Source organism: Daucus carota, chromosome 3, assembly GCF_001625215.2.
Source record: "Daucus carota subsp. sativus chromosome 3, DH1 v3.0, whole genome shotgun sequence".
Classification (NCBI taxonomy): domain Eukaryota; kingdom Viridiplantae; phylum Streptophyta; class Magnoliopsida; order Apiales; family Apiaceae; genus Daucus; species Daucus carota.
This window is the reverse complement of record NC_030383.2, coordinates 64,208,052-64,317,089: the sequence shown is the minus strand read 5'-3', so window position 1 is coordinate 64,317,089 and position 109,038 is coordinate 64,208,052. Positions and strand designations below refer to the sequence as shown.

The following is a 109,038-nucleotide window of genomic DNA, read 5'->3' as shown; positions in this document are numbered from 1 at the left end:
ATATAAAAGTAGGGATTTTCTTAGAAATTATTCATCCAATTTTTTTGACTCATTTTGTCATTGATTTATATTTAATATATAAAAATAAATATGATTAAAAAGTAAAATTGAATATTTCCGAGTCGATCTATGTCAGTTTTGCTCATACTTTAGGAAAATGCTAAGTATCCCAAAATTTCAAATTTTTTCTCAAATCTATGTGGCAATGTGTGATAATAAATAATAAGAATCTATGTATGAACATAAATCACCCAACTAAAATCCTCACATGTCTGCCACATCATTTGAGAAAAATGAATTTGGAGACTGATTTTGGGGTCCCTAGCATTACCCATACTTTAAATGGAAAAAGAAAGAAGGGAAAATCCAACTTATAAGAGACATTCTTGCCGATTTACAGCAAGTTCAATAATTGTGCTCAAATAAATGAAATTATTATAATTTAATACTGAAAAATGATTTTTAACCGGTTTTCAAATGCGCCACACTTTTAAATACAAATTCTAACTTATCACTGTTGCTATTTTTGGGGTGAAACTCGAAAGTCATAATATCTTCCTCTATCTTTTGTTTCGAACAAAATACTATAAAATTATTATACCTTTACACAAGTATTAAATCTCAAATCTCGGACAGCAGGCAGCATAATTTTTTTCCCGATTTGTACATGTCCGTTTGTCCATGCTCGAAGTTCAAGGCGTGTGATTACCAATTTATCGAGTCGCCGATTGATGTTAGCAGCTGAAAGCATACTTTGTTTTACACTTTCTATTATGGAAAAGCAATAATTTTACTACTTTATAATTTTCTAATCATTTCGTGTGTAGTGGACAATTATATTTGAATTGACCCTATATTTGTATAATGACAAAATATTAACTAAAGTTTGTTGTAAAGGTGCTCTATAATTCAGTCCATCATTTCTTGTTTTTTTCTTCTACTGTTTTTCAATACTCGGGACAGTTGCCCACATATTTCTACTATAGCTAAAATTAATAAAGTATGAAGCAAACTCATATATCATACTCCCTCCGTCCCCCTCAATTGTTTACTTTGGAGGGGGACACGGAGACCAAGACAATGTATGAAAAATGAGTAAAGTTAGATGAAAAGTGGGTAAAGTGATGAGATCTATCAATATTTAATAATAGATTTAAGATAGTGGAGGAAAGTAGTGGGTGTAATAGTAGTTTTTATTGTTAAATATGAGATAGTGGGAGAAGATAGTGGGTGTAATGATGAAAAAAACTTATTATTTATAGTAATGTAAAGAAATGAGAGGGACATCCCAAAATAGTAACAGTAAAGAAATGAGAGGGACATAGGGAGTAATGTCTTTTGATGAAACTTGAAAGTACTCACGTCAAATTATTCGTATTTCAACTTTAGTATTTAATCTTTCTAAACCCAAACGCTCTCTCCCTCTCAAACCCTAGTTTCCATCAAAAGTTTTCGAGGGGGCTTCCATCGGTTTTCACCGGTGGAAAACCCCGATTTCTTGTTTTTGTTTTCTTATTTAATCTTGTTTTTCTTTCAATAAATTCCCAATTTATTTGGGTTTTGTTAGTCTCTCCTTCTTGTGAGAGTTGGTTTTGGTTTTTGTTTTGGTGTGTTTTGATGTTCTTCATGACTGAGGTTATAGATCGACATGATTTTCATGAGTTTGATTCAGATTCGAAGGTTATTATGGAATCGCATCTATGGTCGATTGTTCAGAACAGTCAGGTGAAAGCCAAGTAGGTGAAAGCCAGTCAGGTGAAAACGAGTACATATATTCAGATCATCTTCAAATCGCTTAGTTGCCTCTCCAAGAAAGAAGGATTCAACAGCGATATAATACAGCGTCTGTCCAATTTTGATTATATCTGTAGATGCCGTACGGCTTTTGATGAATGAATTATTCTTTTTTATCAAAAAAAAAACTTTAGTATTTATCATTTAATATTTAATATAATTATATATATAGTCTTATTTTACTAAAAACTCTCTTAATCTAAAAACTCATTAACAAACAAAAAAAATCCTAATGAGAGTCGTCCGCCAATCATAAGTATCATTCATCCGTCACCGCTCCCTTCTTTCATCAAATTCACATCCGTCTCATCCTGTTTCTTTTATTTCTAAATTTTTAATTTCTTTAATAATAATTTTATTAAAATCGAGATCTAAATCTTTTTTGGTGTGATCTTGTTACCGTACTCATAATGTAATTTAGTCAACCATTATAATCGACGATGTTTGAGATGCCCTGACCTCGTAAGTTAGTTACTTTGAAAACGGTGGCTTTGGAAAATTGAAGGCGGACTAATGGTCGTAGCTTGATTTGATGCAGCAATTACGGAACACCCGATGGCTTCTTATTACAGATGATAGATAAATAAAGTGAGAAAATAGTTGAATTTCTTGTGCGAGAAATGAGAGAAAAAATAAAGAAAACACCTCGGATATGAGTGGTAGGAGTAGAAAGAATCTTAGCTGTATCCAAGTAAAAACACACTAGCATTATATCATCATCTGCTGGTGAAAGATCTACTGTAGTGCCCAGCAGTAGTAGTCGTTGCAGCACAAAGAAAGTTTTCACCATTTCACACCCTCTTCAACTCTTTCTCTCTAATCTCATCATTCAAATTAGTCACAGGCAGGCAGCTCTATCCTAGTCCCCGTTTACACCAACACAGCAGTTAAAGAAAAATGGCACATTCTTGGTTCTAGAGGGCGGCAGTCCCCACAGCTCAGACCACTGCATTTACTCTACCTCTCTCATCAACATCATCTCTCTCTCGTCTCTCTCAAAATGCAAATGCAAATGCAAATGCAAACGCAAACCCACCTCATCTTCCTCCTTCTCTTCCTTGTCCTCTCCTCCTCCACCACCACCGCCCACCCTCAACAACACCGCCGTATTCTCCACCAGCCATTCTTCCCACAAGACTCCATCCCACCATCGCAACCCCCTAACCTCCCTTCTACGACGACGACGACGACCACTCCTCCAGCTGACCAGCTCCCCTTCTTCCCAACCTACCCTTCACCCCCACCCCCACCGACACCAACCACCACCACCACATCCTCCTCCGTCCCGGCCAACGTCTCATCCCTCTCCCTCCCAAGACCCTCCTCTCCAAAACCCATCTCCAAAAAACTCATCTTCACCGCCGTCGCCGCCGTCATTGCCGCCATCTCCGTGGTGGCCGTCGTCATCCTCCTCCACATCCGTAAGCGTCAAAATCAAAACTTGCCAAACACCCACCAAAAACCACAAACACCCAGTAATCTCAGCTCAGTTTCAAGCATACCCACGAACCCAATCCCTAGAATACCTCCCCGGAAATCACCTCAAACCAGCTCCGAGTTCCTCTACTTAGGCACTCTCGCAAACACCAACATCTCGAATAACACCAACACTCAACACAGCAATGACACTAGTTCCAGAAAGATGGAATCACCGGACTTGCAACCACTGCCGCCACTCAAACTCAGCGGCCAACAACCCCAGCAACAGAACTTCCAAAATGCGGACTATTCAGGCCCTCTCATTGCAGATGAAGAAGACGAAAACGATGAATTTTACTCTCCCAAAGGCTCAATCGGTACTGGATCAAGAAGGACGTTGTACGAGCCTAAGAGTTTCCAAGACGAGAGAAGAGAAATTGAATCCACCACTTCATCTTCAACCTCTTATACCCCTTCCGATTCGGGTGGTTCGCCGGTGAGGTCTGTTTCTTTGAGCATTTCTCCTCCGGCAAGTTTAAGTCCTAAACACTTTTCAACAACCAAATCACCTGAATTGACTCCGCTTCAAATGAAGGATCTGAGTGATGTATCATCACAAGCTTCTGAATTATCATCCGTAGATCGAGTGACCAGTACATTACATCCACAGCATCTTGGTTTCACGGCTGCATCTTCACCAGTTTCTTCGTCACCCGAAAGATACATTAGTGAAAGTCAGGCTTCATCACCAACAGCATCTCATGTATCTTCACCAGCTTCTTCTCATCGCCCTTCCTCCTCACCTGCTAGAATTCACAATTTTGCGGATGCTCCATCATTGCCTCCACCACCACCACCACCCCTACCACCGACAAGACAATCTGAAAGTCCGAAAACCCCTGGTACTAAAATGGCTCAGCCCGTGTTGAGGCCACCGGTCCTGGCTGCCCCTTCTCGGCCTGTGACTTTAGCCACTCCAGCACTGATATCTCCCATAGAAATGCCCCCTCAAAGCACTGACAATGTGGATGAAGACACTCCTAAATTGAAGTTAAAGCCATTGCATTGGGATAAAGTCAGAGCAAGTTCTGATCGTGAAACTGTGTGGGATCACCTTAGATCAAGTTCTTTCAAGTACAGTCCTCCACTTATTCCCTTTTCACCGTGTTGTTGTTAGTTGCTTTAGCCGTATTATTTAATCGTATGATTGCTACAGGTTGAATGAGGAAATGATGGAGACATTGTTTGTTGTGAATAAACCGACTCCTACTGTAACTCCCAATGAAACAACTTGGCGTCCAGTTCTTCCCTCATCAGGGCAAGAAAATCGTGTACTGGATCCGAAGAAGTCCCAGAATGTTGCCATTTTGCTAAGGGCCCTTAATGTCACAATAGAGGAAGTGTGTGAAGCTCTTCTGGAAGGTAACTCCAGCTTCCTACTGTTTGGGTTAACACCATCTTTTGCTTCATTATGATCTAGTGTATTCTGTCAGTTTTAGTCAATGTCTACAAAGCTTTTAAGGTGAATAGAGGAATGAATGTAATGATATTTGACAAGAAGCTTTGATCAATTGGCTGAAAAAGTGAAAAATTGTTAGTAATTAGAGAATTCAAGTATTATTATTCGTAAACGATAGAAACATGTTTTTATGCAGGCAATGCTGATAACCTCGGAACTGAGCTTCTTGAAAGTCTATTGAAGATGGCTCCTACCAAGGAGGAAGAACGTAAGCTGAAAGAATATAAAGACGACTCGCCTTTCAAACTTGGTCCCGCTGAGAAATTTTTGAAGTCAATGCTTGATATACCTTTCGCATTTAGAAGGGTTGAGGCTATGCTTTACGTGTCCAATTTTGATTCTGAGGTCGAGTACCTCAAAAAGTCATTTGAAACACTGGAGGTAAGCTATTATTTTACAAGACTTATCATGTTTGTTTTGTATATTCATTATATTGTTTATCTTGTTCGTATTGACTATGTAACTGGAACTTTTAAATTCAACTTCATGAGCTAAATAGGAATTTCAAACAGAGCAAACACCTTTGCTACATTATATGTTATAAGTATCTAATTGCCAAATAACTCATAGATCTTTTCTGATTCTCATTGAGCAAGTCAGATATATTAACTTGCAACATTTAGGTCCCAGTGCAAGCAAGTTAATTATTTTACAATATTTTGTACGTATGTATAGAATTAGAATTATAAACAAAATCACGCACACTGTCAATGGGTTCTGATGTTTACTAGTTCATTGACAAGAAGTACTCACTTTTATGTAGTTTATTGGTAAAAATTCCTTGATCATCATATAGTAGTTTTATCAATGCTGAGTAGTTTAAAAACAACAGGCCGCATGTGAAGAGCTTAGGACCAGCAGGATGTTTCTAAAGCTTTTGGAAGCTGTTCTTAAAACCGGAAACCGCATGAATGTTGGTACAAATCGTGGTGATGCCCAGGCTTTTAAGCTTGATACTCTCCTTAAGCTCGTCGATATAAAGGGTGCAGATGGAAAAACAACTCTTTTGCATTTTGTGGTCCAGGAAATAATAAGAACTGAAGGTGCTCGACTTTCTAATGCCAACCAAACTGTACAACCGACTTCTGCTGATGATGCCAAGTTGAGGAAGCTTGGTCTGCAGGTCGTTTCAAGTATCAGCTTGGACCTTACAAATGTAAAGAAAGCTGCATCCATGGATTCTGAGGTGCTTAGCGGAGATGTCTTGAAGCTTTCTAGAGGAATTGGAAAAATAGCAGAAATCGTCCGGATGATTCAGGCTTTAGAATCTGATGAGAACAGTCGAGGATTTTCTAAATCAATGGGCAATTTTGTAAAAATGGCAGAGGAGGAGATCATAAGAACTCAAGCTCAAGAAAGTGTTGCACTTTCTTTGGTAAAAGAGATCACAGAATACTTCCATGGGAACTCCGCCAAGGAAGAAGCTCACCCTTTCAGAATATTCTTGGTCGTTAGGGACTTTTTAACGATTCTTGATCGTGTTTGCAAGGAAGTAGGATTGATAAATGAGCGAACAATAGTCAGTTCTGCCCACAAATTCCCAGTACCCGTGAATCCAACCATGCCTCCGGGTTTTGCCGGGTTTTCAGAAAGGAGGCAGTACGATTCTTCTTCTGACGAAAGTTCATCTCCTTAGTGGTTACAAGTCGTAGGATAGGAGGAGCCTTTTTAGGATGGTCTCCTGCCAAAATATAGGTAAATGTAATCTTATTGCTTTGTTGTTTGTCTCCTTGTATTTATATAGATCCATATAAAAGATTTTGAAAATTGTAGTTACCATCAATATATATAGAGGAAATTTGTTGCTATGGAGATGACAAACACCAAATCTATTCTGAAGTCACGATAAATCAGATTTGGATGTGTAATGCTCTTTATTTCACAGTTATGATTATTTAATCGGACTACTTTTGCACAGTTGCCCTACCCAAGTCTGTTGAAATGAGTAGTAGGTATGATGCAGGACTTAATACTCCTTGTTATCTCCGCTTTAGCTGAAATCTTCTGCTTGAGAACTTGCATTCCACGTTTTTTAGTTTTTACAACAAGAAGTATAGTGTGTTTTTGTAGTAGCTGACATTTTTTTTTTAAAGATTAGGAGGGGAGTAGAAAATCAAGTTCTAGACCTCTTCTACGACCAGGTCCGCTTGGGCACCAGTCGATCTGAATTTAAGTATATGATGTATTTTTATTTGCTTAATACGAGTATAACATCCACTTGTGTCATCAAATAAATTTAGTTTTTCCCCTAAATTCCAATTCAGAGTTTGGTATAGTGACCTGATTCCGAGGTTCTTGTTGATACATGTTTGCTAGGCCATAATTTGGGTGTTGACAGGAAAAGATGCAATGATGATGAAGGCATTGGGGACGTTTCTCAAATGGTACCATATTCATAATGTGACAATGTTGTGGTTCAAAAATGGAATCGGTTGGTGCATGTAAAGGGAATCCCAAGTGGTGGAGTGCAATCAAAATGATGCGCAGATCTACTGTGTCCCTAAAGCTCATAACGTCCCAATATTTTCACCTTTAACTTTACGAGTGTAGACCTTTGCCTTTTAATTTTTATTATAAAAAACTGCAAGATAAAAAGGGTTAAATGTTCTCTCACTATGGTGCAAAAAAGATGCAAACAAAAGCCGAAAGTGATCAATCTAGTGGAAGCAGTTTCGATACTCCCTTTATGAAAAGAAATTGCATCAACATTTACTGATTAAGAACAAATTTAGTAAACAAAAAGAGTTGGTAAACAAAGTTGACACTTGATGAGCAATACCATTAGAGCTTCAGTCCCCCTTGAAAGTTTCTTAGGTTCTTCAGAGCTCGAAAGGAACATTGTGCAGTGATTGAAAAATCCAGAACCAGATGTTTGAACATACATAACAATGAATTTTCATTTGCTAAAGTTGAGAGAAGGCATTGTTCTAGGTGTTGGGAGATGACCCTATGGAGTTGGATCAGTTACCATTGCTGCACTAGCCACGCATGTGCGAATATATATATATATAGGGGCTTATTCCACTACAAACCACACTCTCATACAAACCTAAAAACCACTATTTCCACTCCCATTTTTGCTATGAGCACTCCAATCTTTTTATTTTTTATTTTTTTTAATTTTCAGGGGGGCCCACTGATGACATCATCTGCCACGTCAGCACCTGCTGACGTGGCACTGCCACATCAGCTGCCACGTCAGCACTGGGCCAGTCCACTGCTGACGTGGCAGATGACGTGGCAGTGCCACATCAGCAGGTGCTGACGTGGCAGATGACGTGGCACTGCCACGTCAGCAGTGGGTGTGACCCAGTGCTGACGTGGCAGTGCCACGTCAGCAGTGGGGGACCCCTGCGCTGACGTGGCGTGGTGACGTGGCGGGGTGGAAAGTGTAAGTTTGGGAAAGTTGATGGCAAAGCTGGGGGGGGGATATTGTTAGTTTTTAAGAGTTTGGGGGGATATTTGTTTAGTTTTGAAATTGGTTTTTAGGTTTTTATGATAAAGTTGGTTTGTATTTGAACAAACCCCTATATATATATATCTTTGGATCCATGCCAATAATGAAGGATGGAATATTAGAATGCAGAAGGATATGCTGTCATAATTACTAATTTTAAACTCACCATCAGCACATGTTCCTGAAGACATCGAATTTTTTATACTGAGAAGCTAGATCCAAACCATATATAAAATACTTCACTTGCTTAGCAAACACTGTGTTGAGAAGCTTCAGTTCCAGCTTCTGTTCTTCGAGCACGTTACAGCCGTGATTAAATTATTGCGTCTCCAGAGATATCAGAAAATTCACTAGGAAACAAGTTCTAGTGTTAGGTCTTCGACGACTTCCAGTTTTGTATTCATTTGTTTACAATGCTAATATGCTGCAGAAAATCAAGCAAAGTGGAAAGAGCATCGCAAGACACCACCTCAAACATAATAACGTTAAACATGTGGAAACTGAGTCAACTCTAGCCAAGTCTTTTACTTGAACCTGTATATCTGTAATAGTTAGCTAGTAACTACAGCTGTTTTATATAAGCAAACATATGCCACCCAGTAATGTTAAGGTTAAACATAGAAATGTACTGCAGCCTTGTACAATGGATGCATATATGAATAAGGAAGAAAAAAACCCAATCAGTCTCCTGCACCAATGGTTATTCTTTCAGGTACATAACTAACTGCTGAACCTTGTTTATTCAGGGGTGTTCTTATATAAAAGATATTTATGTATATATCTAATATATCTTGTCATTTATCCATCACTTCAGCATCCATGCGTTCTAAAATCGTTCGTGCTTCCTCCTCTGTAGCAGGGACCACCTTGCGAATCTTAAATCCATTAGACTTGGCCTTTGCTTCTGTACACACGGTGAATGTGAAGTAGAACTTGTTTGACACCTGCTCCAGGTGCAGAGATGCAAAGTTAAACATAACGATCTCCGTTGCAAACAGTAGATGCCATTAAGTTCTATGAAATTCAGATCATGCAATGCCCAATTATCATTATTATTATTATTATCATTTTTTGGTTACCGATTACTGGTATAAGTTTACTGGGGCAACAGCATACCTCACTAGACCTCAGCTCAGGCTTTGTAACATGTGCGACGACTTCAATGTTTATTAAAGGTTTATCTGCATTCTCATATTCGGTGTACAAAACACATGATTTGAAACGTAAGAAATCTCCAACATCCACCTGATCCAAAGAAAACAGAGAGATCATTGATTTTAACAATTTAAATATTGAAGTTCGAACAGGAATGTATGTGGAAATGTGTTCAACAGCTATTTAGGTGATTTAGAGCATGTTTGGCAGACTTATGGTCCCGAACTTTAAGCCATTTTCGAGTTTAAGCTCAAAAATGTCTGTTTGTGTAAGTCATAAGCTAACTTAAAGTTTAAAATAAGCTAGAAACTGACTCAAAGTCAGAAGTTGACAGAATGTATTTTTTCGAACAACTTATTTATTTTTACTAATTTTTTTAGTAAAAATTTAATTTCATCACTCAAATAACTAACCTATCATATTTATTTTTTATTATTATATTTTTATCAAGTCACAAGTCACCTATAATACAAAATTACCCAACCAGATATTTTACGGTTCACACTTATCACAATAAGTCACTATAAGGCATAAGCCACTCTTTTAAACTCACCCAAACGGCCTCTTGATAGTGTTTATGTAACTCCCTAATTCTAGGGTTAAAACTGGGGCGGGGACTTCATTTCCCAACCCCGCCCCAATATATATTTTTTTCGCCCCGTCCCCGCGGCCCCGGCCCATTCCCCGTCGGGATATATTTTTAATTCCCATCTCCGTCCCACCGGGGATTTTAAATATTTCACCCCAACCATCTTACCCCGTTTCTATATATAATTTTAGAAGTTGCTTAAAAGGATAGTGATTTTTTTCGTGAGAATTTAATAAAATTATATAATACATGTATGCTAGAAATACGTACATGTCATTTAGCCAAAACTAAATAAATACATGTATGTCAAATTAGGATAACACAATAATATATGTGTGTCTGCGCGGGGCGGGGGCGGGGGCGGGGGTGGGGGCAGGGAGGGGGGGGGGGACATAGACCATACTTGCCCCAGATTTTGGCAGGGCGGAAAATTACTCCCCATCACTACCCCATTCCCCGTATTAACGGGGCGGGTTCGCCATTTCCCCCACCCCATTTTGAACCCTACCTAGTTCCTGTCTAACATAACTTGGTGATGCCTGTCCTATAATTTTACAATAAGGAAAAGCCAAACATCAAACAATGAAATAAACTGGTGAGAAAATGCCACAGTTAAAGAGGTTAGACTGAGGTTTTATGATCTGAATATGTGGACATATTCCTCATACCATCCCGGACGTCCATCAACTATTATGAAAGACATGTGAAAGGAGAAGCATGTCTGCCTCCCAGTTAGAGGTATTCGAATTGAAAAGACAATATTCTGGATTAGTGATAGGAAAACATCTCTCTCCATCTCTCTCGCTAATGTAGTGGACTTGATGTGCAAAGGAGAAGTGATGCCAACAAAGGGAGGGAAGAAAGCGAGTTGGAGTTTAGAGTTATACTCTTCATTTAAGAGACATTGCTCTTTTCAAGCTGACAAACAAAGATAATGTCTAGATTTTAGTTTGGCTTAGTAATACTAACCGGTCTTAAGAAATCGACGTGATCAACTTCAAGAAAACACGGCATCATGCCAGCGAAAACATATGCTGTTGAAAAAGCCAATTCAAATGCTCGGTGCATTAGAAATCCTCCAAAAATCCGGCCATGGATATTCCTTTGCTGTGGTTGGCAAATCAAAGAGTTCTCCAAACGTGTATCCCTGAGAAGAATACTGTCTCGATCTGCCAAGGCTGGCATGTCAGAGAAGATCCGGCCTTCACCCAATAATGCTTCAAGTCTATTCCCATTTTCAATATCCCTTTTGTCACCTCCTCTCTTCTGTTTACGCAGTTCATTTCTTGCTTCTGCTTCTTCATAGAGCAATGTCTCTTCTTTAGTTTCTGGGGAAAGTCGATTTACTGGAGCAGCTTTCCCCGTCTTTGAGTCACGAGCCACAAATATGAAATTGGCCATAAGAGCTACCGAGTTGAAAGTATCAGTGCTTCCTGCCACAATATTTTCCACATTTTTTAGATTTCAGGTAAAATATGAGAGGTTATTAGCATCTTCATAAACTGGGCTGAGAAATAACTAAAAGCAGATAAGAAGCGAGAACAATTTATGATTAAGCTCATAATCATTTTATGCAACCAGCCTACAACTAAGAAGCTAGAACAACTCATGATTCAGCTGATAATGTTTTAGTTCAACTTGAAGAATCCTATGTCGACAATGTTTTCCATCAACCATATTTCCAGATATTGTGTCCAGGTAGGTGTGTTCACAATATTTGTTCAATAACCACATATCCAGATATTGTGTTCCCTTAGGTATAAATTACTAGCAGATATCCAACAATAGTGGGGAATTGGAAGCCAATAAGAGTCAACAACTTTGTTACCTTTTAGACGCCTCAGATACCAAAAACATTACTAGATTATAGTTCTTTTATATACATAATTACATCAACTATTTCACTATCTTTAGTCCAAAATTGTATATTAAAAGTTGACATAGTCCCTGGTCAAAGGGTGGTCGGAAACGACTACACAATCCACATCAAAGTCCTCACATTTCTATATAAAAAACAATTTGACCATATAAACAAGTTGATTTTAAGATTATTCTGAGTCGCATACCATTTGTGAGCTGAGTGACTTCCAGTTGAATCTCAATCGAGGATCTCCCGACCCAAATAACAGCTCCTGAAATTTTCAAATCAATGTCGACACTGATCGACTTCTTGAGAACCATTTTGTCGACGGAAGCCGTCACCAACAACAGAGGCCTTGTCATGTGATCATCATCAGAACAATGCTAGTTAAACAAAAGAAACACAAGTCAAAAATCAAGATGGTACAAAATCAATGCAGATTGCGAAACCCCTTTTCGAAAACAAATATCTGGGTCACTACAAGTCCATAACTAGCACAAATAAAGAAAATAGAAGAAAATAAAAAAAGGCACCTTGACTGAGATGGTGCCAGCAAGAGCATCAAGGTCTTCAAGCAATTTACCAATTCTGACCTCATTCCACGGATCCCTGTACTGTTCTCTCAAGATATAATCAGAAGAGAAATTGTAGAGAATTGCAGTGCGGCTCTGAGAAGGAGTTCTTGTAAGCAGTTGACTCTGGGGTGGAGCATCAACTGAGAAATCAAGAAGTCTTTCAAAAATACTGGACCTTGCTTCCCACAAAGCATTAGTAACAGGAGAATGATACATTCCAGGCCACAAGCTGAGGGGCTTTTTCTGATCATCACAAGTCTCAAATGGTGAAGTGAAGGTTGAAACTACGGGAATTGCATTTGAAGGACAACTACTTGAATCCATCTTTCTTTCTGGGCGGCCTTGTAGTTGGACACCAAACCTTTTTTAGTTGGGGGTTTACAGATTCATGAATTTTTAACAAGAAGAAGATGAACAAGATATTTGGTTATTTGGTTCACCGTCATCTTTCTGATGACAAAATTTGTAAATTATATGCAGGGCTTTGAGAGGCCCAAGATATTAACGGTTATGGTTGACCTGTGGACTGGGCTGGGCTTTACGATAGATGTATTAAATTTTTAGAATGTGCATGATATCAATCGCAACTTGCAAAAATGAGTATCACATTTAAAAAAAATTAATGCTCTCTCCATCTTAAATTAGACGAACTCGTTGATTTCGTGCACGCATTTAAGATCCATTGACCGCATACCTCATCATTGGGCAGGAGGGAGAATAAAAAAGGAGAGGATGGATACCCGGTGCGCATTATCTTGTCAAAAATGCATATCAAACCACTATTTTTGACCATTTTCACGACAAGAGATTCTTGTTATTATAGCCCAAAAAATGACATCATTTTAAATAACAAGTGTCTTCGTTAGATCAGGCTCTATCTTAATTCAATGATCTTTGGAGATGAATATTTGTGATTATAACAGGGCCTCACTCCTTCATTCACACACACACATATTTTTTAGAGTTTATAATATATTTTCTAAACAACTAACGGATTGAATTAACCGTTTCTTGCAAAATTGTTAGATACATAACTGAATCGATTAGTTTATTGTAACACAAACCAAAATCTCTAACTTAAAAAACTTCTCAAAATAATTAAATTAATTTTTTGGATTCAAATTTTTATTTCAACCCGCTAACTAGCACTAATTATAGAACACCTCAAATTTCTAATTTTACCCAAAACCTGTAATTTCTAAACAAGCCCAAAGTTTTTTTGTATTCTTGTATTAGGTGGTATTCTTTTCTCAAATAAAATATGTATGTGTAACTTTAGTTTTAATTTTTCAATATGCACTCAAACTAATAATTTTTCAATTGAACACAAACATATTTGGTGTTTGAAATGTTTAACACTCAGAAACCTAGAATATAAATGGAAAATAAATCATCTTTTATTCAAATATATTCCCATATCAATGACGTATACACAGGAAAGCAAACTCTTGCTACGAGTGAAGATAAAGAAACATGGAGCCAAACGCATGCAATGGAGAAAGGAACTGACAGCTCCCCCAGCACAGCGAAATAGACCATTTTCCATCTGAAATGGAAAAAGATTCAGAAATCAAGATACCGATGAGCCGATGCAAAGGCCTAGTATTTGGAATTCAATATGCAGACGAGAAATTAATCAACCGGTAGCAGGGATTCCATAAACATGAAAAGCTTCAAGACCCACAAGCAACAAGAATTAAATCACTCTTTTCAAACCCAGTAACAAGGTCATTCATTAATAAAAACGCATACACACTCCGTTGGTTCTAAGGATTTGCTGGAAGATAAAGAGACCAGAATTAGTTGGACTTAATTATAGGCAATAGGCGTCCAAGTACATAATTTGTGTTATGATCTATGGACTAAACATGAGATAACCTAACTGTGAGGCATGAGCAGCGGTCAACAGAAGAGCACACTTTCTCGATTTTAAATTCCCAATTAACTGTGAAGCTGAAATCAACTACTGTATCAACAATTGTATATATAAAGACTATACTAGACATGATGAACAGCACATTGAGTAATAAATCATACATATATACTTGATATATACATTTTTCAAAATGTTGTTCATGTAACCTATTTATTATTGTTTTATTTAATAGCTTACAAAAAGCAGCAGCATCCAATAAAAAACACAATGTTAGCCAAAATAGTTGCTTAACAGAACGAAGGAAGTTCTTCGCATATACGGAATAGACGTGATAATATACAGAAATCTGTTAAAATATACTTACGAATATAAACATTGATTCAACATTCAAGAACAAAGATGAAAATAACACATACACATTGGTTGGGTGAAGACTTTTTTGTCTTTACTATGTTTCTATTGGTCGTACCTTTTTTAGTGTTTTTCTTTAGTATCTTGGGCAACAATAAGTTCCTCAAAAGCAGCATCACCCCCTGAATCTGATAGCAGGAAAATATCATCTTCTGATGTAAAATTGTATCTTTCGCCAATAGCTCTAAGAAGCTGGTACACTTCAAACATACTTGGCCTCTCTTTCGGACCTGAAATCACACAATTACATGCAACCTTGAGAAACTGGAAAAGCTCACTATCATAACCTTTCCCAAGCAATGGTTTGTCAATGGCATCTTGAAGCTTAGAGTCTCTAGATAATTCTGTAATCCATTCCGCTAAGCTTCCCTTAAAGCTTTCAGGGGCTTTAGCAATATGAGTAGGTCTCTCCCCGGTGACCAACTCAAGAAGAACTACTCCAAAACTGTAAACGTCCCCTTTTGGTGTGGCCACAAGAGTTCGTGCGTACTCGGGAGCAACATAACCCAAATCCCCGAACTCACCATTCACAAAAGTACTTAAATGGGTGTCAACTGGATTCATGAGCCTTGCAAGACCAAAATCAGTAATTTTGGGCTCGCATTCAACATCTAGCAAGATGCATTTAGAACTTATGTTGCGGTGTATGATGCGAGGATTGCAACTATGATGTAGCCAGGCAAAACCTTTGGCTGCCTGAATACCGATTTTGAGCCTCAAAGGCCACTCCAAAATTTTTTCACCATCTCCAACAAAATGCAACTTATCATGGAGAGTGCCATTTTGCATGTACTTATAAATGAGTAGTCTTTCCTTCTTAGCCACACAAAAACCTAAAAGAGGGACCAAATTACGGTGTTTCACCTTTCCTAAAGTTGCCATTTCCGACTCAAATTCCTTTTCTGAATGCTGAGTATCCTGCAACCTTTTCACCATAAGTGAAGAGCCGTCTTCAAGCACTGCTTTGTATACGGTCCCTGTTCTCCCAGTACTAATTATATTATCTTTGTTGAAGTTGTTAGTAGCCTTCATGAGATCACTTAGTCTCATTTTTGAAATAGATTTCTCAAACATAGAAAGCTGAAAATGCAAAGGTAATAATAATCAATTCAAAATTGAATGAGCTCCGGAAAAGTAGAATCCAAAACTAAATAATAATAATAATTATTATTAAAAATCGGAACCCTTGTACTCCAGAGTCCAGACAAAAAAAATCATCAAAATGTAATTTTATTAAAGATTGTGATTGCCTCACCTGGATTTTTTTTGCACCTTTGAGACTCTTTGCCCATTTATTTCCATCAGGGTCATCATCCCTCTTTCTAACCACCCTACGGCAAAAGAATAACAAACTTACGCCTACCAGTAATGCTGCAACAATCACTCCTCCAACAGCTGCTGCAGCAATGACTGCAGAATTATTTTTCTTTGAAGAACCTTTGCAATCGGGCAAAGGCTTCCCACAGAGCCCTGGATTGCCTGAATAGCTATCAGCTGAGACGACACCAGCCTTGAACTGTGGAACTTGCCCACTCAAGTGATTGTTAGTCACACTAAATGTGTTAATTCGATCAAGCAGACCGAGTTCTAGAGGAAGCTGACCTGAGAGCTGGTTCTTGTCTAGCTTAAGCACATTTAGATACGAACAATTTGCAAGGTTTACCGGGATTGTTCCGGATAAACTGTTAGCAGAGAGATCAAGTTTTGTGACATATGGAAGGAGTTTAGAGATATCTGTTGGAATAGTTCCATTGAGCCCATTACTTGAAAGATCTACTCCAGTCACAGCTTTACAATCACCAACACCACGTGGAAACTGACCTTTAAGCCCCATGTCTGAAAGCTTTATATTCAAGACACTATCATCATTTTCATGCCAACACTCAATCCCATTAAATTTACAGATAAAGCCATTAGTGTTATTGTTGAAATTCCAATTGTACAAGCTGTTCAAAGGATCTTTCAGCGAGTCTTTTATAGATCTTAAGCAGTTAATGTCGCTCTGAGCACCATAGCTGAAATTCATAATTAAAAACCCCCAGGTAAAGATGCCAATACGAACCACATGGGCTCTGCTAGTCAGTTCCATCCTTATTAAGCGAAAAAACTTTACTTCAAAAATCTAATGCCTTAGATTGTTGATTCCAACATTCCATAGCTGCATATCGTAATCTGTAAAAGAGAAAAGAATATATTCTAAACTGTTATGTTCCTTATATGAACTCTATTAAAAGAAAATTTGACAAACATGATAAAGAGCCATGTAAAGTACCAACTTCAAAGTAAAGACTATCAGTTCTCATTAATACACGTATATACTGATTGATACTCATATAATCTATTAAGTCGACATCGGAAAAAGATGTTCATCGGGTATCACAGAGTTATACATCTACGTGTTAATTTACCACGAGTCAAAAACACAAATTGTATAATTTAGAGGTGATGTTAAACTGCAAAGACTTTTATCTGAATTGGGCAGGCAAAATTGGGGGAAAGTGAAATTCCACCATAAAACATCTTTTGTTTCTCAAGAGCGCCTTAGCTTTATCTATATCAACTTATTAAGCTAAGCTTATACAAAGCAAGGAACTAAATTTCAAGAAATATTCAGTCACAGTCCAGATTTTGTTTTTCCTTTCACATACAAGATATCAGATCACCAACTAATTAGACAATTCATCAGCCAAAATCAAGCTCAAGAACCTACTAGCTATATAAGAACAAAGGTTAACCAAAAATCACAGAAGCTTCAATAAAATCACTGGATCTTTTATCTAAAATAAAAAAAAAATCAAAAAACCTTGTAAAAAAAATTCCAAATTTACGAAGAGAGAAAGAAAAGATAGTATCTTGAAGGCGCCCGCCTCGGAAATCATATCTCAAGCAGCTTAGCACACTCAAAAACCCGTAGAGATGGTGATAATATTCAAGAAAAGCACATGTATATGATGGTAAATCGAAGTAGAAAGCAAGCTAAGACTCAAGAGATGGAGGAAAAAGTCTATCTTGACTGGAATTCAACGACTTGAACGTGTGTGCGCGAGAGAGAGAGATTACCTTGGTGTAGAGAGAAATAACTTTGGTGTGTGTAAAACTGGGGATGCAGCAGCTTAGTGGAGGAAGGGGGAGAGTGGAATAATATGGAGAGAGAGAGAGAGGTTTTGTGGGGGAGGTGGAAGAAAAATGGGGGAGAGAGGGTGTGGAGAGGCCCCAGCGACGACTAGACTTGCAAGGGAGAGAGACGACTCTCTCTGTCTCTCTCTCTCTCGAAATCTCGCTGAAATGGGTTTGATACAGTTAGGGGGGTATTATTAATGGATGACTTATTCCACAAATTGTTGACCATTGGTTCACACATTTGCCGTGTTCTGTCAGCTCTTATATTTAGTGCAACTGAAAAGCAAGGATGCTTGAGATTCATTTACAGACTTCATAACTGCTCTCTTTTTATTTTTATTTTTTGTCTGGATTTTGGAAGGAGATGTACAAATTCCTGAGAAAGAGCTTTATCTAAGTCCGTGCTTAATATGGAAAATAAATTCTAGCCCTGTTTGGGGATTAGCTGTTTGGGGATTAGCTGTTACCGGATTGAATTAGATGTTTTGACTAGCGGATTGAAACGGATGTTTTAACTCGCGGATTGAATTAGCTGTTTCTCGTAAAACTGTTTGGTTAATAGCTGAGTGATTAGCTTTTTCTGACACAAACCAAACCTCTAACCCAAAAAACTCCTCAAAGTAGCTTTTTCAAAATTAGCTTTTTGGGTCCAAACCTATATTTTAATCCGCTAACTTTTCAGAAAAAGAAAATTTTAAAAATAAGTTATTGAACTATATTTTATAAGAGCATTGAAGTGCGTGTCGAGCAATGAAAAAGAAACGTATAAAATTAAATGGTACAAAGGGAGTACTCAATTAATTTACAAATATCGTAGAATATCACAAAAGTTGTAAACTGAGTTTCAATATACTCAGTTAATATCAGTACACATCATAAAATATCACATTAAAGAACCTATAGAAGAAAAAGAATAAGTTATGGTTAAGAATTGCAGGACCCCTATACATGGTTACTATAAAAAATCATAAAATCCAACCACTTAGTAACAATAAATCCTATAAATAGACAAAACAACAGCACCAACCAAAACATTCAGCAGTCGAACATGTTAGCAGAAGTTGGGACTTGCTGTTTTGGACAAGGAAACTTGGGAGATTCCATCAACACATCAGAAACATCTATACCAAGATCTTCCGCCTCCTCCACAAACTGCACAACTGATTTGAGCAAGTGAAACCTTTTTGTCATATCCGAGAGTTGTGCTCGCGAAGCATTGTTTTCAGACACAACACCAAGAAACATATTCGTAACTTGATTAATCTTACTCATAATAACCTTGCACTGGTTCTGCAACTGGCCTATTTCCGTGATTAATTCATGGACATGCTGCTGCTTTTTCATTCGTGATCTCCTAGCAGCCTCCCTGTTAGACTGCATCCTCTTTCTCTTGTTCTCATCAAAGTCATCGTCGTCAGATATTAGCAGCCTCATTCTATTGCACGCATCAAATTTGTCAGAACCTGAACCATTCTGTCGCTGTGGAGTCATCATATCTAGATTAATCTTTGCAATATGGGGTGAAAGTTAATATAAAATAAAAAAGTTATAGGCTAGTTGTACAGTTATTGAGAAAGTTCAAGAATTATAAGTTTTGATGGAGGATAACATGAGATGAAAAGGCATAGAGGAAGTAGAGATACACAACGGAGAATGAATGAAGAATACCTATGCCGCGGATGAAAATCATCGGATCATCACAACAAAAGTGAGAAGAAAGAAGGAAAATAAATATCTCAGCAGGAGATTTTATAGGTGAGGGATGTCAGTTGTAGCACCATGATATTACACTAAAATGTAGCTGTAAAAATTGATCATTTAAACAAGGTAAATTGACAAGCTAAAAAAGACATTGGATTCTGGTGATAAACCGTTCTTATCTGAAACTCCATCCTTAAGAACGCCTGCATATTCCCACACATTTTCCTTTCCTCAATTTACCATTTGGTACTCACTAACCTAAATTAATTGCCTGCCACCCATGATCATATTAAGTTCGTTCAAAAACCGAAAATAAATAATTAAACTAAAAAAGAATTGTTAATTGTGTAAAAAAAAAAAGGCTAGATGGCGTCCACATTGTGTCCATTCTAATCTCTCCTCTTATTTCATTTTTATTTCCTTTTTCTTCATTAATTATCTAACCTCATTTCTTTATTTCTCATTCATTTAAATAATTTCTTCTTGTATTTTTACTACCTTTTTTATCATTAATTATTTAATCTACTCATATCATTTTTAATATCCATCAATTTTTCCTATAACTTTTATTTTATTTTTTATTTTCTTATAAAAGTTATCAGATTCGAATTATTTTATTTTAGTTAAAATTTCCTATAAGATGCAATATTTTCTTAATTTACTGTTGAAGATGATATTTTAAAAAAATCGCATTATCATTAGTTCATCCATTAATAATGTCAGTGGCAAAAAATAGTTCTAATTTTTTAATATGTGTTTGTTATTATTTATGTTTAAGATGACATTAATTAACTATATGACATTTATTTGCTATATAATTTTATTAACAACAAAGGGATATTTGTTATTTCTTATTATACAAGTAAAAATATTTTATTTATTATATATATTTATTGTTAAGATTACATATGAATAATAAAATAGATATTTGAAATTTTTCTGAAATATTAAATAAACAAGTTTTGTATAGTACTCCCTCTGGTTCTTTTTACTTTTCCCATTTGGGATGTTGGAACTGTGCACGACATGAGACAAATTACTAATTTACGCATAATTCATATGACCAAATATAGTCATGAGTGATCTTGTTAGATTCGTATTTATAAGTACTTTAATACAGTGAAATTTTTATATTTAATACTAATACAAAACTAAAAATATTAATGATTAAAAGTGTGTGTTGGCAAACGTGAAAAGTACAAATGGGAAAAGTATTAAGAGACGGAGGGAGTATAGTTTTGTACAGAAGGCAAAAGCAGACAAGAAAAGGCTGTCAGAAGTGTCAAAACCTCAACCCAAAAGACCCCGAGCCAATGGCATGGGAAACTTGCTACGAGCAGCTATGTTTCTTCTGAGAAGAACTTCTCTCAGACTGATAGTGATAGTTATACTACATATATGTGAGTATGATAACCATGTTTCCTCAATTCTGGGTACTGCTGCTCGTGGCAATTACTCTGGGAACCTCTACCAGTACCCAGCTCCTTATCTTTACTAGCTTATCAGGCATGGTAACACTTTGATTAAAATCTTGTTAACGGTTAGTGTTGACCCTTGCATTTTACTGGATGCTGCTCCATAAATTTATGTTTATCACTCTGTATAAAGATTTTAGAATAGAACTCAGCCAGTCGTCGTTCAATAATTTGTTGCGCCTGCTAATATTGTGACCTTTCTGAATATGATCTGTTTTGTATATATTTTGGTCTATTAATTCTTTATTGTATCTGTATTTAAATATTAGTGACTAAACCAATGATAACATGGTCGTTGGATGCAAGTATTGGTGCAAATGTGCTGCTTAGTGCAAGATTCTATTTACTGTACTAAAAGAGTAAAGGTTGAAGATGAGATATTGGAGAAAACTAAACAGAAAGCACGAAACAAAAATCAAATGCCACTCTGTTTAGTTTCATCCAATCCTCACGTTCAACATTAGCCGATGTATGCGTTTCCTTGTAGGAATAGATGTAATATCAGGGAAATTATACTATTTCCCCCTTTTTCCTTGTAAGATATGAGTACAGGGCGGAGGTAAGATGTTGGAGAAAACTAGACAGAATGCACGAAAGGGAACACGTATTTTATAGTCAGATACCTTTCTGTTTAGTTTCATGCAACTCTCACATTCGTCATTGTACTAAACATAAACAACTTTGTGCTAGACAGTAAAGGCCGGAGATGAGATATTGGAGGATACTAAACAGATGCATGAAACAAAATCACCTGATTATCTGTTTAGTTTTCTCCAATCCTCACATTCGACGTTGCACTTCCCGTTCTGTTTTAGACTGAGGTTTTCGACACCTATAGCAGCAGCCAAGAAGTGAAAGTCAGAGATAAGGTATTGGAGAAAACTAAGCATAAAGTTTCAAAAGTGAAGCTTATATATGTTTAGTTTCCACCAATCCTCACTTATGAAATTACACTGCTACAAACACTATGTTGGTTGCTATTTGATTGAACATTTGCCTTGCATTTATAGACCTCAAGCTCAAAACAAGGACAAGTCATGCATTTCTTCTGGCTAACTGAAAAGAATATTGAGAAACAAACATATCAACTGCATGGCCTCGTTGAATAGTAGAACTCAAGAAGGGAAAAAAACAGTGGGCCCTAAGAGCAAGTCCAAGAGATGCCCTATATCATGTCCTAAGTTATAATTTAGGGCAATCGATGAAAAAACTTGATCCAACAATATCTAGTGATGTCTTATATCACTAGGACAATTTCCTCAAGCCCTATTTTTGGAGCACATCTCACCTTGCCCTATTCAATATTTTATTATAAGAGCAAGTCCAACAGATGCCTCAAATGATGTCCTAAGTTTATTATAAGAGCAAGTCCAACGGATGCCTCAAATGATGTCCTAAGTCATTATTTAAGGCATTTGATTAAGAATATTGCTCCAACAGTGTCCTAGTGATGCCTTATATCACTAGGACAAGCTCCTCAAGCCCTATTAATAGGGCACCTCTCTCCTTGCCCTATTCAATATTTTAATATAAAATCTTCTATCCACTCTCTTTCTCTCTCTACTTTATATTGTGTTTTAGTGATGAAAGAGAATCATTAATAATTAAATATTAAACATATATTAAAAATAAGGCATATTGTTGGAGTTGAACTTAGATAAACATGTCCTAAATCATTAGGACATCATATTTTATATTACATTTGAGGCTCCAACAAGGACACTGTTGGACTTGCTCTAAATTCTCATCAACACTCTCTTTCTCTCTCTACTTTTATATTATGCTTTAATGATGAAAGAGAGTCTTTAATAATAAAATATTAAACCTAGTGTGAGAATAAGGCACATTGTTGGAGTTCAAATTTAGTAAAATATGTCCTAAATTACTAGGACATAATATTTTATATTATATTTGGAGCTTGAACCAGGACACTCTTGGACTTGCTTTTAGGCCCTTACTTGAGCGGGTCCAGCCAAGATATATGGACCAAAACATAAGAAGGAAGGTAGGCAATAAAGAGCACAACAAAAGCCCATAAACGAGCAGACCAAAATGACTTTTAATTTAGTTCATTGCATACCGGGACAAACCAGCAACTTTAGCTGATCATGTTTCTTGATTCAAAATCTTTTTTTTTACTTAACTGACAATGGGTTCCATTAAAGAACACATCTTGATGAATTTTTCATCAACCCTTCTGATTACTGATCATTATTCAAGAACCATTCCGTATGATTAACTTCTAGTCTCTTGTTTTCGGTACATTGTCTTTAAGGTAGACCATCTATGTCTCCAGCATATCGTAATTCTCAGAGTCAGTGAGGTTCGACCTTGACATTCTTAAGAGTAATGAACTTTCTGCAGCAGGCTTTACTTTCTTACGGCCGACTACAGATATTTATCTTTCTCTGCATGGGAGGATTGTGATGAAGTTAGTAAGAGGAGTAGAGAGGAGACCTATATATTGTGAGTCTGTGACGACAATGCAGATGAGCCTATTGATAATGCTACATGGCATGACCCTCAGACTTTATATGTTTGTCTTTAAGAAACCTTAAAATGTTAATACTATTGATAGAAGTAGTTTGTTCTCGTATATCAGCATTAATGATGTAGAAATTTAGTTTGCGAAGAGATCCTTGTATATTTTACTATATTTTTTTTTTTGGAATATTATAGTGCTCAAATAATAATATATGTTTTCGCCACCTCAAAAACTGCCATCCACTCATCCTGAACTAAAAAGCAGATAAGGGATAAGGCTTTGAAGTGAAATGGTGTCCATGTACATCAAACATCTCCCCTGTGAACCACAAGACCCTTAAACATCAGATTCTCTTCACACATTTTCTGTCTCCCTTCCTCTTGTATACACATTCCTTCTTATTTTAAGTCTCTACTCTAGAGAGTGAATTTTCAATTATTTTGTCAAAATACAAGTCCAGCAATGGCTGCTGCAACTGCCTCAACAATGGCTAACCAACTCAAGACCAGTTTTACTTCATCAGTAACAAGAGGGCTTGTCAGTCCCAAAGGTCTCTGTGGAGCTCCACTTCGAGTCTTACCTTCGAGGAGAAACTCTGCCTTCACTGTCAAGGCTGTTCAGGCTGAAAAGGTCAGGAGCTCACTTTATAAGTAAACTTTGTTCTCTTTCTTTCCATGCAAGTAATACCTTTTATTAGCTAGCTCCTCATGTGATGATTGAATTTCAGTACTTGGTGGTACTTCAAATTTTTTGTTGAAGACAACTTAACAGACCTGCATAGGCCTATTACATCATGGTTGTAGATCTAAGTCCTATATATAGAGTAACTAGCTGAAATGCTTTGTTCATGTTATTTCAATTCGACATGTCACATTAGGCTAAGCAATATGATTGTGTTCAAGCCTTCAAAAGACATGATTTATATCTAGAAAATTTTCAGCTATCATTCATTGAGTTGATATTGATACATTCTACTTGTGCAAATGGTTTAGTTATTACTTTGTAATGGCAAGGATCTGAGAAGATTATATAAACTGAAATTTGGTTGTGATAGAAACTCGACTGGAGTGGTATAATTAAGTGAATTCTCTATTATCTATGCAGCCTACATATCAAGTAATTCAGCCAATCAATGGTGACCCATTCATTGGTAGCCTGGAAACTCCAGTGACATCAAGCCCATTGATCGCATGGTACCTTTCCAACCTTCCAGCCTACAGGACAGCTGTCAATCCACTTCTCAGAGGGGTCGAGGTTGGTCTAGCTCATGGGCTCCTTCTTGTTGGTCCATTTGTAAAGGCTGGTCCATTGAGGAACACAGAATTTGCAGGTGCAGCTGGATCTCTAGCAGCAGGCGGGCTGGTAACAATTCTTAGCATATGTTTGACTATGTATGGGATTGCATCATTCAAAGAGGGAGAGCCATCGATTGCACCAGCATTGACCTTAACTGGGAGGAAGAAGAAGCCTGATCAACTTCAAACTGCTGATGGATGGGCCAAGTTCACCGGAGGATTCTTCTTTGGTGGAATCTCTGGTGTCACCTGGGCTTATTTCCTTCTCTACGTTCTTGATCTTCCTTACTTTGTGAAATAGAAAAATAAATTCCATTTCACTTATGCTGTTGTAATTGAATTGATGATGAAGTTGTATACTCAAAAGTAGTGATCACTTGAAGGATAATGTATTATACATTTTTCTAATGAATGTTTTTAACTTGCTTGTGACCTCTCTTGTTGATTCAACTAGTAGACGACATCATTGATTACGAAGCAGCTTATGAATAAAATCCACTCATTGGCATTGTTCTTTTATGCCCTTGTCCTATCATTACTACATGAAATATTGAAATACTTCACATGATGGGTAGCTACTAACTGAACACACAAGGCAAAAGTAAGTATACGTAAAAATACCTGATTAAATGCCTAATAAGGCTCCGTCAAAGGGTAAACAAACCAATCATACTCGATATTTACCACTATACGAAGTAGTCTGGATGGAAGGAGAGTTATCACATGGACACCGCTCTGAAATAGAGCTTAAAATGGAGACAGACAATGTGCACAGACCTTCTGGAGCTTGTTTTCGTAATATAAATTCTGCTAAAACTCACAAGGATACTCCAGTTTCGGATAAAACTCATAAGGGGTGTCCACTGTCATTTGAAAATTATATTAAAAATTATGATTGAGATGAATTTGATGAGATACTAAAATAAAGATAAAAAGAATGGGGGAAATATGAGAACCAAAGACACCATATCCATAAGAAAGATCTTCATATCCCAATCATATGGAGAGAAATGGAACAACAAGTTTAACTGTCACTTTCTGTTTGTTAAACACACATTTGCATTGCATTACCTTACATAATAATAAACCTCCTCCTGTGACTGTACCTTGGCGCCAAACCCTGATCAACTTCAATGGCACTCCATATCTCTTCTCCTTCTCCTTCTTTTCAGTCACATAATTTTCCTCATCGATTACCAACTTCATCCCCATCTTCGCTTTCACCAGGCTCTCTCAGATCAAGGACTCCTATTCCCCGGATCAAGAAACCGCTTGGTTTTAGCTGCCGGTCAAGCAATGAAGATGTATGCATCATTTTGTGAAGCACCTCTTGTCAACTTTTTTTTATTAATTTATGTTCTGTCTTTTCATAAATACTTTTCTTTTGTAGTATTATATCTATGCTCCTGAAGATATTGGTGATGGTTTCTCTTTCAGCGGAGGTTGAATACCTTACCATCTCTAATGTAATTTTTTCAAAAATATTTACAAGATTTAGTAAAAGTAGACTTTAGTTCGATACCTTTCTGTATGAGCAGGAAAGTATGCAGATGGAGATGGAGACAGTCCTGCTGATGAATGGTTCAAACAGGGAAAATATGTGAGCATTGTATCTTACTTGGTTCTTTTTGCACATCAAATCTGTGTTATATATAAATGATCTTATATTCACCTATGATACGAAAAATTTCAGGTAAAAGCTCATCCTGTTTCTGGCACTGGTGAAAAGGCAAAGGATCCGATATTTGGTCTAGCAATGGGTGGCAGTTCTCAAGCCTCTGTTGATCTTTTCAGGTAATATGAAGTATTTTAAGAAGAATCCATAGATCATTAAACCATTATAAGGACATAGGGTACATTGTTATACAGAAATTGAGGATTGTACATTTGCAGGGCTCGCCAATTAAAACGTGCTCTATATGTATGTGATTTTCTACACTAGATGGTTTTGCGTCGAAAGTGGAAGTCCTGATAATCCTCCTATAATTTTAATCCACGGCTTCCCTTCACAGGTAAGCACAATCTTGCCTTCCTCGTTTCTTGAAATACAAAGAAATGGAATTTTATAGGTCTATACCTTAAGACTTCATAATAAAGTTCACTTGTTTTCCTACACACAGGCTTATTCATATCGTAAGGTTCTTCCCGTCCTAGCCAAGAATTACTTTGTCATTGCTTTTGATTGGATAGGTAAGATTATATGCAACTCAGTTCCCTGTGTAAACTTGTAGCTCATTTAAGAGGTGCGCTAGTACAAAGTATATACATTTGTTCCATTCATCTTTTTTTCTACAGGCTTTGGATTTTCCGATAAGCCCCTCGCCAAAAATGGTTTTGACTACACACTGGATGGTAATTTTCAATTTAGCCTTTATGGTTGCTGGATGTAGGCAATGTAAAAATTTTAAGACATAACTTCTGCAGAATATGTTTCGTCTCTGGAGTCTCTTATTGATCAGCTAGGCATTAGCAAGGTGTCACTTGTTGTGCAGGTATTTTTCTTCTAACAGTAATACAGATACCCGATATGAGGTAAGTTACCCTTGACAGAACAATTTAAAAAGTAAAGTGTGCCTTCTGTGCTTTTGCAGGGATATTTTGCACCAGTTGTTGTTAAATATGCAAGCAGTCATCAAGAAAAGATAAATGATCTCATACTTCTGAACCCCCCTGTACGCGTTACTAAGAGCTTTTCTGATCAATCTTAATATATACTGAATCATAACCCATATAAAATGTTGTTCATTATGGTATATTGTAGATAACAGCGAAACATGCCAACCTCCCTTCAACTCTGTCCATATTCAGTAACTTTTTGCTGGGAGAAATATTTTCACAGGCAGGAGAAAACACAAGGATTAAAATTATTATACTTACTGTCAGGGGCGTAGCCACAGCCACCCTTGAGGGGTCAATTGAACCCATAAAATTTTCAATTTTATCTATATAATTATTATTATAATAAATTTTGAACCCATATTAAAAATTGGTTTGACCCCGGTTCTTACTGTGAACAAAAAAAAAGCAGCTAAGTAGTAAAACCCAGTTGCAAATCTAGCCTATCTTTCACCTGGTACTTTATAATATTCATCCTAGTCCCCTCTAAAGCACCAAGTCACTAACCCATTTTATTAAAATATAACTCTCTCTTTCTATTTTGTACTCACAGTCGCTCCAAGCCTCCATCTCCGTTACTTTACTCATTTACTCTTGTTGGTTGTTGTCGCTTATATGTTACTCCACAGTCTCATCGAGTTCTTTACATTATTTTTTGCATACATTTTGAGCCTTTTATAAAATATACTTACATAATACATTTTTTTTAAAAAAATTCCTATAAAAAAGTTTGACGTTTTAATTTTTAATCAGAAAAAATAATTAAAAATACGTTATACTTTACAAAAGACTCAAAATGCATGCAAACAATGTACGTAAATAATCTGGCGGGATGAAGGGAGTATAATATTTTGACCCCAGTTCATGAATGTTCTGGCTACGCCCCTGCTTACTGTCTGGATTAATCTCCAGGAATGATTAGCGTATTCTATGTTGATTGATATTTTTTAATTTTTCAACAGGACCCTCTAAGGGCCAGTGATAAAGCCTTGAAAAGTGCTGGTCCTTACAAAATGAAAGAGGCTGATGCCATGGTTTATAGAAGACCTTACCTAATATCTGGTTCCTCAGGTTTTGCACTTAACGCCATCAGTAGGTCGATGAAGAAAGAACTCAAGGTGATTTTATTTTCTTACATGGTTCCTCAGGCTTACAATACTATTTTTACCAGAGTTCTTTTTTTTTTTTGCTACCTAATTTTACCCGATACTTTCTCATGTGATTATCTTTTTCAACTTTATAGAACTATATTGAGGAAATGAAAACCACACTCATGGATGATACTTGGAAAGTTCAAACTACAGTATGTTGGGGACAGAGAGATCGGTGGCTAAGCTATGATGGAGTTGTGGATTTCTGCAATGATTCAAAGCATCGGTTGGTGGAACTTCCTAGGGTGAGAAACAGTTGTTTCAGCTCTAGCTCATTTTTAACAAAGTTAAAAAAAATGTTGAAGCTTCCATTGAATTTTTGATAGAACCGCTTGTTTTCTTCACTAAACTGCAAATCTACAAGCATTTATGCACTATTTGCTTTTTGCTCTCTTGTTTTTCCAGGCAGGGCATCATGTACAGGAGGATTCTGGTGAAGAAGTAGGACAACTCATTGCTGGAATAATTCGCAAAAGGAGTTTCGGCATTGCCTGAAAATCAAAATCTACTTTAATTAAACAATGCTTCATTATTATAATTTTTGCTGCTAGTTGATAAACAAAAGTGGCTCTGTGTTGAATCTGGAAGCATCTGTCTTCCTGTTTCAGTCGTCACAATATACTAGCAAAAACTGTTACAACGGATTTTATAAATGGTAAAATACAATGTGGATTTATTCTTATGTAATGGGAAAGAAGAAAACAAGAAATGTTGTCTGTAACCTCTATATTCAACTTCTGTGGCTTAGCAAACAAAAAAAAGGAGTTGTTTAGGCTCCATGTTGGTATATATTTCTACGGGCTGCTTTCTCAGTTTCCCCCGCTTCAACTTTTGGTCAGTTTCAGAGCAAAACTTACTACAATCCAGTACTATTACATCGTATTGGTGGCATCATTTTGAGTTAGCAGTTGAAAAATGTGGTATGAGACTAGCCGCTCCTATGAGTCTACTCTTCCAGTACTATTATGTTCCGTTGTCTGCAGTGGATCAACCCAACATTCATCTTCCCTTATAGCATTTTTCCATCTATTCATGAAGATATTTAATTCGACAACGGACTGTTTTCTCACCTGCCAAGGAACCATAAAGCAGTAAGCACACACTACTAGATCTTCTAGAGAAACAAGGTGTGAAAATTATTTAGAACAAGTGCCCCTTGCAGAGGCTTTGTCAAGGTTGAATGCAAATACTGCAGATCCACAGAAAATCTTACTTCATCTCTAATATTAGGTTGACGAGGTGCTGATTTTGCCTGAAATAATATAAAGAGTCCATTGAGAATATTAGAAGTGGAAATTAGACCCTGAATAAGAGCTGTTCAACACTTACTGAAATATGTAGAAATCAACAAGAAAAGTAATCAATCCCTTGCGTACCTTATCTCCAGCAGTACCTCCGAGTGTAGGAAGGCCTTCGTGAACAACATACTCAGAGTCAACTACCCCGATATTTTGGGTCCTATTACCCTGTCATAAGAGGTTTCATGATATTATTGTGCTCAGAAAATAAAAAAGTAGCCCCAATGTATGTAACTTGCCTGGGCACAGTAGCCAAGCTGCATATCCAAGCCCCAAGCATGAATTAAGTCATTCTGAAAGAGCAAAAAACATTACGCTGTTATTGACTAAATTAAGGCCTAACTAGTTTACAATGTAGTAGATTTCCTTTGTCCGAACAAAAATGTTATATAGACGATACCTGAATCATATGCCATACACAACGCCAAGATGCCCTCGAGAAGACAGGAGCCATCATTTCTACCCAACTGTAGAGCATGTGTTTCAGTTTCCTTATTAGCAATTTAGCTAATGATTTAGCTGAAAAGTATCCTTTCAAATAATATGACCAAAAGTATGCATCAAAGATTTTACCCAGTGCAGGGAATATCTGTACTGTTTGGATAACACATCACCCCAGAGATACTTCTTTTGTATATTCTTCTGTTAGCATGATTATAGATAAATCAGAAGCAGATTACTCTAAGAAAGTGCCAAATTCTGGCTTTTTATGGAAGTATAAAAAAAATTTGACAGAATAATACCTATGGACTTTTGTTCCATTCTGTCGTTCTGTAATTCGATGATGAATCTCTGATTTTGTAAGATCAAGCCCTGGCTGGGATATCTGAAGACCCTCTTCTTTTATAATTGATATATATCTGCGTAAAACAAAATTGAAGATTACACAATGCATAATATTTTTCTCGGCTAACTTTAAGGTTTCAAATTAGTATGCACCTCACATCTTTCTCATAGAAACCAACTACCTGTTTTTACTGGATTACATTATAGATCTCAATAACATACTTATCCAGAAATATCTTAACTTTTCTTATACTTCTGCAAGAACTCTTTTCTTGACGACTGATATCAGAAATAATAATTACTTTCTTTTTGTTTATTACTTTCCGAGGAATATATATAGAAGCTCATCGGAGAAAAATATACCTCCCAACATGGAAGTTAGCGACTCCAAGGTCTTCATCCCAAAGAAAAATGTAAGCATACTCTGATACAATATCTGGATGTAGGAATCTTTTAGCAAACCACCTATCGTAAAACCAGGTTTCAGTCGCGAAATGCATTTGGAGATGTACAAAGACAACATACTATTGACTTACCACTTTGTCTGATGGAATGCAGAAACATGTATAGCACGGCTGCTCCATTCGAAATCATTCCAGTCATCCACAACCCCATCATAGTGAAAAAGCATAACAACAAAATTTTCTTCCGGGAACTGCATACCAAGGAGTAAACAATTAGACTAGAAACACATGGACTGAAAGTTGAGAGTTGTGACTGGAAAGCACCTTCTTCACGATTTCATTTACGTTTGTTTTTTGCTTCTGTCCTACGGCCATTGCCAACAAGCTGATCGTAGGTGCCTTTGGATTCTTCAAGTAAACAAACAATATCAGCGTTGTAAACTCTGTTTGACTGGTGTCTCAAAACTACTGACATGAATTTTCTTATAAGAGAAGAAAGTGCAAACCCTTTTGTTTGGGGGACCCCATAATGGGCGCATTTCCAAGTTAGATGTTCTAGTCACAATTCCTTTAGGTAATGACTCACTTCCATCGGATCTGCATCGAGCCTAAACAAGATACAAAAAAAATGCTTGTTAACAAAGATAAATAAAGGGAAAAACAGGGAAGAAAGGAGATGATGAAGAAGAGTAACCTCGCATTTGTTTGATATTGTATCCTGATCAATTTGATCATCAATTATTCGCGATTTTAGAATTCTCTGCCAAAAAGACCACATCAACACCCCTAAATTTTACTTAGTAATTCGAAACACATGTAAGGTATAAAGATGATATATTAAGATCTCAGTCTACTATCAGGTATGGATTCCCTAGTTCGTATAAACCAAGTTGAACTAGCAATCATGCTCAGAATTTTTATTAAAAATCTGCGACGAAACCCAAAAAAAAAAAAAAAAAAAAAACAAGAAAGAAAGAAGCAATTGGTTTATCGTTTGCCTGTTTATAATCTGTAATTGTGATGGCCCTCCCAAAAAAGAAACCTGCAGAAAGTAAAATTACTGCTGGAAGGATGCTGCACAACAATGGCCTGTGCCTCTTAACCTGCACACTCATCTGCGACAATAAACATGTTATTAAACTAAACAAAAACTGGCTACAATCATTACAAAACTTAACTTTTTTTGTTATACACTAGTATTGCAGCTACATTCAAGTCATAAAGAAGCAACTTAAAAACGTGTGGCTCGATCATGCTTAATCAGACTTGATGTTATTAATTTGACGAAACCTGAATCAGATTATCAAAAACTGAAATAAGCTAGATATTCCAGCAGTTTATAGGGATATGAAATGTCCATGTCGAATTTGTAGACGAGTTCAGAAGAGAGATAAAATATAACAAACAAGTAAAAAATCAAAAACCATCAAGGTGTGTAGACACAAACTGCACAAGGCTAATATGTTCATGTAGAAAACAGATGATAACAGAGAAAGAGAGTTACTTACAGGACTTGACATCAGAAAATGGTTGCTGAATCGGTGTACAGAAGAGACGAGAGGCCTAAAAATGCAACTCCACTAAACTAAATGTATATTTAGAACCTCCTATATTTGTTTATATAGGTGATCACAACAACTTTACTTGCAATCACTGAACATAAAATGAAGATCAAATATCATGCACATATACAGAAAGAGGCCAGGTAAAGATATTCTCTAAAAAGGTTTGAATTTAATTTAATTATATGAATTTATTAGAATATAGAACTCTAGATTCAGTGCTTTCTGTGGTACCATTCTCAAGGTAGTTAGGTGTACTTCCATATTTTTATAATGGGTAGGGCACATCTCCACTGGGTAGGGCACATCTCCACTGCCCTTCTTCTACTGACATTTTGTGCGGTGTAAAGATTTTCTTTTCTTTTTTTTATTTTGTAATTTAATTGCTCTGCAAGTAGCTTCAAATGACTTTATACAGATTGCTTCAAGGTCAGGCAATGACTACAACTTATTTTTTCTATAAGCAATACAGAAGTCAACAGTAAAGAGTCTTGGCATGTGCAGCTCTAAGAATATAGGTGCATGCATAGAGTAGTTTGTGGATTCTATTTCTTAATCGACTTTGCGTTTACCAGAAGTTACAAGCAACATAAAACGACTGGAAGAAGAAACTGGGAATGTGCAACATCTGGTTAGAGAACCGAGACAAACTGTTTCTAATATCCTAGGACAATAATTATTTAATTACACAGGCATCTCTGATAATTCTGAACTGGAAATCATGTGCCTCAGCATGATCGCCAGATTGCCACTAGCTAAGGTCTCACATACATAATTGTAAATATTTAGTTTACTGCGAATAATATGAAATATTCTGACAAGAAGGGCAAAACCTAAAGATACACCACCGATAAGAAATAAACCACCAAATCTATCAACTTTCAGAACTTCAGGCTTAGGCGGTGTATCCTGGTTTACTAAAGATGATGTTTTTTTATACCATTTTTTCTCAAGTGTATCCAGGGTTCCTTCTTCTCTTAGCTTGACAATTGCCCTTGATAGTTCTGGCACCTATGGTGAACCTTTCCTAAAGGCCTGTAAGTCAAAAGATGGTAAATTGTTCACTATTCAAGATTTTTAGCATTATGATGTACAAGAATGCATATAATTGGTTCTGAGCTGAACTTACAAAGCCGAAACCGCTAGTGGTAGATGCAGAATCGACCATGGCATAGTCTGGAGAATACCTCGAAAGAAAGGCTTTGACATATGGTATTTCATCAATAATACCATATACACCACCATTTTTACTTCCTTTGGATAAAGCATCAGCATTTTCTTTTGCTGTAGAATATGGACTAAATGTATAATCCTTAAAGTTCAAGTTACTGACAATGTATTTTTCCTCGACGATACCAGAATGATACCCTACATTAGCTCCTTTTGATGCTAATCCAATTTGCTGAACTGTAAGCATTGAAGCCAATGTTGTAGCGTAACTTGAAGTCAGAATAAGAACCAGAAATGCCCATGTCAGCATCACAAATCTGGACAAGTTACTAGACAATTTTTCACCCTACAATATCATTAAACGTCATTAATATATGTGAAGTGACTATAAACTTATCTGCAACATGTCCTACTTCTGATTAAAAAAAATGGAATAATTAGTGGCTAAATATCTGCCTACAGTACACAGGAAGTTTCATGACTTGTAAATATAGGTAACTTTACTTTTACTAACTTTTTAGTAGGCTTCAATTTCAAATTGTTCTCTATATTGGAAATCGGCTAATTTTCATCTGAGTGAAGATCAAGTACTTACTGCTGCTAAAAATAAGAGTTGAAAAGAAGATTGTTCCAATCTGCTCAGATGGTGAACCTTGGAATTCTTCATTTATAGGTTTTTCGATGGCCCAAATGATAATTCCAGTAAGTATAGAGAAAACAGCAGTTAAGAGACAGAGATCTACATCAATTGGCTTTGTGAAGATCCACATGTCCTCGTTAGTTTTTACTCTGGCAATTGTCCCAACACCTATATCTGTGTAAGGAATTGTAAATTCAACATATTGTGATCTGTTGTCCGTGATTGTTACATCCCCCACCACAGCATCATATTGAACCTACATGGGGATGAACTGCATATAATTAGCATTACAAAGAAAGAACAATTTAATGAGGTGCTTTTAGACAAAATCAGTTTACCCAGATCCAGAAGATAAATGCTATCTCAAAAGCATTCTGGAAGAGTATAACATGTATCAAGAAAAGAACAATCTTGGGCCTATGGAACCAAAAGTGATCATCTGACGGATGCACTGCCAACTCCCCCTCAATAGCTATATGTTTCTCAGCAACCTCATGAGCCAACTCAGATATTATGTGCTCTAGCTTAGTGCCAAGAGCTAGTAGTAGCTGATTGAGTCATAAACATCAAAAAATTCAACCAAAGTCAGCTTACAAGTTCCCAGGCACAGCTTGCAGAATAAAACAAGTCGGCTACATTCAGTTCATCAGATTGTACACACTACTACATAATAACAAGAATACCTATTTCGTGATGTGATTTCATCTTTTTTTAGCTAAATCATGATATCAAATCATATTCATGGATATTCACCCGATACTGTTGCCCATATCTTTTGTTAAGGGTTTTCGCTGAACATGGTGATACAGACCAATTATTACAGTTTCAATATTATCTTTTTTTAACAAAAAACACAGTCCCAACACTATAGTCGGAAAAGTATAGAACCAATCAAGGAATTTGAAATAAGCTGCTATCCAGATTTAAATAAATGCATGAACTAATGAGTAGTCACGATCGGCAGCTAATGGGGAAATGGAATCTGTTATAGAAAATAACAGTTACCGGCGAAGATACATTTATTCTTGTGGAAAATAGAGGCAAACATTCTCCCCGCAGTATTAACACTGCAGTGTAGGGGTACTAAAAACACCTTAACTTGAACGTATTAAATCACCATAAGTAGGTCGGATTTTTTCAACTTTAACAGAATTTTAAAGTGTCGGAAGCATGTCAATCCTCTAAGATAATGTACTAACAAAAATTGCAGTAGAAATGAGATTCTAACTGCTACATACATCTCTATAAGACAAAACACAAAGCAAAGATTAATGCGGCAACCAGCAATCACGCAAATGTATGCCTAGGACTCAGGAGTATGCAACAATAAGTCATCTCTTCATTTCATTACATACCAACTATTTTGTTCACAAGTGCATAGTGCACTTCTAAACGAACGTGAAACAAGATCAAGTTATTTAGTTGAAAAAAATATTAAACTTACACATACCCATGTACAAACCTACGATAAAACATTTGAACAAATTAGAGAGACAGATTTCAATGTAATTAATTTCCATAACACCATTTCCTTTGGTCTGTCTGTGGTGATGAAGTACATCTCTTGAATATCTCAGAATATCTTCTACTTTTCTCTCAACATATTGAGGCGCTAGAGGGTCTGGGGGGTTTGCCGGAGACTTTACATCCGGAGAAAGTTGAGCTTCGGTAACTTTAGAAATTCCAGTTTCAGAATTCTTCCTCGAGAAAGTCAAAATCTGGTAGAAGCTAGACGGATTTGGGATCTTCTTTATCCAATTAACTTGTTCAAAATCAGGAAGTGGTATGAGATAATTAACTGAACGTAGTGCACCGGTGAGGTTCATGTTTTTCTGTGAGTCAGAAGTCCAATTATAGTAGAAATCTACAATAAAATTTGCTCGCGCCTTCCCATCCCACATACCTGGCCAGTTTCTAAGTAACTTATTTTTCCAGAGATGGTTACTACTGAAAGGGTAAATATCCATAAGTCTGGAAAATAAGAGATCCATTTCTTCACTAATTTTTCTGCCTTCAAGAACTTTTTCAAAAATCAATTTCACTTGTCTCATATCTTCAGCCAAACCTAATAAATCAGAAGATTTGTCACACTCTATTATTGGTTGAGGAAGTTTGACGTTGTATTGAATCCTCTCAGACCCCCCAAAACTAATTACATATTGGTGGAGTATTATATTTTTATGGTCCTTGATATTTCCATTTGAGCCATTCTTCTCATGATAATCCATAACAGATGACAACACTGATTGAATTATACCAAGAGATTCTCTCTTCAGCCTATCCCCATTCCAATTCTCGACACTCCATTTATCTTTGTTAGAAACGTTAGGCAAATATCGCGAGCTAGTAGTCCTATGTGCAGCGAACCAATCTAGAAGTGAAAAAGGTTGTGTGTACTCCTTCACATTATCGTTGTCTTCGTAATGTGGAAAGCTGAACATATTATGGCTCACAGCTGGTGTATGAGGCATACCTCCAATTTCTTCTGCTCCTCTTATATCCATGTTCAATTTTTCAATAATATCACCGCCTACCAAACACTTACTCAGCTTTTCAATACCCTCTCCCCTCGTTTCCAGTTCATTCATAGGTACACTAGCACTAGCCATCTTTTCTCTATAACTTTTAATCTCAACACCAGATATAGCCTCTTCCTTACTCCCACCAACAGAGCCACCGGCTTCAACCCCCTCACTTTTACCCTCCTCCCCTCCGGAATCCTCTTCACTCTTAGCATCACCAGCATCCTCCTCACTCCACTCATCATCCCATTTTCCCTCCCAACTCAATGCATCAATCTTTTCAAGAGCATACTTATATTTTTTCCAGTTTAAACTCCTCGTAGACTTTCTAAAATCTTCTGCCATTTGGTGTCTATGCATGTTTTGCTCTTCTTCAGACAGCGTCGAGAAACCAACGCCTAGCTCCTCTTCTTTATTAATTAATAATGTTGACCACGTAGTGGCCCATTCTCCGGTAGTCAAATTTCGACTCAAATACTTGAGGGTAGGCGGGTTAACAACGATATTAGGAAAATTAAGACTGTCCAACTCCTCATCAGTTGGAATTTCACACCTAAAATTTTGAATTTCATTATCACTTACACTTTTTATTAACCCATCAATATCTTCGTCTACTTTTCCTTTTTTCTTGCCCGATTTATGTGGTTTCCTTCTGCCCATCATAGCCTGAAACAAACAATCATCAAAAATTAAAATATGGTCAGAACTCCAAAATAAAAATAAATTAAGTTACTAACGAAAACATATTTACAAATAACAAAAACAAAAAACAGATCCACAAAAGCAACAATAATTTTGTTTAATAATTCATTCTTTCTAGTACTCTCTAAATTTGAATTAAAACTTATAGCATCAGTTTCATAAAACAAACTAATAAAATCCATAATTCAAGTTGCGCCTACTTAATGGAAGAAAATCATACTTTGAAAGACTTAATAAGTCAAGCTTGCAGAGCGAGAGGGAGAAAAAAATAGATTTATAATGAGATGGTACTGCTGTAGGGATGGCAACGGATCGGATATATATAATATATCCAAATCCAAATCCAAATTACTTTTAAAATCCAAATACAAATCCAAATCAAATCGGTTTCACATATCAAATTCAAATTCACGGGTTTCGAATCGGATTCTGATTTATCCAAAACTCGAATTCCAAAAAACAAGTAGTATTATAAATAATATTCTCTCACATTTTCCAAAACAAAGTAATATTTTTTTTATTATAAATATAAAATTATGAAAAATATATAAAAAATAAACATATAATTAGTATCTAATAAGATTTTGAATAGTTTTATTCATACGAATTATAGACTGATTAAATATATGAGTTATGCATTATCGGGCATCCAAATAAGAAAGGGCAATTGGGGATATTGTTGCTAGGGTTTGACGAAGTTGGATGGAAGGGGAAAAAAGTGGGATAAAGATATGGTTGTTTGTAGAGCACCAATGTGGGGAGACGAGTCACTCCATGTATTTAATCGAACCCAGTTTGAAGGAGGAACAAGAGATTGATTCAGATGGATTCGCGGTTGATTCAATCTCTCCAATCAAAACTATCAAAAGAAGCGATCAGTGCTTTATCACCCAATGTGGAATGTTCAGATTGGGTTCTCGGTTCTACTTTCTCGGGGGTCGAGCTGAAACTTCCTTATATTATGTTTATAGCAACACAACCCCTGTTTCTGATGAACTAAAGCTGAGGGTTCAGGTTTTCGACATTGATTATCCGGAGCTGGGATTGCGCAATGTGGCTTCTCTTAAGGCTCCTAAGGAGACTCCTTGCGTGTTCTCGGTTAAGGGTCTGGTGTACGTGCTGGGATCCCATTTGAGAGGTTGTAATTTGACGGGAGGCACAAGTGGGATTTTCGAGAGGTATGATCCTTTTGAGGACTGTTGGGAAGTATTGCCTGATCCGCCTAAGCCATTTGGGGAGGCGGGGGATGCAACCTGGTGTGATTCTGCAACGGTTGTGAGGGATAAGTATGTTTACGTGGGGAATAATAACCATGATTTGTATCTTGTCTTCGACTTGGATGTTCAACGTTGGACGTCCTTCCCACCATCATCACCTTTTTCGACTCGTTTTAGGTATGGCTCCCTCTATGTGGATGGCTCACTATACTATCTCACTGGAATAGGCACGTGGAAGGTTGGAACCGAATTTGATACTAAAATCATTGATTATAATGCTGAGGATAACGAGGTTAGGCTTGTTAAAACAAGGCCTCCACCCAGTGTTGACGATCCCTTTAAGTTGCTCAAGAGCATTTCTTTGAAACCCGAGAATGAGCAGGTCATGTGTACATTTATGGATTTGGAACACAACACCTGGTTCAGTGGTTTAGATTTCGGGCAGTGGAGAGATATTTTCCACTTGGGCGGCCGCTTCTTCTGCTATGTCGTCACTTGCCAGCTTATCGATGTCGACAACAAAAAACTTGATCAACCCTATTGTCGTGGTGTCTGGATCAAGGTTTTTGAGGAGATGGTCCCTGATCGTAACTCTGCCACCAAGCAGCCTCATTTCCGGAATTTAGCTTCTTTCTCCTACAGAATTCGCACTCCCTTTGAGAATAGTACCTCTTTCATCCGCTGCTCTGCTTTTGGCTCTGTTCCTGACTGTGTGTCATCTCACCTTGTCTACATGCTTTTCCAGTTTTTATTTGCTTTCTTGATGCTTTCCTGATAATGATTTTATTGGTCTACAAAATTAGAGTAGTAGTCATTTTAATTCAGATAACAGCAACTAATAGGATAAGAAAGGCCAGACCTTGCTCACTAGTTGTGACTACCATTACTCTATCTCGGTAACGACAATTATTAGTTAACTATTGGCTTAGGCTATTATTTGGTAGTCTGTTTTGGTGGGGTGGCGGGGGCTAGAAAAGCTCCCCTCTATCTGTCTCTCATGTTGTATAACAAATTGCACTGGCGTATGTTGTGGCGAATCAGTGTATGTAATTGACTTCATGTGATTGTTGTAGTTTTCTGTTTAGTATTATCAATTAGCAGATGCTGCTGGCCGCTTGAAGGTGCTCCCCTAGTGACAAAACTGTTGTCCTCATTTCGCTCTTAGTTTTTACTACTTTTTAGTAATTTTTAAACTGCTTTTTTCTATTGGGATGCTCAAATCTATATTTTTAATGTGAAAAGTGCCAATTTACTACGTTTATTCACTAACAGCTTATCTTCCATTGGCTATTTATTGTGTAGCTATTATATGAGACCTTCTATACTCTCTAACAGTTTGATAACAATGAAGGAGAAAGTAAAAAAATCATGGTGGATGGTGCCGGGTGTGATTTTATTGGGGCCATCTACTAGAGATATGTGAGAGTCCCTGGGTGTGTCTCGATATAAGATATGATTGCTATTGTCGCTGTCGGGTTTCCCGGTCCCCTTCCTACATTTATCAAGTGTTGTTTTCTTTAAGTTGGAGCTGAATATCTTTTAAACAGTGGTGATAATGTCTCTTCTGTAGTGTTTCTTCTTTTTGAAATAGGCTGCCCTTTTTCCCCTTAATCGGATACCTTCTTGTCATTTGTAGTTTAGGAGTTTACCCACTTAAACTTGTGAATTTGCAACTTCGTCAGATCACAAATATGAGATTGAGAAATAAGGAGGTTCTTGTGTGTGTAGGCAGATATAATCATGATATTAGAAATCAGAGGTTTCTGCTTTGATGTATTAATTGTTCTTCACCTCTATAATGTAGCTTGGGTTAAGGCACCTTTGAAGAAAAAGGAGGTGGCTGCAAAAGACAGAGGGGACCTCAAAACTGAGCAGAGCCATGAACATGGTGGTGGGATTGAGGGACTAACGCATGACGACCTGCAGAAGATCCTGGCAGGTAAAATTGAATTGTTACATGTCACACATCTAGAACTTCTCTTCCTGTGAGTATATGAACTAAATGAGATCAATAATGAATTGCAGCTCGAGAAGAGGAAATTTGCAGGCTAAAATCTGAGTTAGCAATGAAGGCCGTGCTTTTGAAAGACTACGAGTCGTTCTTGGCCAAAAGCAAAGGCCAATCGGCGCTTGTTGATTGGTAAGCTAACGGATGCACATGTATGAAGAATATGAAACTTATGGAAAATTTTAACATTTGCTGTTTTGCTTTGTCATTTCAATTTGATATATTGCTTAGAATATGCCAAACTTGCTTTGTGTTAATTTGATGTATGCCAAACAGATGGTTCTTTTCAAAATCCTTTAACCGGGTGCTTAGAATGTGCCTGTTCGAAAGAATTTTTTTTAAAGTAACACACATTAAAGACTTAAAATACAGTCACATCACCTGATGGGTCTTCATTCTCTGCACTACTGGAAGTATTCATTTCTTGACCACTGTTAATAATAGATATCATCATCTCCTTGTTCTTTGCTGTCCTTGTCAAAATTTTCATTGACTTTAATTTTTCCAGAGGCAACACAACGAAAGGCACATGTAATAATTTTTAATTTTTCTTGATAATGTTATATATTTTTCAGAGTACTGAAATTATTGTAAGTAGGCATGTTATATTAACTTTGAAAATATCAGTGGTCTCAAATTGTATTAAAATTGGTTTCAAAAATGTTACATGAAATATTCGGATGGATATTACATTTTGATCAGGCACATTCGATCCGAACAGGCCTTTGAGCTAAATGCTTGTCGGTTGTCCAATAAAAGAACTCAAACTTTTTCTGCAGTAAGATTTCAGCTAAATGCTTGTTTTGACAGGCGAACATGAGCTGTGAACTTTTACCCCCTTCTCTCTTGGTATAATTCTATGATGCACCCTGGTGTACCAGGGTCTAATCCTGGGCCCTGGCTTTCATATAAGAAGACCCTCGTATTGTTAAATATTTGTGGAAAGTAAAGGTGTTGATTACACACTGCATATTGTTTCCTTAACTTTTTTCCAAAATCTACTTTTCTTTCACCTTCTCATATTACATTCACCATTTCAAACGCCTGTTAAAGTGAGATTGTCCTGTTTACATTTTGAAAGGCACCACTTATTCCCTTGAGCCTTGTTTTGACTAATCCCTTCATTAGTTTTTTTTTTTTTTTTTTAATATCTGAGTTGTGTTCTTCAGCTAATTTTGGATATTTTTTAGCCTTGTTTTGACTAATTCGTTCATTAGTATTTTTTTTTTAAATTCGGAGATGTGTTTTTCGGTTAGTTTTGGATATTTTTGAGTATACGCCCCTTCAACTGCCCCTGCGAGTACCCAGAATGCATCATAGGCGCACAAACCATAAGCACTTAACTCTTTGGCATTCATAAAAGGATCTTTGACTTGGAATTTTTTCCTCCATCTTGAAGTAAGATTTTGTAGCTTGATTGATGGTGGAACATAAGGCTTTAAAGCCAATGCCCCTTCTATTTGTTGCATGAGTCCCTCAGAATTGATGGGATTCCTTGTCTTATCAGTCAATATCCAGGCATATCCTTCACTCATCATTCCTAAATTTTTGACACTTTGAGAAAAGACGAGACTCGAGAGAAGGTGTTATATGCAATTTGGATACTTTTCTCTTGGAAGTATTCGAACAAATGAGAAACAACCCTGACTTAGAATTTTTTAATTTTCACAGTTGAAGTTTACAGTCTTCCACTGAAACGATTCTACAAGTGCTGCAGTGGCTTTAAATTGCAGGGCTTCACTGTGTGATAGCTGAAAAAAATTAAGGATATTTGTCAGAGGATATCAGGCTTCCACCCAAAGAATACATGGAAGTTTTACATTTTCGCCAAGCAAGGCCAACGGCATTGCATCAAGAGACATCGTCTCGTACAAGTTTACAACAGATACATATCTGTATAGATTAAAGGTACAGATGATGCTGAATTTTTGAACCTGAACTTCTAGCTTCAAAGTTTCTCATAGAAGCTAAATTTCCGGTTTCCAGTTGACTGTATTGGATTTAACCTAAAAGTTTTTTGGAATATGCACAAAAAAAAATCCCAACAACATTAGATTATATAATGAATATACAAGATTTTCGTGCTAGCAATTCTAGGAGCTGAGTAGAATGTGTTATTCATTTATGCAGGCTCTTTCACTTCTAAACTGGAGATGTGTAACTGCCAGGTTCAGTTTCTTGCGAATGAAACAAAAAATAATCACAAATAGGGCTAAACCTAAAGAAACGCCAGTGATGATAAATAAACCACCAAAGTTATCAACTCCGAGAACTTGAGGTTTAGGCTGTGTCTCCTGTTCTACTAAATATTCCGGTTTGTTATACCATTTTTCCTCGAGGGTTTGAATTGTTCCATCTTCTCTCAGCTTCAAAATTTCCCTTGATATTTCAGACACCAATGGTGAACCTTTACGAAACGCCTGTGGAACAAAAGACAATAGGCCCGTGGATCAATATTTATACATTCTGATGGACATTTATGCATATAGGATTCTTAAAGAAAAACTTACAAATCCAAAACCATTAGTGGTTGGTGCAGAATTGACCATGGCGTAGTCCTGGGAATACTTTGAAAGGAAGGATTTAATATATGGCATTTCATCAATTATACCATCGACACCATCATTCTTACTTCCTTTGGACAAAGCATCAGCATAATCTTTTGCTGAACCGTATGGGCGAAGCCTATAGTCTGTAAAATTTAAGTTACTGACAATAGTTTTTGCCACAAGGCCTGACTGATACCCTACACTATCTCCTCTTGATGCTAATCCAATCTGTTGTACCGTCAGCATTGAAGCTAATGTTGCAGTGTAGCTTGAAGTCAAGATAAGAACCAGAAATGCCCATGTCAGCATCACAAATTTGGACAAATTACTCGACAAGTTTTCTCCTACAATATCAAAAAGCATCATTCATATGAGAATATCTTAATCTTAAACTTTAATAAGTAAAACACTATAACAAATAGCCCAGCAAAGCTCGCAAAAATCCCAGTTAAATACATTACGTTCTTTTTTTCTTCTTTATAAACTCAGGAGCACACCAAACAAAATTTTGTAATCTATCTTATATTCTTTCCTCTTCTCTCCTCCAATCAAAAGAAGTTATATATGTCGAATATAGGAATAGTGTAATATGAGAAAAAAATTGAGAGCTTACTGTAGCCGAAAAATAGAGTTGAAAAGAAGATTGTTCCGGCCTGCTCAGATAGTGAACCTTGAAATGCTTTATTTACAGGTTTCTCGATAAGCCAAATGACAATCCCAGTAACTATAAAGAAAGCAGCTGTCATGAGACAGAGATTTACGCTGACTGGCTTTGTGAAGATCCACAGGTCCTTGTTTCTTTTAACTCTGGCAATCGTTCCAACGCCTATGTCTGTGTATGGAGTCGTAAAGTCAACATACCTTGATCTGTTGTACGTAATCGATATATCCCCGACAATAGCATCATACTTCTGGTACATCAATATAACAAGAGAATAAATTAAAATTTTATGGAATGGGAGACAAGAGTAAACGAAGAACAAAAAGTTTTACAATGACCATACCTGGAGCTGGAGATAAATTTGATACACAATAGAATCATAAGTGGCTTCCTCAACCGGACCGTATTTTACCAGTATTTCATATGGTAAGGCCTTAAGAGCATCTTCAAAAACATCTACGCAAAACCCCATGGCTCTATATGTATTGATCTGAGGATCATATTTCAGGCTCGCAAATTCCTCAAAACCACTGTTATTGACGACGCCTACTCTTAATTTCGTCCTGTTCATCCTCATGAATGACCAAGCACCTCCTGGAATGGTTATGGACCCTCCTGGCCAAATTATTAGTTCAAGATCATTATCAGATAAGTCTGGATGTCTTTTTTCTCTGACAATTCCAACACCCTTTGTCCAAGAGCCTACTCTTCTTTCACCTTCACTTACCAAATTCACTATTTCAAATGCTTTCAATATTGAAACTGCCCTGTTTACAATTTGGAAGTCACCGCTCAAGCCTGTGAATCTTGTTTTTATAAATTCATTCACAAGTATATTGCCAATTTGAGAGGCCCCGACAGATACAGAGTTTGACTTCAAGCTCTGTTCTTCAGTTGATTTTGGATCTATTTTGGTGTCCACCCTTTCAACTGCCCTTGCTAGTGCCCAGGTAGCATCATATGCCCACAACCCAAAAGCACAGTTAACTCTTTAACATTTATAGAAGGGTCTTTGTTTTGAAATTCCTGCTTCAGTCTTGAAGTGAAATTTTTCAGTTTAACTGATGGGGGAACATAAGGCTTTAAAGCCAATGCTCCTTTCACTGATTGCATGAGTTCCACAGAATTCATGGACTGCAAGACGCTTCTCGTCTTATCAGTCAAAATCCAAGCATGTCCTTCATTCAACATTCCTAAACCTTTTGCACTAGTGACTAGGCGAGATGCAAGAGAATTTGTCATGTGCAGAACATATAATTTTGTTTGCATGGTCATGAGCTTATGCAGCTCTTCAAGGATTTCGTCATCATTTGCGGCAGATGGAAATGAGCTGATGTAAATATGTAATCAATCAGGATGCCTTTCTCTTGAAAGGACTCAAAGAAATTAGAAATGATCCCTGGCTTATAATCTGTATCCTCGCATAAAAAGATGACAGTCTTCCATCGAAATGATTCTACAAGGGCCGCAACAGCTTCGAATTGCAGGGCTTCACTGTGTGATACTTTAACAAAATTAGGATATTTTTCAGAGAATGACGCACTTTCATCTAAGGAAAAGATAGGAATTTGAGCTTTGTCAGCCATCACGGCTAGGGATGGCAAAATAATCCAATCCGACGGATACCCGATCCGAAACCCGAAATTTTGGATATACCGAACCCGATTTTTTGGATTTGGATATGGATTTAATTTTCAAACCCGAAAATTTTTGGATTTGGATTTGGATATTAGGTATACTGGTCCGAAACCCGATCCGAAATCCGAAATCCGATCCAAACCCGATCCGAACCCGAAACCCGAAAAAAACCCGAATATATAATATTATATATACATATAATATTATATACATATTATTTTATAATTTTATATATAACTTAATATATTACATATCATATATATATTATATAATTTTTAGAACATATATTAATCTTTAACCTAAAAATTGACTAATAATTAAATCATATAAAATTAAATTATAGAATGATTCAAGAGGTTAATATGGTGAATAAACATTTTCTAATTGGGTTGATTAATAATATATTAATTATACATATATAAACTAAATTGATATTGTGATATAATGATTGAAAATGATTAAATTCATATCTCATAGTGCTCCATGTCGCGAGTACGATTTCGAGGGCAATATTTATAATTATAAATATTTTCAGATTTCGGGTTTGGGTTTCGGGTTTCGGGTTTCAGATATCCAATCCAAAAAAATTTCGGGTTTCGGGTATACCCGAATCCGATCCAAAATCCATTGGATCGGGTTCGGGGTATTCATTTTCGGGTATTTTTCAGGTTCGGATCGGGTTCGGGTATGGATAAAAATTTCGGGTTTGGATATGGATTTGACCATACCCGACCCGATCCGACCCGATTGCCATCCCTAATCACGGCCAACAGCTTCGCATCAAGAGGCGTCTCTGGGCCCACAATTACGGCTTCTGCATTTTTTGCCACTAGATTTTGAGCTGCATAAAGATATTGAACCAAAAAAACATATGAAACATGTATCTTCCTACTGTTATATTTTTACATAATCAGCAAAGAAAATATATTATCTCGTTTACCTGCTTCCAGAGCTTGCAGCGGATCTCCCTCTGAATCAATGGTCTGGAGAACAATTCTTGTTTTGTAGTGAGCATTGACGTTGTAGAAATCAGAAGCTGCCATTGTAATGCAGCTATGTACCATCTTTCCATTCGAAGATCCCATGTCAAGGATTACTCCTACTCGAAACTCCTTTTGTGAATGACCGTACTGGCAGACAAGGCAGAAGAACATTAATAACACATATGATGAATGTAATCTGTTAATCGTCGATCTGTAATATCTCCTATTATCCATTAAAACTAAAATGAATTTGTACTACTAGTTTAATCTGTCCATTTTTAACTCTAGAAACTATGTAGTAGACTTGTCATAAGTGAGTTTTTAATATAAATACACAAAAATTAGTGATCAGACAATGAGTGCACGACTGCACGTCTATATTACGTAAAAGGGGACTAAGTCAAGAAAGATAGACTTGGTCATGAAAGAAGAGGATAGCATTTGAACTGATATGAGTTGCTTAAGCCTGTAAGATGGTGTGAACTAGGAAACTCAGAGGAAATAATAAAGGTATTTGTTAATCAAGGTTGAGTTTGAAAAACTTCGGTCCAGTAGTTCATAAAAGCTAAACAAAACAAACTAAAGAGTAAAACCCATCAGATTTTTCTCCCGAATAGACTAATAAAGTTGTTAATCAAGCTATAAACATAGACTTTAATTTGTATACGCTAATAATCCAACGTACTCTAGAATATCACAAGTCTAAGAGAGCATTCATATTTTATATCTGCTTGCTGAAAGAACTTGATCAATAAATTATGTTCTAGTGATGTCAACAAATAATCAAATGCATGTTCATTCAAATACTTAAACCACTGGTTCTGACATCACCTGTGCCCCGGAGGCGTTGCAGAACTCCCGCAGAAATTTCCAGGATATGCATTTTAGTTCTGATGTTACTTTCCAAGGAATTTTCTTAAACTAACTCAGAATTAATAAAATAAAAATGAAAGCAACACTGGCCACATGATAAGTCTTCATTCTATCAAGTAAGATGTCAGCTTAATATATGAGACTAATGTTTATAAAATATTATAATCCCAGAAAATGTTCTTTCAGTGGTTCAACTCCATTTATGATATTCATAGCGTCTGCTAAAAAAGACTTTGGTAATCCATTAAACTAGTCTGATATCCATTAGACAATATTCACACCTGAACTCCATTGCTAAGATCAACTTTAAATTATAGATTAAATTACAGGGATGTGACTAAACTTTACACCGATTTGTAAAAATATGGTTGAATTTTAAAAATAGCAAAAATGTGACTAACATTTAACTCCTTTGCAATTTGTTAGTTGCCATTGTAATATTATAAAATACACAAGTACCATTTGCTCTGTTATATCTGTTAGGGCGAATTTAACGGCCGCCAACAAATTGAAAAGCAGAGTTAAATGTTGGCCACATTATTGCTATTTTTAAAAATTCAGCCACATTTTTGTAAATCAGTATAAAGTTTAGCCACATCCATGTAATTTACTCTAAATTATATATATATATGGACTGCAAGAAGAATTTACATAGAAGTCTGATGTGATATATAAAACTCCTAATTCACAAATACGGGTATAGAGGACTCCTGTATCTGCAGACAGTATGTAGAATGTATATTTCTTATTCTATTACACAGGCATCGTCTTTTTCAATTCTGAACTGGAAATCATATGCCTCAGCATGATGGCCAGATTGCCACTAGCTAATGTCTGAAACATGTAATTGTAAATATTTAGTTTACCGCGAATAATATAAAATATTCTTGCAAAAAGGGCTAAACCTAAAGATACACCACCAATAACAAATAATCCTCCAAAGCTATCAACCTTGAGAACTTGAGGCTTAGGCGGTAGCTCCTGGTTTACTAAAGATGATGGTTTATTATACCATTTTTTCTCAAGTGTACTAAGGGTTCCTTCTTCTCTTAGCTTCGCAATTGCCCTTGATATTTCCGGCACCAATGGAGAACCTTTCCTAAAGGCCTGTAGATCAAAAGATGGTAAATTGTTTAAGTTTGAGCTGATGTCACTAATTAAGATTTTAGCATTTTGATGTACTAGAATGCATATATTTGGTTCTTGAAGCTGAACTTACAAAGCTGAAACCATTGGTGGTAGATGCAGAATCGACCATGGCATAATCTGGAGAATACTTCGAAAGGAAGGCTTTAATATATGGCATCTCATCAACTATACCATCTACACCCCTATTTTTACTTCCTTTGGACAAAGCATCAGCATATTCTTCTGCTGAACTGTATGGACGAAGCGAATAGTCCATAAAATTTAAATTACTAGCGATAGCTCTTTCAACAAAGGAACCAGTCTGATACCCTACATTAGCTCCTCTGGATGCTAATCCAATCTGTTGAACCGTCAGCAATGAAGCCAATGTTGCAGTGTAACTTGAAGTCAATATAAGAACCAGAAATACCCAAATGAACATCACAAATCTGGACAAATTGCTTGACAACTTTTGTCCTACAACATCAAAAATCATCACTCATAAGAAGTTACAAGGAACACATCTTCAACATGCACAACTTCTGACAACAAAGAACTAAAACAATCAGTGGCTAATTATCTACATACAGTATACAAGAAGCTTCACGTCGAAAATATATACCGTAAACAAGTTCACTTTTATTAATCAGCCTGGTAGGCTCCAATCATGAAATGGTTTCTATACTATATATAACCTAAGCTAGATATGAGGGAAGATCGAGTGCTTACTGCTGCTTAAAAAAAGAGTTGAAAAGAAGATTGTTCCGATCTGCTGAGATAGTGAACCTTGGAATTCTTTATTAATAGGTTTCTCTATAAACCAAATGACAATTCCAGTAAGTATAAAGAAAACAGCAGTTATGAGACAGAGATCTGCACCAACTGGCTTTGTGAAGATCCACATGTCTTCGTTCTCTTTTACTTTTGTAATTGTCCCAACACCTATTTCTGTGTAAGGAATCGTAAATTCAACATACTGTGATCTGTTGTTCGTGATTGTTACATCCCCCACCACAGCATCATATTGCTAATACATCAAGATATTAACATAATAAAGCACAATTTTGTAATAAGAGGCAAACAATATGAAGATGCTGCTTGATTATAAAAAAAACAAATGTAAAACTTACCTCAAGATAAATTTGATACACAAGATCATTATAAGTGCCTTTCAGTTCTCCATTTGCATCTACAAATGGGATGTATTCAATAGGTACTTCATATGGTAAAGCCTCAAGGGCAGCTTTAAATACATCTACACAAAACCCCATGGCTCTTGTTGTATTGGTCTGAGGATCATATTCCAGGTTTATAAATTCAGTGAAACCTTTCTTTTTAGGAACGCCTACTCTTAATTTTTTCCTGCTTGGCCAAGCGCCTTTTGGAGCCGTTATGGACCCTCCTGGCCAGACTATTAACTTCAGATTATTATGAGATAAGGCTGGATGCATTATTTCTCTGGTGATGCCAACTCCCTTTGCCCAAAAACCTACTCTTTTTTCACCTTCTTCAATCACATTAACTATTTCAAATGCCTTTAGGATTGGAACTGTCCTGTTTATGATTTTAAACTCACCGCTTAAGCCCTCGAATCTTGTTTTTACCAATTCATACAGAAGTTTTTTTTGGATAAGAGAGACCCCGACATGTATAAAGTCTGATGCTGAGTTGTGTTCCTCAGTTGATTTTGGATTTATTTGCATATTCACCTCTTCAACTGCCTTTGCCAGTGCCCAGATGGCATCATATGCCCACAACCCATGAGAACTTAACTCGTTCACATTCATATAAGGCTTCTTGTCTTGTAATTCTTTCCTCCATCTTGAAGTAAAATTCCGTAGCTTGGTTGATGGTGGAACATAAGGCTTCAAAGCCAATGCCCCTTCTATTGGTTGCATGAGTTCCCCAGAATTCATGATATCCCTCGTAGTATCAGTCAAAATCCAAGCATATCCTTCACTCTGCATTCCTAAGCTTTTCACACTTGAGAAAAGACGAGATGCAAGAGAAGGTGTCATATGCAAGACAAATATTGTTGTTTGCATACTCATGAGCTTATGCAGCTCTGCAAGGATTCCGTCATCAGTAATTGTGGATGAAAGTGAACTTATGTGATCGATCTGGATATTTTTCTCTTGGAAGGATTCAAGCAAACAAGAAATGACCCCTGGCTTATAATTTGCATTTTCACCTATGAAAATGATGGCCTTCCAATGAAATGATTCTACAAGGGCTGCTGTGGCTTCAAACTGCATGGCTTCACTATGTGATAGTTGAAGAAAATAAGGATATTCATCAAAAGATGCACTCCCACTCAAAGAAAAGATGGGAACTCTAGCTTTGTCACCTATCAAGGCCAAGAGTTTTGCATCAAGAGACATCTCTGCACCCACGATCATGGCTGCTACATTCTTTACCACTAGCTCCTGAGCTGCATATGGAATTTATTTATAGTGTAAACGTGATATACATTTGCAATGTCTTTGAGCTACAAATAGATCAATCTTACCTGCTTCCAGAGCTTGCAGTGGATCTCCCTTTGAGTCAGCAGTGCTAGGAACAATTCTAGTTTTGTAATGAGAATTTATGTTGTAAAACTCAGAAACTGCCATTGTAATGCTGCTGTGAACCATCTTTCGATTCCAAGATCCCATGTCGAGGATTACTCCTACTCGAAACTCATTCTGTGAGTGACAATACTGGCAAAGAAGGCAAAAGAACATTAGTAACACACTTGACGAATGGAAACTAGTAGTCAATCTGTAACTACTCCTTGTATCCATTGAAATTGAAATGAATTTGTACAACTAGTTCACTCTGCCGATTTTTAACTCCAGAAACTATGCAGTAGACTTGTGATAATTCGAACCTAAAACCAATCTCATATGGATTCTGCAACGAGTTTCAAATATAAATAAACACATCAGACTATCACAGCACGTTAATGTTATATAAAAGGGGAACTGAGTCAAGAAAGACAGACTTGGTCATGAAACAAGAGGTAACTAGCATCTAAACTGATATGAGTTGCTTAAGCTTGTGAGATGGTGTGAACTAGGAAACTCACAGGAACTAATAGAGGTTTTTTTAATAGTGCTCGAAATTGAATACTCTAGTCTAGTAGCATCTCGCTTATAGTCAGGGCCACCTCTCGGATTGAATGTGCCTGTTCAAAAGAATTTTTTTAAGTAACACGTATTAAAGACTTAAAATACAGTTACATCACCTGATGGGTCTTCATTCTCTGCAGTACTGGAAGTATTGATTTCTTGACCACTGTAAATAATAGTACATATCATCATCTCATCTTTCTTTTCTGTCCTTGTCAATTTTTTCATTGACTTCAATTTTCTGCCCAGAGGCTACATGTAATAATTTTTTATTTTTCTTGATAATGTTATATATTTTTCAGAGTACTGAAATTATTGCAAGTAGACATGTTATATCAACTTTGAAAATATCAGTGGTCTCAAAATATTACACGAAATATTATCTGTTCTAATACTTCTCGAGATGAGCCAGAGTCGAACCCACAACAGAGGATAAATCCACCACTTGGGCTATCCAAACAGGCATTTGAGCTAAATGCTTGTTTTAACAGGCGAACACAAGCTGTGAACTTTTACTCCCTTCTCTCTCGGTATAATTCTATGATGCACCCTGGTGTATCAGGGTCAAATCCTAGGCCCTGGCTTTCATATAAGAAGACGCTCTTATTGAGTAATATTTGTGGAAATTAAAGGTGTTGATTACACACCGTATAATTATTTCCTTAACTTTTAACATCTAACGTTGTAAATTAGCAGGCACCTCCATCTTTCTGATAGAAACTGAAATGCATCTTTACAGTAAATAAGATTGCCAAATTGAAGATATTGTTTCTTTATATGACAGGAAGAAAAAACTGGGAATGTTTAGCATGTCCTTCTCACTCATACACTGGAGAACCATAAAAGGCTCCTGAAGCACGACTAAGATGTACATATCTTATGCAATTACATATGCCTACCTCTCATTCATTACCTGGAGAGGCGCGCCATCAGGATAGCCAGATTGCCATTAGCTAACTTCTCAAATATGTAATTGTTGACATTCAATTTTTTGCGAATGAAATAATATATAATAACAATAAGGGCTAAACCTAAAGAAACACCAGTAACAAGAAATAAACCACCAAATCTATCAATTTTCAGAACTTGAGGCTTAGCCAGTGTCTCTTGGCTCACTAGAGATCGTGGTTTGTTATACCATTCTTTCTGCAGCATTTCAAGTCTTCCATCTTCTCTTAAATTGGCAATTGCTCTGGATATATCATGCACCAGTGAAGAACCTTTCGGAAAGGCCTGGAGGTCATAAGATGGTAAACGTTTATTTAAAAAGCTGATATTCACCAATCAAATTTTTAGGATTTGATGTACAAGAATGAGAAAATTGATTCTTAAATTTACTTACGAAGCCAAAACCATTAGTGCTAGATGCAGAATCGACCATGGTATAGTCCGCAGAATACTTTGAAAGGAAGGCTTGAATATATGGTATTTCATCAAGTATACCATCGATACCACCATTCTTACTTCCCTTGGACAAAGCATCAGCGTATTGTTCAGCTGAAGAATATGGACGAAGCCTATAGTCCTTGTAATTTATGTTACTGACTGTATTTCTTTCCACAAAGGAACTTGTCCGATACCCTACAATAGCATTTGATGCTAATCCAATCTGTTGAACTGTCAGCATTGAAGCCAGTGTTGCAGTGTAACTTGAAGTCAAGATAAGAACCAGAAGTGCCCATATCAGGATCACAAACCTTGACAAATTACTTGACAACTTTTCACCTGAAATACCAAAAAATCATATTCATATGAGGTGAACAGAATGTCATTCTCATGTATTCTAATTTTGACACCAAAAATAAGAGAATGGTGGCTAAATTGCAAAAGTATATCACAAGTTTCATGACTTGAAAATATACAGTATAAACAATTTTAGTTCTTCTAATTTGGTTGGTACGCTCCAAAAAAGAAACGTTCTCTATATGGTACTTTAACTTTTGTATGAGTGAAGACTGAGTGCTTACTGCTGCTAAAAAATAGAGTTGAGAAGAAGATTGTTCCTAGTTGCTCGGATGGTGAACCTTGGAAGTCCTTATTTATAGGTTTCTCGATAACCCAAATGAGAAGTGCAGTAAGTATAAAGAAAACAGCAGTCATAAGACAGAGATCTGCGCCAATTGGTTTTGTGAAGATCCACATGTCCTTGTTCGTTTTTATTTTGACAATTGTTCCAACGCCTATATCTGTGTATGGAGTTGTAAAGTCAACGTATAGTGATCTTTCTGCCGTGATACTTATATCCCCCACAGCAGCATCAATTCTCTAACACATCAAGATATCAACAAAATATATTACATTTCTGAAACAAGAAAACATGAAGTAGCTACTCATTTAAATACTTCATTAAATGAGCATACCTGAAGATAAATTTGATATAAAAGATCATTATAAGTGCCTTCCGTTTCTCCCGTGACATTTGCAGATGGGATGAATTCGTACATCACATTATAAGGTAGCAGCTCCAAAGCAGCTTGAAATACATCTACACAAAACCCAATGGGTCTTATCATAGATGTCTGAGGATCATTTTCCTGGCTTATAAATTCCTTGAAAGCTGTGTTGTGGGGAATGCCGACTCTTAATTTTTTTATATGCATTCCTCTCGGAGTCACTATGGACCCTCCTGGCCAAATTATTACTTTAAGATCGTTATTTGATGAGGCTGGATGCATTATATCTCTAGTAATGCCGACACCCTTAGCCCAAAAGCCTACTCTTCTTTCGCCTTCTCTTATCACGTTCACTATTTCAAATGCCTGTAAGATTGGAACTGTCCTGTTCACAGTCTTGAAGTCACCGCTTAATCCCTTGATTCTTGTTTTTACTAATTCATCTAGAAGTATTTTGCCAGTATGAGAGACCTCGGAGTCTGCAGATGTTGATTCTGAGCTCTGTCCTTCAATTGATTTTAAATCTATCTGAGTATCCACCCCTTCAACTGCCTTTGCAAGTGCCCAGACAGCATCATATGCCCACAATCCATAAGCACTTAACTCCTTCGTGCTCATAAAGGTTCTTGGTCATGAAATTCTTTCCTCCATCTTGATGTGAAATTTTGTAGCTTGATTGATGCTGGAACATATGGCTTTAAAGCCAATGCCCCTTCTATTGATTGCATCAGTTCCTCGGGATTCATAGAGTGCAAGTGATTCCTTGTTTTATCAGTGAAAATCCAAGCATATCCTTGACTCATCATTCCTAAAGTTTTCACACTTAAGAAGAGGCGAGATGCAAAAGAAGGTTTCATATGCAACACAAATATTGTTGTTTCCATACCCATAAGCTTATGCAGTTCTGCAAGGATTCCATCATCGCTAATTGTGGGTGAAAGTGAACTTATGTAATCGATCTGGATATTTTTCTCTTGGAAGGATTCAAACAGATGAGAAACCACCCCTGACTTAAATTCTGAATCTTCACATATGAAGATGACATTCTTCCATTGAAATGATTCTGCAAGGGTCGCAGTGGCTTCAAATTGCAGAGCTTCACCATTTGATAGTTGAAGAAAATAAGGATATTCATCAAACGACGCACTCCCACTTAAAGAAAAGATGGGGACTTTAGCTTCGTCAGAAATCAAGGCCAACAGCTTTTCATCAAGAGACATCTCTGGACCAACAATCATGGCTTTTACATTCTTTACCACTAGACCTTGAGCTGCATTTTAAGCAATTGTAAATTCAAAATTTACTTTATCTTCTAAACGTGGTATACTTGGCTAATATTTCCAAGCTACAAATAAATCAAGTACCTGCTTCCAGAGCTTGCAGCGGATCTCCCTTTGAATCCGTGGTTTGGGGAATGATCCTAGTTTTGTAGTGAGCATTTAGGTTGTAGAAATCAGAAGTTGCCATCGTAATGCATCTGTCAACTATCTTTCCATTCCAAGATCCCATGTCAACAATTACTCCTACTCGAAACTCTTTTTGTGAATGAGAATACCGGCAGAGATGGCAAAATAACATTAGTAAAACACATGATGAATGGAAACCAGGAGCCAAAATGTTGTTCCTCAAATCCATTAAAACTATGATGATTTTGTACTAGACGTCCTTTCCACCAGTGTTTAACTTCTCACGTCAATTTCAAGAAACTATGCTGTAGACAACTCAATGTTATAGTAACTTTATAAGGAATATAAATTATAATTACTCAGACATCATACTGAGCACACACGGACTTGGTCAAGAAAGAAAGAGTCATGAAAACTGACATGAATTGCTTAAGCAAAGGAAATTCATAGGAACTAGAGGTGCTTTTTAATAATTCTTGAGATTGAATACTTTAATCTGTCCTAGTTCATACAACATTAAAGAAAACAAACCATACACATATGTTAAGCCCTCAACGCTAAAGAATATCAAAACTTTTTTCAAATGGTTAGAACGGCATATTATAATCAATAATATAAGCTAGCACCAGAATCAAACCATGTATAATGTAATTTTATCACTTGGCAGAATGAATGAATATTAAAATAAATAAAAGATTGAATATAGAGCTAATTCATCAGAAGCCAGTACATGTATTTATAAATAGAGAAACCAAAAATTCTGGCAAATTAATGTGAAACTACAAACATGTTTGGTGATGAGCTTCATATACAGTAAAAACAAGCATCTTCTTCAGGTACATAAGTCGATTGACAAACACAATTCATTGAGTTCTTGATTTACTCGGGTCAATGTTATGGCGTCCATGTTGTCCTTGATTCCTTCTCTATTGGCAACTTCATCTACAGAGCATTCCTCGTTAATTAATTCTATCATCACCACACTGTGTGCATATCCTTGCGTGTACTAACTTCAAGTTAATCCCCAAATAATGTAAATATATATATTAAAAAGATGAGTACGTAATCAAATAAAGAGACATTATAATTATTATAAATAATAAATCAAAAAAATTATTTAAACCCATGCTTGGCACGGATCATAAGCTAGTTTACGTAAAAGTCTGAGAAGATGTATAAAATTCCTAAATCACGAATAGTGGTAAAGGGGACTCCTATAGAACGAAGAATGTACATTTGTTATTCTATTACACATGCGTCGTCTCTTTCAATTCTGAACTGGAAATCATATGCCTCAGCATGATGGCCAGATTGCCACTAGCTAATGTCTGAAACATGTAATTGTAAATATTTAGTTTACTGCGAATAATATAAAATATTCTTGCAAAAAGGGCTAAACCTAAAGATACACCACCAATAACAAATAATCCTCCAAAGCTATCAACCTTGAGAACTTGAGGCTTAGGCGGTAGCTCCTGGTTTACTAAAGATGATGGTTTATTATACCATTTTTTCTCAAGTGTATCAAGGGTTCCTTCTTCTCTTAGCTTCGCAATTGCCCTTGATATTTCCGGCACCAATGGAGAACCTTTCCTAAAGGCCTGTATATCAAAAGATGGTAAATTGTTTAAGTTTGAGCTGATGTCACTAATCAAGATTTTAGCATTTTGATGTACTAGAATGCATATATTTGGTTCTTGAAGCTGAACTTACAAAGCTGAAGCCATTGGTGGTAGATGCAGAATCGACCATGGCATAATCTGGAGAATACTTCGAAAGGAAGGCTTTAATATATGGCATCTCATCAATTATACCGTCTACACCCCCATTTTTACTTCCTTTGGACAAAGCATCAGCATATTCTTCTGCTGAACTGTATGGACGAAGCGAATAGTCCATAAAATTTAAATTACTAGCGATAGCTCTTTCAACGAAGGAATCAGTCTGATACCCTACATTAGCTCCTCTGGATGCTAATCCAATCTGTTGAACCGTCAGCAATGAAGCCAATGTTGCAGTGTAACTTGAAGTCAATATAAGAACCAGAATTACCCAAATGAACATCACAAATCTGGACAAATTACTTGACAACTTTTGTCCTACAACATCAAAATTCATCACTCATAAGAAGTTACAAGGAACTCATCTTCAACATGCACAACTTCTGACAACAAAGGACTAAAACAATCAGTGGCTAATTATCTACATACAGTATACAAGAAGCTTCACGTCAAAAATATATACCGTAAACAAGTTCACTTTTATTAATCAGCCTGGTAGGCTCCAATTATGAAATGGTTTCTATACTATATAAGATAGATATGAGGGAAGTTTGAGGGCTTACTGCTGCTTAGAAAAAGAGTTGAAAGGAAGATTGTTCCGATCTGCTGATATAGTGAACCTTGAAATTCTTTATTAAAAGGTTTCTCAATAAACCAAATGACAATTGCAGTAAGTATAAAGAAAACAGCAGTTATGAGACAGAGATCTGCACCAACTGGCTTTGTGAAGATCCACATGTCTTTGTTCTCTTTTACTTTTGTAATTGTTCCAACGCCTATGTCTGTGTATGGAATTGTAAAATCCACAAAATGTGATCTGTTGTTCGTGATTGTTACATCCCCCACGACAGCATCATATTTCTAAACATCAAGATATTAACATGATAAAGCACATTTTTGTAATAACATGCGACGAATAAGAAATAGCTGCTTAATCAAAATGAATTAAGGTAAAGCATACCTCAAGATAAATCTGATACAAGAGATCAGTATAAGTGCCTTTACTTTCTCCATTAGCATCTACAAATGGGATGTATTCAATAGGTACTTCATATTGTAAGGCCTCAAGAGCAGCTTCAAATACATCTGCACAAAACCCCAGTGCTCTAGTTGTATTACTGTGAATATCATATTCCAGGCTTATAAATTCAGTGAAACTGTTTTTTTTAGGAATGCCTACACTTAATTTTTTCCCTCTAGGCCAAGCAACTCGTGGAGCGGTTATGGACCCTCCTGGCCAGATTATTACTTTAAGATCATTACTGGACAGGGATGAATGCATTATTTCACTGGTAATGCCAACTCCCTTTTCCCAAAACCCTACTCTTCTTTCACCTTCTCTTATTACATTCACTATTTCAAAGGCCTTTAAAAGTGAGACTGTCCAATTTACAATTTGGAAGTCACCACTGATGCCCTTGAGCCTTGTTTTGACTAATTCCTTCATTAGTATTTTTTTCGATTCTGAGCTGTGTTCTTCAGCTAATTTTGGATATTGTTTAGTATACGCCCCTTCAACTGCCCCTGCTAGTACCCAGATAGCATCATATGCCCACACACAAGAAGGACTTAACTCCTTGACATTCATAAAAGGGCCTTCATCTTGAAATTCTTTCCTCCATCTTAAAGTGAGATTTTGCAGCTTGATTGATGGTGGAACATAAGGCTTTAAAGCCAATGCCCCTTCCATTTGTTGCATGAGTTCCTCAGAATTGATGAAATTCCTTGTCTTATCAGTCAAAATCCAAGCATATCCTTCACTCATCATTCCTAAACTTTTCACACTTAAGAAAAGACGAGACGCAAGAGAAGGTGACATATGCACCACAAATATTTTTGTTTGCATACTCATAAGCTTATTCAGTTGTGCACGGATTCCATCATCACTAATCATGGATGAAAGTGCACTTATGTGACCAATTTGGATACTTTTCTCTTGGAAGTATTCAAACAAATGAGAAAGAACCCCTGACTTAAATTCTGAATCTTCACATATGAAGTTCACAGTCTTCCACTGAAATGATTCTACAAGTGCGGCAGTGGCTTTAGATTGCAGTGCTTCACTGTGTGATAGCTGAAAAAAATAAGGATATTCGTCAGAGGATGTCAGGCTTCCACCCAAAGAAAACATGGGAACTTTAGCTTTTTCGCTCAGCAAGGCCAGCAGCGTTCCATCAAGAGACATCTCTGGTCCCAAAAATAGGGCACCAACATTCTTTTTCAATAGATCTTGAACTGCATTAAGTGATTGCATTAATATTAATATAAAACTTGCATCTTATAAACACAATTTAAGTAGTGTTTGTTAGCAAAAATAAGTCAACCTTACCTGCTTCCAGAGCTTTCAGTGGATCTCCCTTTGAATCAATGATCTGGGTAACAATCCTAGTTTGGTAGTGACCATTTATATTGTAAAAATCAGAAGCTGCTATCATAATGCAGCTATTAACCATCCTCCCGTTCCAGGATCCCGTGTCAAGAATTACTCCTACTGCAAACTCCTTTTCTGAATGTGAGTAGCGGAAATTAAGACTAAAGAAAATTAGTAGTGCACAAAATGAGTGGAAAGTGGTCGTGAATCTGTAGTTCCTCCCTCCCTCCATTATTATCGTATATATGCAGTTTTTATGACAAGTTCTGTGTATATGCATATGTATTGTTAATTTCTCAAGGTCATAGTCCAGAGATTCCAGTCTATACAGTAGACTTGGGATAAGTCGGTTCAATATTCAACCTCGTATGGATTCCGCAAGGTTAGTTTCTAACTTGATATACACATCAGAACAGTTTTATACGCGTATACGCGATCGTAGTCAAGAAAGAAGAGGAAACATGAGACCCAGACGTGTGAGATGATCTGGATATGAAATTTCATAGAAACTAGAGGTATTAATTAGTTGATTATTCCTGAGACAGATAAGAATCAGGCCAGGACGTCCACACAAGTGGACAAAACACAAGACTTAAAATATCACAAGTCTAAGGTTGTCTTATACTGCGAAAATATCACCTGAACCTGGAGAATTGAGCCAGGATTGAGTCCGGTGATACAAAGTTGCAAGAAGATTGGAACTTGCAAGAAGCATCCATGGTGACAAGTCTGTGGAGGCTTTTAGGGGTACGAATACCATAACACCCTAAAGTGCCGAACAGTGTAGAGGCTTCTAGCGTCTTAACTCCCAAACAATAAATTTTGAAATTAACCAAGTGTTCACATGATATGGAGGTCCATTAACGATCTTCTGTGCGGATGGTAAATCTCTCGCTTGTTCAGAAACTAAGGGCAAACCAGCATGATCCAAAAATTCAAATTTGGAGCCCCAAATTCTCCTCCAGCATTGATCCAAATTTTGATAAGTGAAAAAGTGATCCAAATTTTGATAAATGAATAGTACTGATTCACTGATCGAAATTTGGATCACCTATTTTATTATAAAATAATGATTTTGTTATTTCTATATCTTTCGTTTATCGGATTTAAAATTAATTTGTGATTATTAATATTTAATTAATAATAGTTTATAATTAATAATTAACAAAATTAATGTTTAATAAAAACTTAGAATAATAGGAAAGCAAATTTCATTGAAATTAAAAAAAGAGTACATTACATGCATGAAATAAAAATTACATAAAATAAAATTACAATATTGAGAAATGACTAGAAAACAGTACGACAAATATAAATTTTGATTTAATCGAACAGATTATTTTTGTTTCCTTCGAGATAATCAATATATCGTCCGTAGCTATTCATATCATTTTCGGATACTTGAGCTTCATCTTCATTTTCTTGATTTTGCGTTTATATAAAATTTATGTAATATAATATACAAAAAGTAATTTGGATCAGAATTTGGATCACTGTGCTGGAGTTGGTCAGAAATTTGGATCAGAATTTGGATCCGTTGGTGATCCAAATTTGGATTTTTGGATCACAACTGCTGAAGATGGCCTTAAGAATAAACCTTGTAATGAGTCTTTTTGAGTAAACCTATAATTTAACACAAAGTAATTATAAATATATTTTTATGTCAGTCGTGCATCTCACATTATGTGCCAAAGTGGTCTCAAAGTCTCAAGCATGTTCACTGTACATTGTCTTATTTAACAAGCATGAAGCATATTTAAGCCAGTTTTCATGGACAAACAATCAAGCGATTTGTTGAAATTGATATATGTATATATACTCGTCACAATCCGTTTGAGTTATCGCATGTAATTGCAATTCCATACAAACCATAAAATCAAAACTTTGAAAATCCAACAAAACTAACATTATACACATTGAATTAGATCAAAAACCAAAAAAACACGTCAAACTCTCACAAGGAGAGGATAAACAAAACTCATCAAGAACAAATTCGGTGAGGAGTATTATTGTAAAAACAAAAACAAATCAAAAGGAATTACCTGATTTGATGCTTTCTACCAATGAAAACCGATGTAAGTGAACAATATAATGAACCAAATTACCTGCTTCCTCTTGCCGGGATGCCCTTTGAATCATGGTTGTGGCAGGAAGGATCCCAGTTTCGTTGTGAGCATTTAGGCTGCAGAAAGCAGAAACTGCATTGTACTGCAGCTACGAACCATATTTCCATTCAATCTAGATCCCATGTCAAGAATTACTCCTACTCAGAAAGCCGAAACTTGGTTTGCGACTCCTGATCATATCTGTTAAAATTGAAATGAATTTGTACTACTAGTTCTTTTCAAGAGTGTATTGTGTATACCTTCTTTGCAGTATACTTGTGACAAGTAGGATCAAAAACCAATCTCATATAGATTCTGCAATAATTTTCTAATAAAAAGGTGCAGATTACATAGTGCATAATTGTTTCCTCAATTTCTAACATCTATGGTTTCGGTTTAGCAGGCACCTCCATCTTTTAAAAGTAATTGTGCATTTGAGTAAAAAGTGGCAGGAAAACATAAAGATCAGAGCACAATATCTACAGACTAATTTCACTGGCCTAGATTAATTTAGCTGTTAGACAAAACCATTCATACTGTAATGCAGAATATTTCAGCAATGAAATTACTATTCAATACTGTAATCTGAATTATTATTTGACTGTTAAATAACTAACAAAATTTATTAGTGTGACAAGGAAGCAACACTAATACCAGATACAATTCTGGAACTATATTACAAAACAGAAAGAAAAAGAATTAGTGTTAAATAATCCTAATAAAAAGGTCTGGCCCTTATTCTTCTCCATCTTCATCTTCGTCTTCGTCCTTTACAGTTTCTTCATTGTAGATGACTTGTTCCGCTAATTTCACTTTTTTGATGTGAATTCTGCATGCTACATATTCTTCTATCTGTCAAAGAGGACAAAAACATATTAACCTTCACTAATCCAAAGAGGACAAAAACATATTAACCTTCACTAATCCATATAATGTCATGAGATTTAATCTATTAATGCAGTATGTATACCTTAGCTCGAACAGTGTCAGTAAGTGCATCAACCGGCACGATATCAGGATTGCTTGTGTATTCATTCAATTTCCAAGCTGTTTCTGTACCATCTGCCTGGTAAAAAGTGAAAGTGCTCTTGTACCCGACAATTTGGCTGTTGTTAGAAATAGGAATATTTGATTTGTATTCCTTCCAATGCCCCGTAAGTGTCTTTATAATCGTTTTCTCATTCGCCTTTCTTTCTGCTTTTTTTGTAATATAATAACCCTCTTTGTCTTTGCAGTACTTGAATTCTTCTGCATTGAAAAAATATATTGATAATTAGCAAAACAAAAACTTCATCATTCAATCTCAAACTCAAACTAACAAAAAATCAAACAGGTAGCAGACTTGCAGTCATGTCAACATTAATAAGATCATTCTTATATTAAAACCACTAATCAACTCAAGTAATTCAAAAACATTACCTGGCATATGTAATACGACTATGTAATACAACTAATAAAACTAATAAGATCAATCATAATTGCTAAAAGACTAAACTCAAATCATAGAAATACCTAAATTAAGCTGATCGGGGTCTATTAGCTCGACGAAATCCATAATCTTAACAATATTAGACGCCATAGGAAGATCCAAGATTTTCTGAAGCAAGTACTCTTCAATTAATTGTGCAGCAGAAGGAAGAAAATAATAGCCTGGAGGCAGACTATCTCCAATCTCTTCTTCTACTATGACTTTTGCAGCAGCAGGTAAATTATTACTCATGGTAAATGGCAGAAGCTTATGTGATCTTCGAAACAAAAACGAAAGAGCAAGAAAAGAGAACAAAGACCGTTGAGAGGCTTATGAGATTAATGTGCATGCAAAACAATCCTCATGATTTGCTTATATAGGCTCCATCATAGTTCACCCGGCTTGAAGAATAAGTGTTGGATAATAACTGAAATTTTACTCTTACCTTACCAACAAACAATTCTACAGCTAGTTAATATGGTAGTGCCAATGAATTATGGAAACTTAATCTTTTTATTAAATCATAGGATCGCGTAAATGTCTATAAAAACCATATAAGAAGATAATACTAATGTCCGAATCTTGCTCTTCAATCTCCGAAATAATATCTGGTTAAAACATTAATGTTTTTGTTGTTAAAGGAAAGTGATGTCACTACAATTCTATGAGCATGAGACCAGGGAACCCAAATTTAGATGACCAATTCTTTTATTTTCATCCAAATTATTCCCTATATATTATATTAAATTAATTTTTTAAACTTTAATATTTAATCAATATTAATTATTAATTATTTATATTATATTTGAAAATTAGTTAAAGTAAAATGTAAAATTGAATGCAGAGTTGACCTCCTTCTATTAACGAGTCTTATTAAAACCTACTAGCATTTAACCCGTGCGAAGCACGGACGGATATATAGTTCGTAATTTATTATTTATAATTTTAATTTTAACATCATTTTATTTATATTTTATTATTAATGGATTGAGTTTTAATTTAATTATATTATTCAACTGACTATATTTTCATATCAGGATTTTAGTACATTTAATCCGAATTTAGTACACGTAGATTTATAAATAAAAAGAATCAGAAAATTCAAATCTTCTCCAAACAAAACCGATCGTGTAATACCTTTGAAAGATTCAGTAATCTAATTAATCGAATTTCAACGTAATTTTGTAATCTTGATTTTTTTGACAACAATAACTTTTAAGATTAAAGTTAGAAAGGGTTATGTAATGGTTCGTGTTTATCTTGAAATTGAACACGTTAAAATTAAAAAGAGTTGTATGAAAGTTGTTGTTAAAAAAAATATTCAAAATTGTATATTTATAATTTTATTTATAACATCATTATAATTTTTTTAATGAAATATTATATGATAATGTATTTTTATGAGTGTTTTTAGCATTTGAAACTGTTTAACAATGTAATACTAATAGACTCCACATTTGTAGACTTGTAGTACCAAAAGTAGAGTACCAAACCAAAAAATATAACTAAAATCTTGGACTACAAATTATACCCATGTTGGCTTATTATAGTATTGAACTACAAATTATACTCATGTGGCTTATTATAGTATAGTATAGATAGTATAGATTACAATTGGGCCTCCACTGCTAATTAGATGGACCTGGATTTGGTCTCGTCTCGTTTCACTCTAATGCGGCCCACTTATATTACAAAAAATGATTTAGCTTCCTTATGTTTTCTTTTCGATTTCTGTTCGAGGATCATTAGACAAACAATCTGTTAGGCAGAGATCCGAAGGATCTTTATTTTATTTCTATTATTAATTGTTGAGGTTCTGTAGCAAGATTGAACATGAAAAAAATTGTCGTTCTTTATGTATTATATTTTGAAATCACTTCTGAACACACATAACGACGTAAAAAAACACGTATTTAAATTTATATCTAGAAAATCCATGTACAATATAGAGTTCCGCAGCGAAATCATAATGATTCTATTTTACCCATTGTTTCACTCTCGAGCGCGACCTTTCGATTTTATTTATTTATCGAGATTTAACTATACATGATAGCACACACGTTATAGGCATCGTTATAGGCATCTTTCACGCGTATAGATTTATTACGAGCAGAAAAAGTGTAAGAAATAAATAAATTAGAAGATCCGGTCGGCTAATATTGACAAAACATGCACTTGCCTAATTGCGTTGCAAAGTTGCAAAGTCGTAACATCATAACGGTCCAAATCATTATCATATACAAATATAGGCCCCACAACAGAGACATACAGACATGCTCACAGAATTATAAGCTCTACAAGACGTCGAAGACAAAATCTATAAATATCGTTAAGCCAGCCCATTCATGGACAATTCACTTGCTTTTTAACTCACGCAAGTATCTTATTTATCCTCTCCATGTCCGCGCACAGTAATTTGATTCACGAGTAAGTCACAAAATAATGACCGTGTTATATATAGTACCAAGTTTGTGGGTAATGTTTCATATTCGTACGTTAATAATCTTTCTTAATTCTTTTTTCTAAATAATGATACTTGTTGATTTTAAAATTTTTCCCGAAATGATATCCAAAGTTTATCTTCACTTCTTAAAATAGCGGCTAATCCTAATGTTAGAGCGCTTTCGACGGAATCAGATAAAAGTATCTCTGCTCTGACTGATTTAAATTAGTTGGCTAGATTGAACTTGTAGGATTTTATGTGTAAATTATTGAAGCTATAAGAGTATTGATTATATTAGTTGATAGTTATATTTTATTATAATGATATGTTATTAATATTTTAAATTTTTATAAATAGAATATATCACTTCACTGTGGTAAACTGGTAATAGATGATTTGAAATATTCTTACATACATGTACATGTAGAGGTTCAACAGATATAGTCAACATAAAGAGATTGTCTATTATAGATGATGAGAATGTACCATTGAAATTTGAGTTTTTTATATGTAATTTCTCTTTTTTTATTTGTAAAGTGTATTAATTATTTTTAGTTAAAAGTTTTACATGATTGGAGATACTTTAAAATTAGTTGGTCATGTCGGAGCAATTTCAAACATGAAAAAATCTTTAGCTAAAAAGTGAATTGATATATCAAAAATAAAAAATAAAAATAATCTTTTACAAATGTCACACTCCAATCATATTCTCCTCTTATCTATAATTATAGCCAACATGTCTATAATTAAGGGCCGTTTGGTTCGTTTCGGAAAAACGAAATGAAATCCAGAAAGAGAAACCTAGAAAAAGGAAAGGAATAATCCTGAATTGTTTGACCCGTTTGGGTTTGATCCAGAAACGGAATATAAATTTGTGTAATTCATTTATATTTAATTTTTTAACATTATATAATTTCAAAAGAGTCAAATGTATTTATATTTATAACAAGATAATTTATTTACATTCTAATAAATTAATTAATATAATTTATTATTTAACAATTTTATTTTTTTAAATAAATTAATATGTGAATTATATCACAAATATATTTTATTTAAAAAACTAAATTAACATTATTTTTAATTTTTAAAAATACTTTATATGATAATCTTTTATTTTAATTGTCTAAAATATGAATTACAACACAAAACATTAGAAAGTGAGGAAATAGAAACTAAAAACCTAGTTCTGGATGGGGAATGTGTTATGAGCAATATTGGGTAAATCTAGTGCCAAAAGAGGGGAAAGATAATGATGATTTTTACAAAACAAACACCTACAAAGGGAATGAACCAGATCGATTCCCTTTCCCTTTCCTAGTTACCCTAACCAAACGACCTCTTATAGTCAACCAGTTATGGATGATCGATTCTCTTTCCCTTTCTTAAATACCCCTAAGGCCCCTAACCAAACGACCTCTTATAGTCAATTAGTTATGGATGATTATATTTGTCGAACCTATGCACCTTGGTCGGTAAGAAATCTGTAGGAAGATGGAGCATCTCCGGTCATGAAGAGCCCTCAGCCAAAAACTTAATTGGTATACCAAAAATAGAAAATGTTGTCAATCTCTTAATAAAAAACCACACCAACCATATCCACCCCTTATTTATAATTATAATCAGCCTCCTACCATGATTATATTTGTCGATCTAACAATAAGAAATCTGTGTAAAGATTACAAATCACTTATTACCATATCAAACTGATATAATCTATTAATATCAATCTAAAATATTTAAAACATACAATTTTTAACTTATAACCAATTAATATCAATCTAAAATATTTAAAACATACAATTTTTAACTTATAACCAACCAATATATTCAATATCATCGAAGCTAAATGTCTTAGAGGTTCAGTAAATTTTACATGATGTCCTACAGGTTCAGTTTAGCCAACTATTATAGCCAACTCCATTGGAGATAGCTCTTGCACATCATTATAATCATATTGAATTGATATATTTTATTTTTAACAATCTAAAATATTAATAACATACTATTTTTAAATGCCAACCAATACAGACTACTATCGAAGCACAATGTCTACCGGTTGTGCAAATTTCACATAATATCATACATGTCTGATTTAACCAACGATATAGCGAATCTCCATACTCTCAAAACGCGTTATGTAAAATTTATTGAACATGTAAGATGTTGTGCTTTAATTGCATTGAATATATTTTAAAAATAGTATATTAAATAATGAGAAAAGTTATTTGGAGTCCCACTTTTTTTGGAGTTCCCGGAGTCCCAATCCTGACCCTTGATTTCAATATCATCTAGTGGTTGTAGTTTAATTAGAATTTTATAAAATTCAAATAATTAACTGCTTTATCTTTCCAAATTAAACGCTCATTTATCTCTTCCACGATTGTAGTTATTTTGTTGCTGAGTTAGTGTGAGAGATATTATCCTGCCATTTGTTCTGCAACTTTTTCAGTGGTGTGTTATTTCTTTTTTTCTTTGTTCTACAACGACATTCTCCATCCGACACGAACAACATGTCTTACAATGAAGAAGATGCAGGTGTGGTGATCATTTGTGGATTATAAATCATCATACTTTCATTGGATTAAGTTATCTAAATTTACAAAACATTTTGTTTGACAATGTTCCACCAGTTTTGATTATATGGTATGTGTTAAAATGCTGCCAATGAATGTGCAGTAATGGCTGCACTGTGTGTTCATATACCGTCGATGTCCTGCATCTGGAACTAAGACCGAAGAATACTTTTATTGGGTACAGTTGAGTAAGGATTTGCAGGAACCAAGAATCTGCAGAATATCACGCCCAGTTAATTTTTAGAATAGATAACTGCTTGTGTCCTGCAGATCGTAAGATGGTGATATGATCCAACGGTGTTAAGATGAGACTCCAAGGACTCTAAAGATAGTGGGTTTTTAAGGAACCCAACTCTATTAATAATATTTTAGATTGCTATTAATTAATAGAATAAATCACTTTAGTAGAGTAATAAATAACATGTAATGTTTTTACAATTTTTTTACAAATTTGTGAAGTATCGACAAATACAGCCAACATGAGAGGTTAACTATATCTATATAAATATAAACAAAGAGAATGTACTATTAGAGTTCAATATTTTTTTCTACAAAAGCTATCTACGTATTTATATTTATAACATGTATTGATGATTTTGGCTAAAAAGTCTACATCGTTGGAAATACTCATAACATCTAATCATAATTGGTAAATTTAAAATTTTGATTTGTTTATGATTCTATAAAAATACATTCACCCAATGATTTGCTTAATAATTAACTCATTTGGTTATTCGTAAATTTGTAGCAGTACCTTTTATATGTATCTGTGTAATGCGGCAAAATAAAAAAAGAGGTATTGCCGTTTGAACAGATAGGTTTTGGCGATTCTCAATAAAATAGGTGCGCGTTTCCAAAACTTTAAATTTAATAATCCAGTTTCCAGTAATGAACCCAATAATCTTGGTGTATTTAAAAACTTGAAATCCAATCAGAACGCAGTTCAATCAATCACCACCAATCACCCGCTGTGTTTTACTTCTGAACTGCACATTATTCAGTCCTCGTATTTCTACTCTGATTGATACTACTCCATTTGTTCCCATCTACTGTTACCCAGTAATCCGCATGTTATGTTGAAGCCCTAAAGCTGACGAGATATGGATTTTGTTTACAAAATATCAACTGATACCATATTTCTGTTTTCTTTTATTTTAAAAGATTATATAATTTGGAAAATTTAGTTGTAGTTTTTCTTTTTTATTTATATCTCTAACAATTAAAATTAATTAAATTGAGTTGTGTATATTTGTATTCTAGTCAAATATTGAAAATAGTAAATATTTCTAAGAAATATTCAAAATAAATATTTTGGAAAAAGAAATATAGGAGTATTTCAGGATATTTTTTAAAAAATAAATATATAAAATAAACAGAATAAGTCATTTAAATTATATTATATAAATAGTAAATATTTTGAAACTTATATTTGAGAGACACGCTGTCCAAGTCAAAAAAATGTGCATAAATAAAAAAATCCTCAAGAAAAAGGCAAATCCAGATTTTTTGTTGATAGATTTAATATTAAACAATAAAAAATTGTGCAGATTATTTTCTTGAAGTGGCAAGCAAATCATAACCCTTTTTTTACATCGATATGCTTAAAATAACCCAAAGTAATAGTCAACCGGTGATAGTTTCCGGTAAAGTTTGATTCTACTCCATTTCATATAAATTTAAACTGTAATGTCAAATTAAAATAATAAAATTACCATTTTCTTGTCAAAAGAATAATAATTACCATTTTACATGCATATGTTCCAGACATGGAATTTATAATTTAGTTCCTTTTGTATTTTTGAGGAATTAATAACTGAGTTTCTAAAAATTGTGAGGCATCCATCCAGCTATAGAAGTATATAAATAAAAATAAATAAATAAATCTGGTGGGATGATTCACTACCAATAATTGATTGATATTCTCCTAATCCGCATCCTCTCTGGACTCTTGCTGGCACCACTCTCCCTCCTCTACTTCTCGCATCAACTCTCTCCCAATCTGTCTCTCTCTCTCTCTCTCTCTCTCTCTCTCTCTCAATTCTCTCTTAAACCTACCCTCCAACTCATTCTCACACCCCATTTTTCATATGCTCTAAAACACTTGAAAAATGATTCATCAACTCAAGAAAAACACCACCACTCTGTTCCTCACACTTCTTGTTGCCTCAACCTTATTATTACTAGCAAAGTCTTCACCTTTACAATCATCAACCACAAGATCAATATATGATATTCTTCAAGCATATGGGTTGCCCATGGGCTTATTACCAAAGGGGGTTAAAGATTTCAGCTTTGATGATTCTAGTGGCAGATTTGAAGTCCATTTGGATCAACCTTGCAATGCTAAGTTTGAGAATGAATTACATTATGATCAAAATATTTCTGGGAAATTGACTTATGGTGAGATGAATGGATTGTCTGGAATCTTGGCTCAAGATTTGTTCTTGTGGTTTGCTGTCAAGGAAATTAGAGTTGATGTTCCTAGCTCTGGTTTGATTTACTTTGATGTTGGTGTCGTTTCTAAGCAGTTCTCTTTGTCTTCTTTTGAAACTCCAAGGGATTGTTTGGCTGTCCAGTCATCTGATCTGCACCACCTTCACATTCATGATGAGACCACCTTAATTAAACAACCTGCTGCTTCTCCTTATAAGGTATCCTATGTTTAATCCCTGTCTGTTTGTGAATTGTAATCAACTAGAAAGTTTGTGTTTTTCTGTTTATTCAACTTGTTGACCAAGTGTTTGGCTATGTTTCGAAACTGGAAGATATATAGGTGTATTAATTTTTGGATTATCTGGACTCTTATACTTCACTAGTTTCATGTTCTTTAAGAAAAAAGAATTCAAAGAAGTATGATATTGGGATTTTTTTTATCAATTCAAATTGTTTTCGAAATGTGTATATGGTTCTTGTGAAGTGTTTTTTATGTACTACAGTTTGAAGTATTGCCTGGAAATGGTAAAATAATGCATTGTGTCTTTCCTCATGTGGACTGTGATTCTATTTTTGTATGAAAGCTTTGGAATTTATCTCCCACATAGCCTGTACAGTATGGTTATGAGTTTGTGCTCAGTAAAAGTTGTGGCTGACATTCTTAGTTATGCCCAGCGTTATTGTCATTTTATTTATTTTATATGCTTATTAACATAATTTGTAACTTTTGAATGATTTATTAATTATTAATTGTTCTTATTATGTGCAGACTTCTTCTGGAAATTTTAGGTACCAACTTGGTTTCAAAGACTTGGCAATGGCTACTTTATGAATTGTTGATCAGCGTGAAACACGATGTAGGCACGACAGTTCTATACAGTAATGGGGTATTCTGGTTCTTGTAGTACTTGTTTGAAAGAATCTGGTTTAGCAGGCCTCACACTTCATTCTAGTGTGTGCTTGCTTGATTGTGGTTTTTTTGTATAGTGCCGCTGCAAACTAGTTACAGACACACTCCCATTGCTTTCAACAATTTCGGGTAAATTTCATGATGCAACATATGAGAATTCTGGTTGCAGAAAACACAGATGGCCTTAGCAGCAGGTGATGAACCTGCTTAAATGGGTTTCCTCTGTTCAATTCATTATGGACATACACATACATTTACTTCAATTAAATCTCTTTTTTTGTAGTACAAGACATACTGCATAGTTCCCTCGGGGAAGAAATAATGAATATAATTTATTTTCCGACTTCTGCATCAATAAAAATTAAGTTGTCATTCCTGCTCAGTTTATGCAAGTCTAGTGACCTTATTTGGTATAATTTTTGTCAATAATTAGTGTATTTGTTTGACGGGTTTTATATCAAACTGGCCACCCATTACGTTAAAATGTCTCACTTTATCCACCCATCTCATCCGGACTCGTTTGAGCCACTGTAAACAACATATATATCATTTTACCCACAATACTATTGATACATTTTTATTTAATCATTTATCAAAAATTAACCATTTGTTTTTTTTCTACAAAACCACCTCGAGTTCCTTCATAATTGTCTATAGTATTTATCAAAATAATTTGGAAATTAATAAAGCAACATAGCTATTTATTAAAAAAATATTTAGAAATAAATATATATATTTATGTGATCACCCTAAGTATGTTGCCTTAGAAATTTCTAAATTATTTTGATAAATAATAGAGATAATTATGAAGGTACTCAAGGTGGTTTTGTAGTAAAAAAACAAACGGTTGATTTTTTATAAATGATTAAGTAAATAGGTATAAATAGGGATGTGAGTAAAATGATATATATCTGGTTTATAGGGGCTTAAACGAGTCCGCGATGAGATGAGTGGGTCAAGTGAGACATTTTGACGTAATGGGTGGCCTGTTTGATATATAACCCTTTGTTTGACAGGTATAATGTTATATTCATACTTAGATGTAACCAATTTATACTGTTGAATGCAATTATTGGACAGCTAGATTGGCTGTTTGATCACAAAAATAGAAAAACCTACACTAGAACAAGATCTCTCAGCTAGATGATGTGATGGTTACTATTTAAACAGCCTGGTCCAATGTGTTCTGAATTTATATTCTCTGTTATGTCCATACCTACAAGCTTTTAGCAGATGGGGTTGTTGAACTACATGAGCTTGGAATTAGAGGTTTGTATATATTAATTTTCAAAGTTTTTATAAACTCAAGTGTTTACTTTATCTATGTGATGTTACTTGTGCCGCATTCTTCGTCAAAATAAAAAGGATTGGCTGAGAATGATTGAACAAGACATTTTATATTAGAGAACCTAGTAATCTTTAGTTTTCTTATATCAGCTCAGCAAATGCCTCTTTGGTTTGTTTTGCCTCTTTCAAATTCCAATGTACAGTAGAATATTAGTTATAGTAATGTACAGCCTGCTAAGATATTGGGCCAAGAATCCTCAGCATTGAGTTCCTTAACTGCCCTAATTATCTCGCTTGGTTTGATGACTTCTCTGGAGCTTCATCTGCAACATGAAACTACTGCTCCAGATATATATAGCTCACTCTCCTCTACTAAGATCTCTCCCGCGACTAGAGTACCTCATTTATCGCTGTTTTCAGATGTGGAATTCGTTTTAGTGAACTTTTACTCTTTGCGTCAAGCCAATTACAGGTCTCACAAGTATCAAGTATCAGCTTCTTGATCACTTAGTGGCAGGAATATCCAGTTGATCATCGCTTTGTTTAAAGTCCACAGAAGTAGTACAAAAAGCACTCTGCCTTTTATGGAATCCTTCTACTGCTTGTGTCATGCACAATTGCAAATGCTTCTTTTGAGGTAAAATTTTAGTAGCGGATTAGTTTTAACCAGATCAATAGCGAGTGCATTCAACCACAAGTTTACATTATTACTATTCTTTTAGTTCATAAAAAAGTTTACGTAATCAATCACAAACAATCACTTAACTATCTTCATACTGAGCTGAGCACGATAGGATAGCCACATGAGATTATTCTTTGCTCACGCGATAAGTATTACTCCCTCCGTCCCTTTTTATTTGTCCATTTTGGAAAAAAAAACACATACCAAGGTATTCCTTGATTGTATGAACTTTTTCATTAAATACCTCTAATTAATATCTTGAAAATGGTGGAATACCTCTACTTTATGTCTCGAAAACATGAATTCAACCAAGTTTTAAATAAGTCAAGCCTTGAAAATAGAAATTATGGAGATATATTTGAAAAACTATCATTAAATTAGTTTTGAAAGTATAAATGGACAGATAAATAGGGACAAATTTTTACTTCCAAAGTGGACAGATAAATAGGGACGGAGTGACTAAAACAAATGTAAGATGTATAAGCCCAAATTGAAAAGAAAAAAAAAACTTCTTAATGAGTTATGAGCTTCCAACGTGGAGTGTGGATGGACCTCAGCCACTAGTGTTTTCTTCTTTCTTCCTTTATGCTTTCTTTATTTATAATTTTTAAGATTTTGTTGGTTGTTGAAAAAATTCATAACTCTTAACAAATTAATAGTAATAAAATGTATATATTTCCTGATTTTTATATAGGTCGTTCGACTTTTTGACTCATTCTATATTTAACCGTCAATTTAAAATGATCTTTTTACGAATTATGTATTATAATATTATTATTATATTTTCATTAGAAAAGAAATTTTGAAAGTATTAGTTTTTACTAATTTTAATTAAGAATTTACAAGAGGATGTAAATTGATAGTGCATAATGCATATCAACTAATCAGGTCAATAGAGTCAACGGCTCGGGAACGTTGTTTATCGCCGATCCTGATCAGGCCTTGCTGGCTCGGTAATGTTTCCTTGGTTAGAAATATGCTACTCCCTCCGTCCCATTTTAACAGCCTTTTTAGAATTTGATTGCTATCCCAAAATAAGTGATTTTTTCTTGTTTTCATATACTATTTGGTAGGTGAATTTCAAGTTTATCCCTCATTAATGCAACTTATATTCTCTATGCAATACAAATAGTAGTTTAGTTTGACTTTATGAGGGATAGCTATGTAAAATTATTCAAATAAACACCTCAATAAATGTAAAAATTGGTTCATGCTTATTACATGGAAACGAGGGAAAAAATTAACTGCAGACAGAGGGAATGTATTATGTATTTGTGTAATATTTGGTCAAAAATATAATTATGTTCAGAATCTAACAGAGGTTTTATCAACTTTCACAATATTATACTCCTGTCTTTTTAGCCGTTTTATTATGGTTAGTTGGTTTCTCTTAAGCAGTCATTTACTCATTTTTACCTTAATAAAACCAAGATTTTTCGTATCTTCCTTTTGATTTTATGTTATAGCTTTGATATTAAGTATTTTATTGAAATCGATAACTGATGTTCTTTATTTCATTATAAATATAAATTAGCATCTATATTACATTATTAAAATCATGATATTACAAAAATTTGATAGGTCAATATTGTATCTGTTTCGATGATAGTTGATTAGTCGGTGTTTGAGCCGATTTATGAGACTCTTCAATTTATAATATGTTTGATGAATTATAACTTATAAACATCTTACAAACAAATAAAAGTTTATAACTAAAACATATATTATTTTGGCAAAAACTAAAATATATTAAAATTCTGACTAAAACATATGTGTTATAATGTTAGTATAAATTAGAGCATTTCCAACCATTGACTAAAACATATGTGTTATAATGTTAGTATAAGTTAGAGTATTTCCAACCATTGAAAACCCCTGGCTAAAAGATGAGTTGGCATACTTAAAATAAAAAAATTTAGCCAAGAGCTCGAAAAACTCAACTCCTCAGCTGTTGTCTATAAATTTAGCCAACCTCCTATGCATGGCTAAATTTGTCGAACCTCTACATATGTCTCTAAGGAAATCTGTAGGAAGATTGCACGTCATTTATTATTATATTGAAGTGATATATTCTTTTTTAACAATCTAAAATATTAATAACATACTATTTTTAAATTATAGCCAACCAATATAGTCAATACCATTGAAGCAAAATGTCTTGCAGGTTCAGGAAATTTTAATGTCTTACTGGTCCCATTTTGCCAACGATTATAGTCAACGCCGTTGGAGATGCTCTTAACAACAATTCTGGGGTTTAAATTAGTATACAAATCAAAAGAAATACATCTTTGAATTGGTTTATATATATTTTTGTCTAATATTTGGTCTTAGATGGAAATTGGAATCAAAGTTTATAAATCCATAATCGCAACTATAATTACATTATACACTCTCAACTTACACATAATCGAAAAAGATAATTTTAGATATGCTTCCATCTCATGATCCTTATTCCCTTATAAATAAACCTATAGCGCCTTGCATGACCCTCACATGAGCCAATCCATACATTACAACCCGTAGCTTTCACAAACTTTATAATCACATTCATGGATTGCATGCACAAGAAGCTCAGTGTTTTGATGTTCCCATGGCTAGGCCACGGTCACATATCACCTTTCTTAGAGCTAGGCAAGAAGCTTGCCCAACGAAATTTTACAATTTATCTCTGTTCCACACTAGTTAACCTCAAATCCATTCAGAAAAAAGTTGGTTTCGAGGAAAGTTCGATTCAACTCATCGAACTGCATCTCCCAAATTTGCCAGACCTCCCTCCTTGTCACCATACCACGAATGGGCTTCCTTCACACCTCATGCCTACTCTGAAACAGGCCTTTGACATGTCGAAAAGTAGCTTTTTCGACATTCTGACAAAGTACAAACCGGATTTGCTTATTTATGATTTTCTGCAGCCGTGGGCGCCTGAGGCCGCTTTCAAGCTTGACATTCCTGCGGTGCAGTTCATCACTAGCAGCACTGCGCAGACCGCGGTTTTGTTCCATGCCTACAAGAAGCCGGGCGTGGAGTTTCCTTGCTCGAAGATTTATTTTCGGGATTATGAAAATGCCAATGTGGAGGAGTTGAGGAAATCGGTGGATGATCATAAGAGAGATCGCTCGAATCTTGTGATTGATTGCATTGAGAGGTCGAGTAAGGTGGTCTTGATCAAGGGGTTTAAGGAGATTGATGACAACTATGTGAAATATCTGTCTAGTTTGTGCGGGAAGAAAGTCGTTCCTGTCGGGCCTTTGGTTCAAGAGCCGAAGGTCAATGCTGAAGATGAGAATTTGGAGACGATAAAGTGGCTTGAGAAGAAGGAGAAGGGTTCGACTGTGTTTGTTTCGTTTGGGAGTGAGTACTTTCTGTCGGATGAGGATTTTGAAGCGATTGCACAAGGCTTGTTGCATAGTGAGGTGAATTTCATATGGGTGGTGAGGTTTCCTCTGGGGGCGGAAGTTAGTCTTGAAGAGAAATTGCGAAAAATTGGGTTTTATGACAGGGTAGGGGGGAGGGGAATGGTGGTGGAGGGTTGGGTGCCACAGGCTAAGATATTGGGACACAAAAATATTGGTGGCTTTGTGAGTCATTGCGGGTGGAACTCTGTGATTGAGAGCATGAAGTTTGGGGTGCCCATCATTGCAGTGCCGATGCACATTGATCAGCCCATCAATGCCAGGCTTGTTGAGGAAGTCGGTGCAGGGATCGAGGTGTTGAGAAGCCAGGACAGGAAGCTGGAAGCGGAGCAGGTGGCGAGTGTGATTCGACGAGTGCTGGAGGATGAGTTTGTGAGGGGGAAAGTGGATGATTTGAGTTGTCAGATCAAGATGAAAAGGGATGAAGAAATTGATCAAGTGGCGAAAGAGTTGAAGAAGCTGTGTGTGCAAAGGAAACATGATGTGGAAGCGGAAGTGGAACCGGGGTGCTGCAAGGAAATATTGGAGTTGATGGGTCGACCCAACGGGTGGTTCGCCAAGTTTGGGAAGCAGTTGCTTAATCTACCCAGGTAGAATTTACTTAAAGGAAGAAACATACAAGCATCCCGCAAAAGGCGATGTTTACAATATCTGTTAGTAGCAAATGTTTATTAGGAACAGATGTTTACTATATTAATGAGTACTAGAGGGCTATTTTATGAGTTGAGAGCAGTGTTCTAAAAGTCGGCGATTAATCGGGATTAATCGCCGATTAATCGCTGTTCGGTCGGCCACCGTCTCGATTAAGCGTTAATCGGTGAAAAAATCATTTTTTCTGAAAATCGGGATTAATCGGTCAAAAGTCGGGATTAATCGGAAAAAATCGGTCAAAAATCGGTGAATTTAAAAAAAATTTAAAAAAATGAAAAATTTTTAAAATTTTAAATTTAATTTTAAATAAAATAAAAGGCACAGAAAGACAAAACACATAAATTTTAAATTTGTTTTTATTACGTTTCACTCTTTTAATATTAACTTCCAAACTCTAATTACTTAAATTTGCAATATATATTTCTTAGCAGATTGAATCAAATATATGAGATGACTAGGCTTGTATATGTATATAAAGGCATGTTTTGGGTTATAAAAAATCATTACTCTTTTGATTTTATATGATTATAAATTTATACTATATATAATTTTATAAATATATATATATAATTTAAAAATAATATTAAATTGATTACGATTAATGATCCGATTAATCACTCCGATTAATCTCCGATTATCCGATTAATCGCTGGACGGTGCCCTCACCGACTAAGTCCGATTCCCGCTTTTTACAACACTGGTTGAGAGATTGCAGTATTATGCCATGTTCTGTTTTCTTTTGATTACTCTGGTTTATGTTTATGGTTATTCAGAAGATGATTTCAAAATCACCCAGACAAGTGCAAAATATGATGTAGTAGTATAATTTTGGTGCAGGAAAGCTATATGTTCTGGACCCTTTGTTCCAAGTGAATACAAATAGTTAACTGATTCACATGTTCATAGGAGATTTGGAACTAAAAACATGTGTGACAGTTTTGGGTAACGGGTCGTGTTCGTGTCAGTGATTAGCTCGATTTCGGGTCAAGTTAAAATCACTTGAAATTGAACAAAACTGAAAATTGAAGTTATTAGAAACAAAATTCTAATTTCGGGTCATGTCGGGTCCATTTCGTGTCAAACGGGTGATTTTCGGATCACTTTCGGGTTTTGTCTCAATAAATCGGATTGCGGGTTCGGGTCCGAGTCGTGTTCGAGTATGTTTCAGCAGAAATAGGTTGAGAAACAGATTTAGGAGCCTCGGCATCTGTTTACGAGCTTCACAAAGTGTGAAGGGGGCCCTTTGGCCTGAGCAGGAAGATCTAGCAAATGCCAAGTGTGCCGCCCTCACCCACTTGTTTTTTCCCTTCTTCACTCTTATGCTAAGAGTGGATTCCAAATTATACCAAACTTCACTGCCAAATTATAAAAGCATCTAAGTTTCTTCACAAGTGAATTACTACATATATATAATTTAATATCTCCTCTATAAAATGCTTTTATCGAAATTATTTCTGTTCCCTTGTAAATGCATGGACAATTCCACACGAATGAAGTGAAATTGTCTGGTTGAGACAAGTTGATCAGTTGTCCTGCATAATTTTCGTATGATAAAAATCCAAAACCAAACTTATGAATTTTCGTCATTTCATAGTAACAAATTACAAACAATACTTGCACTGCATTTACGCTACCAAAAAAACCCCCACCCATTTTTACTCATCTTTTATGCTAATGTCAAAATTGCATCATTATTCCCGCATATTAAAAATAGTAATAATAATAAATAATTTTTCTACTGTTTTAACTTTTTAAATAAAAAATAAGTTTTTCATGAAACTCAAACCACAACTCGTATTTAAATTATTTGAATTTAAGTTCCATTACTTACATATTCAAAGAAAATATATTTCTAACTATTTTCTTCGCAACAACCTTAAACTTTCGGACGTGATCATAAATGAAAACAGTACTTGCAAAACAGTAATAAATTTCTTTTGCAATATGACGAAATAATACATTTGTAGTATAATAAAGCCTTTCTTTTATCACCTCACCTCGTGTGTGTCACTCTGCTCCTCTACTTTGTCTCGCCGGAAACCACCACTTTCTCCGGCGAAACACCACCCTCTCCCCACCCTCAACAACCCCTCTTACCCTCTCTCTCAATCTCTCTTCCATCTCTTAATCTCTCCCATATCTCTCTCTCTCTCAATCAATGGCATCATCATCACTCCTCACAATCACACACCCACTCTACAAACCAATCCTCTCCAAATCCCCAACCTCTTTCCAACCGAAATTAAACCCCCCCAATTCACTCTCTCTCAAAAAGATCTCACCTTTGTTCAGAAAGAGCTCAAATGGAGGCTTATCTGTATTGGCATGCTCAACATCCTCACCATTCATTGGCAAAGTTGGGTTGTTTAGAAGAGAAGGCAATTTTACATTGCTATCCTTTGGTACAAACCCTAGCTACTTATCTGATTTGGGTGACAAGGAAGCTGCAAATGATGATGGTTCTTCACAAATATTATCTGCTTTGCTTCCTTTTGTTGTGGCTCTCACTGCTGTGGCTGCTCTTGCTCAGCCCTCAACTTTCACTTGGTAACAATTTTTATATGTTTGGTTAAATATTTTGATCATGATAAGCTAATTTATTATTTTTTTAATGATTCCAAGTTGGGCTTATTTAATGCTAATACTACTTTTTTAAGTGAGGAGATTTAACTGAGATTCAGGTTCTGGCATTTGTCTTGTGTTGCTATTTGTTTATGTACTGGTTTTGACAGTCATTAGAGATATGTAATTTACTTATTCCTATGTTTTATTATTAGTATTACATCACTTTCGGGTATAATAAAATAATCGATGATTGTTTGTTTAAACTGTGTAAAATAGCCTTATGATCTGCCAGCTTATGTAGACATTTGATAAACATGTTGATCGTGGTCTATATTTTAGATGATGTAGTGTGTTGTTGTTATTGCAAGACTTTTTGGAATAATCATTGTCATAAAGTACTAATGATGAATGGGAATGAAGTTGTTAAAAAGATTGCTTTTTGTTGAATTTTTCTGACTGGAATTGAACTACGTTAATCTATTCTTCTCTGATTTTCCTTATTTGGTAGACCTGCTACTTTCAGAAGATACATGTGGTATTTGTTTGGTTGATTAATTTTGGTAAGATACAGGGTCTCGCGAGAAATGTATGCCCCTGCTCTAGGAGGGATCATGTTATCGATTGGAATCAAACTATCTATTGAAGATTTTATGCTCGCTCTTAAAAGGTTAATCCACTGATCTTATTCTTACTTTTTATGACCATCCCAGCAGTGTTTCCGCTTTTTACTATCTACATGTTGCCTTCTCTTTCTTTAAGGTACAAATTTTCATATGTTGCAGGCCTTTACCATTATCCATTGGGTTTGTTGCTCAGTATGTGCTAAAGCCAGCTCTAGGGGTGTTTCTCGCAAACATTTTCGGGATGTCTCCAATGTTCTATGCTGGTTATGTCCTTATGTCTTGTGTTGCAGGGGCTCAGCTATCAAGCTACGCCAGCTTCTTAAGCAAAGGGGATGTTGCTTTGAGCATTCTCTTGACCAGCTCTAGCACCATCGCCTCCGTCCTTGTTACTCCTCTTCTCACTGGCCTTCTTATTGGTTCTGTTGTGCCAGTCGATGCAATCGCAATGTCAAAGTCAATTTTGCAGGTATCATTAGCTCTCTTATGTGGAAATTGGTCTACCAGTTCTCACTTGTTATATTATTTTCTTCTTATTTTAGACTTCTAGATGATTAATTGCTTAGCACTTTCAGGTGGTTCTTGTTCCTATTACTCTTGGTCTAGTTCTCAACACCTATGCAAAGCCAGTCGTTTCTGTTATTGAACCAGTAATGCCAATCGTTGCAATGATCTGTACTTCACTTTGTATCGGAAGCCCCCTTGCAATCAACCAGGGAACAATTCTTTCTGCAGAGGGCCTCAGGTTGGTTGGACCTGTATTGTCGTTCCATGCTATAGCCTTCACTGTGGGCTACTGGATCTCTAAAGTTCCTCTTTTAAGGTAAAGGGTAACGCCCTTTTTACTTGTATAATTTTCTCATCAGATTGGCAATCATTTGCAACTATTTCAACAAGATAGCTGCAAACCTGGCTTTATGGTTATTAGCTATCAGCAAGTCGCATCATGCACGGCGTAACTCATGCTCAAAATGTCTTACAAAGAAACCGAGCCCCCATTAATAATAGTGTCAGAATCCTTATTGGCTGTTGGATTAGTTTCCATATTTGCTAGAGATATGTCCCCTCTCATTGGAGTTCTATTGTGGATTTGGTTAAAGTTTGAACCATATGGTGAATTAAGCTGTAGGCATGTCTAGTTAAACACACGAATATAATTTCAAACATATACTAGTGCGTATTTTTAGCTCTGCCACATTTTATTATATATCAATTTTGTTTCATCAATTATTTTCTCGGTTTCAGTGGTTTGAGGAGATGAAGAATATAATATTTGGTCGCAGAAGTAATAATTAGTTGATTAGAGTGTGAGATGCTGAAGTCTTAGAATTCCAGGCTATTTCCAGCTGCATCTTGTGTTCTTCTTCCAATAAAATTAAGACTGAACATCATTGATAACTAAATTGTTGACTTTTCATCCTCATCAGCGATTATGAGTTGTTTGTTTTTGGTACATGGATACACTTAACTTGACCCCAAGTATCAAGATTCTTCCCTAAATCTTTTGTCATTCTCTCAGGCAAGAAGAAGAAGTTTGCAGGACAATCTCTCTGTGCACTGGCATGCAAAGTTCAACACTTGCTGGTCTTCTTGCAACGCAGTTTCTGGGGAGCAGTCAAGCTGTTCCTCCAGCATGTTCAGTAGTGGCCATGGCTATCATGGGACTTTGTCTAGCCTCCTTTTGGGGAAGTGGCCTTAGGATCAGAGACTTACCGTCTCTACTCATCCAGCAAACAGGTTCAGCTGCCAAAGCATAAGGAAGCAGCATTTTTGTAACAGTGTAGAGCGACGATTCGGTCAGGAGACTACAAAAAGGAGGTGAACCGTGGGATTTCAGACAGTATGATATGATAGTATACCAATGGAACAAGAGGCCATTGTCCAAACAGGTTTTAACAGTAGTTTTGCTAGAAAGAAATGTAAAGAGGTTTGGTATCCAAAGGGGAAGGGAATGGTTACATTAGCAATATACTAGCTAGTTTTTTTTATTATCAGTTACACCAAAAAGCCAAACTTCTTGTATAGTCTTGGGTTTTACTTTTACATGCTAATTTATAGAACTCTCTTGAACCAATTTACTTCCTTTTATCATTTTGTTCTCTTGAACAAATTGGGCTTACATTGCCAGGCTTTCTAACTTGTATGGCCCAAGCAATTGTGCACTGAAATGTTAAGTCACAGTTGTAGGCAGGCTTGCATTACAAGCCCATCAAACATTCAAAAACATTTTACCTTTCTTTTATTTTTATACACAGGTCTTTTAAACACCCCTGCCACAACCATGCAAATCTGAGGAGGATAAGGATAATAATAAAAAAAACAAGATCATTTAATATTCGAATTTATAAATAAAAAAATTAAAGCAGCATAATGTTTGACCATCAGGTCCACCCCGTACAATACAATCTTCTGTAAACCATTTTTAATAAAGAAAAAATGGTAGACTCAAGTACCAAAGGATTATATTATTCGAGTCGAGGACACTTATCCACTAACTAAACCACTAAACATATATTTTAATTATCTCACACTGCAAGCTCAATCTTCCTTCAACTTCTCTGTTTAATTAGAATCAAACACCACCCAAATCCATATATAAAATTAATAATAATTTGAGATAAAATTTGAAAGTACCTGAATTGATTTGATATTATTATTTTAAGTAATTTAAATTTGAAATGTTTGCAGACAGACACATGTCTGATGACTCTGATCTCTTAAACGAAATGACACAAAAGCCCAACTCATATAATATGCCAATTTTACCCCTACACACCAAGCGTCTCCACGTCTCCGTTTCTATTTATATCCCCTTCACCACACTCTCTCGACCTTCATTACTCACACCTTCTGCATTTTCTTTCTCCAAACACACATTTCTCTCTCCTAGGTTTCTTTTGTTTCCTCTATCTAGAAATGGCACCAGAAGTAGCCCAGAACGGCGCCGCACACAACGGAGCTGTCACGAAGACGGCGACATTCTCGGCGATGAAGCCGCAGCTGTTCGTCGAGGCGTCGAAAGCAAACGACGCCGTTGAGTTCTATAAGGCCGCGTTTGGTGCTGTAGAGATCAGTCGCGTCACTCATCCGAAGCGTAAGGCTGACCAAGAGCTCCCTCTTGTCATCTCCGCTCAACTTAAGCTCGGCGACTCCGTTTTCATCGTCTCTGACGACTCTGAAGCTCCGTAAGCTCTTAGATCTCCCATTTTTTCGCTGTTTTCTCGAAGATCTTTGCATATAGCGCCGTTTTTGCGTTTCTAGTGTCGTTTTTGTGATTATTTTTCATGTTTCACCGTTCTTTCCATATCTGTGTGTGTGTGTATATATTCTCTGCTTATAATCACTGATTAATCGTATTTTACTGTTGCTTGCTTATATGCGAGTGTGTATACACGGCTTTGTATCATGTACATGCACAAATAGTAAATTTCATTTGTCTGTTGTGCTTTTGCGGTTAAGATTTTCAACAACTGTTTATGTATGTGTATGTTTATGTGTATATAGATTGAAGAGCGGTACTGGAAGTGTTTTCTGTTTGGAGAGTGAGGAGATCGACGTAGCGGTCGAGAAGGCGGTGAAGGCCGGCGGCGTTAGCGTCGGAGAAGTGACAGAAGGCGAAGGCGCGTGCTGCGGAGGGCGCGTGGGGACGGTGAAGGATCCGTACGGCAATATCTGGATGATCTGCTCTCCTGCAAAGAAGGCTGGTGCTGACGTGGAAGCATAGGAGCCGTCGGATATTTACTGTTTACTTTAACTGTAGTAGTGAACCTTGAAATATGAATGCGTCTGTAGTAGATTTCAAGCAGGTGGTTTATGAATGACTCTGTAGCTGACCGGAACAAGTTGCTTTTGCTATATATTTTACTGCAAAATTATTTATGGTTGCAAGCATGTTTTAAATTGGTTTCAACTTTATCGGGGCTGATAAGCAAACAACACGTAGCGGTCCTAGCGGATAAGATTGATTGTCGCATCTCGAAGAGCCTCTTGTTGCCTTCTAAATATAATATAAAAAATGTGGCTCTTAGCAATTTAGGACAAAGTTAAGAGCGTAAACTCCAACAATACTCTCCACATCTCTTCTATATTTCATATTTTATTGGCTCTACTATAACAAAAGAGATGGAAAGATGGAGGTGAATTGGAGGGAAGGATTTTTTTATTGTGAAAAAATAAGTTAGGAGCAATGTGGTGGCTCTTAACTTTGAGGGGAGAGGAGAGAGAAACAAGAGATTCCTAGTGATTTAAGAGCCACTCAAGAGTCTCTTGGAGCAACATTTTTCCTCTCCCTTCTCAAATCTCAAGTTAGGAGCCTAAATGAAGAGCCTCTTAGATATGCTCTTATACGAACCTGCTGCTTCCTTTACGATTTGTTTAATGTTTCTCGATTCTATATGAACTTTGTTACTTTAAATTTATATCAAATCGACTTTGCAGTGAAAATTTTACAGCGGAGTTGTCTTTGTCAATAAGATTTACTGTACATTTGATTTCGGTGTCATATTTGGATATGTTAAGGGTAACTACACTAAGTTACTTGGAAGAAAATATACTCCAGTTAGAGCAAGTCCATTGGTAATGTTAAAATAGATATAGTTATTGTTATAATTTAAAATCAAAAATTGATTTTGGTGCTAAGGTAGAATTTATGATCCAATGATAAATGCAAAATGGAATCAAACATATCCAAATTAAGTTAGATTCTAATTACATAATCTTAAAATACATAACTATATTTGTCACTATTATTTTATTAATGCATTTTGTCACTTGCATACTTATGTGGCAATTATAGCATCATCTATACTTAGTTTTATATTTAGCACCAAATATAGCATTTTACTATTTTACATCCAAATTTTAGCATCCCATTGGAGTTGAATTTTTTATTTGGGTGCTGTATTATAGCAATAGCACCTACTTTAGCTCTACCATTCTGACTTTGTTCTTACCAGTGGACTGTAAAGTTATGGTTAGTTTCACTATTCACGTGGTTAGGGTGCTCATATGTCTGAAACGTGTATGGCTGAGCGTTAGTAATATGTAAAGAGGGTGTAAAGGGTTGACTAGCGGACCGCGAACGGTATAGAATTCAATTGGATCCGAGTCTCCACATTCCCATTCTTTGATTTCTTTGGCCTGTTAATAATACTATTGCATAAGTATAGAATTCAATTGAAATGCATTCTAGTTCTATACATTTTGATGTATAGATACACCTATTTACTCACAAACCAAATGCATTTGCATGATAAAAGAATATATAATCAATAAGATAAAGGAAATATTTTCCAAAGGGGATTTTCAAATAAAAAAAATATATCAAGATATGGGATACTGAAAAGTGAAAACGAAACATATGTATGAAGTCAAAACATAAAACTGATTTCAAGGTAAAAATTGATAGTATGAACAATTTATTTCATTTTTTGAATATATAATTTATATATTTCTATTTATTATTATATTTTTAGTAATTTATAAATCATTTTCATCCTAATTATATCTCCATATGTTCGATGATGAGCTATGAAACATTTCAAAATTCAAACACGAATGTCATTAATTCTTATTTGTAGAAAGTTTACTTATATATGAACAGAGCCCATTAATTATATACAAAAATCAGAAGAGGGCCCAATTTTGAAGAAAATAACCAGTGCTATTATTAAACACGCATGAAATGTGAAGTATACGGACCACTTTCCTTCCTCGTGCTGGTCTGCACAAATGTGAGTGACCCCAAACAAGAGAAACCTTGGTTTCAAAAAAAGACCGGGCTGTGGGCTTATTCTACAACCAAGACATGAAATGGGCTAAGCAGATCCAAAATGTAAACTCTCTGGTATGGGCTGAAATTAGACAAATAAAAAACTAAAAAAGCTTAGCCAATTGGGTGAAGAGGAGAAATTGCACCTAAAAGGAAGTGAGAGTCCCATAGCAAGTCAAGGATGAATACCACTCGAAGCCAACAAAAACATTGGTAGAAGGTTATGTTTGCAGAGAGCTAAAAGGAAATTCATAAGCCTATCATTCTGAGCACTATAAATGAAAATTGGTCACCAACAACACACACACAAGTCGTGAAACATACATGAAATTATTAGTGCATCAGAGCTAGCTAGGGGGCCTGTGGGTTCCCTCTGAAGCTAAAGAAAAGAATTGATGCACTTGGTCTCCTCGGAATAATATGCTTAAAGTTGTCGCGCATCACAACAATTGGGGCAGAAGCTTCGTTTTTATAATTTATGTTTCTTAATCATTTTACAGAAATTCAAGTATTACTTGCATCATTGCATGTAGCAAAGCATAAACCCTGTGACGATGTGGAATAGGCTTCAAGTCTTGGACATGAGAACCAAGTTCCCACTGAATAAAGGAGCGCGTTTATATTCTTTAAGCATCTCATAAAAGAGATCAATTAGAGTAATAATATTAACTAAACAACTTTATATTCGCTATATATAGCCTTAACATAACTCCATCATATATATATTACCCTCATCATATTGATTTCTTTGTTCGTCTTACTATCAAGTATCACACCGTAGCACTTGTTCTCCAAATTTCTCCATGGCTTCATTGCAGGTCCGTTTCCTTTTCGAGTATATATATTGTTACGTAACTAACTCATCTGAAATTTTAAGTCAATCTACAAATAATTAAATATGTATTTTATGATTATGCATGCATGCAATCATGCAATATTTGTATATTTAACGTACATATTATGACAGGTCGCTAGCCCACAGGCGGAAGAGGTGAGCAGCGATGCAGAAGAGCAGACAGTGATGACGCCACCCGCGCAAAATTTCGACATCGAAAAAACTGTTCACGTCATCGACGACGACGACATAGAACAAGTAGAAGACGACGACGACATAGAAATCATTCCGCGGCGTGACGAAGGAAAACAAGTGGAGGATCTCGAGGATGCAACTGATGAAGAAGAAGAGGATATTGTTGGAGGGAAGCCAGCGGCTCAATTTGATGACGATGACGACGAAGATTACGAAGAACCTGCCGGAAAAGGCATCCGAAGCCGTCGCTTCCCCGACGAAGATGAAGATGAGGAATGAAGAGAGAAAGTAGCGTTGCATGCATGGCTACATGGAGCCGAGTGATGAACCCAGAAACGCAAAATAATTATGCAGTGATCCCTATATTTGATATTTGATCATGGTTTGATATATTAATTAATTTTCTGTACTAGAGTATTATATAATAGATTGTTTGTGTTTCAGTACTCATATTGCACGAGATTTCTTTTTCATAATTAAGCATACTAACACCACCATATTATTTTTGATCATTTCGGAATATTTAATTTTCACTGGAAAAATAATTTTATAATAGTTGTTCATCTCTACATTCAATAGAAATTTATGGATAAATTTTTAAAATTTATCTTCTTATTTTCATTATTTCTCATACAGATTTATTATATTTATATATGAAATTAATATAATACAATTAAAATATATATGATATTTTTTAAAAGGACTACCAAAATGATACGGCGGAAGTAATAACTTTTTTTTATACGAAGTTTTGGTGCTGACTGCTGATCAGACAGGGATGTAGCCCAACATCTCAGAGTCAATAATATAAGTTTTATAGAATTATAAATATGCAAAAATTGCAAATGGGTCTGTCACGCTGTACAGAAGAATGCATGAATGATACCCATTTCTCCAACAAGTTCCTACTTTCTTCTTCTTCACAGTCCAGTGATAGTATGAAAATGGGTGAGTGGGCTTTCCATTTCGGTAGTGGATGCTCTCATTCAAAAACCCATTATGTTAGAGAATCAGTGGTGGCCTGCTGGATGTTTCGTACATTGTCTTAATACCTAATTTATCCGTTAATCCCTTTGTTGCCAGCCTGTTTAGCTTCATAATCACTAAACTAGACATGTGCAAATAGTAAAATCACAGCTTCCAATATCGTTTGACCCAGCCGTAGCTCTGCATCATTTTTTTGAAAACGGTTTGGCTAGCGTGTGTCCATGGGCACATGCTAAGCGCGGAAATTTTTGTATTTGGGAGATTTTGATTGGTGTGGTTGGTGTATTTGCAGGGGGTCCACCATTATCATGAGATAGGAGCCAATCAAAATGATTCAAGCACAAAATTTTCCGCGCTTAGCATGTGCCCATGTGCACACCATAGAAAAACTGTTTTGAAAATATAGCATTTTTTATGATAACCCGCCTTTCTATGAAAGAAATTGCCTGAAGCAGTCAACCTTAAATTTTTATTATGGATTTATGATTAGCAAACAAGTACTCCCAGCTTGCTTACTTGTCGAGTCACAGTCCTACGTTATTTGTTTTGAATTTTTCAAGCTCTTCGTTCAGGATTCATAAAATAATTACTGAATAATTAAGTTGATAACAAGTCATTAGTATTAAGGACGAACCAAACGGTAAAATTGGAAATGTGAGCAATGAAGAGGCATTGAATTGAATGTCCCTGCAAATATACTAGTGATGCCAAAAAAGGTCCAACATAACGTAGAAGAGACGAATTAAAAGAGAGATGAAAAGGCACGTGAACGACGTCGGCTTTACACTGCACTTGTCTTTACCCTTTACTCTCCCCATACATTTTACACCTCCCATATATTTTTACGCAACCAACTCAACCAATTCTAGTGGCGCATTTAACGGCCCCTCATTTACTTCCCCTCTAATCTCATCGCTAACATCGACTTCCAGGTAGAACTAGACCGTAAGCGAATCGGGTCGAGAATAAATCATGTCGAGCTGAATACGGTTTACATCTTTTTTGTTTAAAATTTTCATGAGCAAAAGAATCATATATGTGATTATTTTATTTTGATACAATTAATGGACGCATGGGTTTTCTCTATATAATAAAGAAATTGAAGCGAGTTGTAAATGTAAAGATGGAAACTCAGACTGTTAAGTAAAGTTTGAATCTACGACAAACAAAACAGTGAGTCCTACTTAATTTGCGACTCAGCCTAAACAGCAGTCAAAGCTTTTAGGGGAACGACTAGTAATCTAGAGCTATTGTATAATCAGTGTACAAACATATAAAGTCTGTGTAGATACATATCAAGTCTAGAAAATCTAAGATGAGATGGTGATGGGGATACAACCTCCGTGGAAAAGGATGGACTCTATGGCCTAGCTCTTCCTCTATATCTACAACATATGTAACATGTTCATGTAAATTAAGTCGCTTCTACCCGTCATTCGTCATGTAACAAGAAATTGAAATAATCAGGCTGAAACGTATAATAATAATAATAATTAAAATTAGTTCAGAATAAAATAAAAAATAAACTAGTATTCAATAATAAAATATTACTAGACATAAAATTTCATTGTTTTTCCCCATTTCAATCAGGATTTCAGCAACAAAACATTTCTCGTATACTTAAAACTCATAGTTTTTTCCAATTCAATCGGTTCGGCCGGAGTCAGTATCTCCTATTTTTAGTTTAATTTTCAAATGTGAAACAGTAGTCTAGTGAAGTAGCAGACTGGAGTAAAAGGATTTTACATTGATAAGTGATTGTATCAGTTTACAACTGTAGATACAGTCGATCACCGGTGGTACGGTGTAAGACCCATACATACTACTGCTCATAGATCTCTACCATAATTCATAATGTATGTGAACTAGATTTCGATATAATCGAATTTTGTTATCACTTTTAAATTTTATCAAACATCTCATAATATTTCAATAAATAAAACAAATAAACGCACTACTCAACTCTCGTTAAGTTTATTTTCGAGAAAAAGAGATATACCGAATATGTTTAGGTTCCGAACATTAAAATTGAGTGGTACAATTGATGAGACTGCGAGAGTAGGAGTGCAGTTAGAAGCGCATAGCGGGGTGTGGCCTCAATGCTAGTGGGCAATCCCTCTTGGGTGATACATCTTTGTCACTACAATAGAGAGGGGTTAAATATTTCAACCATCTCGGCCTATTCTATTCAAGTTCTCTGTGCCTCTTCTTTACTTCCAGCTCCAGGCTAGGACGTGCACATAAATTACATGTTTGGAATTGAATGCCCACATTCCATCAAAAAATGAAGTAATACTCCATCACAAGAAGTTGGACCATGTTTCTGCATGCCCATATCAGATGACAGAAAGTAGCAGCAGGAGGTTAATGAAATGACCAAGAGTCAGTTCTCAGTTGTTGTTTATATATGTATTACTCTCTGCACAGACCACCATCTCATTCAATTACACAGCATGTGGAGTTAAAAACCACTTTTTTACCTTTCCTACTTTTCCCCATCTCTTCTTTCACATTTCAATCTCACAATTACATGGAATACACATCATGGATATCAGCTATTAAATTGATGTTTTTCTATTGGAAATGTCAAAGATGCATGCATAAAAAAAAAAATCTAAGATGCGACAGGATTGTGCACAAGTTTTTCGGAAATAAAAAACATCACCTATCCACTTCAAATGAAGGGTGTGCTTTGATGTCCCGGTTCTAAGAAAAAAATAAGAGATTTAAATATACATTGAATTAAAAACAAACAGTTTTTTTATTAAAGCATTCTCTTCATAAAAACAGTTAATTTAATTTATTACTCAAATTAATAAGGCTAACCGCTAATTACAAAACAGAGCCGAGAAAATGTATGAGAATATACAAAGAGTGAGCAGCAGGCAGAGAGACAAAGGAGGGGCAAAGGCTATAAACAGGCTGATAAAAGCCATAAAGAAATCACCCAACTAAAGCAGGAGTCATTCCTCTCCCTCTGTACATCTCTCTGCATTTTGCAACTGTAAAAACTAAAAAGTCTTTGCTTTGCCCATCTCTCTTTCCTTTTTCTTACTCTATTACTGCATGCAGTGAATTCAATTCTGATATTTTGGTGGCTCCTTCTGTTTCACATACTACTCTGCTTTTTTATTTGAATCTAGTAAATTATCAGAATTACATTTTGGATGATGTGCAAAACAATATTTTACTAATCGAGTCCATGACTCCACCCCCACAAGTACGCTAGGTGACATACATCACACGGGAACTTCTGTACATGCACATTTATTGTTCTAACATGCTCCTGTCAATATTATATTCTGGTTTTCACTTTTGGCACAAGAATATATGTTCTTCTTTTTTTCCTTATTTTATAAATATTTATTTTTTCCATTTTCAGTCTTCCTTAACCCAAATCAACCTTTTATAACTTTATTAATTAATTCTAACTTTTTCGTCCAATTGAATTGTAAACAAATTGATAGAGCATATATTTATATATGTTTTTATATGATTTTATTCTCATAATTTTTAGTATTTTGTAAATAATCGGGATGTTACTAATTGATTTTAAGTGTTTAATTTCAGGAAAATAAATATTCCCAAAGTTGGATTAAATCAAGCTTATTTGGGCTTAATCAGATGAAAATTCGGACTTTATGGTTAGCCAGCGAAGCAAATCTTGTTTGGGCCATAACTTGAGTTCCGGGCGTCAGAATTGGGCGATTTAACAGCCCACGCGAAGATATTGGAATTTTCTACAAGTTTAAGGTGGTCCAGATATCAAAAGGCAACTAGATCAGTCCAGAATCAGGCCTGAACAGCAGCCTACGAATTTGAGCATCAGAATCCAACCCGTTTTAGGATATTATTTTATTTTCTTGTAAATTAAGAAAACTCTTATATATATTAGGGTTTTGTATAATGAGAAACATATCGAATATTGTGTATTGAGAGAGAGAGGTCGAGAAAGCTTTGGGAGATAACTTGAGCAAAGATTGAAGGGATTCAGTCCAAGTTCGAGAGATTTCGTCAAGTTGTATTTTCTTCACTCTTGTACTCTTGTGACATGATTTCAGTAATATATATATTCGTGTTTTCTTTAATTGTTATGGGTAACTAATCCTCTAGTCCGAGGATTGGGGATTATTTGTTGGCTTAATATGTTTGTTTGATCTAATATTGTGATTTCTCTATTTATGCTAATCTGTCATTGAGCGCTTAACACAGTTATAGGAGTCGCGAACCTGTAATTGTATCTGTAGGATTTATAATGAATCGGGAGAGGATTTATACTTCTTGTACATGATATGACAGACATAACTCAAATAATTAATCGGGAGATTATTCGGCGAGTTGTGAAACAGAAAATCCTTGGTTCGTGATAACTTATAATTTGGTTTTGATTGATCATGGGAGTGACTTCAAGGTTAAATTATAGGTATTATTTTGTATCTTGGGAGAGAACATTATAATCAATAGAAGGGTTGTTTTTAGCAGAGTAGAGACTTGCATATCACAATTGATGGACATTCATTATAGCCAGCAAAGAAACCTGATTCTTGGATTGCTTTTTATCATCGTTAATTCACATTTTTAATTGCTTTATTAGTTTAATTTAGTTGATAGTAAAAATCACAATTTATTCTCCAAACTTCTAAATAGAAAGGAATAATATACTTGATTTGATATTGTATTCAGTCCTTCCCTGAGAACGAACTTTATAAATTTCACTGCAACACAAATCGAACTTACATGACTACTATGTTTAGTTTGATATAAAATCACGATATAAACATAATTTCAAAATTTTGAAATACGTGAAAATATTATTCCATATGTTCTATTAAATTTTATACATTATTTTTTGGCACATTTTTTAAAAGATGAATTCATGATATTTTTTTAAAAATTCCGGATAAAAATTTTGATACTTAAAATTTTTTTTATTATAAAATTATACGAGACTACAAATTCGTGTAATAACAAATGTACGGAACCTGCCACCTGCAGGACGAAGGAGTATGTATCAAATAAACCTGATTTCACCGTATTATCGGGTGTCTAACATAAAAAATGAATTTAAAGAAACATGTACATGAAATACTGAATTATAGATCACCTAGAAAATTAAATTTTTTTCAATAAAGTGCGAGTATGGATCCCCTCTGGAATTTGTATATTTCCTTTTAAGATTCTTGTCTTTTTCTTTACCTCAGTCCCTACATTCCTTCCCTTTTAATTCCTTTTAAACCCTACCCATGAGAAAAGGCTAAAACAAATAAACCAACTCTATTTATTTCCTTCTTTTTCAACAAAAATAAAAAATAAAAAAGCCCCCATGTATCTCACTTATAAAATCCAGCCTACCCACCCCACGCTTGGAAACCATCAAAAAAAAGAAAGCAACAACACACACAAAAGTAACAACACTCTCCAAGATTCACACTATTTTCCTGCATATTCAAACATGGATGCTGTAAGTCTTTTTCTCTCTTACTTCATCTCTCTTGTTTCTACCAAGTTGTTGAATCTGAAATAATTTAATTGTTGATAAAATTATAATAAAATGCAGGAGTTGAAGAAGAGCCATGTCCCAGCATTTGGAAGCTGGGACTGCAATGATGACCTTCCCTTCACTCAGTGCTTTGAATCAGCTAGACAAGCTGGCCTCCTGCGTTACAGCTACTCTGAGGACCGGGATTTGTACGTGGCTGGTGATTTGTACCAGAACGATATCGTCACTCCGGCTATGATTGTGGTTCCTCGTCGAAGGGTACGTCAATCCTTTGAATTTAGTCACCTTAGTATGTTTTTGCCCCTAATATTCTGCACACGAAACATAAAAATACACTACTCTCGGGTCCGGCTCTGGTTCACATTTTAGAACAGTGACAAGATGAAAATGCATTTGTTATGAAGATCAATTTAAATATAATTTTTAGCAGGTGCATGTGGGAAAAGAGTGAATTCCGGATCTTCTTGGTTTGTTTATGTTAATATTTTAATTATCTTGAAAAATGGTGATTAAATAAATGTATGGTGCACAGACAAAAGCAGCAGCAGGGAAAAAAGAAGGATGGGTGGTATGTGAATGTGAGCACAAGTATGATGTGAAGCAACCACCGAGCCCTGTAGCTCATCATGCTCCACCACCAACTTACCTCCCCAAAGCTGTGGATGAGGATCTCTACAAGATTTCTCCTGACCTTCTCTACGCCAATTCCAAAAGGGTATTTATGTCTCTTTTGCATAATCCATTCTTTAGTTCTTGCTCTTTTGCTTCTTTTCAAAGGTCAAATATGTAAATTTATTTTCACTCTGCTGATTACTTGTACTTGTTTTGTTAATGTGTGTATGGTGAGTGTTTTGAGGTGATAACTGTAACTAAACAAAATGTAGACTTTTGAGGTTTTAATATAATAACTGATTTTTCCAAGGTTTTTTCTTGGAGTTTAGTGTAGTAAATTACAAAAAGTAGTTCCTTGAATTGAGCAAAGTGAGTCTGTCATTTATTACATATCAAGTCAAATTCTTAATTTACTGATGACTTAGTTTTTTAATGTTTTGTTTGCAGAAGAGGGGATTTGGTCTGTTTTCATGCTGCCTGAGGCCAAGCTGTGACTTGTGAATCTAGGGAATGAGAGCTCTCAAGACTTGTTTCAGATGGGAAGAGTGATAGACAAATATCAAATATATATAATATTTAGTACATATGTGAAAAATGTTTGTGTGGCTACCTAGTGTTTCAGTAGACAAAAATTGCCAGCTAATTACATTGTTGACAAACATAACAAGTGTAGCTTTTTTATTTGATCATCTTGATGTGATGCTTGAATTTCTAGCTTTTTTATTTGATCATCTTGGTGTGATGCTTGAATTTCATAGTCTCCTTTTATTATCTATTTTCAGCAAAACACTTTTATCATTATACTGATTACGATATTAACAAATATTTATAAAGTTAAATCGACACTTGATGGCCGTCGGGATTTTACGAAGTTTCCGTAGCCTTCATTTGTGGGTGAGTGAGTGTGTTTTTTTTTTCCTCCCCTTGAAGGGGTTTAAACAGCGCTATTTATACTACTAGTGCTGCTTGCTTGAGGGGATGACTGGGCTAGTCTAGGGACTAGGACGATGAGGAGGACGAGCTATAATAGGACAGGTGGGGGTGATCCCGGGTTTTCGGGGATGACAGGTCAAGGAAGGAACTCCACGTGTCCAGGTGCTTCGGGGTTGACAAGCTGAGAGCTGACAAGGAGCTTGATCACTATTCTGGGCAAAGCCTACGGTTCGCCGGAGGATCAGGGGGGGGGGCTTGCGGTTTCTGTAGGCGTTGCTAGAGTCCTACAGTTTTAAGGGCCATCAGATGCCCCTCGGATGGGGAGGCGACCCTTTAGGGTCCTGAGGCGTCCGAAATACCCTATTTTTCCTTTTTCTTTTTGTATATTGTTCTGAGTTCAAAAACAGAAGGGGAAGCGGCAGTTTTGTTTCTCTGTAGTGGCGGGCCCCACTTCAACAGTCATCATGGGTGGTTTATCAAAAGTTGTGCCTACTAATTAGGCTTTAATGATTTATATGTATGTATAAGAGTACACATTAGTTTTTTCTTACTCCATTTTTCTCTCAATAGCGGCTTTCTCTGGAGTTAGGACGAGTGGAGGAGAAAAGCGGAGATCTCTCCAGGGCACCAACCGAAGTTCTTGCCGTCGTTGTTCACAGGTATGCGTTGTCTCCTTTACATGTTTCTTTATGTTCCAGTTCTTTCGTGGATGGAACCATTGTTTGAGTATTTCTGGTAGTTTGCTTTATCTCGTTCATATGTTCGTGTGTATACGGGGCTCGACCTTTTGGCTGGTTTGGGGATCGGGTTAGGAGTGGGGGTTTTTGTTAGATTGTTCTCATTGTAACTCGATTTGGGGGAGAAACAGAGGATTAGGGTTACAAAGATATGTTGATTGTTGAGTAAATGGAATTAATGGGTTAACTTGGGATTTTGGCGAGGTCGAGACGGGTTGCAGCCCTAACCGCCCTTTATTGTTATTTGACAGAGATGGGTAAACGAAGAGGACGAGATGTGTCAGAGGGGGGCGAGAGCCCTTCGGATTCAGAAAACCGGTTTTTATCTGATTCTCCAGACGTGGGGGTCGATTCTAGTGAGGGTAGTGACAGCAATAATAAGGAAGTTTCTTCTTTCGAGGGGGGCGTGGCCGGGTCATCATCCAGAAAAGTTCACAGTACAAGGAGCCCTCCTCCTTCTGAGGGGGATTCTGACGTCCCCCTATCAATACGGATTTTGAGAGGGAAGAAGCCGGTTTCGAAAGAGACGGGCTCGACAAGAAAAGAAAAGGCCACAAGTGGCAAAAAGGTGGAGGGAAAGAAGATATTGGGGGGTAGTACGAGTGGTAAGAAGATACAGAAGAAGGAGGTGGTGGAACAGGGACAAGGGGGGAAGAAAAAGAAGCTTCGAGTCCCCACGAGAAGTTGCATAGGGTCGGCCAAAGGTTGGCTTGATATTCCTGAGAAGTTTGTGATGTCTCCTCCGGATACCCGCAGGGAAGACTATTTTAAAACTTACGGGGAAGAATGTTCCCGTGAGCCAGGGGGGGCGAGGATTTCTGATGCTCTCCTGAGCAATCAGCTGGGGGAGTTGGAGTATATCAACAAACCATGCGAGTTCAGGTTGGAGTACTTAGACGTGGTGAAACAGGCCTTTCAAATCCCGGAGGAGTACGAGGTAAGGATGCCTAGAGAAGGAGAGATGGTCTATCATAGGGGGGACGACCTTTGGGTGGGGATTCCCTTAGAACATTTTCGTGCAGGCCTGCGGTTGCCCCTGCATAGGTTCATCCATACGTTGTTGTCGGATATGAAGATAGGATTGGGCCAATTGGGACCGAACTCTATCAGAAAGATTTGTGCCTTCATTGCCAGGTGCACAGATTTGAAGCTGGAGCCTACACTGAGTCTTTTTTGGGCGCTTCACCAACTCCAGGCGTCGAGGGGCCACAAGCCTTTGTTCGAGTTGCATTGGATGGGACGACCATTAGGAGGGGTCTTGGTAGAGGGTCCGTCTAGTAACAAAGGATGGCATCCTGAATTTCTGATGTTTAGAGGGGGAGACTTGGGGTATTTGCCTTGGTATCGAAATGCGGATGTGACCACCGGGATTGTGAAAAGACACGAAGAGATTAAGAAGCATGAGGTGGAGAAAGCGACCCTGTTCGTTGGGGAGGCGTTGAAGGGGTTATGGAACGAGGCGCATTTTAGAAATGTTTCCTTTTTACTCAACCATAATTGTAAGAACTGTTTATAGTTTGCAAGCCCTTAGCTTATCTAGGCTTCTCTGTGTCTTTCCTGTACATATATGCATTCATCCCTTTTGTGAGAGTCCTAACCTGTGGGTTACTCTTGTTGGTTTTTGCAGTGTTGTTGAAGAACGTCCCCATAATGAACATTGATAAGTCAAGGGCTCTTTACCTGGCCAGGACCCGGGCCCCGAAGAAGAAAGAGGGTGACGATGTTAGTGGGACTCTTGCGGCTTCCACGGGCTCGGCGAAGGGGGAGGCGGTTACAATTGCCCCTAATCCGGAGGTGATTTCAGCACAAAAGGTTCAGAAGCGTGCGGCCGAGAAAGGGAGTGAGGAAAAGGCTCCCAAGAGGGTGAGGAGGATGGAGAAGCTTCCGGTTCAGGTCATAGAAAACTCATCTGACGAGGAGAAAGAGGCGGATCTTCCTAAGGAAATTGTGAGGACAAGAGGTGTTCCTACGGAAATTGGAGGTTTCGTCTCATCCGGCTCGGGGCTAGTTCCTTACGGCTCTGCTCCTCCGGCTACTGGGACCGTAGGGTACTCTTTGACACAGTTTCAAGCCGGAAGGGGATGGCTGGGGGATCCTTCCGAGGGACGAGCTCCTTTGGAGGCGTTGAATATCTTCTCTTTATCTCCAGACAAGGAGCGGTTGGCTGCGGAGGATGATGACAAACTTCTGAACGCTGTCCAAGAAGTCCTTGGTCAGGTACTTGTAATTCTTTAATCATCGGCCTTTGTCGTATCCGAATATATTTGGTAACGTTTGCTTTGTTGTCTTTCCTTTTTTTTTTTTCTCTTTCTTCAGTTAGGGACTAGGGTTATGGGTCTGGTGGAAAGGACCAAGAGGAATATGCTCCAAGCCAAGACGGAGCGTCAGGGTCGAGATAAAGAGAAGGCCGATAGGAGGAAAGCTGAGACGGCGTTGGGGGAAACAAGGAAGGAAACGGAGAGGTTGCAGGAGGAACTGAGGAAAAGTAATGAGAAGTTAGAGCAATATGGGAGTGATTTGTCGAAGGCTAAAGAAGATCTCGAGGTGGAGCAAGGGATGTCAGAAAGCCTGCGGATTGAGGTTGAAAGAATGAATGTTATGTTGGCCAAGAAGGATCAGGAACTCCAAAAAGAGGAGGCTGAATTGAAGAAAGTCAACGAGATTCTGGAGAAGACAGAGAGAGAGGCCAATATTACCTACCGGGACTGTGTGGAGAAGTATAAAGAATCACAAGAGTTTAAGGATGAGATAGCCGCCGGGGCGGGTTCCTTTCATGCGGTCGGCTTTCAGGATTGTTTGGATTTTATAGGCGCCGGAAACGTGGTAGACTTGGAGAAGCATTCGGTGGAGAAATTTCAGGACCTTCACCTGGAAGGGTATGAGCCAGAACCCGAAGGGGTTGATGCCGAAGGGCCGTTGCCGGTGTCTACAGTGGGTGAGGAGAATCTGTTGAAGAGCGCGGAGGGTCGGGACGCGGGAGGAACAGTAAGGGATAGCGGAGTTGGGGCAGACCAGGGAGACATATCTACCCGTAAGCCGGAGGAGGACAAGGGTTCAACGGTTCGACAAGGGGTCGAGGAGCAACCAGCTGACCTGCAGGAAGGGGACTCCGTTATCCCGTAAGAGGGGATTCCCGAAGTATACTCCGCAAGGCTTCTTTGTACGCTCGTAGGAGCGGAACTGTTTATCTCCCAGTAGTAGACTTTTGGAATGCTTTTAATATGTATTTGTTCATTGTCCATCGGATTCGTGATGACCTTGTTTCAATGTTTGTTTCAGTCCTTAGATTTATGGTTTTTGTCAGACTATTTAATTATAACTTGTTGCTGGAAAAATAGCTACTTGGAAAGTGTTGCTGACTTTTATTTAATCTGAGCAAAACATTAAATGCGACTGTTTGTTTCTTTTTGGTATGCGAAAGGTTCCATCCCTTGAGATACCCGATTGATTTCAAGGGTTTTCCTTATAAAAGGAGAGAGGTAATAAAACCATTTCTTTATCAGTTTCAGGTTTAAACTTCTTCACTCTCTTTTTTGGATTAACAGCCCCTCGTCAGGTAACTTCACGTTTTCTTTCTTAGTTGAAGCTTTTTCTAATTTCAAATCATTCATTGGCTTTGTCATATTACGTTAATCCTATAATCATGACGCAGGTGTCATGGCTAGCGGTTCTGGAGAGACTCAATCAAAGACAAAACACCCGGACAGGATCGAGGCTGAGGCGATAGTAGGGCAGATGATGGTCGAAACTCCAGGCGGTGTCTTGAAGATCGTGAAAGAGCTGTTATGCAAAGATTTGGTAGAGAAATTGGCGAAGCGGAAGGAGAAGATTCGTCAACAGAGGGAGCGAATCATAGACTTGGAGGTCCGCGTGGAAGAACTAGAGGAGGCCGTTCATGAGGCCTGGGAAGATAACGACAGCCTTCGTCGGGACCTTGGTGTTGGGCCTGAATATTGAAACAATCATGTGGTTTCGTTTTCTTTGGTTAAAGTATCAAATATCTTTACAGTATTGAGACATTCTCCCTTTTGGGAGCGTATTAAAAGCTTTTGTGAAGCTAGTGTGTTCTTATCAATTATCCTTCCCATGCATGCTTGTATCAATGTGCGTTGTTCTTAGCTAGGGCGTATGTCTATCGGCATAATTACGATTATGTATGTTTTTGATATAAGTGCGTTCTGTGCAAGTGTCTATCATGTTTTTCTATTGCTTGTCTTCGTCTCTTTTTATCGTGCTAGGTCTAAATATAGTTTGCTTTCAAAGTGAGGATGTTAGACCCGGGGCGGGATTTATGGAGATTCATGCAATAAAGGAAGAACATACGAGTTTATGGTGGCATTTATACAATATCAAGCGTGTTCCGTAGCCGTAGCCCTGAGGCTACACATATGGGCGTAGGAAAGGGTGTCCCGAAGCCGTAGCCCTTAGGCTACATATATTGGCGTAGGAAAGAGTGTTCCGTAGCCGTAGCCCTGAGGCTACATATATTGGCGTAGGAAAGAGTGTTCCGTAGCCGTAGCCCTGAGGCTACATATATTGGCGTAGGAAAGAGTGTTCCGTAGCCGTAGCCCTGAGGCTACATATATTGGCGTAGGAAAGAGTGTTCCGTAGCCGTAGCCCTGAGGCTACACATATGGGCGTAGGAAAGAGTGTTCCGTAGCCGTAGCCCTGAGGCTACATATATTGGCGTAGGAAAGAGTGTTTCTAAAAGAAAACATCTTTACGAAGGAAAAAAGGGGGAAATTGGAACATAGGAAGCTGTATATACATACATAAGGTCGTTAACATGTTTACAGACCAAGGGAAATTAATACATCGAAGAAAACATACATTAAGGAACACCATGCCTTAGGTTTCTTATGGGAAATACTGCTTTAGGTGGGTGGCGTGCCAGGTATTCGGTATCGGCTCTCCCAGGAGATCCGTTAGGTGGTAGGAGCCAGGGCGAGTGCTGTGATGTATGAGATAGGGGCCTTCCCACGACGGGTCCAGTTTTTTATTGTGAGATGGGTTAGAAGCCGCCGAAGACCTGAGCACTTGATCTCCTGGTAGGAAACTCCTAGGGCTGATTTTTCCGAAATACTTGGCGGTTTTTTGCTTGTATTGGGCCATTCGGACCACTGCATTCTCCCTTATCTCCTCAAGGAAGTCCAAGTTCGCCCTCAAGCCGGCCTCGTTGCTCCCGGGTTCATAGTGCGATACTCGGAGGGACGGTTGGCCCAGCTCCACGGGAATCAAGGCTTCGGTCCCGTATGTGAGGCGAAAGGGACTTTCACCTGTGGGTTTCCTGGCATCGGTTCGGTAGGCCCAAAGAATGTTGGGGAGTTCTTCTGCCCACAAGCTCTTGCTGTCTTCAAGATTTTTCTTCAGGATCCTCAGGAGGCTGCGGTTGGTAACCTCGACCTGGCCGTTGGACTGTGGGTAAGCTACTGAAGACCTCTTGTGTTGTATATTGTATGAGGTGAGGTAGTCTTCAAAACCAGCGTCTATAAACTGTTTTCCATTGTCGGTGATCAGGACCCGGGGAATCCCGAAGCGAGTCAGGACCATATCGTGAAAGAATCTTCTGCAGGTCGTGGCGGTGATGTGGGCCACAGCCTTCGCTTCCACCCACTTTGTCATATAATCTACTGCCACTATAAGAAACCGGAGGGCCCCTTTAGCTCTAGGGAGAGGTCCTACAATATCGAGTCCCCATGTGTCAAAGGGGATTGGAGACAAGATGGAGGAAGGTAGAGTTGGCGGCAACCTCGGCACAGGGGAATGAAGCTGGCATTGAAGGCAGTTCTTGACATAATTCATGCAGTCTTGCCTGAGGGTGGGCCAATAATACCCATATCTTAAGACCTTGTGGGCTAAAGCCTCTCCCGAAGAATGGCTCCCGCAGATCCCTTCATGTATTTCCATCATACAGTACTCTGCTTCCGGGATATCAACACACTTGAGTAAGGGAGCCGAGAAAGACCTCCGATATAATTCCCCATCAATCAAGGTGTAATGAGCAGCCTTGGTTCTCAAGGACTGGGCAGACTTCCGGTCTTCGGGGGGAACTCCGGTAGAAAGGTAATGGCATAATGCGGTCATCCAGTTAGGTCCGTAAGCATCTATCGCAAAAGATTCATCTTCCTCTGACGGGAGTTTTACTGAGGGGGAGGAGAGACAAGTCCGGTAGATTGCTGTTTCAAGGGAAGCTTCGGTCCCTGTGGCCATCCGAGCCAATGTGTCGGCAGTGGTGTTCTCGATCCGTGGGATGCCTTCCAGGGAAGCTATTTTGAAATGTAACAGCAGGCTTCGGACTTCCTCTAAGTATTTGGCTAGAAGGGGGGCTTTAGTGGAGTAGTTACCCAAGACCTGATTCACTATCAACTGGGAGTCACTGTAAGCCTTCAAATGGACAACTTGGAGGGTTTTTGCTAGTCTGAGGCCGGCTAGTAGGGCCTCATACTCGGCGCAATTGTTTGTAGTTTTGAAAGTAAAGTAGATGGATTGTTGGATGAGGAAGCCTTCGGGGCTTGTGAGGGCCACTCCTGCCCCACTGTTCTCCGAGGTAGAGGAGCCATCCACAAATAGAACCCAAGGGGGAGGGATATCTTGAAGGACCGGAAGGTTATCATCGGAACTTATCTGGCCTTCCTCAGAGTAGCATTCTATCAGGAAATCAGCAAGGGCTTGCCCTTTGATGGCGGTTCGAGGCTGGAATTGAACGTTGTACTGGCTAAGCTCGATGGCCCACTTCGCCATGCGTCCCGAGAGATCGGGTTTCCTGAGAATCGCCCGAAGGGGGTAATTTGTCTGAACCCGTATATCATGACCTTGGAAATAAGGTCTAAGCTTCCGACTGGCCAATAGCAGGGAGTAGGCGACCTTTTCAGTTACTGAGTATCGAACCTCGGGTCCCCTTAGTACATGGCTTACGTAGTAGACCGGTAATTGTTTTTCCCCGTCTTCTCTTATCAAACAGGCGCTCACGGCTTCCTCGGCTACTGCAAGGTACAACAAGAGAGGTTCCCCCGTAAGAGGTTGGGACAGAACAGGCGGAGAGACAAGGTACGATTTCAGCGACTCAAATGCTTCTTGACACCTGGGTGTCCAACTGATAACTCCGTTCTTGTTCACACCCTTTAGAGCTTCGAAGAAAGGGAGGCTTCTTTCGGCTAATTTGGAAATGAAGCGGCGGAGGGAGGTGAGGCAGCCATTCAAAGATTGGATCTGCTTGGTCGTGGCCGGAGGCGTCATCCTCAAAACAGCCTCAGCCTTGTCTGGATTAACCTCGACCCCCTTTTTGCTGACAAAATGCCCTAAAAACTTCCCACTGGCTACCCCAAAGGTACATTTTAACGGGTTCAGCTTAAGCTTAGAAGCCCTCAGATTCTCCAGGGTTTCTTGCAGGTCGTCAAGATGACTTTCTTTCTCCCGGGATTTCACAATCACATCATCCACATAGACCTCTAAATTCCTTCCGATTTGGGGGGCAAATATTTTATTCATGGCCCTTTGATAGGTAGCTCCAGCGTTCATTAGCCCCATTGGGACTACTCTGTAGGCGTAGACAGCTCGGTGGGTGATGAAAGAAGTCTTAGGCTGGTCCTCTTTAGCTAACTTTATTTGGTTGTAGCCAGAGAACGCATCTAAGAAGCTGAACAAGCTGCATCCGGCTGTAGCATCTATGAGCTGGTCCACCACTGGGAGGGGATAATAGTCCTTAGGGGTAGCCTTATTCAGGTCGGTGTAGTCGATGCAGACTCTCCACTTCCCCGTAGACTTTTTAACCAACACAACATTAGCTATCCACTCCGGGAACTGGATCTCGTAGATGAACTGGGCTTTCAAGAGCTTACTGATTTCAGATTCAATAGCTTCCTGTCTTTCGGGCGCAAAGTTCCTTCTCTTTTGGATGACAGGCTTGCAGTCCGGTCGGATGTGTAAATGATGTAGGGCTATTTCCTCATCTAACCCAGGCATATCTTCAGGCCCCCAGGCAAACACATCACGGTAGTCTTTCAGCAATTCCACTAGCCTCGATTTGAGGGGTTCCCCCAATAGAGAGCCTACTAGGACCACTTTAGAGGAATCCTCGCTTAGTAATGGTATGGCTTCAGTGGGTTCTCCAGGGGCGGCTTTGATTACCCGATCCCATCGGCCTCGGCTTCCCGTTTCAAAGAGGTTCTCAGGGAAGCCATCAATTACGAAAATCTTATCTGTACTGGTGCGGGCGTCCTTCGGGCTATTTCTGAGGCCGGGGTCCCGCTTAGGTTCTCCGTAATTCTTCCTTTTCTTGGGGTGGGTCTGAGCCAAGCTTATGGAGGCAGAGTAGCAGGACCTTGATGCCCATCGGTCCGAAACCAGCTCCCCAGGACCTTCCCCTGTAGGGAACTTGACCTTCATGTGCGGGGCAGAAATGATTGCCCCAAGGTAGAATAACGTAGGGCGGCCGATGATCACGTTGTAAGATGATGCAATATCTATGATATAGTATCTGACGAGAGCGGTTATCTCTCTTGGATAAGTCCCAAAGATTGTGGGCAGCTCAATGATCCCTTGTATTGGCACAGCATTATTCCCAAAACCGTAGAGAGGGCCTCGGAGATCTTGCGCATTCCTTTCTTCAATACGATTTTCCAGAATCATTCTCCGTAGGGTATGTCGGAAGATGATGTCTGCGGAGGATCCATTGTCTATGAGCACTTTCTTTACATCTTGCCCCGAGATGTCTAGTTGGACCGTAAGGGGCCCAGAGCAACACTCGTCCCCTGGGGGAAAATCTTCGTCAGTAAACGTGATGGGGATGTTAGGGAACCGAAAGGCAGGAGCAGCTCTGTCGACATGCAGCACTTGTACGAGGCTTCCCACAGGGAAATCTCCTCCCGCTATCATATTGACTATATGCCTCGGGGGTGCCCCTAAGGCTAGTTGAGGGCCGGGAACAGCTGGCTCGATCCGGGGGTGCTGCAGATAATCTCCCATCAAGTTCTTTTTGACCAGGGACTCCAGAAAGTGCTTCAAAGATATGCACTGATCAGTGTGGTGTCCCACACTGGCATGATATTGGCAGTATCTAGACTGGTCCCTCTTGTCTGAAGGGGTCCTCATAGGCTGTGGAGCTCGGAAAAATTCTTTCCTTCGTATCTCTTCCAAGATAGTGGAGGGGTTCTTCACTAGGGGGGTGAAATTTGGTTCTTCCCTCGTAGGGCGAAGGGGAGCCCTGCGGTCTTGGGGGAAATTTCCTTGACTCCTCCCTCGGAAATCTTCCATTTCCTCGACCACCAAGGTTTTTTGCTGTGATCCGGAAGCTTCTCCCCGCGAACTGGGATAATATGCCCGAATCCTCTCATCTGTGGCTATGTATGAGGAGGCAATACTGTAAGCTTCATAAAGGTCCGTAGGTTCCCTATTGCACAGTTCCTTGCAACACTCCTTACATTCTTCGTAGCTCATGTTCCGGATAAATGAGTCCACAGCGATAACAGGGCGGAGATCGCGGACTTTGGAGGCGGCTGTTTTGAATCTTTCGATGTAGCTACGCAACGACTCGCCTCGAGTTTGTTTCACGTTCTCAAGAGATACTGTATGCACTGCCTGGGGGATATTTATTCGGAATTTCGCCAGGAACGTAGCCTTAAACTCTCCCCAGGAATGGAGGCTCCGTGGGGGCAGACAAGAAAACCAAGTCCTGGCGTAAGCCTTGAAAGTGGAGACAAACAGGCGGCAGCAGGTGATGTCATTGTATCTATGGCAGACCATCAAATTCTCATAGTAGCTCAGATGGTCGTTGGGATCAGAAGTGCCATCGTAAGACTCTAGCCCGGTGATCTTTACTCCGGGGTTTACCGGGGCTGCCTCCAAGGCTTCGGAAAACGGGGAAACGTTTCCGGTGGGCAACGTGGCAGGTGCTGCCAGGGCCCCCTCCAGTCGGGCTATTCGGGTGGCCAGGTCATCCGGGACGATCACGGGTCTTTCTGGGTTGTAAGGCACGTGGTCTCGGGGTGGGACATACCTCCACCGAGCGGGAGAACGAGACCTGGGTCCGGCCATGGGGACCCGTTCCCGCCCCTCGGGCTGAGGCTCCCTATCGTAGGGGCCTCTTCTACTTGCACCTCTGGATCGCGCCGAACCGTGCGATCTCGGGGAGCCTGAGTCTTCGCGCCAGAGTCTCTCCTGGCTAGAATTTGAATTTTGGCGAGAGTGCCTTTCTGGCGGAGGCGGTTCGGCATAGTACAGAGGGGAGTCCGGGTGGTACGAGCCATGGGGTTCGTGGGGAAAAATAGGCGGAGGAGGGTCGCCATAGTAATCCCCTGCCAACTGGGCCGCAAGCCTATCGACTTGGTCCTGCATCTGCTGTTGCTGGGCGTATAAGTAAGAGAGTTGGCTGTGGTCCCAGGAGGGGCGAGAAGAGGTGAAGGATGATTGCGAAGAGGAAGAGGAACCGTTCGTTTCACTGTCCATAATTGTATTTATTGATGGTTTGGTGGTTTTTGTTCTCCAAAACGAGGAAAGAGAGGGTATGCGGTCGTTGTGGTATGGTGGTAAGTAGTTATTATCCCCGGCGGCGGCGCCAACTGATGGCCGTCGGGATTTTACGAAGTTTCCGTAGCCTTCATTTGTGGGTGAGTGAGTGTGTTTTTTTTTTCCTCCCCTTGAAGGGGTTTAAACAGCGCTATTTATACTACTAGTGCTGCTTGCTTGAGGGGATGACTGGGCTAGTCTAGGGACTAGGACGATGAGGAGGACGAGCTATAATAGGACAGGTGGGGGTGATCCCGGGTTTTCGGGGATGACAGGTCAAGGAAGGAACTCCACGTGTCCAGGTGCTTCGGGGTTGACAAGCTGAGAGCTGACAAGGAGCTTGATCACTATTCTGGGCAAAGCCTACGGTTCGCCGGAGGATCAGGGGGGGGCTTGCGGTTTCTGTAGGCGTTGCTAGAGTCCTACAGTTTTAAGGGCCATCAACACTTATTACCAATACACATGATTTTGGATATAGTATTCAAATAAGTAAAGAAAACGATAATAGTAAGCATAGCCACGCGGAGAAAAGGCTGATAAAATAGGCATTTTTGTCTCTTAAATAGTCCACTCCACTGATTATGCTGCGTAGAGCTTAATAAATAATAAGTGCAGCGTGGAGGCTTTAGAAATTTCCACTTTTTCCTTTATTCATATAAAATTAATATTAACATGCCTTTGATGAGAGTAGAGGGGACATGGTAGAAAAGGCTAGAGCTACCAGCCTACCACAGTTTGTGAATATTAAAAGAAAAATGTAAAAAAGAGAAAGTGTGTGAAAAATGAGAAAAGAATAAAAATGAAGAGTAAAAATGATGAAATGGTCAACAAGAGCTACTTTGCTTTTTAACTGCGCATGCATGACTGCAGCAACAGCTCTTCTTCTTTTTTTCACTTTTATTTATGAGAGACCAGATCACCAAGTTTCTTTCCCTAGGTTTACCTTCTTGTCATTTCCTACTTGTGTTCATGTCTATTCTTAAACATCTTGTTTATTCATGCTGTTATGTTTAATTCATGTGTTTGCGGGGCAGGGTAATTTGAATTTGAGGAATACAGGTCAGATGTGCGTCCACTTTTCCTTTCATTGTTCAACTCTCGAATCTGACTACCAGATTATAAACGGTATTTCTAGTGTGTGCTCATGACACATACTAAGTATCAACTAAGATGAAAATGACTTAATTTGATTGGTGGAATTATTGTGAATGTAAGGAGGCCATCAATATTTAATGTCCATCCACCACCAAAAGTTAATATTCTCATGGGAGTTTGTGACTATTGCGTGCCTGTGGGCACACCACAGAAAATTTGAATTATAAAAATTGAATTTTGATTTATTTTCAAATACGCGTTAAATCATATTCGGCTAATTTCTGATTTTGGAGTAAATGATTGAAACAACCGAGGTTCGGTAACCTAATCTTTGTGGAAAAGATCGTTTGTTATCTACTAAAGCTTGTGTGCGGATGAAGAGGGAGAAAATGATAGAGCATAAAAGGTGATTAGTTGCAAACTTTAGAAAACCTCATCGTAGAAGACAAAAGGATAAGAAAACGAAATAAAGTAGTACACAACAAATTTCTAAAGTTTATCCAGCAGTGGCTGTTATCATTTTGAATTGCATTCCTCACTCTTTTTCTTTTCTTTTTGATTTAATCAACAAATGTCTGATCTCGTTAATCTTATATCACAGCAATAAGGAGTAGAGCTGTAATTCGAGGCGGGCGGCTCGCGAGCTCGCCCGGCTCGAACTCTTTTAAGTGGGCTCGGCTCGACTCGTTAAACGAGCCGAGTTCGGACAAAGGTTTCGGCTCGTTTAATTAAACGAGCCGGCTCAACTCGACTCGTGAAATTAAACGAGCCGAGTTCGGATAGAGGTTTGGGCTCGATTAAGTGTAAAATTATACGAGCTGGCTCGCTCGACTCGTTTAAACCGGCTCGTTTAGCTAAACGAGCCAGCTCGACTAGACTCATCAAATTAACCGAGTCGAGTTCGGGCAAATATTTAGGCTCGATTAATTAACCGAGCCGACTCGGCTCAACTCGATTAAACTTGGCTCGAATTAGGTTCGGTTCGAAACTCGCCCGACTCGGCTCGAATTACAGCCC

The 109,038-nt window shown here is 37.1% G+C and overlaps 18 protein-coding genes and 1 pseudogene across 24 annotated transcripts; 10 read left to right on the top strand and 9 right to left on the bottom strand.

The window, feature by feature from the left end:
* Window positions 1-2,405: 2,405 nt before the first annotated feature.
* Window positions 2,406-6,544, top strand: LOC108214499 (formin-like protein 1). Its single transcript, XM_017386514.2, has 4 exons — window positions 2,406-4,347; window positions 4,430-4,635; window positions 4,869-5,113; window positions 5,565-6,544. The coding sequence occupies exons 1-4, from the start codon at window positions 2,795-2,797 to the stop codon at window positions 6,366-6,368; spliced, it is 2,808 nt and encodes a 935-aa protein (XP_017242003.1). The 5' UTR covers window positions 2,406-2,794; the 3' UTR covers window positions 6,369-6,544.
* Window positions 6,545-8,640: 2,096 nt separating this feature from the next.
* LOC108211757 (acyl-coenzyme A thioesterase 2, chloroplastic) lies at window positions 8,641-12,822 on the bottom strand. Its single transcript, XM_064090322.1, has 5 exons — window positions 12,328-12,822; window positions 12,000-12,177; window positions 10,903-11,366; window positions 9,306-9,434; window positions 8,641-9,133 (listed from the first exon to the last, which is right to left on the bottom strand). Exons 1-5 carry the CDS (start codon window positions 12,691-12,693, stop codon window positions 8,984-8,986), a joined length of 1,287 nt encoding a protein of 428 aa, XP_063946392.1. The 5' UTR covers window positions 12,694-12,822; the 3' UTR covers window positions 8,641-8,983.
* A 922-nt stretch (window positions 12,823-13,744) lies between these two features.
* Window positions 13,745-18,007, bottom strand: LOC108214595 (probably inactive leucine-rich repeat receptor-like protein kinase At5g48380). 4 transcript variants are annotated; one of them, XM_017386686.2, is made up of 4 exons: window positions 17,717-18,007; window positions 15,912-16,828; window positions 14,715-15,736; window positions 13,745-13,915 (listed from the first exon to the last, which is right to left on the bottom strand). In XM_017386686.2, exons 2-3 carry the CDS (start codon window positions 16,743-16,745, stop codon window positions 14,720-14,722), a joined length of 1,851 nt encoding a protein of 616 aa, XP_017242175.1. In that variant the 5' UTR covers window positions 16,746-16,828; window positions 17,717-18,007; the 3' UTR covers window positions 13,745-13,915; window positions 14,715-14,719. The 4 variants fall into 4 exon arrangements, with proteins under 4 accessions (XP_017242175.1, XP_017242176.1, XP_063946391.1 ...); XM_017386687.2 differs by having other exon boundaries at window positions 13,745-13,968; window positions 17,717-17,953; XM_064090321.1 differs by lacking the exon at window positions 13,745-13,915 and adding an exon at window positions 14,129-14,146 and having other exon boundaries at window positions 17,717-17,953.
* Window positions 18,008-18,811: 804 nt separating this feature from the next.
* Window positions 18,812-19,267, bottom strand: LOC108212990 (bZIP transcription factor 53). Its single transcript, XM_017384706.1, has one exon. It carries the CDS (start codon window positions 19,265-19,267, stop codon window positions 18,812-18,814), a length of 456 nt encoding a protein of 151 aa, XP_017240195.1.
* A 4,436-nt stretch (window positions 19,268-23,703) lies between these two features.
* LOC108210994 (photosystem I reaction center subunit XI, chloroplastic) lies at window positions 23,704-25,164 on the top strand. Its single transcript, XM_017382469.2, has 2 exons — window positions 23,704-24,067; window positions 24,542-25,164. The coding sequence occupies exons 1-2, from the start codon at window positions 23,900-23,902 to the stop codon at window positions 25,031-25,033; spliced, it is 660 nt and encodes a 219-aa protein (XP_017237958.1). The 5' UTR covers window positions 23,704-23,899; the 3' UTR covers window positions 25,034-25,164.
* A 615-nt stretch (window positions 25,165-25,779) lies between these two features.
* LOC108210562 (uncharacterized) lies at window positions 25,780-29,181 on the top strand. Of its 2 annotated transcripts, XM_017381899.2 has the most exons (13): window positions 25,781-26,036; window positions 26,123-26,174; window positions 26,271-26,332; window positions 26,426-26,526; window positions 26,675-26,744; window positions 26,853-26,922; window positions 27,028-27,084; window positions 27,157-27,224; window positions 27,324-27,404; window positions 27,494-27,571; window positions 28,311-28,466; window positions 28,592-28,744; window positions 28,905-29,181. In XM_017381899.2, exons 1-13 carry the CDS (start codon window positions 25,866-25,868, stop codon window positions 28,992-28,994), a joined length of 1,209 nt encoding a protein of 402 aa, XP_017237388.1. In that variant the 5' UTR covers window positions 25,781-25,865; the 3' UTR covers window positions 28,995-29,181. The 2 variants fall into 2 exon arrangements, with proteins under 2 accessions (XP_017237389.1, XP_017237388.1); XM_017381900.2 differs by lacking the exon at window positions 27,494-27,571 and having other exon boundaries at window positions 25,780-26,036.
* Window positions 29,182-29,197: 16 nt separating this feature from the next.
* LOC108210563 (uncharacterized) lies at window positions 29,198-32,773 on the bottom strand. Its single transcript, XM_017381902.2, has 14 exons — window positions 32,496-32,773; window positions 31,986-32,102; window positions 31,682-31,747; window positions 31,494-31,595; window positions 31,312-31,395; window positions 31,120-31,238; window positions 30,947-31,048; window positions 30,541-30,657; window positions 30,371-30,439; window positions 30,198-30,264; window positions 30,037-30,090; window positions 29,876-29,965; window positions 29,713-29,751; window positions 29,198-29,569 (listed from the first exon to the last, which is right to left on the bottom strand). Exons 1-14 carry the CDS (start codon window positions 32,505-32,507, stop codon window positions 29,438-29,440), a joined length of 1,170 nt encoding a protein of 389 aa, XP_017237391.1. The 5' UTR covers window positions 32,508-32,773; the 3' UTR covers window positions 29,198-29,437.
* A 5,441-nt stretch (window positions 32,774-38,214) lies between these two features.
* Window positions 38,215-42,870, top strand: LOC108211041 (uncharacterized). The gene is made up of 4 exons (XM_017382524.2): window positions 38,215-39,510; window positions 40,605-40,739; window positions 40,826-40,940; window positions 42,480-42,870. Exons 1-4 carry the CDS (start codon window positions 38,286-38,288, stop codon window positions 42,481-42,483), a joined length of 1,479 nt encoding a protein of 492 aa, XP_017238013.1. The 5' UTR covers window positions 38,215-38,285; the 3' UTR covers window positions 42,484-42,870.
* Window positions 42,790-46,915, bottom strand: LOC108213800 (glutamate receptor 2.8-like; annotated as a pseudogene).
* Window positions 46,916-48,130: 1,215 nt separating this feature from the next.
* LOC108212989 (glutamate receptor 1.3-like) lies at window positions 48,131-51,684 on the bottom strand. Its single transcript, XM_064090318.1, has 5 exons — window positions 51,150-51,684; window positions 49,771-51,071; window positions 49,370-49,667; window positions 48,732-49,117; window positions 48,131-48,619 (listed from the first exon to the last, which is right to left on the bottom strand). Exons 1-5 carry the CDS (start codon window positions 51,421-51,423, stop codon window positions 48,266-48,268), a joined length of 2,613 nt encoding a protein of 870 aa, XP_063946388.1. The 5' UTR covers window positions 51,424-51,684; the 3' UTR covers window positions 48,131-48,265.
* Window positions 51,685-52,512: 828 nt separating this feature from the next.
* Window positions 52,513-55,969, bottom strand: LOC108212988 (glutamate receptor 2.8-like). The gene is made up of 5 exons (XM_017384704.2): window positions 55,508-55,969; window positions 54,111-55,413; window positions 53,718-54,015; window positions 53,093-53,475; window positions 52,513-52,983 (listed from the first exon to the last, which is right to left on the bottom strand). The coding sequence occupies exons 2-5, from the start codon at window positions 54,759-54,761 to the stop codon at window positions 52,660-52,662; spliced, it is 1,656 nt and encodes a 551-aa protein (XP_017240193.1). The 5' UTR covers window positions 54,762-55,413; window positions 55,508-55,969; the 3' UTR covers window positions 52,513-52,659.
* A 731-nt stretch (window positions 55,970-56,700) lies between these two features.
* Window positions 56,701-60,522, bottom strand: LOC108211731 (glutamate receptor 1.4). Its single transcript, XM_017383408.2, has 5 exons — window positions 59,660-60,522; window positions 58,292-59,565; window positions 57,894-58,191; window positions 57,263-57,648; window positions 56,701-57,150 (listed from the first exon to the last, which is right to left on the bottom strand). The coding sequence occupies exons 1-5, from the start codon at window positions 59,979-59,981 to the stop codon at window positions 56,797-56,799; spliced, it is 2,634 nt and encodes an 877-aa protein (XP_017238897.1). The 5' UTR covers window positions 59,982-60,522; the 3' UTR covers window positions 56,701-56,796.
* A 1,855-nt stretch (window positions 60,523-62,377) lies between these two features.
* Window positions 62,378-63,799, bottom strand: LOC108213706 (NAC domain-containing protein 105). Its single transcript, XM_017385500.2, has 3 exons — window positions 63,319-63,799; window positions 62,777-63,054; window positions 62,378-62,658 (listed from the first exon to the last, which is right to left on the bottom strand). The coding sequence occupies exons 1-3, from the start codon at window positions 63,524-63,526 to the stop codon at window positions 62,542-62,544; spliced, it is 603 nt and encodes a 200-aa protein (XP_017240989.1). The 5' UTR covers window positions 63,527-63,799; the 3' UTR covers window positions 62,378-62,541.
* Window positions 63,800-70,256: 6,457 nt separating this feature from the next.
* Window positions 70,257-71,979, top strand: LOC108211432 (uncharacterized). Its single transcript, XM_017383034.2, has 2 exons — window positions 70,257-70,944; window positions 71,496-71,979. Exons 1-2 carry the CDS (start codon window positions 70,402-70,404, stop codon window positions 71,556-71,558), a joined length of 606 nt encoding a protein of 201 aa, XP_017238523.1. The 5' UTR covers window positions 70,257-70,401; the 3' UTR covers window positions 71,559-71,979.
* A 4,169-nt stretch (window positions 71,980-76,148) lies between these two features.
* On the top strand, window positions 76,149-77,672 carry LOC108212987 (UDP-glucosyltransferase 29). The gene has a single exon (XM_017384703.2). It carries the CDS (start codon window positions 76,155-76,157, stop codon window positions 77,610-77,612), a length of 1,458 nt encoding a protein of 485 aa, XP_017240192.1. The 5' UTR covers window positions 76,149-76,154; the 3' UTR covers window positions 77,613-77,672.
* Window positions 77,673-79,613: 1,941 nt separating this feature from the next.
* On the top strand, window positions 79,614-82,928 carry LOC108210990 (probable sodium/metabolite cotransporter BASS3, chloroplastic). Its single transcript, XM_017382465.2, has 5 exons — window positions 79,614-80,216; window positions 80,806-80,901; window positions 81,017-81,323; window positions 81,430-81,677; window positions 82,374-82,928. Exons 1-5 carry the CDS (start codon window positions 79,828-79,830, stop codon window positions 82,609-82,611), a joined length of 1,278 nt encoding a protein of 425 aa, XP_017237954.1. The 5' UTR covers window positions 79,614-79,827; the 3' UTR covers window positions 82,612-82,928.
* Window positions 82,929-83,678: 750 nt separating this feature from the next.
* On the top strand, window positions 83,679-84,733 carry LOC108211589 (uncharacterized protein At5g48480-like). The gene is made up of 2 exons (XM_017383226.2): window positions 83,679-84,039; window positions 84,359-84,733. The coding sequence occupies exons 1-2, from the start codon at window positions 83,771-83,773 to the stop codon at window positions 84,576-84,578; spliced, it is 489 nt and encodes a 162-aa protein (XP_017238715.1). The 5' UTR covers window positions 83,679-83,770; the 3' UTR covers window positions 84,579-84,733.
* Window positions 84,734-87,302: 2,569 nt separating this feature from the next.
* LOC108213252 (uncharacterized) lies at window positions 87,303-88,100 on the top strand. Its single transcript, XM_017385026.2, has 2 exons — window positions 87,303-87,442; window positions 87,592-88,100. The coding sequence occupies exons 1-2, from the start codon at window positions 87,428-87,430 to the stop codon at window positions 87,931-87,933; spliced, it is 357 nt and encodes a 118-aa protein (XP_017240515.1). The 5' UTR covers window positions 87,303-87,427; the 3' UTR covers window positions 87,934-88,100.
* Window positions 88,101-93,924: 5,824 nt separating this feature from the next.
* Window positions 93,925-100,433, top strand: LOC108211799 (uncharacterized). Of its 3 annotated transcripts, none has more exons than XR_010290263.1 (5): window positions 93,925-94,102; window positions 94,199-94,399; window positions 94,674-94,856; window positions 95,201-99,979; window positions 100,076-100,433. XR_010290263.1 is itself a non-coding variant. In XM_017383488.2 (4 exons), exons 1-4 carry the CDS (start codon window positions 93,965-93,967, stop codon window positions 95,252-95,254), a joined length of 576 nt encoding a protein of 191 aa, XP_017238977.2. In that variant the 5' UTR covers window positions 93,946-93,964; the 3' UTR covers window positions 95,255-95,484. The 3 variants fall into 3 exon arrangements, 1 of the variants encoding a protein (XP_017238977.2); XR_010290262.1 differs by having other exon boundaries at window positions 93,941-94,102; XM_017383488.2 differs by lacking the exon at window positions 100,076-100,433 and having other exon boundaries at window positions 93,946-94,102; window positions 95,201-95,484.
* The last annotated feature ends 8,605 nt before the right edge of the window (window positions 100,434-109,038 follow it).

Bases quoted from the DNA above. Each gene is read 5' to 3' on its own strand.
- LOC108214499 (XM_017386514.2), top strand. From the start codon at position 2,795: ATGCAAATGCAAATGCAAATGCAAACGCAAACCCACCTCATCTTCCTC. The intron at 4,348-4,429 runs GTACAGTCCTCC...TGATTGCTACAG, and splicing joins CTTAGATCAAGTTCTTTCAA to GTTGAATGAGGAAATGATGG. The intron at 5,114-5,564 runs GTAAGCTATTAT...TAAAAACAACAG, and splicing joins AGTCATTTGAAACACTGGAG to GCCGCATGTGAAGAGCTTAG.
- LOC108211757 (XM_064090322.1), bottom strand. From the start codon at position 12,693: ATGGATTCAAGTAGTTGTCCTTCAAATGCAATTCCCGTAGTTTCAACC. The intron at 12,178-12,327 runs GTGCCTTTTTTT...TTGTTTAACTAG, and splicing joins CTGGCACCATCTCAGTCAAG to CATTGTTCTGATGATGATCA. The intron at 9,134-9,305 runs GTATGCTGTTGC...CACCTGGAGCAG, and splicing joins CTGAGCTGAGGTCTAGTGAG to GTGTCAAACAAGTTCTACTT.
- LOC108214595 (XM_017386686.2), bottom strand. From the start codon at position 16,745: ATGGAACTGACTAGCAGAGCCCATGTGGTTCGTATTGGCATCTTTACC. The intron at 15,737-15,911 runs GTGAGGCAATCA...TTGCATTTTCAG, and splicing joins AAGGTGCAAAAAAAATCCAG to CTTTCTATGTTTGAGAAATC.
- LOC108212990 (XM_017384706.1), bottom strand. From the start codon at position 19,267: ATGACTCCACAGCGACAGAATGGTTCAGGTTCTGACAAATTTGATGCG.
- LOC108210994 (XM_017382469.2), top strand. From the start codon at position 23,900: ATGGCTGCTGCAACTGCCTCAACAATGGCTAACCAACTCAAGACCAGT. The intron at 24,068-24,541 runs GTCAGGAGCTCA...TTATCTATGCAG, and splicing joins AGGCTGTTCAGGCTGAAAAG to CCTACATATCAAGTAATTCA.
- LOC108210562 (XM_017381899.2), top strand. From the start codon at position 25,866: ATGGCACTCCATATCTCTTCTCCTTCTCCTTCTTTTCAGTCACATAAT. The intron at 27,085-27,156 runs GTAATTTTCAAT...TAACTTCTGCAG, and splicing joins TTTTGACTACACACTGGATG to AATATGTTTCGTCTCTGGAG. The intron at 27,572-28,310 runs GCAGGAGAAAAC...ATTTTTCAACAG, and splicing joins TGGGAGAAATATTTTCACAG to GACCCTCTAAGGGCCAGTGA.
- LOC108210563 (XM_017381902.2), bottom strand. The intron at 31,396-31,493 runs GTTTGCACTTTC...GTTTACTTGAAG, and splicing joins GGGGTCCCCCAAACAAAAGG to AATCCAAAGGCACCTACGAT. The intron at 30,265-30,370 runs GTAAAATCTTTG...CATGCTCTACAG, and splicing joins ACAGATATTCCCTGCACTGG to TTGGGTAGAAATGATGGCTC.
- LOC108211041 (XM_017382524.2), top strand. From the start codon at position 38,286: ATGGAAGGGGAAAAAAGTGGGATAAAGATATGGTTGTTTGTAGAGCAC. The intron at 39,511-40,604 runs GTGTGTCATCTC...TCTATAATGTAG, and splicing joins TTTTGGCTCTGTTCCTGACT to CTTGGGTTAAGGCACCTTTG. The intron at 40,740-40,825 runs GTAAAATTGAAT...AATGAATTGCAG, and splicing joins CCTGCAGAAGATCCTGGCAG to CTCGAGAAGAGGAAATTTGC.
- LOC108212989 (XM_064090318.1), bottom strand. From the start codon at position 51,423: ATGGATACAAGGAGTAGTTACAGATTGACTACTAGTTTCCATTCGTCA. The intron at 51,072-51,149 runs GTAAGATTGATC...TTCCATATGCAG, and splicing joins ACTGCAAGCTCTGGAAGCAG to CTCAGGAGCTAGTGGTAAAG. The intron at 49,118-49,369 runs GTAAGCACTCGA...TTGATGTTGTAG, and splicing joins AACTCTTTTTTTAAGCAGCA to GACAAAAGTTGTCAAGCAAT.
- LOC108212988 (XM_017384704.2), bottom strand. From the start codon at position 54,761: ATGAGCACGAAGGAGTTAAGTGCTTATGGATTGTGGGCATATGATGCT. The intron at 53,476-53,717 runs GTAAGCACTCAG...TTGGTATTTCAG, and splicing joins AACTCTATTTTTTAGCAGCA to GTGAAAAGTTGTCAAGTAAT. The intron at 52,984-53,092 runs GTAAGTAAATTT...TATGACCTCCAG, and splicing joins GCACTAATGGTTTTGGCTTC to GCCTTTCCGAAAGGTTCTTC.
- LOC108211731 (XM_017383408.2), bottom strand. From the start codon at position 59,981: ATGCATATACACAGAACTTGTCATAAAAACTGCATATATACGATAATA. The intron at 59,566-59,659 runs GTAAGGTTGACT...CACTTAATGCAG, and splicing joins ACTGAAAGCTCTGGAAGCAG to TTCAAGATCTATTGAAAAAG. The intron at 57,151-57,262 runs GTAAGTTCAGCT...TTTGATATACAG, and splicing joins CCACCAATGGCTTCAGCTTT to GCCTTTAGGAAAGGTTCTCC.
- LOC108213706 (XM_017385500.2), bottom strand. From the start codon at position 63,526: ATGAGTAATAATTTACCTGCTGCTGCAAAAGTCATAGTAGAAGAAGAG. The intron at 63,055-63,318 runs GTATTTCTATGA...TTTTCAATGCAG, and splicing joins CCCCGATCAGCTTAATTTAG to AAGAATTCAAGTACTGCAAA. The intron at 62,659-62,776 runs GTATACATACTG...CCTCTTTGACAG, and splicing joins CTGACACTGTTCGAGCTAAG to ATAGAAGAATATGTAGCATG.
- LOC108211432 (XM_017383034.2), top strand. From the start codon at position 70,402: ATGATTCATCAACTCAAGAAAAACACCACCACTCTGTTCCTCACACTT. The intron at 70,945-71,495 runs GTATCCTATGTT...TATTATGTGCAG, and splicing joins CTGCTGCTTCTCCTTATAAG to ACTTCTTCTGGAAATTTTAG.
- LOC108212987 (XM_017384703.2), top strand. From the start codon at position 76,155: ATGGATTGCATGCACAAGAAGCTCAGTGTTTTGATGTTCCCATGGCTA.
- LOC108210990 (XM_017382465.2), top strand. From the start codon at position 79,828: ATGGCATCATCATCACTCCTCACAATCACACACCCACTCTACAAACCA. The intron at 80,217-80,805 runs GTAACAATTTTT...GGTAAGATACAG, and splicing joins CAGCCCTCAACTTTCACTTG to GGTCTCGCGAGAAATGTATG. The intron at 81,324-81,429 runs GTATCATTAGCT...TAGCACTTTCAG, and splicing joins TGTCAAAGTCAATTTTGCAG to GTGGTTCTTGTTCCTATTAC.
- LOC108211589 (XM_017383226.2), top strand. From the start codon at position 83,771: ATGGCACCAGAAGTAGCCCAGAACGGCGCCGCACACAACGGAGCTGTC. The intron at 84,040-84,358 runs GTAAGCTCTTAG...ATGTGTATATAG, and splicing joins TCTGACGACTCTGAAGCTCC to ATTGAAGAGCGGTACTGGAA.
- LOC108211799 (XM_017383488.2), top strand. From the start codon at position 93,965: ATGTATCTCACTTATAAAATCCAGCCTACCCACCCCACGCTTGGAAAC. The intron at 94,103-94,198 runs GTAAGTCTTTTT...AATAAAATGCAG, and splicing joins CATATTCAAACATGGATGCT to GAGTTGAAGAAGAGCCATGT. The intron at 94,857-95,200 runs GTATTTATGTCT...TTTTGTTTGCAG, and splicing joins TCTACGCCAATTCCAAAAGG to AAGAGGGGATTTGGTCTGTT.